Source organism: Pyrgilauda ruficollis, unplaced genomic scaffold, assembly GCF_017590135.1.
Source record: "Pyrgilauda ruficollis isolate IOZ18807 unplaced genomic scaffold, ASM1759013v1 scaffold73, whole genome shotgun sequence".
NCBI classification, from domain to species: domain Eukaryota; kingdom Metazoa; phylum Chordata; class Aves; order Passeriformes; family Passeridae; genus Pyrgilauda; species Pyrgilauda ruficollis.
Window position 1 is genome coordinate 1,121,040 of NW_024529155.1, and position 144,179 is coordinate 1,265,218.

Genomic DNA, 144,179 nt, shown 5'->3' on the forward strand with positions numbered 1-144,179 from the left:
AAGCAGAATGCCTTTGATTTTCCTGTAAAGACTGGAAGTAAAAGACTGTAAGCAGAAAAAAACCCTCACTATGCTGTTTGACAGGCCTAAAGTAAATCCCTCTGTCGTCTTTAGAGAAATAAAACTGCTTCAAATTATCATTCTGATTTTACCATTAGCTTCTTCACTGGTAGTGGTAACTAGTTTATTCAAAAACATCCAGGAACAATATTATATCACAGTACACTACTGCATTTTTTTTTCTTATAAGATAGTCATGGTTAGCAAAGTTAATATAGAGAGGTGCTCTTTCTGTAGGTACTCTGCACAATATCAGGTATTTGAGCTTTATTAACTGAGTGAGATTATGAAACTGACATGCTGGGACACAAAATCTCCTTAAAAACTCCTGAAAAAAAATTCATGTCACACCAAATACCATGTTTAAAAAGTACATTTTATTCTAATAGAAAAAACCAAGAACCAGATGTATGATAACCATTTTTTTCAAAAGCTCTTGTACTTGCAAGCTAAAAATCAAACACAAGTGATTTATATCTTGCTTGTTTCTTTATTCTGTTGTCCAAGTGAAAACCATCACAAAAAGCAAATTTCTTCATTTTACTAGAAAAAAGGCATTATGCTGTCAAGCTTCATATTGAAGGCAAACGCTTATTTTACATTTCAGTAACCCAGAAGAAAATTTTATGGTCTCCTCCAACTGCACATAATGGAAGAGTTCTGTGCCATGTCAAACCAGATCCTACAGCTGCAGTTCCAGTAAGAATGGGCTGTAAAAAACAAAGAGAGAGAGAGAAAAATATCAATACAATTTCCCTTATAAATGATTTCTAAACTGCAGATACCAAGTTGCATAGGCAAATAAACACCATAGATTAAATACTCCTTAACAAATACAGTTAAAATACAACAGAAATTCTACTGAAAAATGTGATTCTCTGCTACATAGTTTGAGTAGCTGCTTACTACATTTAAGTAACATACAACAGAATATTCCATAATAACAAATAGTTTCAACTCTTTACATTAGCATAAACACTACTATTATAAAGGCATTATATCAAACTGAGAAACCTTTTAAAATGAAAGTACCTCTGTTATTCCAATGTATTCATAACTAGTATGTTTGGAGGTAATATTTTTACTGTAAGCATTACAAATATATACTGACTCCAGCAAAACCAAAATATTTCCTATGCTTTGCATTTTCATTAATGATTTAAAATATAATTAGTTAAAACCAGAAAAAATATACCACTAGGTGTTTTTAGCCTCCTAAGAACTAGAAATATTGCCAGATTAATTAAATATCAGGTTACAGGTGTTTTTCTTCCCCTTAGAACTGATATGGCAAACCAAGCTAAAACAGAGAGATCAAGCAGCTTCTAAATTAGCAGTTTAAGTGTGCACCAATTTTTTTTTCCTTAGCATGAATGCCACAAACCAAAATAAAATGAAGTAGGTATACCAAGCAGCAGTTCTGAATGGTTTGGGCTAGTTTTTAGTTCTAGTTTTTAGGTAACATGAGTCTGATCTGAGGAGAACAGATACAACTCAAATCAAAAATTTACCTGGGGGTGTCCTAAATGATGAACCAGCAATTGAGTAGTTGTCTTTCCTGGATATCCAGTGGTTGCAAACAGATTTTCATTCACTCGAGACCACCTGTGAATAAAATGAACCCACCTATGAATAAAATGAATGTTCTTTCCAAACACCTCTCTCATACCAGCAGAAGTGCACACAAAGTGGAGTTCTCTTCCCTTGGGACTAACTGTGAACATGTCACATATTCTATTAACAGCAGAGAAACATTTAGTGAATTAGCTTGTAAATGATTCCCTACCCACAGCCCCATATGAACAGTGTTGTAAAACAACAAAAAAAAAAGTATCACATGAATGCTACACATATATACTAAATGTGGGTCATTCACAAATTTCACAAAGTTTATAGACCCAGTCCCCCTAAAAATTACTTAAGTGAGACACAAGCAGGTTATTAAACTCACAAGTTGGCATAGATATAGACTTAAACAGATAAACCCCATAAAATCAAGACAACATTTATACCTGAATAATCTGGCTCGGTCAACATGGACAGGTCTCTTATCCTGTGGATAACTAAAATAGACATTCAGGTAAAAAACTGTTCTGCAAATAACTACAGCTTATACTGTAAGTATTAAAAGTACTTAAGTACTAAAAGTACAGAAGGGGACACATTGTCTACTCTCTGTGAAGCAGCTGTGGGAAAACCAGAGCATTCCTGCAGCTTGAATCTCAATTTAGAGTAGGAAAACTGAAGTAGTTGTCCAGTTTATTATGGATCAATAGTTATCTACTTATGACTTGGAATAAAATTTTAACAAACACATACAGTGAGAGGCAAACAGTAGTGAGATGCTATCTCAAATGGACAAAAAGAAAATTTTACATTTTTAACATAAAATATTGATAAAGATGAAACAAAGAATACCAGAGAATGGTTTGTATCAATATCATAATTCCTGATAGTTGTTCATTTATTTAGCTTATACATTGGGCCCACAAAGGTGAGCAAGGGGCTGGAGCATCTCTTACAAGGAAAGGCTGGAGAAGCTGTGCCTGTTCAGCCTCAAGAAGCGATGACTGAGAGGGGACGTCATCAATGTCCATCAGTATCTGGAGGGGGGTGTCAAGGGGATGGAGCCACTCTCTGCTCCGTGCTGCAAGCAACAGGATGAGAGGCAGTGGGCACAAACTGATGCACAGGAAGTTCCTGAACATGAGGAAGAACTTCTTTACTCTGCAAGTGAGCAAGCACTGGAACAGGTTGCCCAGAGAGGGTGCGAAGTCTCCCTCACAGAAGATATTCACAATCCTGTGCCTTGTGCTCTAGGATGACCCTGCTTGAGCAGGGAGGTTGGACCAGCTGACACACTGTGGTCTCTTCCAACCTGACCCATTTGTGATTCTGTGACTGCCATGCTTTATTAGCCAAGTACCTGCATTTTCTCATGAAAAGAATAAAGACACCTATGCCATGGGCATAAAAATACCTGGAGCGAGTGATATCCCAGATCAACCAATCATTTCCAGCCACTGCTCCAATTTTAAAAGTATTTTTTAAACACCAGTCTGCTGACATCAGTGGTGTTTGTTCACACTCCAGGGAGAGAATGGCCTGCTGTGTAATAAGGTCGTAGAATCGTATTGTCCCATTCTTCTCTGCCACCATCAGCTTTAAAAAGAAATTCATAGAACGTGGTAAACTTAGCATGTAATGGAAATTAAATTTTTTCTACTCTATAGAAAACCTAGAATACATTCAAGCAAATATTAACACTAAATGAAGAAGTACAGCTCTTCACTTCATACCAGAAGACTTTCTCTTGGACACTCTGTAACCAATACATAAAAACTACTTTAATCTATACTATTGTTACACTGTTATACATAATGATTACATTATTTTATTTCTATATTGCTACAGATATCTATGTGTATAATTTTGGTGGTTAGAAACATCAGTTCACAACCACCAAAGCACTGTGCTTTCATACAACAAAAAGTTATTATTTTAACATACAGCAGCTTCTGTTCTGAGTACAAAGGACCGACTGACACATAGTGCTGTAAAAAAGAAAGGCTTGTCAAACTCTGGAACAGGGCTTCCCAGGGAAGCGGTGGAGTCTCCATCCCTGGAGGTGTTCAAGAAATCACTGCGTATGGCACTTAGTGCTATTGTTTATTTGATGTAATGGTGTTCAATCAAAGGCTGGACTCAAGGATCTAGAGGTCTTTTTCAACCTAAATGATTCTGTCATTCTAAGCAAAGTATTAATTAGTGTGGCTGTAGAATCTGTAGAACCACTCTTACTGATTTTATGTAACATCTCTTACTTCATCCTATAACAGTTTGCAAAATATTTTATCTAAACTTTTTCCATTACAGCAGTACACTCAAGCAGTTCTTTTTTACGTATTGTAGAAAGAACTTCCTGATTAAATTATAGAATCATAGAAGGATTGGGTTGGAAGGGAATTAAAAAATCCTCTAGTTCACAACTGCTGCAATGGGCAGGGACTCTCTCTACTAGACCAGATTGCTCAGGGCTCCATCCAATCTGGTCTTGAACACTTCAAGGAGTGAGCCTTCACAACTTCTTTGGGCAGCCCATTCCAATGCCCAGATGATGACATGAGATTTTTCATCATGAGGAGAAATGGTTTTCAGATAGTCATGAACAATAATTAGGAAAGGCAAAGAAGCATAAAAAAATACTCCAGTAATACCAGTTAGTTTGGAAAAGCAGAACTGTCACCAAAACATGCTTTCCTGCAAACTAAAGGTCATGGTGCAGTAAGCATTTTGACCTGCAATAAGCTTTTCAGCAAGAACTAAATCTATCATGTTTTATGAGCGTTTGGAATGGACTTTTCTTTTTTTTTAGAAAAAAACCCCAGAAAGTCCAAAAAACCTTGTGCCTGTCTCTGATAATGGTCAAAGAAAAGACATGCTAATAATATCTAAGACTGGCATACTATTGCAGTATTTTTGGGAAAATCTATTAATTTTGTTGTGCTAACAAAGTTGCCCAGTAGCAAACAGCAGCTAACCCATTAAATTCTGATGCCACCTGAATCAACAGTTTTCTTTGTTAACAGTTTCCTTTCTTAGTAAGGACGGATATTGATATTGGTGGAAAGTGTGATGAGATTAGAGATCCTCCTTCCCTACTGCTGTGTAAATATTTTGATATCTTATTTGACTGCTTTTCTCTGTTTTAAGTATGTGTTTTTGTGGTAACCCGAACAACCATTTGTAGCTGCTTAAGGCAGTTATTGATAGGCACAATAGGAATAATAAATCCAAGACTGCAGGGACTAGACCATTAATGAAAGTGGATATTTGGGTACTTACCAGCTGATTAATCCTCCTCAGTACAATAATGAGATAAGTATAAAATCACAGTCTATTGATTTGATTTTTCAGAACATATTTCATACACTTCAAGCAACAACAACAACAAAAATGTCCCTTGTCTGCTTCAAACAGATACTTTTCAAAGCTTGGCATGTTCTATGAAGAGTCTGTATTATTGGTGAACTGTGTTACCATGACTGAGAAAACTCAAGCTCTTCTCTGGTAACTGTCAGTTATTAAGCAATCAGCAGAATAGTTATCAACAACTGATGTACCTAATCAAGAAGGAATATTTCTGATGGGAGGAGTAAGGAACTGAGAGTAAAATGACAAGAATGGCAATGACAATTCATTCACAGTCCCTTCACATTAGCAGATCCAATTAATATCCAGTTACAGTGTAAACTAGGTCCTCAAACTTTAATGTTACTACAGCATCAAAGATTCACACTTTAGGTATGTCCTCTCTCCTATTATTTTAAAGGTGGTGACGGAGGAAACCACAACCTTAAAAGCCTCCTCAGGATGCCAGCAAACACTCATTCCAGAAGAACGTAAGACAAAATGGGCCTTCTCATTTCCTTCCAAATCCCAGACTCTGGGGAGAAAAGAAAGAAAGAAAAAGAAGTAAAGTACTAAACTATTGCCATTTGACTGTAAATACATTAATTTTTAGTGTCTCAATATGTTCACAGAGGAAGTGACCAAATGAAATAGTGTTCATGCTGTATCATTTCAAGAAGTCATTGAAAGTGGCCAGTGCTACAGATAATGTATTTTAACATTGATGATCTAGGCAGAGCCTCTGCTTAACTATGCAAATGATTTGACATTTTAACTTATCTAGACATGAAATCTCAGTGAGATGTTTTCATTTTTTCCTAAGTCAACACTACACCTTTTGTACTATACCATAAATAACAGTGAGGCAGTACAAAGCAGGAAAGTCAGTGTTGGTCCACTTGATACAAGGAACCTAAAATGAGGTATACCAAACAACTTAAATGATCCATGTTGCCATGTAAAGGGCAAGACCCTTTATGAAAGTATTTTGGCTGCCTAATATAAGAGTTTCCAGCATTTCCTGGTAAGACAAGATTGAGTAATGGAAATATAAGAAACCAGAAATGAAGCTAAGGCAAACAGAAGGATCTATGGCAGAGGTAACACTAATCAAGAAAGGGTCTTGGAGAACTTTCAACAGGTAAATTGCATGTGCCAGTTTTACCTTTTCCTTTAAAAACACCTATAGCACATATCTGGCAGCTATAAAAATATTAAATAATCAACAGTATTTGGCCAATATGGATGGACAGGAAAGTGTATGCTGAAACACCAAAACTAGTTAGGTGATGGGTGAGTTTTCTTTGGATATGTTCAATAAGAATGGTAATGAGTCATGGAGCTACTTTGTTTCTAAAATGCAACAAAACCAAAACTGAGACTATTTTACCTCACAGCCACTGCTCAACTCCCTCTTTTCCTACAAAATCGATAGCTCAGTTGTAGGACAAAGACATCACAGTTGTGAACATCAATCTAAACCACAAGGCTACATGTTATTTATATACATTTGGACACTGAAACATACACATATATCCTTCCTCTCTGACATGCAAAACTTGAGAAACAGCCAGTTTTTAAAGTAGTGTTCTGCCCAGTCTTTTGAGCTAGATGAGTGGCTACGTACTATTATTGTTTATTCTAGAGGATTTTTGCTGACTTCCTCCAGACTTTTTCAGTTTATATCTCACCAGGGTGCTTAGAGCCTTATATTTAAGAGATTTAAAAAAACTCTTAACCAATACATCATAAGTCTAGACAAAATATATGGGAATAAAGTAAATATATTTAATGAACAATGTTGTTTTCTTATGCCAAACCACAATAGATCAAATATTTGTTCTCCCCGTAGAAAACACAGGGTCTCTAATCTTGAAGAATCAGTGTGCTTACTAAAAAAAGTCAAAACAAAAACCTGACAAGTGTTTAAAAAATGAAATATCTACTTGATTAGGTAATTTAGAAACATACAATACTTTCTTCTACTGCCAAAAATTTTGCCTTGTAGATTTGTCCAAGTCAAATCAACACTTCCCATGTGTATTTACTGTGCAGGGAGAAAATTATGATACAAGAGAAGACGGTGAATCATTTTGGCAAAAGGAATATGCCATTATGTTTCCTTCCCTGAAGTGAGTGATGTTATTAGGTGTTGAGACAGAAATTTATGCTTTTTACCTCCATAACTTTGTTATTTATAAAGTTACCAAATTTGTATTTTTTACTTTGTAAGAATGGCAGGACTGTTAGTAACAAACAGAATGGGGAGGAGAATGGCTAAAAGCCTCTTTTTAATTTTCTTTATTGATACCAAAGATAGTATTATTTAGTTTTGGGGGAAAAAACCCCCAAACCCCAAAAACACAAACCAGGCAATACATATCAAGATAGATCCTTGTCTGAATGCATCATGTCTATACAATTACATATGTGTTCAATTAACCCTTTTCAATATTTCTTTGTGAAAAACCCAAGTAAAAAACGTGTAAACCCCAAAAATTTAGCCAAACTGATTTTCAATTCCTAAATTTCTCAGTAATCATAACCAAATCAGCTACAGATGCTGCCTCCCTATTTTGTCCACATTCCTATCACGTAAATCAATCCAAAAAGACTGAGGAATTTGTCTCCCATTCAAAGCTCTTGAAACTTTACTAATACTACCATGATTTTATACCAAACTAAAATAACTGTCTGTTTTTCTCCAAACATCCTTATCTTTTTTAACCCTGCAATGTGTCCCTCTCTTACTTCTCTTCCAACCAACTATCGTGGCATAGACTTGTCACTGCGCTTGTGGTATTTTTTTCTGATATTTAAAAAAATTCCACAAAAAATTTATTGGAGAAAAGTTTGAATAAATACAGTTGAAATAAGTGACCAAGTTTGATTAATGTATAGTCTCAAAAATAGTATCTAATCTTCTCAGTAAAATAATTTTTTAGAGTAACTAAGGACTGAGAAATTATTTACTGCAGTACTCAGAAAACTTAAACCAACTAAAATACAGATAGTTGCAAAGGCTGTTTAAGAAAATTCTTGAGACACTAGTACCTTTCTCTTGTCTCTCACATCTTGTAACTAACAAAGAAATGAAAACTGCAGTTATCTCCTAGCATGAAGATATTCATATTCCATTGACCCAACTATATCTTGTATGCATGAATATGGATGCATATGTGCAGCAGTATCATCATACAGTGGACTTTTATTACAGCTGGCAAAGTACCTCATTAGAATTTTGGAAACTTGTGGCAATGGAGATGATCCTTATTTTATCTTCTAATTTTCTGAATTATGAATAATTCTAACTAGAACCAACTGCTAATTGGATAAAAATAATAGTTTGCACTAGTGAAAGAACTAAACCAGATTGCAATCTTCAGGCATTTCTCAAATCCCCAGAAGATGGAAGTAAAAATGGGAATTCTTCCAACAAAGATTTCTAACAATTTCAGTGAGTGGGTGGGGGCTAGAAGAAACTTTGAGATCTGATTCCCACTCACATAGCATGATCAACTATACTTGATCCATTACTCAAAGATTACCCCTATCCAACATGGTTTTGTTGTTGTTTTTTTTTTTTTTGGTTTTTTTTTTTTTTTTTTTTTTGTTTTTAATTACCCCCGTCCAAACTGTTTTTTTTTGTTTTTTTTTTTTTTTTTTTTTTAGTATCTAACTTTAATACATTTCTTTATATCTCCATCAGACATATTCCATGTGCAAGTAAAATCCTGTCACTCTTGAAAAGCCTAGAGGACTATGGAGAAGGGCAGGATTTCTGTTCCTGAGATCACACAAAGGTGAACTTGTTCCTCACTGAGCACAAGGAGTGAGAAGATCTCAGAAAAGGAACATGGAAGTGCAGAGATTAGGAAATACTGCAGAGAATACAACCAATACTGGCTTTCTCTAAGGTCTTCTGCCAACTCCATATGGATTTGGCTATCGCAGAGCTGGAGGGTACTAGGCAGGACATGAAAGGCTGAAGTGGAACTGTAGAGATTCCTCTGTCCGGTCAGAGCAAGAGAAAGGTGTAATATTTAAATTTTAATGAAATGTTTTCACAGAGGAAATGTACAAATATTCCTTCAGAAAGCTGACCCATGTTCACCATTTTCTTTTGGTGATCAAAGGAAACGTCACTGTTCCTAAAGAATTAGCAATTAGAGTATTTCAGACCTTGACATAAAAAACCATGTTATCTCTAGCTTCTTGTAATATTTACTTGGATATGCAATGAATAGATTGATATATTTCTCACTGCTGACTGTGGGCTGCAATTATACCCTGCAGTGTTGGCAGAGGCAGGAGACACAGTGCAGTATCTCCACTTCACTAATACACATTTCAGTCCATGCACACTTAGAACTAAGTCCAAGAAATACACATTTCTAATTCTACTACTGAAATACCTTTAAATTTATCTAATGCAAAAACAGAGACCATACAGCATTTTTGACCAAAAACGTGACAGTTCAGTTCTGTCCTTTCTACCAGAGCAAAAAATGGCTGTTAAGAGCTATCAGCTTATTGTTCCCAATGCAGATCTAACACTAAATGCTTCTGTGGTATGACTGCTACTGAGAAACTCAACTACCAATTCTGCTGATGGCTTTCTAAAATATAAAACTTCTAAACAAATCTAATGCAATGATTTCTATTTAAAAACAATTTATAGGCTAGACTACATTCTAGGGCTATGTTACTCTTAAGCTATAAAGTGTCACAAAGGAAATTACTCCATCATCCTCATATTTTGAAGACTTCCTAATGAAAAATTTATTAAGATCACACTGAAATAATATTCCAAACATTTGATCCAGAAAGCTTTTGGTTGTTTGTTTTTTTTTTTTTTTTTTTTTTTAAGCTGACAGGAGACCAGTTAATTCTTGCACTGTCCAAAACCAGTTGGTTAATGCATTGTTGCTGTACAATGTAACAGAATTGTGTAAGACTACATACAGGGATGCACACAAGTGTGCAAATTCAAAGACCGGACTCTGAAAACAATCCAAGACTTCTTTATTTTCATAAATTATAATGCAGAACTAGCTTGATAAAATGTAACCAGCATACCTGAGAAAGAAGAAGTAATTTGGTATGACAACTTTTATAAAAATTTTGACAGAAATCCATACTTGACTGCACTAGAAATGCAAACAGAACATGGTTTTGGAGGCAAAATAAATGATAATGACCACTTTTCAACACAGACAAAACCTGAAATATTTATTGAATAATCAAGGTAAGACTCAAGTGCAATGTGTGCTGGCAATACATTAAAGATAACAAGAAAAACAACAACAAAAAAAACCCGAAAAACAAACAAACAAACAAAAAAAAAACAAAACCCAGAAACCCAGGAGTTACCATTAGCTTTCCTTCATATTGTCTAGAGAAAAATCTACACAAAATACCCAGGGTATGAGAGTACCATGTAAAAAATATGCTAGATAAATCCCCTTAAAACCAGATGAAACACTATAAAGCATTCTAAAACTATAGTTAATTTAGCTTTCAGTGACATCAAACCTTGCCCCCTAACCCCTGCTTAGAGAACAAAACTAATCATTTATTCTACATGCCACAGAGAAGGCCTGAACTTCAGAGTAACTGATGAATTCACAAAGTCCTCTGTGATGTGAGCCATGGCCTAAGGAAATGAACAGAACTCAGAAAGAAATCAAATAGCAAGTATAGTCACAGATAACGTGGAAGATAATTCAACTATACATTATTTTGCACTCAAAAAAAAGAGGAAGAGGATGTAGTTTAAGAAATAGTTAAAAGAAAAAAAGAGAGTGAGGGAGAGAAAGGGATGGATGAGTCTTTTTTAGCTTTTCAAAATACAAGCCATTCCAGCACTCGATGACCAGAAGAAATTGCCATGCTAGTATTTGTAAGGGTCTGACACTGTCAGACCTTTCAGTTCCACCTGAGGAGGGAATACGAAGTGATTATCAATCAGACTGAATTAACCTTTTGACAGTCAAGAGGTTCATTTTTAGCATGGATATGAGATTAGTGGGTTTTGATAGGATGGTATTTTGCATTAAGTAATTCCAGAAACACCAGGTCTTTAACCACCAAAAGTGGAGGGTGTCAGTTGAACTTGTGGTGTTTTCCAAACATTTCCCACAATTTTTTGGCTTTAAGTATCAAAACAAAATCATTTGTACATCTGAATTTGTGCAGACTCCTAGACTGTGTTTCTGAATCATAATGAAAAAGCCAGTAGTAATTTTTTTTCTGAAGAGTGGTGCACAAGGAGTTGCACACACACACAGATCTCATTAACAAAGTGGGATGCACACATTCCTACACTTGATGCAAATGTTCAAAGTGTATACTGCCTTACCATTTCAAGGTATTAAATCCTTAAAGCCATTGTAACACAGATGACCACTGCAATTATTTTTTAGTGCAGTTCTACTTCACAGCTGCAAAAAAGTTTTGAGTTGTGAGATCAAGACAAATAAAGACCATGTGCAAGAAACAAGAATTCCTGAGTGACACAGCAGCAACTTAAAGGTAAGAACTTTGGATGTAACCAGCATCCAACTTACAGTGTCTGTCCTCCAGCCAAAATGATTGAACTCCAGTCTGAGATGTCACAATTGCAGCAGCATGTGGCAAGACTATTTAGTGGGTGAAAACTGAAAATCTCACTTCCCTAGAGGCTTCTGATGAACTTAAACCTAAACTTTCCCTTGAGTGAAAACCAGGGAAGACCTAATCATGCTTGTATATAGTCAGTACATACTGAGAAGTTGTTTTAAAACTTTATTAAGACTTAAAAGTGGAACTCAAGACTTGTACTAATTGTTCTAGAACTTTATTCCACAGGCATTATCAGATTTTGTATCCTAAGAAGAATTCCCGGATAGAAATTCAGTACAAACAGAAGAATTATTCCTCTTCTTACATTAGTACTGAAGCAAATTACAGAGTAAGTAAAGAATGATTTTGGTAAGTCCCAAGGAATGCATTTTCCATTAGTTTTGAAAGTGTAACCTTTAAATTCAATAGAAAAACTCTTCATGCCCCACATGCATGAATGGAAAAAATAAGAACTCAAGTAGCCAAAAAAAATCCTACTTATTTCCCATGGCTTTTAACCAAAGACTGTATGGTTTATGGCATAAAATGTCTTTCATAGGTACTAAGCTGCAACCTTGTTAGTATATATTAATTACATACATTTTATTTCCCTTTAGATTAGTATCAATTAGACACCTGGTTTTAAAACAGTTTTCTTTAATCCTAGGCAAGTTGAGCATTTCATAAAAGAAACAGGAAAAGGCCACAGAGTCAAACAGTTTTTTACTGAATAAGCCAAATATGAGTTTAGATTTAACAAAGAAATCAAGGATAGGAAATAAATCAGAAGAAGATACAGCTAAGTCATACATTTCTACTATTCACTCCTAATGATTTTGTTGGAAATACTGACTAGACATGTATGGAAAAAACTGCTTACTCATCAGAGTACAGAAAGTCAAAGATGATGCTTTCCCAACTCTCTTGCTGCCTTACTGCAATGACCTGAAAAGCCTGCACAGACCTCCTGATCTTTCCAACTGCACTGGAGGGGTAAGAGGAGCAGCTTAACAGATTCTTGCACACTGCTAGAAGATGGGTGACCTTTTGACAAACTCCTGCATCAAAAACCTTTACCCAGCAGGCTTCAAAGCATTCAACCATGCTTCCCTTCTACTTCCAGTTATAAGTATCCAAACATCTGGGTTTGAAGCAGCTGTAATCATGGTATTTTGAGCTGCCAATACCACTGTATTAGGATGGTGCTGTCTTCAGGCTATGTCATCCCATCCCCTGGTAAGGCTAATACACTTGGTAGATGGACAAGCTCACATACTGACTTTCACTGAGTTTAAACTTGACCCACCTGATGACAGAATACGTAGAGAAGGTCTGTATAATGCAGCACTGAGTTGTACATGTCTGCTTTCTCGTATTCTCATTTTATTCCTATCCCAGAAGGGGGAAAATAATGTATACAAATCCAAGACAAAAGTTTTCTTCATTTTGAATCTAGCTGATTCAAAATATTGCTTTGAAAAAAGATAACCCACAAGTCACAACAAAAAGCCAGTCCACAACCTAAGTTAACAAGAATAGTCCATTTCTTATCTTGTTAGTGGACTAGTCTTGTTAGTGGGCCAGGAAGGCACACTAAAAATAAAAATATAAATGCTTATTTATTTAAGCGGACATATAAAACATTCACAAATAGAAAAAGTCCAATACTAGTTTTTCAATAGTGTTTTGAACAAAACGCATACCTGCAGGTGTGATCATCACTTACACTTGCAATTTCTTGACCTTCGTTGGGAGCAAAGACCAGATCATTAATGTAATCTGTGTGGCCATCAAATGTCTGCCAACCAGAAAAGAGAAATACTTTTACCTTAGAGCTGACTGTTCCATCAATGTATTTAACAGACCTGCTAAAGGAAAGATGTGTGTTAAGATAAAACTATAATTTTAATAGAAGGTAAAAAAAGTTTTTATGAGTAACTGGATTTCTTCAAAGTATCCAATTCGTGTGTAGATTCATACTGCAGGTGAAAAGATCCCCCCCACTACTCCTTGTAGTTAGCACAGAGGTCAGTTGGATGCTTTTGCTTGACAGAGATCTGTGAATCACACTAGAGCTTTTTATCATTTTTTCAACCACAGAATTTATAAGGTAGAAGATAGTAAATCTCAGAAAGGAAGAGGAGAATTACCAGGCAATGAATGCATGATCTACCTACATTAAAGAACTCTGATTACTGGTAAGTAGCTCTGATCTCTGAATCTCTCATTAAATACACCTATTTGTGTTTTTAAAAGAAATCTCACAAAATTTTAAGCCAGGCAAATTTCCATGTGTAGATGTATCTGTTACTGCTCCACCCTCCTCTATTCAGTCTCACTGATTAAATCTCAAGGCACAGCTGCTTTTGTTTTGCCCAGCAAGGTATCATAAAAATGAGACAAAAATATCCTCTCGATAACAGCATGAGACTGAGAGATTGCAGAGGAAAACAAGGTCGAATGAAAACGAGTTCCACAATTTTCTCAAAGAAAAACACACCACCTTTAAGTGTAGCTATTCTGAGGAACAAATGCAGAACAGATTAAAAAAAAAGAAAATCTCAAGCATGCACAATAACTAAATCCCCCTCTCTAAAAGTTTTAAGAATGCCTCATCAATTCAATACAGAAACATTTTCAGCAGCCAACTTTTTTTTCTAATATTTTTCCATTATTTTATTAAAGTCTAATGGATTATACTAGAACTAATAGGCCCTAAGATGATGCTAAACTATTTAGACAGAATGCCAAGTCTTTTGACAATTTTCAGCATTCTGAATTCAAATATCCTGCCTCATTTTACTTCTACAGTTCTGATGAAATATGCTTTTTATTAAGCAAAATTTGAAACAGGACAAGGAAGCCATAATTCATTTCTAAATGAAAACCTCAAAAGAAGAAAAAGGTTTCACGAAGATCCATCAGTCATATTTTACCTTTTGTTTTTTTGTTCTGGGCTTGATCCAACCCATAAATTTTGGATTTGTCGTGTCGACAGAGTAATGGAAAACTCATATGTGCTTCAAGTTCCTTGTTGATAATTACATCAAGACAGTTTTTCCACTGGGAAAACAGAGTAAGATTACTCTGTCTATCCCTCCAGAAGCAACACGTACTAATTGTTTACTATAAAAGACAAAATGTTCGGAGATTACATTCTGAACATAGTCACATACTTCCTTCAGCTTTGTTTCCATGTTCTGGACCTCTCCTGAAGATCCCATGTGTCAAGTGTGCATCGTATAATAGATCAAAATTTTCCACATGTTCATCATGAGTTCAACCTCAGGTTTATGAAATAGGTTTTCTGAGGTATCAGTTAACTGTTAATAAGAAGCCACTGTATCAAACTTTATTGAAAGCCAGATCAGCATAGCTCACCCAGAAGTTGTCAACATCTGTGTTTTTGCATGTGCTTTAACTAAAGTATAATAATTGTCCAGATATAAGAAATTAACTGATTGCCAGAAAGGGTTTTCCACACTTTATATCAAAAAACTCCAGAAGACAGTCTCAAAGACAACTTTTACTGACATAAACACACACTAGTCCATATTCTTTGTTTTGTTAATGAGTTCCTCACTAATAGGTAAAAATATGTATTCTTAGCTGTTTTCTGATTATTTTTAACATTAGACCAAGCCTGACCCATATAAAATACAGTATGCATTTTTACTTGTCCCTCAGCCAGAGTACATCCTTAATAAAGTTCTTGGACAGCTAATTTCAGTGGTGGAGCTGGCATAAACAAAGCTAATAGCTTTACTGTTAAATTCAAGCCAACATTTCTCATTTGTATTGCATATGCACCAAACAATCATAGAATCATTAAGGTTGGAAAAGACCTCTGAGATCACCGAGTCCAAACATGAATTTAACACTGCCAGGTCTGTCCCTAAGCACCACATCTATAAGGTGAAAACAGCAATCACACTGCTTCCCTGGGCATCCTGTTCCAATGCTAGACTACCCTTTCACAGAAGAATTTTTTCCTAATATTCAATCTGAACCTCCTCTGGGCATGACTTGGGACCATTTCCTCTTGTCCTGACATTTGTTGGCTGGGAGGCTTGCTGGCTGACTCCCACATGGCTACAGCCTCCTTTCAGGTGGTTGTAGAGGTCGTAAGGTCCCTCCCAAGCCTTCTTTTCTCCAGGCTGAACAACCCCAGTTCTCTCAGCTGGACTTTCCTTCATAGGACTTTTGCTCCAGACCCCTCACCAGCTCCACTGCCTTCTCTGGACATGCTCCAGCACCTCAATGTCTTCCTTGTCCAGAGTGGCACAAAACTGAAGAGAGGATTCAAGGTGCCAAGTACAGAGGGATAAACACTTCCTTCCTCCTGCTGACCACGCTATTTCTTGTGACCTTATTAATCCGAAGTAAATTGAAAAATTAGAACTTAGATGTTGAATTTAGCTCACTAGAGTCTGTAGTACCAAATTTATCCCATTGTTTCATTATTCCAACTTATTATCAATCCATTAACTAATATTAAAGAAACTTTACATTCTGCTAAGTTAAAATATTTAATTTACAGCTTAACAGTAAAGCTTCTTGTCCGAAATTCACAAAACTGTAGATATTACACAAATAGATAACTTCAATATGGAATGACAGACATCAACTCACAAGCAAAGAGCATAAAGAACTTTTAGAACGATTTTGTCAGAAATCTCACCAAGCTGACTAACTATGTCAGTTATCCCACTGCTCAGTGGCAAAATCATGTAAGACCAACACAAAAAGATCATGTAAGACCAACACAAAAAGAAGGAAATTAAAAGTATGTGCATGTATGAAGCAACACAAGAAGTATTTTCTTTCAAGACATTTAGCAGCATCCATCTTTACTTCTTATGCTCTGCCTGTATTCATTCTGTTATCAGTATGGCCACATAACTGACATCCACAATTTACTTAATTTCTCTATGACAAATCTCATTGTCTTAGTAATATAAATTAACACACCAAAAATAAAAGTCTATTTTTTTCTCCTTTATACCCAATAAGCCACTCTCATCAAAAGAGGCATCATACTCTAAAGCAGTAAATGCCAAGGAATACTCTCTTCCAATTTTTTAAATTTATTAATTAGCTTTGCTTATTGTTAGCTAAGACCTCACCAAAAATCTTTATACTGAATAGCACAAACATCTAATTAACAGTAGTACCTGGATTGGGACATTGTTTCAAAGGAAGAATTTTGAAGAAAATCAGATCATCATGTAGGTGATAATTACAGCTATTCCCACTTTAAAGACAGAAAGGTATTTACAATACAGTTATTATCCCTAGAGATGATGGACCTAGGATCTGTCACAAGTGGAGCAGAAGGATAGTTAAAGATTAGACTTCACTAAAAACTAAATAATCTTTTAGAAATCTTATTAGCTGCCCTTACCTTAAATTCATTCTTGTCCTGCAGGTCTGAAGAAAACAGCCTTAACTTCCTATCAGAAGCTGCAGTACAAAACCTACACTCAGACAAAAAAAAGGCTCATCAGTCAATCAACATTGCAATAGTTGCCTTTTAATCAGTTTTCCTTCATCTTAAAAATGCAATGAAAAAAACATATTTTGAAAAAACCCAAAAGCATCTGTCTTAAGTTTTCTGCTTTGGCCACAAGCAGAGTTATAACTGGAGCTTATCTGTAAAACAGTGTGCATCAAGTGCCAAGAATACTTATTCAGATATTTTTACAAAGCTAAATCTGGATCAATTACCAATTATCTGAAATATCTCTCATAAATGCTGCTGAAACTTTCCTTGGAAGAAGTTAAGTGGTGAGGCATAAAAACAAACCTCATTATCAGTGTTTCAAAATACTGAAATACAAAATTCAGAAACCAATTTCTATTTAACATTTTTTAACCCAAAAGACTGTATGAAAATAGAGCAGTAAGCAACTACGGTAATTTTGAAGAATCAAACAAACTACTGAGTACATTTTAGTTTAGAAGTTCACACTTAATAGCTAACTATCTTTCTAGATTTTCTAGATTTACACCTCAAAGGCTCTCACAAATAGTATCTAACCTACATTGAAACACAGCACTTATTATGCAAATAGCTTTATAAAGGGGGCCATTCAAATGATCTCACATTTACTAAAGCTCTTAAAAGAAATGGCTCCTCAGAGATGTACAAAGAAAGAAACTATGTCTGAGGTCCATAAAAATAATGAAAAAAAATATTATTTACAGCTTGTTCAGTGAGGAGAGGGTCAAGGGGCACAAGAAGGAGGACAAAAACCAAGCAAATTAGCAAAAAAAAAAAAAAAAGACTGTAAGAATTTATACTCTACGGAAGAATTCAGAGACTTCATCAGTGCTTTCTAAGAAGTTAGATTTCACTCATAAGCCTTGAACAGTCCAATATTAAGGACTTAGGAAAAAAAAGGTAAGAGACAAGGATTCACTGTAGTTTATTGTTAAGTACCTTATCTGGGGAGGTATAGCATCAAGTCTAGTTTCAGGACTCCATGCTATGGCATCAACTCTGATTCCATGGTGAAATGTTCTTAGTGTCTTATATTGCATGCCTTCCACTTCTGCATCCTCCTCCTATAGAAATATTGCAGTTAGCTGATTCAGAACAAGGTCTTAGTGGCTTCTAACAAATCAGATTGCTACAAAATGAAAGGGCTTTCAAAATTACATATATTGGGATCTTTTCAGATCACAACATCTTCAAAGCAAAAACCTGGAACGTACTGAAAGCATTAACTTGAAATATTTAAGTACTTAGAAATACATTAAAGCATGAGTAAATTATGACTGATTGCAGTCTCAAACCAGAGGCCAATGAAGAGCAGAAAAATCAGAACTGAGCTACGAAGATGCTGAGTTCATTCTCTGTACAAGTAGTACCTTCACAGATACAACTAAGGCAGCATGGCAATTTAGCACACACTGCAGTGAGAAGAAGCAATGGGAACAAATGCAAACATGTAATTTAATCTGTCTTCTCTCTCAGTTGTTTTTACACCATGGAAAAATGCTGTCACTTCCAGAGCATTGCTCTTCAAACAGCACGAGATAAAAAGGTGCCCTCTGTCATCTAGTCCTAAATACAAGCTTGCTTATTCTTACCACTGGTAAAGAACACCAGATAACAGGAAAAAATGAAACAAGAGTTGGGATTATGGTCTCTGTCAATAAACTGACCTCTAAAAATCTTTTAAAAGTTTTCAGAACATCCAATGGAGCGCCTCAAAGGATATTCCTACACAATTTTCTCTATATCACAATTATGCTTTAAGATAAAGAACCTCTATGTACGTCCTCTACATAATGTAGAACCCAGCTGAGGATGCATGAAATTACCCAGCTTTTCGATGCTTCTCAACAGGAAGAAAGAATAACATTTTCCTCTCCTACTCTGAAATACTCATTGACTCCACATGTGGAAGGGAAGGGAGGATATGAAAATTATAGAAAAAACACCTTGTGTCAGTGGTTGTCAAAATTTTAATTACTTCCTTTTCAAGGCAGGCCTACACCAGAAACAAGGTAGTGAGCAAAACAAATGTCAGTATGATTTTGTGGTGAGCACTAGGTGTTCTTCAGAAAATTTCCAACAGTAAGACCATGGGGAATAACAATAATAAAAAATTAATAATAATAAAAATATGAGCTACACTATTAATCCTAGTAGACAAATTACAAAAAGAATATTGTATAATCAAGAAGCAAGATGAAGGAAAAAAGCTTAGAAATTCCAAGCAATTGTCTTCAATTGATTGTCAAGAATCTAGGCAAAAAACCCCATCTAGTGAAAAACATTTTATCCAGTATAAAAATATACAATACTCAGTATTTTCCATTTTAAAATTTTTCACAATATAACTGTAAATAACTTGAAGGCAAGAAATTTTACTGTTTCCAACAGTCTGTGAGTGAGATCCAATAAAAGCAATAAAAAAATGAGGTATTTCTACAGTTCATCCCTAAAAATAATATAAATATAAATATAAAGTATTTATATTTTCCTGAAAAACAAGTATCCTAGACTTGTTAGTGTAATAAACAAGTAAAATTCTCCCTTGTTTATCACAGGGAGGGGAGCAAACAGCAAAGTGACCAGAGTCTTCCTGCAGTAGAAGTGCTAGTAAAGTCAGTTTCAGGGGCATCTAACAAAAACAACTAACCTGAAATCTGCAAGTCCCAACAACCACGTAATTGTTGCCACCATAAGCAATGAGGGAACATGAATCTCCACTGTCAAATGGATTGAATTTTACCACGTGCACATAATCCTCGCAATCCACAGTGTAAGAAGTGTTTCTAGTAGAATCTTGCTTCATTTTCAGTGAACTAAATCAAGGTATCACAGAAGCAATGTCTTCTCCAGGATGACAATCCTCATTCCTACACAAAAATTTTAAAAAGCAGAGATGATTCATTGCATGAATAAAAAACATAAAGTATTTATGGCAGAGCAAATAAAAATTTCCTATAACATGTCCAAGGACACAAAAGCTGCAGTTAAGCTTATTAGATGTAGCCTGTTTGTTTTGTCAATCAGAATATTTACTACACTAACATATATTCAAAACTGTCTCTTACAGATTTCAGCAAGAACTGCTGAGTCAGTCCTTGGCAACCCAACACCAATACAAAAAAACAAGTAATTGCACATGCTCCAGAAGTGTCACACAAAGCATTTTAACATTTTCAACCAAATGAGAAGAAACAACATGTCACTACCTTCAAATTCTCTTTACTTGTCTACCTCTTTACAGATTGTGAGTCAAACTAAAAACTGTAAATGAAAACCCTGTCGAGCATTCAACCAGTTTTCACAAAAACCAGATTTCTGTGCTAGAACACAAGAGGCCAAGATACACAACTGATTTCAGAATCAATTCTTTTTAGTCCCAGTACAGATTTGACGTTAGTTTATGTATTTTTGGGAAATCAGACCTTTAACTACACACCACGTGGAAAACCAGCTTGAAATCTCAGACCTTTGACAGATTTTGGTGTGCAAACGATCGGAAGGTCTCAGCATCCAAGACTGAATGTTTTGCTTGGGAGGCAGCCAGGTCTGACAGAGGCATCACTCAAACACAGAGAGGCTCTCCACAGTTGTGTGTTGGTGTATTAATTCATACAACAGTCCACTATATTACCGTAAATACTTTAGCCATTTAACTTGCATAGCTTTGCACCTAAAGCCAAGTGCAAGTTTTAATTCTATCAAAAGTTTTATTCCCCCAAGGCTTCCCATGAACAAGCCATTATAGAATCTTAGAATGTTAAGGAGTTTAAGAGCATCTAGTCCCAAACCCTGCTGCCATGGGCAAGGATATCTTCCACTAGACAAGGCAGTCAATGCCTCATCCAACCTGGCCTTGAACACTGCCAGGATTGGGACATTCACATCCTCCCCGGGCAACCTGTTCCAGGGGCTAACCATTCTCACTGCAAAGAATTTCTTCCTCACATGTAACTAAAGTTTCCCCTCTTTCAGTTTGCACCCATTGCTCCTCTTCCTATCACTACAGTTCCTGACGAAGTCCCTCTCCAGCTCTCCTGTAGTGTGCCACTTGAGATGCTGGAAGGCGCTGTGAGATCTCCACTCAAACTCCTCCACGTTGAACAACTCCAACTTTCTCAGCCTGAATTATCGACCACCAGACCAGCTTGAAAACACCAGGAGTATTTTTACCTTCATTTCTTTAGGAAGCACGATTAGGGCAAACACACGTGGACGCGCCTTACCTCCCCCCATCTATGCGCATCCTTTACCCTCCTACTCCCTCCTTTTCCCTTCAGGGCCCAGCTGCTGCTCCCCAGCCAGGCTGCCCGAGTTCCCCCGGGCCGGCGGTGCCCCAGCCCCGCTTCACACGCACCTCCGCGTCCCCGGCTCCCGTTCCCGCACGGCCCCGCCGTACCCCAGCAGCAGCGCCCGCCCCGGGCGGCGGCAGCGGCGCGGCTGCTTCCGGGGCAGCGGCCCCGCGCCCATTGGGCCGCGCGGCGGATTTGAACGCGGCCGCCGCGCCCCGGCCCAGCCCCGCCACAGCGGCCGCGCTCCGGCTCCGCGCTGAGGGCACCGCAGCGGGGCCTGGGGCGGCTGCCGCCGGACCGCTCGGCCGCAATGCTAATGCCCCTTCTGGGTGTTAGGGGCGGCTCCGCAAGGGTTTTGGCTTGTTCGGGCTGTTTCGCTGGGAGCGACAGGTATGGTCCCTCAGAAAGCTCGCAGGGTGGGGAGAAAGAAAAGCCTTCGGAGAGGTTTTACTCTGCCCCACGCTGACCGGCAGCCCACCTGTTTCATCCTCTGTGACCCCCTTATGACGTTCACATTAGCAAGTGGATTGTCCCCTTGAAGTGTTTTGGAGAGTGAGAAGTTGCAGTCGTGCTTGTTTCCCCATGTCGCCTGTCCTCCCTGTCCCTTGGCCACACTTTCTCATTCTCTTACAGCCGTGCCAATCACCAGAAAAACCAAACGTGCCTTAGCTGTATGGAAAAAGGTCAAAGGTTGAGTTTTTTCTTCTGTAAGTACATGGGATGGGTATTGCTCCTGTACTGTCACGAAGTTGGGGAACTTTGTTTCAGAAAAGAACAAGTTTAAAGGCAAACTTCTACTACATTGTCATGTACCTTTTCTTGACAAATGCAAGAAGGTGAGAGAGACCAAAGCGTGAAGTAGTCCAGTTACTGCTAGGGAAGATAATGCCTTATAGAATTAAAAAAAAAAAGGGAAAAGACTATATTGGTAACAAAAGTCTCTAGTCATGTGTGTTAGAAACTCTTAGAAATATTAAATCTCTTTTTTTTCCAGGTTTAAAACATCCTCGTAGACACTCCTCTGTATGTATAGCGAATGCAGAAAGTACTGAAGACGCTCTGAGGCTGCTTTTGGAGACAAAGACTTATATTTGTGATAACATTCCTTTATGTTGGCAGAGCATACAAGGAAAGTAAGGGCTTCGTGAAGGCGTGACATGCATAAGCACTTTTAACCCCTTATCTTCATAGTTGCTCTGTCACAGTGAGGCAAGTCTGGTTTAGTTGGAAGAGTTTATTCTGGGAACTTGGTCTTTAAGAAGATACAACAGGGTGTGCACAGCTTGTTGGGAGGTGAAGACCTGCATATTCCTCTGGCATAGTTATATTTGTTTTTCTCTTGATTATATCGATCTTCTAGTCTGGACAATGGTTACTTTCCAGCAAAAAATTTTACACTTGGTCAAGTGTTTCAGAAGACAATGGCCTTTATTTTCCAACTCTGAAAGGACTACTGTATGTGGAGCAGACTGCATGTTGATGGCGTTACAACTGTCCATGGCTGAAGTCAATAAACAGGTTAGCATTCTTTTCAGCATGTTCCAACCATAGGCGCCAAGTTGAAATCACTTTTTGGTTGTTTCCTTGCTGTTTGTTAAAACAAGGTGTGTTTAAGGGCCAGATGCAGCAAGGCAAGAAAAAGAATATGATTAAGTGCACTATTGAAGCAGGGTTTAGAAAAAGGAGCAGCAAGACAGATGGAAGTGCTTTATGTGTATATTTGAGCTCCAGACTTTAAACACTAGTGTATTTCTGCTGAGCATGTCGCTTCTGTTTATTTCCATCCTATGTTTCTTTTGTGCTATAGATCAGTGGGGGAGAACTATGGCATTTGGGGTGCATTTTTTTTTTTCTGAGTTCTCCAAAAATATTTATGAATGACATGTGAAGAAGAAGGTTACAAAACTGATTTGGTATAGTTTGTGAGAGTTGTATAGTTGTGTGCACTTGCCACAGTCCGTTCTTGGCTGCTGCTTTTCCTTACACTTGTCAAGTGAAGGCCTATATGTTGTGAGTGTGTACCCAGTACCAGTAGGAATTTTATGGCTTTCTGTGTGTGTGTACATGAAGTGTGAAATGGTGAAGAGGAGGTATAACCCTAAGGTGTCTCTGAAAGAAGCGCTATGGCTTGTCAGAGCTGGAGGATGTCTGAAACATATCAGAAACAGTTGGAATATACAATCAGGCCTTTGCCTGTGTCTCATCTAAGGAGAGCTATTGCAATACTTGTTTTAATAACCTAAAGATACCTTTTTAGGTTAATTAACCTAATTATTGATGAAAACAATATGGACTGTTTTTGGAAGACTTACTCAAGTGTTGCATAGTAAGTCAAATTTGTAGTACAAAGCTTTAGTGTAAGAAAACCAAAACAAATGTACCAAATCAACAAACATACCAGAAACAAGATAACCACATCAAAGTGAAATTCCTAAGCCAACAAAAAAACCCAAACAAACAGAAAACCTACTTCAGTTTGTGCATCAGAAAAAAAATTGTGGTCTAAAATGTGCAGACTGGGCGTATCTCTTGTCTAAACATTAAGTATAAAACTGGTTAAGTCATCACCCATTGCTAGAAACATTACAGTAAGGATACTAGAATGCCAAGATACTATGTTTGTACTTGTTGGAATGTAATATATTTCAGCCAGGAGCCTGGTGTCCTCACAATACCTGTGTAGGTTAAAATGAGAAAATCAGCGTGCATCGAAATTAGCTCTTGGAAAACTGGTAGAAGACATTAATGCAAAACTACGTATGGAGGGGATTGCTGTTTGTCATGTTTGTTGAGAGTCTCAAGGGAAAACTGTAACTAGTTTTCCAAAGCCACCTCTGGGAAAATGTGTTGTTCTACTGTATGCCAAAACTTACAGATGTGAAAAGGTTATGGTTCATTGCTCCCTGTTTTCCTTACTATGAGTTTTTTTCTTCCACTAGAGGTAATTAGTTTACTCTACTTTATCCTTTTTTTCATCTTCTAGATAATGTTCCTCTCTTCCAGAAATATCTTTTCTTTCAGACATGGTCTAACAAAAATTATAGCAGTTATTTTCAACTAATTTAATTTTGAAATGTTCAGCTTCTCCTTTGGATCTGAAGAAAGAACAAGTTTGCAGAACTCTGATTTGTTTTTTCTGATTATACTAGTTGGTCTAATAAGACAAACCTTTGCTTGGATATGTGAATTAAAATTATTTTAGCATTTGCATGTTCTGCCTCTGAAGCACAATTTCTTTAGATGGTATCCATTTTGAAGTTCACAGTCTTAAAGCAAAATCTGTCTGGTTTATTTTGTCCAGCAGTGAATCTTCAAATAAGATGCAGAATATTACAGTTGTAGGCATGTCCCTTGTTAGGTTTCTGATTTAAATACAATAATTTTGAATTGTTAGCACCTGTAGAATGGAAATCTATTCTGGTAAAGTCAATTACTGCAATAAAAATAATTTTATTAACAGGCTATTGAGAGGCTGTATTGAGAAAAACCCAACACATCCAACATATCACAAACAACCAAAATACACTTCTCTTCCTTTAGGAGCCTGGACAATTTTAATGGATTTGGTGTTTTAACTGGTACCCGTATCCACAGTGGAAGTGAAAAATAACAAAGCTTTTAGGAGAACTCTAGGAAATTTTAAAAGCTTCATAATCTATTAACCTTAAATTTCACCAGAATAAGGGTAGCAAAAAGTGTGATAAACCCTGATCAAACAGCAGGGATGAAAGAAAAAAAAAAAATCTATGCTCTGAATCCCTCTGAAAATACTTTGGTTTGGGGCATGGTTGTAGCCGTGTGGCATAAAGACAAGTGGCATAAGATCTGTGATGGAAGCAAATACCTTTCACCTAGACTGATTAGTATAGGTCTAAAATCTAGGAACATTTTCAAGAAGAACCTTTCTCAAGGTTTGAAATAGTAATAACAGTTTTCAAGATGAAGTTCAGCTGAGAGTAATTGCTTTAAGTTGACTGTACCTGTGGATCAGCAGGGGTAGAAGATGAGCTATTAGGTCAAATAATCACTTGTCATTTTCAGCCTATGGCTGTTTTAGCTACTGGCATGGGAAACTAAAGCGTATAAAACAATTATTTCTCCAGAATCTGTGAGTTTAAGTTGTCAGACTTAAATGTGCTGTAAATCTCTTCTCGAATGAGAACTTTGATACTGGGGGAAAAACTGCTTCATTGTTGATTTTAGAAATATATCTTCCCTTTTGAAATTTGTGTTTGTATGTTTCTGATTTTGCATAAAAGCAGTTTTGGTGTGTGGTTTAGTTCTGTTCTGTGCTTCCATGAGTGCATTTTGCATGTTGACTGAAGAATATTGTGTTCTGTTTGGTGTCTTGTATTTCTTCAAATGATTTCCCTAATTATTGTTTCCATGTTGGAAAATGAAGAAATATGCAGAGTTGTACAGTGTTACTCCTTTAAACTGTTCTATCTGTCTCCCTTTTGGTAATGAGATACTCCTAACTAACTTTGTAGCAATTTTATGTGATATGTTGCTTGTAATATGTTGTGATGATGTTACTAAGAGAGGTTGTCTTGGCTGTTCTTCAGCATGATTAATTTTTCACAGAATCACAGAAGGGTTGAAGTTGGAAGGGGACTCTGGAGGTCATCTTATCCAGCCTACCTCAAGTAGGGCACCTGTCCAGGTGTCTTTGAAATTGTCTCTGAGGATGGAGACTCCATAACCTCCCTGGACAACCTGTGCCAGTACTCAGGCATCCTCAGAGTACAAAGGTGTTTCCTGATGTTCAGAGAGAACCTTCTGTGTGTTTCAGTTTGTGCCCATTGCCTCTGCTCCTACCACCTTAACAAATCTCCTGGCTCCATCCTCTTTGCACCCTCACTTCAGATGTTTGTATGCATTGAGATCTTCCCTGAGCAGTCTTTTCTCCAGACTAAACAGCCACAGCTTTCTCAGACTTTCCTTGTGTGTGAGGCGCTCCTGTCCCTTAATGATATCTGTGGGTGGTGTGTGAACTTCGTTGGACTTGTCTCCAGTGTGCCTCTGTGTCTCCCTCATACTGAGGAGCCCAGAACTGGATGCAGTACTTCAATCTGGTCTCACCAGTGCTGAGTAGCCTTCTCTACAAGGGACAGGCCCTTCTTTAGAAAAGAATTTGGAGTAATAAATATTTCCCTGCATTTTTTTAAAAGAGGAAATTACATATTGAGGCTGTTCTACTGTCTTTCCCATAACCTGTGTAATCACATCCTGTCTGTAAGTTAGTTTTGTGTATTTTTGTTTTGCTTAACAATTGAGGTTGTTTGAATTGTGTTAAAACTCTCGCTACTTAAGTCTTGATGCATCTTTCCTAGCTTATCAATAGGACTTTTTCTTCTCCCTCCCACTCCTCCCTCTATAGTATTACAGGTGTCTGTTTTGAGGCGTAGAAGGGGAAGCAAGGATGTGTGGAGGTTTGTTTTATTGTTTCTAACCAGCAGGGTTCTAAATTTTCAGTCTTTTATTTTTATTACCACTGTAATTGATAGGGTTGGCTTTAAAAAGTGCTGGATTGTTGTTTGGGTGAGTACAGTTTTTCTTTTCCTATTCTGTGATTCTCCTGTTGCAACTACTGTTCCACTATCCTGTATGTATACTAGCTCTCTAGTAATCTTTAAACAGAGCATCTACTCTCTTGGGCCCTGGTACTTTGTTACTTTGTCCCTCAACACTCCCCCTCACCCACAAAAAAACCAAAAGTGTTCAGTGTCCATGCCATTGTCGTTTTATTTATTATTTTATAATCTTGTAATTTCTCTAAGCTTGGGCTATTGACCTGTAACTTCACTGCTTCTGCACAACTGTCCGATGTCCACGTGCTTGTGTTCACATGAACCAGTTTCTCAGTCCGTGCACAGCTCTATCAGCATGATGGGAAACTTATTGAAAATGCTTTTTCCTACCCTCATGTGCTTTATGTACCACAGTTTGGGAACTCCTCTGCTGTGTGAGAGTGTAGGGAAGCAGGGATGGCTGAGCAGGGCTAGAGGTGACAAGAGTGCAGAGTTGCCCAATGTCTTGGTTTGGAAAGACAGGTGTCTGCTAAGGAAGGCAGGAGCCTCCCCTGAACTGGAAACTGTAAACCGCCTCCCTCCAAATTGTTAGAAATTTGAAATTAAGGGGCTCTCAGGCAAAAAATATGGGAACAGGAAATAACAGTTCTTTAATAGGGAAGAAAACAAAAAGATAAAATAAACAATGCAGTAAACTTAAACAACACTGACAGAGTCAGAACACAACCTGACACCCTGTTGGCCAGGATGCTGGTAGCAGTCCAGTTGGAATTGTGGCTGCAGTCCTCCTGGAGCGTCAGGTGTGGCTCTGTTGGAGCAGGGATCCTGTAGAAGGGTGGAATCTTCCTCTGAAGATCCAGTGGAAGAGGCAGCTGTTCCTCTGGGAATCCAGTGGAGATGCTGTTCTGGTGTCCCAAGAGCTCAGATAATAACCAGTTGGGAATGCTTGGCTCCTCCCTCTGGGCGGAGCATCTCACAATGGGTTGCTGTAATTCTTATCAGTCATGCAGTGACATTCAAAAGCCCTTATCAGCAGATGTGTCCCCCGAGGGAGGAGTGGTTGTGGAAGAGATAAGGAAAATTGCCCACTTAACAGAAGACAACTGCCATACCTCTAACAGATGGTAGATAAAATATATATTCCTTGGCAAACTAGGACACCCAACTCAAGGACAAAGCCAGAAAACAATGCTGCAGTCTAGGAGTATGCCTGGAAAGAATAGACCCAACACAGAGGTGGTGCTTCAGCACAGCAGTCTTTTACACACATATTCCTAAATGGCTTGGTGAGCCTTTGTTTGGGGAAGGTGGAAGATAAATATTTTGATGGTGAAATGCACAACATTCTGGTTTTTGAAACAATTTGCTGTCAAAATAGAAATTCATTTGCTATGTAATTAGCACTAGAAAACTTGCAATACCTTCAAAATAGTAAAAAATGGTGTCTTTAAGCATGAAATGTTGCTACTGGAGTTCAGACATTCTAAAACCACAGTCCCCAGGTAACTTAATATGATGTATTACCAGGAAGTGAAGGTACTTTATAATACTATATTGGTTCTATTCCTATCAAATTAAATACTTGCTTTGCCCATAATAGAATGAAAACATGGGACTTTGAACTTCCTTAAGCTATTAGCCAATTGACAAATGCTTGCTGCAAAACACCACAGTATTTTTAAAATTAATTTTAAAACCAGTGACTTGACAAAATGACTGTGTAAGTAATGGAATATGCCATCACAGTAAATGCTTGATCACTAAGGTTAATATCTGGAATGCAATATTTGGATTTAAAATATTTTTGCAGCACTAACATAAACTTTGGTAATCTCTGCAGGCCCTTGATCTGGTGAGGAAAGGTTTTGATTTATTAGATACCTTATGAAGTTGTACTTGGTACTCGTGAAGGATTTTGATTCAAAATAAAGTGAGAAAACAACATTTTTCCCCCATCTACTGCTGCTTTGATCTGTTTAAATTGAGTTATAATATGATTATATGTTTAATTTTTTGAGGGGCTGAAATGAAAATCAGGTGCTTTTCAGAAAACACATGTGCAGTTTTAACATTCTGGTGCTATGTGGAATAATATGTAAGTTCATAGTGCTGATTTGTCATAACCCGTGCACAAATAAGAAGGCAGAAAAGTGCTCTGCGGCTAATATGTGCGTGTTCTTTAATTTTCTCTCCTTGTTCTTCACCTAGGCAATATCAAAATAGTTGACTGACAGGATTTTAGGATTGTGTAGGTCTATTGAGAAAGTTGTGCTAAATGTGTTAGAATCCAAAGGAGGGATCTTTTGGGTTGTAACAATGTAAATTATTAGAATTTCTCATGTTTTCTTATTTTAGGTGTTCTGTTGCTAATGGTGTTTATAAGTAATTAATTTGCTTAATATGGAAATGTAATTAAATAGAATTAAACCTTTGCTGTAGACAGGAGCCATCTACCTGTATGGACAGTGCAAGACAAGGCTTGTAAACTTGGTCACAGGGCATTTATCTCATGTTATGTGGTGAAAAACACCTTTTTTTTTTTTTTGCTACCACATATTGGGGAGTGCTTTAGATACAAGAAGTGTGGACAAAAGTTTACCAGCAGGAGCTGGGAACTGATACTCAGTTTAAAGAGCAGGATGTGGACAGAAATGAGGAGGACAAGTTGTGAAAGAGAAGGTGGTGAGAGCAAGTGGTTGGAGGAGATGGCAGAGAGGCACATGGAACAAAATTTGATGATTTTCACCAGAAGAATGTAGTCTATACTGTGTAGTTAAGGTTAATTATAGTAGTAGTAACAGAGGGATGTGCATGGCTTTAATATATTTATTAGAACTGTGTAGCAGCACTGTCAGTGTTATGATAAAGTATAACTGTATTAGCACAAGAAAGAAAAGCTCCTTTTTTTTTTTTAATTGGCATATGTTTTCCCAGTTTACTGCTTGAAACAAAGTAAGGGAGCCATATTTACTCCCTTTGAGAAATGAATGCCTCCAATGCTGAAAACTATTTCTGCAAATAAAGAACTTTATGTAAGGAATAGTCCTGCAACATTCACTATTTTCTCTTGAGTGAAATTTAATATACATGCCTGGTATTTTAAAGATCAGGAACAAATACTGACAGAATATAACAAAATTCAACTGTCAATGCGAAGCTGTAAGTAAGACTTTGTTTCCGGCCAATTTAAATTATAATGATTTTCAGATATATGTTTGTTGTTTATATATTTGCAGCTTGTTTTAAATTTGTTTTCAAAACTGTGCTGAATATGAAACATTTTTTTTTTGCCTTTTTTGGTTCTGTTAGCACCGTGGAGACTTCACAGTATCACTTAGTGATGTGTTGGAAACATGGAACTATTTGTTGCATGACAAACTGGGATTGTATGAAAATATGAAGGAACCTGAAAATTATGCTGATGTGAAAAAAGCCTATCATGCCTTCTTAGCAAGAAGCAATATGTTAGATTTAATAGACATATATCAGAAGTGCTGTAGTCTTGGACTTTTAGCTGAAGATGAAAGTATATGCCCTGTAAGTATTATGTTTGTTTGATCTCATATGTTGTTTTGGCAGATTTTTGGTTCCAGTTGTGGGTTTATGACATATCTAGTTACACCCAGGAGATCTGGATTATTCACAGCTTTGGGGAAGTCCTTGAGTTTAAATTACTACATTTTGAAAAGGGATTTTAAATTCACTCAAAAATTATTTCTCTATCATCCTGCTGGATAGTGAGGTCCCACAACTCTTCTATGAATAAATTACTCCTTGCCATAAATTGGAATGAGAATAATAATAATAATAAACTGTAGAGATTTGATAAAACTGGAACAAAGCTTAGGAATTAACATGTCATGGAGTTTTAGTTGATGTGCAGCCAAAATATTTTTAATGATTACCCTTTTGAAAACACCGTGCTCTTTTAACAAAACTTCTGTGTAATATATGTATTTGCATGTTAGGGTTTTTTTTCAGACGTTCCAGTTCAGTCACTCAGTTACAGCTCTGTTGTAGTTTATTCCGGGTCTTTTGTTTATTTGGGGGTTTTAATGTGTTTTTCTTTTCCTCCTGCTTTTCATGGGGAAGATAGAGAACTTAGATGGGTCAATGAGTTCTTCCTGAACTTGGCATATCATATTAATGTTCTCCAAAATGTAAGCAGTGGATTTTAGTGCAAGTGTATAACATAAGTGTTTGAGATAATTTCTAAGTTAATTTTAATCTTACACTTCATTTCTCTACTAGAACAGTTGTACTTTGAAAGACTGAAAGTAAAAGTAGACTGTAAGTACTGTGCTAACCTCAAACACTAGCAAAGTGGCAGATGGGTTACGCCAGGTTTTAAACCCACTTTTGTTTTCTAGTCCTCTTCATATTTAAGTTTATTATGATCTCTTTATTAAAGGTTCAACTGTTGGAGTTTATTTCTGGTGTAATGAATGCACAAGAAAATAATGGTTCTGTTCTTTCTACTCCTACACACAACAGACAGGGCCAGGAGCATGTGAAGGTAAAAATTATTTTTGTCTCTTGTAGTGTTCTGTATCTATTGAAAAGATGAAATATAACATAGTTTTATTTTTCAATGATTGTTATTCAAATGTGGCTGGGTTGACAAAAACCAACCTGCATATCCAAACTCTGTATCACTTGAAGTATATTGTAGGTGTGTATGAGGCTGTGTGCTGAAATTTAGATTCTGGAGAGCAGTCCAGCATGACAGGTGCTTGATGTAGAACAAATTTTTCTACAAATACACCATCACTCAAACGTTGTTTTGACTGCACATTAAATAACTGAAGTAATCTTTGATTTCATTTTATTAGCTTGTAGTCCCTTACATATGCAAGAAATCTGAATAGCCACTGTGATGTTAGCTGTAGCAAAGCAAACAAAGTTTGGCTGTCCCAATAAGAGGACTTGAGGACTCTCTCCCTTTACCATTTCAACCACCAAAATAAGAATCTCTGGGTACTTTCTAGCACTGTTTGAAATATTGGAGCTTTAGTAATTTCCAGACTTGATTTTATCATAATAAATGGCAATTTCAAAGCAATCTTTGGATATAACTCAAAATATTTCTGGACAAGAAAATATTTTCTGAACTGAGGTTCTCCCCTAAACAGCGCTTCTACCACTAACACAGTGGCTTTCTTACTGCTTTGACTTGTGCAGTAAAAATATTCCTTGCTCTTTTTTCCTCCTCTGAGGACTCTCTTTGCGGACTGTCCCACGTATATGTTTGGTTTTGTAACTATAGTTTGTTGTTTACATACTGTGGTATGAGAATATATTCCATAGCAAGTATAAATTTTCTTGTTGTATGTTCTTCTCTTAATGGCCTTTTTTTTTTGCTTTGCTTACAACAAAACTGCAAATTCTTCTGTTCTGGGGCTGTTGTTGTCACAGGGTCTTGAACAGTGCTACAATATTAGCAATTACAATGTTATGTATTGGTTATGTGGGTGGGGCTGGATCACAATTTATGTCCAGACTCAGTCAGTGGAGTTTCTTTGATTGAAATCCCCTGGAAGCTAAAAGAAAAGATTACTGAATCTGTGGCAGAGCTGGCAAGTAGTTTAAAATCTTAGTCTTTTTGAAGTTAATGACAAACTCTTACATGGTTTAATGGTGCTAGTATTTGCTTTGAGATAGAAAAGGGATGTCTGTGGGGAGGTTTTTAAACAGAAATTTATAACCAATTTTAATAACCCTCAAGCACCTTGTGAATATTCAAGTACCATATATGCAATTCTAACTTATTTATCTTGTTTGTTTTCATCAAGGCTTCCAGAATCCTCATGCATAAAGTAGCATTTTGAAATGATGCAAGATGAATGCTTACTCTTCCAAAAACTACATCAGTACATGTCTAATTAACTTTAAAATAAAATGCAACATTATTTTCAGCAGCAGGAGGACCAATTTGTGTGATGTTTTCTCATGCAGGTGACAATCCTGGCAAAGAAGTCTGTCTGTTCATATTTAAGCCTTTTGGTGAATTCCAAGGATGATCTGGCATTAGCTCATATCCTAAATGTTCCTGACAGAGGACTTGGTAGAGAAGCCTTCACTAACCTGAAACATGCTTCACAGGAGAGAAAAATGTCCATTTTTCTGGTATGTGTGTCAAATGAATCTGCCTGGAAGTCAGGGCCAATAAATTAGATCTCCAAACAGAGAATATGGCTTTAATCTAATATGCAACACTGATGTTTGCAAGCTGAGTCAAGCACCACCATGAGCAGGATTTTAAAGCTACAAAGACAATAGATTTTGTGGGGAGAAATGGTTTCTTGTTTGGTCATGGGATCTCAAGGTGGACAGAAAAAGTAGTTTCTGTGTGTATCTCAAGAGTTCTAAAATGAGATCTTGCAGTAGTTGTCAGCACAGAACCATCTCAAAAACAGAATTCTTTTTTACCTTATTTTAACTTTCTCCAAAGAACCACTGTAGTCCCTCATACTCAAAATAGTAATTAAATTTTGCATGCAGTGTAGCCTCAGTGCAGACAATAGCAGTCTGAGTTAAAAGTATGTAGTCACTGAAGCAGCTGGTTTCTCAAACTTTTATGTTGAATAAATATGGAAAAGTTGTGAAATCTCAGTTCCAGGTTTAATTATTTTAGCTCCTAATGCTCTGTTAATGTTGTATAAAAAACTGTATGTGTTTGGACTGGATTTACCAAGTCTTCACAGTTGCCAGAGGGGAAATTTCTCTGCTGTGTAAAGAAGTCATCTTTTCTGGCATCTATGTCTTGTAGAAATCCTGAAAATGAGAGTATTTTCCATTGGGAAGGCAAAGTCCTATGAATTGTATACTTGATCCATAGGAAATCTTTAGCACAAAGACAGGAATACTGGCGGGTTTACTTTCTGTGCTAGAGTAAGTCTAGTTTTTCCTCTTTCCAGCCCTAAGACCTTTATGATTTAGCTCTGTACTCTGAAATTAAAATTTGTGTGTAGAATTAACATTACTGCATCTGTGTCAAATGCATTGGATTATTATCCTTACTTTAACCTTCCTGGATAAATGCTAGGGTTTTTGTTCTTACGGTTGCCTTAAAATTTTGGGGGTTGTACTCTAAGATATGCTTTTGGCACGTCTTCATTATCTTAGAGCATATAAAAATATATGGACACTTTCAGAATGACAGAAGCCTTAGCTGTCATTATTTCTGATAAGATTTGAATATACATTACTTGCATCTCTGAAAATTATGAGCTGAAGTCAACTTTTACATGCTTGTGTTAAAATTGTCCTTGGGTCACAGAGAGCCCCCTTGAATATAAGAGTAGTTTTGTGAGGCCAGCAGGAGCATTTGAACAGCCACAAAAACAAGAGAGTTTTGTGTGATGATTTAATAAGTTTTTTGTCCTAAGCTTTCAAAAGGCTGATGTAAACAATGAATTAGTTTGGGGTTTTTTTTTTACTTTGGCTTGTGGGGTTTTTTTTAAATATAATTATTCTATTTAAGTATTGATCTTGCCAATATTGAGATGCACAGAGCTCGCATTTAGGAGCTGTTGTTTGATTTCAGGGAAGCTATTTATGCTATCAGCCAGCTTTTACACAAGTTGCAGACCTGTAGGAAAGGCTCATTTTAATGTATGCACAGCCCATGTCTGTCTATAGTTTGATATTTCTGGCTAATTTTCTCCTAATAGATGGCAACATCTTTTATCCGGACCATAGAACTTGGAGGAAGAGACTCTGCATCTTCTTTGTATGATCCTTTAAGAGCCCATGTAAAAGGGCTTTCCAGCTTTGTTAATTTTATTGACAAGCTGCAAGAAATTGTTGGTGAAATCTTAAATACAAGGTAATATATTTTTGTCTTGGTGAGCCTCTCCTTTTCTTGTGCTTGAACAAAAAGAACAAAAGAAAATCAAATAATGTACTTACTAAAGAATTCAGAGTAAACTTTTTAAAAGTTAAACCTTATTTGAAAATGTAATTGAAAAATAATTGGGGTAAGCTTATGAATTTTTGAGGGGTGTTTTTTGTATTGAATTTTTATCAAATCTATGTGTGTGTATATCAAATCTATGTGTGTATGGTAGTTTGGTTACTTCCCTAGTTGTAAATCAAGTTACAAAGACTTCCAATTTGTGAGTCTGGTAAGTACATAAACTGATATGTGCTTTACTTCTTGCTGCTTAATTCCTTCCTTTTGGTCATTTAATTATCTTTATCCTTATGTAAGGAGTCTTTATTGCCGCTAACAAATGACAGTGTTGGTTATTTAGCCTTTTCTTTCATTTTAGCTGTATAAATTAAGCATGAGAATTATTTCTTAGGGGGCCTCTGGTGGAGTTGCTGATTTTGATTGTGTTTGAAGAAGTGAAGTTAGTCTTTTGGGCAGGCTTATAAATTTGTGATTAATTAGAGAAATGTAAATGTAACACAGAGGTTTGAATTGGTAAGTGCTGGCATTATTAGAGAGAGAAGAGCTATTTTCTTAAGCTTCATAGAAATTAATAATTTTGTCATTTATAATCAGTAATTCTTCCATACAAAACTTGGCAAATCAGCTATAATAGTTCTGTCCTTGATACTAAAGAATCATTTTTTTTTTCCAAGTTTGAATTGAGTCTAATCCTCACAGTGGAAAACAAAATGTTATAAGTAAGCATTATTTAAGTTAATGTTCAGTTTCCATTGAAGCTGGAAGTGGGAATTATTTCTGAAGTTGTTTTGCAGTTTTGTCTTACTTTTTTTATTCTGCTTCTTATTCTTTCATTTCAACATCCTGGATGCCAGAGACATACTGTCTGTACTGGTGATTAAAGAAAACTATTTGCTCAACGTATAGTATATGCTCTTTTTCCTTTGTTTAAACCATATCTGGCACTGTATATTGATAAAAAATGAGAAATGGAAGAATATGTATATGCATGAACTTTTTAGGATGGAAAGACTTTATCAGGTGAATACAGTTCAGAAAAGTACAGCATTTTATGCTACATCTTGTTAATTACTCCTCTGTTTAAAAGAGAATGTTTAAATGTGAGAAAAATCCGGGTGGGATAGTTGCTGGGAGTTATCAGCTTCTCAGTGAGTGAATTCTCTATAGCCTGGACCTGATTTTTAACAGTCAGATATTTATTGTGTAGCTTTCCCTGCTGCACCTGCTGTGCCATTTATTGTGGGGTATAAATCTTGTTAATGTCAGATTCTGTGCATTAAATTGGCTGTACACACATGAGTATTGCTGTTTGTCTTGCTGACCAGGAGTAGAAGGTGGCTGTACTGTGTTGTTTGTAGTACCTCTTGTACTCCACATGGCCTTTATACCCGCACGGTGTAAAATATGTTTTTCATCTGTGTATCTGTAGATGTTTTCAAGTGTTTGCTATGTCACACGGATGAGGACTCTCTGTGTGTCCTGCCTGTCATGTGCCAGTTCTTGGGAGTTCCAGAGGATCCAGTTCTGTGCAAAAAAATATTCTCTAGTTCTGTTACTGCTGCAAAGTAAAGACCAGAGGGGGGGAAAGGCAGCAATGCAGCAGAATCCTAATTACTTAATCTATAGAAGCCTGCTGAGAAATCCGAGAGCAAACTAGACAACCAGTCTGCAGCATTGCTCTTTCTCTGATGCAGAGGTTAGCCAACCTGCTTTACCCAGGTCTCTGTATTGACTATGCCACAAGAAAAATGCTGTGTTTTTTACTTAATGATTAGAAATCTGTTATTTCTGTTTAATTTTGTTACAGTGCACATCTTATGAAACTTGTAATTGCACAAAATACAAAGTAGCCAAATAAATGGTGGGTCACTGGGACGCATGTTGAAAAGAGGCTTTCTTCATCTACCTGATTCCTTTGCTTTGGGAATCTGGAAACCAAATTGAAGGTCTTGGACAGTGGTGGGAAATGCTTTAAGAATATTTTGGACTTAGGAGATATTGCGCAACCAAGTACCTGCTAACCTATATAGAGTAACAAAAATGTTTCTTATCTCCCCATCATTCAGCTAAGAAAGTGAACGGTAGATTAGATGAACAAAGAGAAATCTGTCAAACAGAGTGGAAGTTTAATGAAACTATGATGGTTTGGTTCAAATATGGCACTTCTGATAGGAGGAGAAAAGGAAAGACAAAATGAAATTTGGTCGTTTCGAGGTGTATTCACTGAAGACAATGTGCCTACAAATCTCTGACATGTTGAAATTGTTTGTCTCTCCTCATTCTCTAATATTAGAAGACCTTACTAATCTTTCAAGAATCAGCAGCATGAATAGTCGTTAACTTTTGGGGATGATGCAAAACTTTCAATGCTAAAACTATTTATAGATTTGTACATACAAGGCTTGGACAATGTTAATACAGTAAATGGAGAACTTGGATCTTCTTTTTTACACCCCTTTCTTGACAAGGAGCATATCAGTGTTGTATTTGTCAGCAAAATGGATGATTATTATACACCTTAAGATCTGAAAACTCTTTCCTGCTGGTATAAATGAAAAGCTGCACTTCTAATCCATCATTCTGGAAACCCTTTTCTTTTAGGCCAGAAGAACTCCTGAAATGACTTTTCCCAAGTTTGTTTAAAAAAATATGACTTAAAATTGGAGGACAGAAGCTCATTTGTCATGTTGGTTACTGTGCTTGATGGTTAGTATGGGGGGATGTGTGTACATATACGTACACGTTAAAAATCCCCACTAATTTTGTAGAGTAGCAAAGTTGGGAGGTTGGCAGCATGTTTTCCCCTCAGCTGGGCGCTGCCCTCGGCGCAGGCAGCGGCCACTGGGTGTCACCATCGCCCAGCTCACACCGGAGCCGGGTCCCGCTCGCCGGGTCCCGCCCGCCCCACCGGAGCGGCTCCACATCCCGGGCCCCTGCAGCCTCCGCAGCCTGCTGGAGCATCACACAGCTCGCCTCCACCATGTGGATTTGTGCTCTCTGCTTCCCCTCGACAGGGAAAATGCGTTTCTTATACATTTCCTTTGGGAAGCCGTGATTGCGTCTCGAGGCGCAGTAGTATTTGGGGAGAGAAAGAACGTTGGACTCTATCTAGGCTTGTGCTGAGTTAATTGGACAGTGTTCACACAGCCCTGGAGGTTTGTGGTCTAAAGTTGCTGGAAAGTTGTGCAAGCATATGCAAAACATTGTATATAGGATTGCTTAAATTTAGGATTATAGAAAAAAATTCAGGTTGGAAGGAACATCAGAAAGTTTTTGGTCCAACATCCCGCTCAAAGCAGGGTCAATTATGGAGTCAGCTCAGGTTAATCAGGGCTTTATCCAGACAAGTTTTGTGCAGTCTCCATCCTTGGAGGTTTTTAATCTCCCTCTTGGCAGCCTAGTCCAACTGCTTTTGTCCTCACAGTGAAAAGTTGTGGGCTTTTTTTCTTATATTGAGTTGGGATCTCTCTTGTTTCAGTTTATGCCTATTGTTTTTTTTCACTGTCTGTCAAAATGAGTCTGGCTCCATCTTCTTGCTTGCCACCCTGTAGGTATTGGAAAGCTGTTAGTAAATCCCCCTGAAACCTTCTCTTCCACAGCCTGAACAAGCTGTTCCTGAAGCTGCTCCTCACAGGGCATGTCTGCCTGACCAGCTTGGCAGCCCTCTGCTGAACTTGCTCCAGTTTATCAGTGTCTTTCCTGGACTGGGGGCCCAAAACTGGACACAGTATTCTAAATTTGGTCCAACGAGTGCTGATTAGAGAGGGATAATCACATTCCTCAGACTACTGGCTACGCTACTGTTGATGCAGCCAAGGATACTGTAGGGTTTCTTTGCTGCCAAGGCATGCTCCTGGCTTGCAGCTTGCGTGCTGAACATGCACCAAGGTTTTTTACACAGAGCTGCTCCCCAGCCTGTATCATTGAGAGGGGTTATTCCTTCCTAAGGCTTTGCATGTCTTGTTGAATTTCATATGGTTCCTGTCAGCCCATTCCTCTTGTCTGTTTAGGTATCTTTGTGTGGCAGCTCTGCCCTCGAGAGTATTGACTGTTCCATCAAATATGGTGTCATCTGCAAACTTGATGAGCATGTAATTTTCAGGAATTACTGCCAAAAACAATAGGAAAATAAACCAGGTTTCAGGATAGGCCCCTATGTTACTCCATTGTTACAACATGTTTGCTACCTTCTGAGCATGATGATCCAACCTGTTAACTCCTCTAATTGTCCATCCATCCGGACTGTAACATCAATACTCCCATGCTGAGAGAATTCTCTGTCAGTATTGATAAGCCTTGCTACAGTGAAGGGAAATGACACCCACTGTTCTCCCCTGCTCTGCAAATCCAGTCATTTTGTTAAAGGGAAAAACAGATTGGTCAGGTTATCAGGTTTGATAACTGCATGCTTATAGTTACCGGCTGCCACCTAATCCTTTGTGCCTTCAAATGTGCCTTCAATATGTGTTCGTAGAAGACTTTGCATTATTTTCTTGAGGAACAAAGTGAGTCTGATGAACTGTGGTCCCCCAAACTGTCCTTATGGACTTTTTTATGTGGGTTTTTCTTTTTTTCTTTTTTCCTCTTCTCTCTTTTTTCCTCTTCTCTCCTTTTTCCTCTTCTCTTCTCTCCTTTTTCCTCTTCTCTTCTTTTTTTTTTTGCAATTTTTTGCTTTTCACCATTTGTTAGGGATCTCACCTGGTCATCCTCACTTTTCAAATATATCAAGTTGTATTATGAGGGCATTTGCCACTTCTATTAAGGCTCTTCGATGCAATCCATTTGATTCAGTGTTCTTGAACATACTCAGTACCTGCAAGTGAAGCCTGATTTGATCTTTATCCACTGCTGGCAGCTCTTTTCTGAAAGATCTCTCTAATCAGAGTGTTGGTAAAGACTAAGGCAAAGAAGGCACAGAGTATTTCTGTTTTATCTGTGCCCACACTGTTGCAAAATCTGCTTTTCAGCAAAGGTCCCTCATTTTCTTTGTTCAGCAGGTGAAGCTCCTTTAACATTCCTTGTACTTGTCAACTCCAGCTGAGCTTTGGTTTTCTTAACATCCCTAAATGCCCAGGTGATGTTTCTAGATCATTTGTTATCTGTTCCTTCTTCACCATTCTTTGTGAAGCCCTTTTGCATTCAGGCTCTGTCATCAGTTCACTGTTTAGCCAAGCTGGTCTGCTGATATTTCTGCATATTTTCCTAAGTGTTGTGATGGAATGGTCCTGTGCTCGTAATATTATTATAGTATAATATAATTTATGTTATTATAATTAATAACAGCTTGCCTGAGTGCCTTTGCCTTTTAGAACTTTCTCACAGGGAATTCAATGGCTGTTCATCAAGACTTATTCTACAAGACCTTTATAGCAACTTTGTCACCAGACTTGGGTAGCAAAGCTTGGGATGGAGAATATGAAGAGTCACTCTAATTTCTTCCAAGAAGCTGAAAGAGAAATTTTAGCCAATACAGCAAAAGTATCAGCAGCAAGGTGGAAAAATACTCTAAAACAGGTTTCTTTTTTGCTGTGTTTTTGTTATGGATATAATAATCTGTGAAACTCCAAAGGGTCTAAGGAAGAGTTTTCACTTAATTTTGGTATCTGTCAGAAAATTAGATCAATAGTCATACATGCATTGCTGGAGGTGGTATTTTTGAGTACTGTGAGTGCTTTGATAAAGTTTTTTCCTTTACAGATATATTTAAAATCTAGATAAGTTCACTGATATGATTTTATTGTTGAAATTTTGAAATTTAAATGAACAGGAACTGCTAATTTTTTTTTTAAATTTATGCTTGTAACATAAGAAATAAGCTTTTAGATCTGCTTTAAAAGCACAGTTACTGCTCTGTTAGAAACACTTGTGTAGTATTTCTTCCTATATATGTTTTGTCCCATTCTTCTACCCAGGTGGATGGAGCTCTAGTTGACATCTTGCTGCTTTGTGTTTGAGAATGGAATTACTGCTGCTCTCTTTCTATAGCGCTAAATTAAAAAATTGGATAACTGAGCAGTTGTTGTCAAGTCCTAAAGCATCTTTTAAATCCATAACAAGGAAAAAAGGCTGTGATCTCCTCCCACCCTGTGATAACTGGGTGTTTGTGATTTCTTTTAAGACACTGGTTCCCACTACCTAAGTGAGATAGTTATATATTTGTCATCTATTTTTTACCTCTGTTGAAGTTGAAATGAATGAATGAAAATGTTGACCTTAGTATAATAGAATTTTGACACATTCTTTTCTGTTCTTGGAATAGATTTCAGGACTCTGTTCTGCTTTTTATCAGGTTTTGAATATTGTCCATATCCTCAACATTTTTTATTCTTGTTTTTGCTATTTTAGTCTTTTCCAAAAAAGATGTATTTTCAGAAAATAAATAAAAGTGCTCCTGCATCATAACTTTTCACACTAAGGCCTGAGTTCTGGAGGAAGAGCTCTTGCCAATGTAATTGAGATTTTTGGTAAGCAGAGGAGCTTGTTTATATGACAATCTCAGTAGGAACAAAATAGACAAGGTGTGCTATTACTTATAAATTAGTTACTTCTACATAAGAAAAGATGGTTTGATAAGGAAAATGAGATAGAAAAAGGTAAGGCTGGGACTCAGATGATTTAAGGCAAAAAGAGTTCAAGGAGGCATAAGATCTGTCAGTATTTTTAGTAGAAGAAACCCGTGACAGAAGATCAGATTTGTCCAGTGCCTGAATAACAAGTGGAGTTTTTACACTGCACTTTATTTTTTTAAGCTCTTTAGAAGCCCTGGTGCAAATAATGCATTTTTAACATAAGATTCATTTTATCTATATGTAGACATTTGTTTTTCTCTAGCTGAGACAGGTGAGCTGAATCCTGCTTGACCTGACTACTGTTTTAGTGCTAAAAAAGCTGCAGAAGGTAAGCCACTCCTTCTGTCTGTTGGTCTAAAGTAGTTGTGAATTTTCATGCTGATGGTCACATTTGAACTTGACTGGATCCATTCATTTGCCACTGTACCACTGACTTCAGGCATCTGTGCTTGAACATTCGGTTGGACAGTGGAAGGTGGTTGTTTCTAAAGTGTTGGGGTTTTCTTCCATTTATAATTACACTGATGAATTTCCTTTGGCTATTTCTATCATAGAAAAAGAATTTTGTTTTCTGGTTGAGTTGTCTTTCAGTTCATACATTTTGAACAAAGAAATGTGGCATGTGACTCTGAACAGAATTATATTACTACCTTTTAAAAAAATGCTCTTTTACAACCTTTGCCAGTGGCAGCTGAGGACTATACTTGCTGACTGGATTTGGTAAGAGCCCTCCTTTGATACAGTTTAGACTATGGATGTGATACTGAAGCACTTTATCATAGAGTAGCTCATCTCAGTAGCCTGTGATCTGAATGGAACATCACAGAAAACCTTTTAGCAGGAGCACTGACTAGAAGGGATAAGGCCTTTCCAATTGCTTTAGACAAATGGCATTGCTTTGTTTAATATATCAAGTTCATTCTTGAATTCAACTAGTTTTTTTGCTTCTCCTTCAGAATTAAAAAGAACAAAAGTTCTTTTTCTGCTGTAAAAATTATCTGAAGAGATGGCGATGTAATTCCATATTTAAAACAAACCTTTGTGGTCCTTCTGGCTGTTAGGAGCTGCAAAGTGGATAAGTTTCCAACTCTATTTTATTCCTATAAATATTTTTTTGTGCAATATCAGATATTTTAAAGTTCATTCAAGTTCAGCTGATCTTCTGAGTAATATAATTCTATGAAAGAGTAATATCAGAGCAATCTGTAATAGGGTGTCATCTTTGTAAAATAAACAAAACCCTAAACACCCCAGGTGCTTTTTTACTACATTTCCCTTTTATCATCATGCTTGTAGTTAATCTTTTTGAGCCTCACTAGAAATGGATCTAATAATTAGATTTGGCATTTTATATTTTTATATATATGGAGATATATATATGCACATAAATATATATATGCCTAATGACACAACACAGCTTATGTTCTGGTGTAAAATGGCATAAGCTGTGGCAGGGCATTTCAGTGCTAGTCCACACACATTGAATCAGCATTTTATGTCTTGGCCTGTCGATCTAAATTCTAGTTGAAGTATAAATAAACTTTTCCTTGCTCCAGTTAGTACTCTGTATATCTGATAGGAGACTGGAGCTCTTTCCTGGAAATGAAGGAATATGGGGAGAAGAGGAGATTAAATGAACTGTATTTCTACTAGCAAATATCTTTAGTTGGCATTGGGCAGTAGAGGCAAAAAAATAAACAGAAAATATTTTTGTGAAAGGTTTGTTATTTTTTCCCATTGAAAATCTATGAATCTATAATTGAGTTACATGCAGAGCAAAGCATTTAAATTAAGGGCATGCTTATGTTAATTAACTGTGCTAGTGCCCAGTACTAGTTGTATAATAATATTTTCTTTCAGCATACATATGGGTATATATGTTAAATGTGTGGAAATGATAAATTTATTGCTTATTTACAAGTAAGTTCAACATCTCTGTAGACAGAAATAACTGAACCTGGTTTTCACAGGGAATTCTAGTCAACATCTCTGTAGACAGAAATAACTGAACCTGGTTTTCACAGGGAATTCTAGTCAATCCCTTCACCTGCCCATTTGTCTTGGAGTTCTAGGTTTAGTTCTCATTTAATACAATACTTTTCTCATTTGAGGATATGATTTTGGAAAATATAAGTTTAGGATTGAGGAAAGCAGGTCAGTCTGGCAAGAATCATCAGGAGACTTGGCTGCAGTTCCTATATGCATCTCTGAAACGGAGCTCTTCTTCAACATTTCTCTCCCTGTACCTCTTGACAACTTGGATTTTTTTTCCCCTCCCTTTGAACTTTTCATTCTTGTGTGGTTAGATTGAGTTGTGGGATTTAGAGAAGTGATACAATAGTTTTTTTATATTTTTTTTAAACTGTCATTTCCAATGGGTCTTGATGGTTCTTGACCTGTCTACAGAGACACTGGACATGGTGATTTTTCTTTTGGCCAAGTGCATACACTGTGCTTAAATTTCTTCAAAGCAAAGTTTTTCTGTTTAATGAAGCCTGCAAATCTAATGTGAATTGTATAATCTTTAGTCTGTAAAAGCTGAAGTTGAGAATTGTGTGGAAATATTTGGTTTTTTTCTGTTTAAAAAAACCCATCAACAATCCCCCCTGCAAAGTTTCACGTTAATGTCAGGTTTTTCAAGCTATTTAGAGGAGTCTTCTTCAGCCAGAAAAAACCAAAACAGTAAGGTCTCTGGCCCAGTTCCCTCCATGTATTTTAAGTGGAAACAATAGAAACAACTATTTTTCCTCTGACTTAATTCCTATTCTTATCTAGTTCTGCCCAATTATTTTGTATTTTATATGAATGTAGACATGCAGAGTTTCATTTGATGAAGGTTCTCCCAACTGGAATTCTAAGATTTATCTTCAGAATTTAATGTGTACAAAATCCATCTTTATTTGCAGTAGCAAGTTATCCTTCTAGGGCAAGCTGGCAAGAGCATAAAGGAGACCAGTAAGGATGGGGGAAGTTAAAAACTGAGTCATGTCACTCTTGGCTATATGACCTGGAGTAATGAAGCCACTGCTTTGGGGTATTGACAGAACTGTCATTTGCAGCATCATAAATGTACTAATGTACATAAATGTACTAAAAAGTCTACTGTAGGTGCCAATGACAGCTCAGGATGCTGCATTTCTGCTCTGATGTGAATTGCAAACCTCATTTAGGAAAAAAAGAGCTTTTGGGAAGGGATGGATTTTTATGTAGGAGAGCTGAGTGGTTCTTTAAATGCTTTATTTTCTTTGCCCAAGAAGCAGTGGTAAAACATACATACATACTTTGTTTAGGTACTGGAAAAAAAATTTTAAGCTTTTAACTCAAGGAGCTTATTCTCTTTTTCACAAAATCTTAATGTAGTCAGACACATGTGCCGAAGAAAGAGATTAATGGAGTGTGCCTTTATAGCTAATAGGGAAGTTCATGTGGTCTAATTACTGTCTATTTAAATAAAACTGAAAGAAGATTGGGATTTTGAAGCACCTTCACAAAGCACAAAAAACCCAGATCTAATGGGGTATTAAACAGGAATGCATGTTTGAGTGAAAAATTTTGTTTACACATAACAGTTTGAGCTAAACTGTACATACAGGTTTAAAGAAAGTACCTTTCTTTGGCTCTCTAAGGAGACATTAGTTTTGTATTGCAGCTCAGAGTATTACTAAATGCTGAACCTTATAATTTTTTTTTTAGCAAACTATTGTGTTGGACAATAGGTCTACGCTGCTGTTTGATTTAAAAGATCAAAGCTGTTCTCTCTGATGAGCAGGGAAGGCTGGCTATGTTCAGCATTAATAGGTGTACTCAAGTGTTGCCAAGATTAATGTGGAGATGACCCTGTGCCTATTTTCAGAATCGCAGGGGGGCGAATTCTGTCAACAGTGAAGATGCATTTGATAAAAGGCCGAAGCAATGGGGATCCTTTCTGTCAGGCAGTAGAGGAAGCTGTACAAGACTTGGATTTGAAGATTAAAAATATTATCGATTCACAACAGGAATCCTTGACTGCTAGCACTACTGGAGTCAGTCCAGCACGGGTAATGGGACTTCTTTTGTTCTTTTTACTATTTAGCTTTATAAGAAAGCAAAAATCTTTTGCCTGATTTGTTTCTTTTAAAATACTATCTATAGAGTATAATCTTTTTCCTAGCTGTATAAAGTAGTCATTTCCTTTATGCTGTGATTTTAGACTTGTTGAAAAGACTTATACTTAAGGATTACACTGTGGATATCAAAGAACTGATTTACATAAACTAAATTTCTTACCTTAAAATTGCAAATAAAATACTCTTCAAAGCTTAATTTTGTTGTGCAATTATTATAAATGTAGATACTTAGAAGTGTCAGATGTGCCATTGATTTCAAAACAGTAAATGTATAATAAATTTCCAAACAAAAGAACCTCATGAAAGTAGAATTAAGATTTGAGAACATGTATCAGTGATTTTTTATTAAAATACGCAGGTTTAAATTAGTACAGCATCAAGTATTTCAAAGGGTAAGGCCTTCAAAGTAATATTAAATATGTAAGAAATCTAAAGCATGATAAAATGTGGAGTGGGAAGGGAATTAAAGCCCCAGACAATCATGTGTAAGCTTATTCTCTTTTAGTGTTTCAAGACACTAATGAATCTATCAATGACTTTGTTTTCATGGAAGGAATCAGGATATTTAAAATTCTGTAAGTCAGGTGTTGAGGGCACAATACAGGATGTGTATCTATGGTTCATGTACTGTGAATCTACTCCTGTTTAGATTATAATCTTTTTGTGATGAAAAAATCAACCAACTTGAATTATTTTATTTTACACTGTTGATGTATATCTAATGTACTTTGTTTTTCTAGCAAATTAAAAAAAATTAGACACCTTCATTGTGTTTAGAATTGTTAGGATACTTTGTTTTGTAAAGTCATTGGATTTATGCCAGGGTAGCAGAAGATTTTTAACACATTTTAATCAAACCTTCAGTATCCTTTTTCGTTTTTAAGATAGGTAAAACTAGCCAGACCCTATTGGCTAGTTAAGCTGGTTTAAACGTGTTTCCACTGAGTATGTTGGATATATATTTCATCCTCATTTTCCTATGAGTATTTAATCCCATTTTGCTATGAGTATTTGTTCAGTATATTGCCTTGTTTCCCTTTCATGTCCTTCTACTTGTTTCTCTTTCCCATCAGAGAAAAATATAACTATCATCAGTTCTGTCTTTATTTAGCTACTTGTATTACCAACAAAGTTTTAAAAAATCATGTAGATCATTATAAGCCAGGTAAAAGCATTTTATTAAAACGTCATTCTTCAGAGAGGGAGATTCACCATTGCTTTTCCAAAATATTTGTTTCTTACTGTTCTCCAGAAGTTCATAGTCTGATGACTCTGTAGAAATGTTTAGCAGTATCCTTGTTGAGGCAGAAGATGGCAAAGATGGTTGTGTCCTGATGATGTGGGGAGAACCTGCAGTGGAGAAGTTCATGATGGGCTGTATCCCATGGGAGGTATTCCACGTAGAGGAGAAGAGGAAGAGCATAAGGAAGAAGCAGCAGAAGGGACAAAGTGTTAGGAACTGGCTGCAATCCTCATTCCCCATCCCCCTGTGCCAGTTGAGGGAAGGAGGTAGAAAAGTTGAGAGTGAAGTTGAGTCCAGGAAGGAAAAAGGGATCCCATTATGATTAAATGTCAAGAAATTAATTTCATAAAGTCAAATCTCTTTTGCCTATGATTTGTATGTGAACAATCTGTCCTCATCTTACTCCCATAAGCTTTTTTCGAGATTTTTTCACTTCCTATTCTGTTTAGGGGAAGGAAGGATAGAGCAGCTTGGTGAGCACCTGGCGGCTAACCAGGGTCAGCCAGCACAGTCCTCTGTGGGGCCTGAGGAATTAGGGATAAGGACAGTAGGTGAGAGAGGTAATGGGCAAATGTAGACTGAACATTGGTAGAGAGTAGACTAAGTGTGAGGAAGCTTCTTTTTTTGTAATTGTGGAGGGATGAGGGGTAGCATGTGTGAAAATTGTTTGCCTTTGTCAGTATTGTGTTTGTTATTTTGGTGTGGGGAATTCTTTTTGTTGATGCAAGTGAAGTCTTTGAAGATTGTTACAAATTTCTATTTTAACAATTATCCTTAAGCATATGATTCAGAGAGCTGAGGAGTGGAAAAGGGAGCTTAGACAAATGCTAAGATAGTGATACTAAATGGCATATTTTAGTGGAACTTGGTGTGGAGGAACCATTTGGTGTGGATGTTACTAAACATATGGAGGGATAGGTTGCCTTTTGTAATGAAAAGAGAAAGAAAAATTTAAAAAGTCCAATAAGTTTTCCAAATTAATTCAATCTCTGTTAGAAATTAGTGCATCTGTATTTTTCTATTAAGATCTCAGGACAGCAAAGATTAATTCTTTTTTTCTGATTCTTACATAGAGCTTGGGGGGTTTTGTTTTTGATTTTAATTAATAAGAAAGCCCCCTGATGCTATAATTGTTCAGAAAAAAATTATCTATATTCTGTTTAAATTTTGGATTGATAGAATGTTAGGCTTTTTTTTTTTCCTGTGCAAGAGATGAAATAATTTCTTTGAGTGCAAATTTAATATATGATCTTAAGTATAGAGGTGAAAATTATGCCTCTACTAGCTCCTGGTAAGGCTGCTTCCTCATAAAATGTACCTGAAAAGTGTAACTTCCTTAGAAAAAATATTTGCATTTCTCCTGGCAGTGGCAGTTTTCTTCCATCATTGTTCAGTTTTCTTGCAAATACCTAGTTTATAAGAAGATAGAGCTCCAGGAGAAGTTACTACTTTATGCAGCAGGAAGCACTATTTTGTGTTGAAGCCTGCATGAGTGATTAATAGGAATTATGATTTATTTCTTCCTGAGAAAATTACTACTGTAAATAGAATCTGGCTATAACTATTTTATTTAAAAAATAATTTGATTAATGATTAGGCTTATAAATAAAGCATGATTTTTTTTTTTGTCTTACTGAGATCTTTGTTATCTTACCTAGAATTCTTATTTTGCCTTGGACTTTTGTCCATGGTTAGTACAGAGAGTGAGTCTCTGGTGTTGTAATACTTGAGATTTCTGAAAGTTATTTCTAACGGTTTTTTTTCTTTGCGTATCATCAGTCAAGATGATGCAGAGTTTGTACTTTCATTAAGATAAATTCACAATGGCACATGTGACATTTAATAAAAAAATCTATGTTATGGTGATGTAATGACTGAAGAGGTTCAGAATAAATTTTGAGGAAATTAAATGGTACTTAAATAGGCCAATTCTGTAAAGCCAAGTAACAACCATTTCTGTAATTGCTATTTCTAGCTATTGATTATAACTTATAGTAGCTGACTGACATTTGTTGCTATGGTTTCTTGAAAGCTACATACACTAATTGATGTAATCAAATAGAGAGAAAAATAGAATTTGATCTTTTCAAGACTGTGTTTAAAAGCAGTTAACTGATTAGATAAATGCAGTTCATTGCTTGTCTTGCCCTTCAGAATCAAGTCAGAGTATTCAGTGTTTCTGTGTATTGGTGAATAAGAGAGCCTATAGTTTTTAAATAACTACCATTGTGTATTAAGCCCTAAATTTCGCTGTGGAATTCCTAGTGCCTTTAAAGAAAAATATAGCAACTTTCAAGTTATTTTAAGTCCCACAGTGGCTATGGATTTCTCCATCTGTACTGCTGACTGTTGCATTGAGCACTTCCAGATGCAGGTTGTTTTTTTTTTTCTTTAAGGAATTCTTTATTCTTGTGGAAGATCGTGGGGAATTCACCCAAACAACAGGAAATTGTGCCACATACCTCCGTTGTCAAATATTGATGGAAATGTCACTTTTAACCAACTGCTTTGGCTGATTGTTAGTCGGAGTGGTTGGACTTCACCAGAACGTGTTTGTGTACCAGAAAATAAAAGGTTCCTTTCTGCTGCAGTTTCAGCACAGATGTATATGTTTTTCTGTGTGACTTGCTCATCAGTGTATACACGTAGCTGTCAATGATCTAAACTCCACTAACTACCTAGGATGTGAAAAATTTTCCCATGGAGAAATTCTGCATAAATTCCCCTTACTGCAAAAGGGAAGGCGGGCATTCTCACACCTTGTGCTGATGTAGATTGATTTTGGAGGTGAGCTATTGGTCTGGCTTGCTGAACTTTGCTGTTTTACGTTCCTTTTTCATTTACTTTCAGCCAAAATTGCATTCCATAAATCATGGCACTGCATATTGTGGCAGAGATACTGTAAAGGTCTTGCTAGTTCTTCTGGACGAAGAAGCTGTCAGTCCTCCTACCCAGAACAAAGCAGATCTGCTGTGTGACAATGAAAGCTTAAATTTGTCTGGCATCACCTCTGTTTTGACACTCTTCAGGTGAGTATTAGGAGGTTGCTTTTATTGTGTTAATTTGTTTGTGCTTTTTTTTAAGGATCTGAGTCTAACAAAGCATTGAAGTTACTTACACAGAGCAAATAACCAACATGCAGTCTGTTGTGAGATTAGGTGTAAAGGGAAAGCAATTTGAGAACAGTTTCGAGTTTTCAAAAGTTTTCTAAGTCTTCATTTGTATTTTCTGTATTTTCAAGATACTTTTTGATACAGTGCTTTTCTGGACTGCAAACTATGAAGGACACTTGAAAACCCATTTCTGTGGGCACCGACAAGGAAACTCACCTATCCATGCACTGAAGAAGCAGTGATGATTTATTTGGTCACTGGTCCTGAGGAATCATCAGTTGTTGAAAAAACAGGATGCTGAGAATTTGGTTACAAAGAGGATTGGTTACAAAGGGGATTCATGAACCAGAACAATAGTGTAGACAGTAATATGATGAAGCTATTTTGAAGCTACGTATTTTGGCAATTAAAATAGGAGAACCATTGCAAGGCTGGCAGACATTTTGCATCGTAGACAACTAGAAATAAACAAAATAAAGAAGCTAAACAAACAAAATTTTATTTATGAAAAATTAGATAAAATAAGCTAAATAAATAATGAATTATTGTTGAAGAACATGTCCTCATATGCACATTGATCTGCCGTGGCCTTAAACAGAAGTAATTACTTATAAATGCATAGATTAGTTCTTATTTCAAGACCAAAAAATTCCCCTTTATATGCACCATTGATTTTTTTTTCATTATAGGCATCAATTTTTTTCCTAGCTACTTACATAATGACATGTAAGAGAGTGGAAACATTTTGTGTGAAATATGTGGAAAACTATATTGAATGTCAACCAGATGCTATTCAGTAAGTAGAATGGTGGCTTAGAAGATCATCACTAGCTTTACAAATAATAATACTGTGTCTGCAGAGCTACAATATTGGAAACACACTGCAAAATGAGTACCAGAAATTGGACTTGTAGGTTTGCTTTCTTTGTGCTCTCTTCAGTTGCACACTACACGTGGGTCCTTAGAAAGGTAGAAAAAAAGGTAAAGCTTGAAGAGTAAAGGTATTTGCCTTTCTGTTTCTGAGGAACTTGGTGTGGCAACAGTTTTTATTAATGAATTGCTTTTACATGTTCTAAATACTTACCTCTTTTTAATATAGATCTCCAGCACGATCCAATGGCTCTTCTCCAAAACCTCTTAGACAACGTATTCTGAAATCTATGGATGAAAAAGTAATTAAGGTACTCTGTAGGAATTTCTATACAACTGTAGAGGCATTGTAATAATTGTGATAAAATAATAGTAGCAGTGTTACAATTCAGCCGGGTGAATTTTCATCCCATACCTAAAGAAATGTAATTGTGATTAACCTGCGGAAATTGGTCCAACTAGAGCAGTATTGTAATCTAAATAGAAACATCTAAAACTTCAGAAGAGAGAGGCTTTAAAATTAAAGGTACTTCCTAATGAAGATTTCTTAGTGAAGATGAGTTGAATTAATCTCTCTTCATTTACCTATCTGTGTATTTCAGGACCATAGAAATAAACCAAGCTATCTGAAAACAGGGATAAAACTGAATACAGGCACCTGATTTTAGTTCTGATAAAATCAGCATCGAAAAAGTGTAATAGTGATGGTTTCATTGCTTTTTTTCTTTTGATGCTTTTTGTTTGTAACAATCTTACATATAGACATTTCTATAGCATTGCTTTGTGAACAATAAAATAAAGATGCTAATGTTTGCTTTTTGTAGATGAAATGGAACTTTACAAGAGCGCATTGGTATTGTGAGGGGCTCTATTCAAAACAACAATGTTGCTAAAAATTGCTGTCTTTCAGTGCACTGCATTTTACATAGTATTTTTCCTTAAAATTGGGAAACTTGAATGTTGGGACTATGGATGAAGGCAGAGCTTGTCTTGTGCAGTATTTCAACAGAAAGCTGAATAAAAGTAGTGGCATAATATTTTTTACAGACATAGTCATGACAATATGTGGAAAACACAAATGTAATAAGCATCTTAGGAAGAGGTGTTCTAAGCCATCACAACGGGTTCTAGAACAGCACAATGGAAAATATCTTTCACTGGACATTAGATAAACTTGAACATATAGTGCATGTCTAAGAAGTAGAAAGACATCAAAATGAAAAGCACTGACAGTATTTACAGCATGCATTTTAAGTAAGCTCCAACTTCATTCTGAGTCCTTTTTGTGGATTGGGTCAATGATGAGCATTTTGGATACATGCACTAATTAGGGTGAAATTTGGTTTAAAACTTATAGGCAAATTATGAAAAATTGTAAAGGATCTGCTTTATTTTATGTAAACAACATATTTAAATTGCAGCTTTACTCATCAAATAGCAAAAATGTGTCATTATGTTTGCATAAAATGTTGAAATATATCATTATCTTAATGAAACCTTTGTAATTGGATACACACAGTTGTGTTCAATATCAAGGTGCAAAAATTATCTAAAAGTAATTACCTGTCACAATTGCTGGCTTGACATGTTTTTGACAGAAACAAGCCAAAATATGAATCAACTAAAATGGTTGTTGCTGAACAACTAATGACTTTTATAATTAAGACTCACTTCTCTGCCATTCATTTTTGATTTCCACCCTCTCACATAAAATCCTACTTCTTTCTTAAAATGTTGATCTTTCATTTTATTTTTGTTTTTTTTTTTTTCCTCTCTACCACTCTAACAATTTCTGCAGTTTCTTTTGCATGTTTCTACTCCTCCATATCCTAAGTCCATATCTTTCTCTTCTTTTCTCTTTCTGTACCTTTGTGGCTGCATACATCTACAAACAAAACTTCAGCTATCAACAATTTACAGATTGAGTGACCTAAGTGTCCCTTTTGTCAAAACTGGTATCTTCTGTTAATTAAACACTATCCTGTAAATACCCAGCTCTTGATATTGAGGTGGTAGGTCTGTCTTTTCTGGTGTATTTCTGTAACACTGAAGAAGGTATTGTACATGTTTTATCTTTACTCCATGGCATTTCTGGAATCTTTTTCTCTATCTCTGTGTCTACTCAAGTGTAATTTACTAAGTGTTAATTTTAGTTTTTTATGTTCTGCTGTATGTTTTTCTTGGACTAGATAATTGCAACTATAGCCTCCATTCCTGCACTGAAATTACTGTTCAAAAGATTGTTATCAAAGTGATTAGACACTAGATGCCATCCTACTGTTTGCATCTCAGCCTGTTCCTTTAAATTGTGATACTATAAATTGTGGTACATATAAACTACTTGTTTTAGTCTGTCTGAACCTACTGATTATTTGATTTGCTGCTTTGCTCTGTCCTTGCTTATGTTCAGCCTGCAGTACCAGTCTTTGTTGTTCATTCATTAATTTTGAGCGGAACCCTTTTGGCTTTTACACTCTTTCTTATGGCTGAAGGGGTTTCCTATAGATATCTGCAGAACTCATTATACTCCTTTCAAACCTTTTTCAGTACCTTTAAATCAACCTCTCCCCAAATCTTAGTAGTGCTTTTTGTTGAGATAAATGCCCATTACTGTGTCTAATTTCAGTTCCTTTTGCTGTGAATCCATATATTTCTTGTCTAGGATTGTAATGTCTCTTGGTAGAAATAAATTTTGCTCTGTCCTGACTGTACAGTACATAGCACAAAGAATTCCTTCTCCATAGCTAGAGATCTCAAGTGCTGTAGTAATATTTACCACCTTCATACACTGAGTGTCAGTCTGCATTATTATTCCATGCAAACATGGTGAAATGAGTACAGGTTGCTTGTAAATTTCACAGTTGCAAATTTTGTTATGCATAGTGTACTCATGTTAGCAATTGATTCAGGAGATACCAGATATTTATTTTTTTGAATAAGGGAGTAGCAATATGACGTTTCTTCTCAATATCTGTGATCCTTCAGAGAAGTTTTTTGCCATATGTGTGATGGTAACTTTAGTTCCAAAAGCCTGCCCCAAGTGCCTTTTTACCATGCTGCCTCTAATAGGTGTTAGGTGGCTATTCTACAGTATAAGTTAAGGATGTCTCATTAGGACTTAACCCATAAAAGTTACCTTTTCCATGATATTTGAGAAGGGAAGAAAAACATGGTAGTGGTGATTAGTTTGGTTGTATGCTAAGTCCCTATATCTAATCAAGAAATTTAGGAAAATTTTGAAAGAAAAAAGGGGAACACCTTAATTAAAAATAAAATTTTAAAAAAAAGCAGGAGATAACAAGTTGTTTTGCCCTCTTTCTTTAAGAGGATCTGAGTTCTCAACTTCTGTGGAATTATGTGGAGGAATGCAGATTGATAATATTTAGACCTAGGGCACATCAGTATGTGTTTTAGTATCTAAAAATAAGGACAGTGGATAAAATAAACAGGTAGCTATGAACTGGAATTGGTGTTCAGAAATAAAATAAATCTTGTGGATGTTTCCATTGTGCCAAAATAAATTCCTGGCAACAGTGAATGACAAAGACATATTTTTGTCTTTCAACCCTAATTAAATACTCGAAGAAACACAAAAATATCACCTAACTATATTAGCATTTGTTTGGAAGCAAAGCTGTTGCTCTTATTGCTTGATGAGAAAGAAGTCGGGGGAACAAGCATCTTGCATTGTTTCATTTCTTCTAGCAGAAGTAGGTAAGAATGAGAATACGAAACTTGGTTTTTCCTTTGGGAACCAACTTAGTTTCTAGTTTATCTGTTGTTTAAGTGAAGTGTCTTCTGGTGAATGGTGTTTTGTAGATGGAGTCTTTAGTTCAGAAAGGTCTGTGGAATGTGTATTGAGTTATGTCTCTTGTCAGCTGTCCTTATGTCACTTGTCTGCTTTATTGAAGTACATAAGAAGCTTAATTGGACAGGAGAGAGTTGTTTTATCTGAAAAGGGTTCATCCAGCCTTATGTCTACTTTTTTGAATCATATTTCTATTTATGTGAAATTAGTAGAAACCCTGTTGTTTACTAGTTACTTTGTAGATTTCAATGGGTTATTAAAGCTCTGCTTAGTGGTGTGAGAGGAGAATGAACAGGCTGTTACAATAACCTGCTTTGTTTAAGCTGGTTAACTTAAGTCAACAAAAACTTTGCATAGTAAGATTTTCATCTTTGTTCTGTGCTGCAGACTTTCAAGTTGTAGGTGAAATCCTGTTCCTGAACTAATGGGATTGAGTGGAACTGAGAACATCAGAACTGAGAACTGAAGAATCAAAGTTATTAGGCTGTAAGCATGGAATATATGAGTGTAACAGATATTTTTTTGTAAAGTTCAGATTGTTTTGGTCTTTTGGTATATTGTTTTAGAAATCCTGCTGCATTGTTAGCAGACTTACCCTGAAACAGCTGCAAGGACTTTCAGTAGTTTGGTGTGGTTTTTTTCTTAATGTAACGGGAGGCAACCTTTCCTATATGAGGCACTATTTCCCTCCAGTTGGGAACATAGTTGCAGATCTAGTTTTAAGAAGAATTTGTGGCTTAAGAACTCTAACAAATCTTGGCATGCTTGAAGTTCATTGTAATTTTACTGTGTATAGAAATCCTTCCAAGAAAAAAGCAAAAATCCTGGTCTGCCTTTCTCATGTGACTTTTTCATGTCTCTATAAAATGACTTAATATCTAGCTTCATGCACTGCTGTTATTTTTCATAGCTTAGTTCCTAAATGCTGTTACTTGAGAGAATTGTTTTGCCTATTTGTGATTCCAGTACAAATAAACTGTGACTTGGAAAACTATTAACAGGAAGTTATCAAGAGTTTTCTTGTATGCCCACTGTAATTATGAACAGAAGAGTCATAGTAATAGAGAAAACAATCTTCTTCAGGTAGTAGTCTCATCTATTGTTGCAAGAAATGTTTATTTCCTAAGTGTAATATAATTATGGAGGACACCACAGTTGATTGGTAGTTTAGTAGAGGAGAGAAGTAAAGAGAATGAAAAGGTTATATGTTCAGCACAAAATCTGAGGAAAGACTTGGTGTCAGTTGATAAACCACATTTGTGTAGAAAATACCTTTTTTATTTCTGCAAGACCCCTAAACTACTTTGTTTAGTGTCCATAGCTGTGAGTTTTGTTTGAAAGCCAAGAATGAGGTGATTTGGGGTTTATGTTCTCAAAACAGTAGCAGGTTATTTTGGGATAGCAAAAGACTGGTGCAATATCGTGCTAAAAAAAAAAAAAATTGATTGTTTCAGTACAATAAAAACTTGCTACTACCTGAGATATCCAGGATATTTTTAATAACATGCCTTTGTTTGGCAAAGATATAATTTATTATTTTGTTACTTGTCCCTTTTTACTCCTTTCCCTTTATCCATTTCCTCTTTCAACCTTACCTTGAATATTTTTTTTTCTTAAAGGACAAGGGTAAGGATGGAGAAAATAAATTTTCTTTTCATCTCTTTTTCCCTTCCAAATAATACTTTAGTTGTTTGGCTAGAAAATAAAAACATGTGTTTGTTGTTACTGATGTAGGTTTTCAAATTCCATTATGCCATTCCAGTGCATAAAAACCAAATCTCAACATTCTTAGTGACTAAATATTGGCAGTACTGTCTGTATGCAGATGCTGGAAGGAGATCTGGAACAGATTATAATCTAACATTTAGAAATAAATAGAGCATGCACCATTAATATTTCACATAAAAGCAAATGTTTTATATGAGCATCTTGAACAACTGAAACATTTCTCTAGATACAGATGTCAAGGTGGGAGAATGTAATGCTTTATTTGCTTGTTAGGACTTCCAATTGACCTACCTGTGCTGAAACAGTTGTAAATTCTCTCCTACTTTCTCCCAGCTAAAGAGTGGTAACAGTGAACCTTTTTTTTTTTTCTGAAATGCAGCAGAACTTTTCTTTTTGTGGGAATAAGAGCAACATCCAACTTGCTTGTGAACAGAAGAAGGAAGAGTAAGACTGAGTTCATTGTGTGCCACTTGTGTGCAGCTACTCAGTTAGAAAACTGATTTCCCAACAGTTTTTCTCTCCCAGAGCTGTGGGTCATTGGAGTGGTACTCTTAAAGCAGAGAATTTTAGGGAATTTAATATCAAAGAAGTCCAAGGGCTTTTTTTCTATGAGCTTTTCCAAGCTGTTGGCAGGTTTCCTTGTGTGTGTCAAGTAAAGTTTTAGGTTGATCTTCTTAAAAAACATTCCAGTGAAGCTCTACTTTCTAATTCAGTGCTGGACTTGTGCTCCTTTGTGCTGCCTTCAGGCTGTTAAAGTGTGCTTATTGCTACTTCAACCAATGTAATACAGTTCTGTGTAGGAGTGTCATACAGTTCTTTATACTAGTGAATATATGTTCCTGGACTAGCTGAAAAGTTTGACTGCTTCAAGAAGTTGTCTTAGACCATATATACACCCTCTAGATTAGTTCTAGCATCCACAGTCTGATTTGGTAGAGCTTTGTGTTCTGTTTGCAAATGCCTGACTGGTATGTGATGCAATAGACATATTTCAAGCTTCAGTGAAGTTGAAACACAGATGGGTTTATGTTGTGAGTTTTTCAGTGTTTGAGCTTGACTTCTGTCTGTTGACTCCATGTATTCTATCCCTACAAACTGAATTAGTGAAAGATGGGAGTAAAAAGAAACACTATTGTTTATAAAAAAACCCTGCATTTATTGTTGGTTATAGAATGGTAACTATCAGGCTTTCTTGCTCAAATTTTATGTTCTTCATGCTGTATTTATTATAGATTCATCAGCTTTGCAAAATTGTAGCTTATTTGCCTCCTGCAATATGAATATGAATTGCATAATTTTTGATGTGTTATTTACTGAACAATAGTTGAGAATGGAGGAATTTGTAAAGTTTAAGTTTTTCAAAAATATATCTAGTACTGGAAAATATTTTTCATTAATATTACAGTAACCTGAAGCTGAAAGGAAATGCAAACCCTGTATCTCCTTAGTATTGTAATTGTATAATATGATGTTCACTAAATTTAAATTAGACAACAGCTCTGTCCTTCAGAACACTTTCTGAAAAGAATATATTGACATATACAGTCTACAGGTTCCTCACAAGAGGAAGAGGAGTTGCAGACTCTGATCTCTACTCTCAAGTGGCCAGCAGCAGGACACAAGGGAATAGCATGAAAATTTTTGAGGGGTTTAGGTTGGGTATTAGGAAAAAGATCTTCACCTGAATGTTGATTGGGCACTAGAAACAGGCTCCCCAGCATAATGGTCACACTACCAAGCCTGACAGAATTCAAGCAGTCTGGACAATGCTCTCTGGCACGTGGTGTGATTCTTGGGGTGTCCTGTGCAGGGCCGGGAGTTGGACTTGATGGTCCTTGTGGTTCCCTTCCAACTCAGCATATTCTATAGTTCTGCTTACAGTCAGTGAGCTGAGGCATAATCTTGAAGCATACAAACCTTTTAAATGTTCTATGTATGTAGTCTTATTTTGTGGTAAATATTTTAAAGTACAAAGTAGATTAATACTTGAAAGTCTGTTATCTGGCCCAAATAAATTGCAGTTTGGGAGTGACAGACAGCAGGGAAAACTGGGTCTTTTTGACTCTTGAAGGGAATACTGAAGATTAAAGTAAAATTATGTCTAGGTGTATTGAACCAGAAAGAACTGTTTCTGTAAATTAATGAGGTATTTTTTTCCAAATACTCAGTGTATTCCCTTGGCCAACAGCAGTACTATGAAGAGATCTAGGTTGCATCTCAGTGATCAGTTCAAGTCTGTTACCCTATATGTAGGAAAGCAGGATCTGATCAAAGTGGCATCATTTGTGACTGAATTTTTTGGATGATGTTCTTTGTGAAAGGAGGTTTCTAGGAATATTATTCTTTCCTTCTGTCTAAATCTGAGAATTTGAGTTAGAAGAAAAGTATATCTCTAAGGGTCAAATCTGAACTGCAAGGCTTAATCTTGCTTGTGCTAAGAAGAAAAGTAGACTTGCATAATGCAAACCTTTTAATCAGAAAAGTGTCTGTAAACCTCTTACTCAACAAATCACTCCTGCTATCTGTTTATGTAGTAATATTTATTTTGTAACAGTGTTTATTACTTGTTATTTTCTCTGATGATTTTACTGAAGTGCCTATTCAGCTCAAATTTATTTAAATTTGCCTGTGCTGTTGTGATAGAATTGTTAGCTAAAAATCCAGTTGTATTGTAGTTATCTGTTCTGTGCTACATCTTTCAATATAATTTGTATAATCCAGTGCACTTTCAAATGGAAGTGAAGGCAGAATTTGTCTTGCAGAACTTTTACCATTTATGGTCAATTGCCCAGAAAGTACAAGGCTTGACCCGAACTTCTCAGCTGATGTGAAGCAGTAACTTAAGAATAAGCTGAGGAAATTTTACCTGTGACTTGAGCTGAATGGGTATGTTTTGGGAAATGAGGAGTTAGACGTTGGCATTCAGTGGTGAAATGGCTTTGTTTTGTGAATAAACGGGAAACCTGAAATAGTACTTGATATTTTCATATAGCAGTATAGATGATGAACTGCAGAAGTATGAAAATTGACTGTAGTAGCTGCGACACCTACTCAAAGCAGTGGAGTCTATCAGAAGACAGGGCTAACTTAAGACAGAAAACTTGAATTTGAAGCTCTAAGAGTTAATGTGTACCTTTCTAAAAGAGCTGAAAATAATAGTTTTGAATTATTTTAGTACTTTTAATAGAATAATAAATGATTATTCTTGAAAGGCCTTCTGCTTTGTGAGTTAATATCTCATTTTACTCTTTAATGTGAACATATCCATTTTTCTGGTATTTTATGTGTTATTATACAAGTCTTGCTGGTGTTGTCTTTCATTTTTTTAGTTATAGAAGCTAATAGCAGATTGGTATTTTCAGATGAAGCAATCTTCAATTAAATCCCAGTTTGCCTGTACGTATAAAAATGATCTGAGTGAAATGAGTGGTCAGCATTCCCATGCAATTCCAACCTACAAACATCCTGTACCAAAGCAACATTTAAAAGCTGGAAAGCCCACAGGTAAGCTGTGGTAGGATTGAATAAATAAATGTGATGGGTAATACTTTAAATGCTATCCAAAAAGCCTTTAGTATAACTCCAATGTTTTCAAGAAAAGGAACAAAAATGTCTCATTGTCCTCAATGTCTCATATACTAGCTAAATCTTTTTGCAATAAAATTGCAATGCCAATGCTTTGAAAATATAAATATTTGAAAAGTGTGTTGATGCTATCTTGCAGTACAAAAGTGATATATGTTGCATATATGACATTTGTTCTTATTCTACAAAAGTAAGCCAAGTACAATTTATATTTTTTGCCATTAAAACTGGGGAAAATTTGTTTTACTGCGCTACAAACTATATAATATATAAAATTTCTATGCCCTTTAACCCTTTCTTCCAATATCTTAAAGTTATAAATCCACTTCCCTGAGTTAGTTCTTACATGTTTTTGAGCAATGTAATTTTAAATTGGCAATGCACTTATGAACACATAGCAAATTTAATAGCAATGACAAGCATAGCTTTGTTTTATTGCTAATACATTATTTTTGATTAAAAAAAATAACATGGTAGTCCTTATAGAAAAAGGATGTATGTTCTCAGGTAACTTTTTATTTCCTCACATATGTTTTTGATATTCTTACATGACAGAAGGTCCAAATTCATGTCTTGATGTACCAGGGCTTGGAACTATTTCTGAAAGTGTTCACCAGACTAGAAGTTATACAGAAATGGGAAAGCTGAGTTGTCAGCCAAGGAACAAGAACTCTGAGAATGAACAGATGGATTTGAATAATGACAAAATAATCTGTGACAAGGAAAGTGAACCATCTTTGCAAAAAAATACTAAAAGACTTAAGACTTCAGACATCTCTAAGAAGGAATTGGACAGCAAAATTGGTGGAAAAAGAAAACAGACCAAAACTGCAAGTAAGAATAAGTTGATTGCTGGTCAGGCAAAATTAACTCGCTTTTTTCAACTCTAAGTTTTTGTTTTCACATACATGGTATGGTGACAGTTGTAAAATTTTGCAAGAAAACAGGTGAAATTTATGAATCACTTGCTTTCATATGTAAATAATTGAAAGTAGCTTGTGTATTATAGTAGACAACTACTTACAAGTCTGGATTATGCTGAAGTATTTTATTTTTTAATAACAGTACATTGTTAATAATTACACTGTTATTTTTGTTAATGAATTATGTATCCCTCTGCAATGCATTGGGAAATTATTTTTGGATGTGTATGTACAGTTACACTAACACTGAGTAACTTCAAATTACATTAAATTCAGAATAAAATGTTTAATCTTCGGAGAAGGTGGTGGAGATAAGTGGTTTTCACACTTGCCAGCAAGGTCGATAGACTCTTCCCAGCATACACCTGAGGACTACAGGAGAAAAAAAGAGCTTGAAAGATTAAATCATCAAAGAACAAGAATTCTTATGGCTTCTGGAAATATTAATTTAACAAATGCTCCCTCCCCCATGCACTAAGTCATAAGTCATGAACCTTTACCAAATTACTACATTGACATTGCAGTGTACCAGAATGAAATAATTTCATGTGTAAAAATAAAAAATATTTATATCTTTTATAAAAGTAAAAAATATTTACTGTCAAAATCTCTTCTTCCTATAGGGAACTTAGCTGAATTTTTTTCATTTGTGGTCTCTCTTTCCTGTATTGACTCAATATTTTGAATTTCAGTGTCAACTGGAAAAGCCATGGCTCCCTTCAGTGCAGGATAAGGTAGTTGCTTTCTACCTAAGTTGATTGGCATGACATGATTGAAGAAATCCTGTCTGGAACCTCTGTCCTGTTTTGAGGGAAGACAAGAGTTTCTTTATTTAAAGCCAGTTCTATCATTTTGATAGCCAGTTCTAACACTTTGTTCCTTATATTCCAACAGTGCAGTTATTTTATGTTTCAAAATCATACCTTAATAGTAATGACCTGTATTGCATCTTTGGCCAAAATGGTTTAATGGACATAAATAATGAGTCCCATGTCTGGCAAAGTTAAAAACCTGTTGCTGCATATAGGGACATAAAAAAATATAAATACAGGTTTCTTCTTACCCTCCCACCCCCTATCCTCCAAGTTTTGACTACTGTCTGTGAAAACCAGATTTAATTCAACTCCCCAAGTTCCACATTTAGAATCTTGGCATTAGATATATAGAGTTGAATTTTTTTCTTGACTATATTCTGTTAAACTGGTATTTTTATATATTTACCTAGTTATTGCTTTAAATTGTTGTACTGATTTTCTAAAGGAGTATAAATGAATTTCAATTTTACAATTAAGCCAAAATTGAAAACTGAACTCACCAAAAACTTCATGTTTCCAGCATTCTTATCATTGAAAACACTGCTGTCTTCAGTCTTGTAGTGCTTCAGCAATGGTATAGCTCCCCTGTTCTTAATTTTATCTCCGTTTTGTAGAGTTTTTCCTAGATTTAATGCAGCTAGCAATGTATCTTCATCTTCTACCTCTTGCAGAGACTTTGAGAGTAGAAAACCTTGAGAAAGAAGAGAGAGAAGGGAGAGAATTAGGATATATGATGAGATGCACATTTTTTAGTTATTTAATGCTTGCAGAGAGGTTTGGCACTTCTCAAATTCTAAGAAAGCTTTTCCAGTGGTAAATAATTGTTTTCCATTTCTGGAATGGTACACTTTATATATTTTACAGGTTGAATGGAAACTACTTCAATGGCTGATGAGTTCATGCTTTTAAAATGACTCATATTAAGGAGTAACCTTTTGTATAATCCTTCTAATCCCACCTATTTAGAACTCAAACATTTCTTTGTCATACCTAATTTCTTTGTATGTTTTTAGAATGGATTAGTTCCTTTCATTGGATCAATATAGCAAAGTTCACCGAAAGCGATGTCCATTTGTGTTGTTTATAAAGCCTTACCTCTGGTTAAAGCAATTTAAGAAGAGGAACTAATCTACATAACTAAGCAGGATTGTTGTGTGATGCATCATTGTTTTGAAACTGGATTCACCAAAGAGCTGAAATTCTGGAAATTTGATGGCTTAGAGTGCTACCATGTTAAAGCTGAAATAATTTGTATTTTGATGTCTATTATGTCAGGTTGCATTATACAGAGCTAATGGCTAGAAATATTTATTAGTACCTAATTAACTATGTTTTTGTTTTCTTACTGAAAGTAGACCTTTCTCTGCTACAAGTATAACATAGTCAAACATGCTTGCTAAGAATGTAGAAAGAAAAATAAACTTGAGTTTTTTGTTTAAAGTGTCTTTGAAATGTATCTGTTAGTCTGTGGAAGAAAATGTAAATGTTTCTGCATATTACTGTTGCATTGTTGTGTGAGGCTGGTTGTTGTTGTTGGCTGTTTTTGTTTGGTTTGGGGTTTTCTGCCTTATCTGGAAAGCAAATAGGGCCAGCTGAAATGTAGCTAATCTCTTAATGTCAGTGATAGAAACCACACATTCATTGGCTGTGTGCCTCTTAGCTAGTACTTCATGTTTTATCCTTTAGCTTAGTGCAGGGAACCATGCTGCTGTTCAAGGCAAAGCACTAGGAAATTGGCCACTGTTCCCTGCTAAACTTCCTGGAAAAGCACCTGCCTTGCCAAAGTAACTTCTTGGTAAGACATTTCATGGGAAAATATGTCATGCTGGACTAAGTAGATTTTGGCTAAGAAACATTTTTGGTGTACCCTCTTTTCTCCAAGTGTGAAAAGTGCATTTCATCCTTTCTGGGCAAAACATCTCTCACAAACAGAATTGTTGCTTCTCATTGTTTACATTTCCTTGCTATAGAGCCTGTACTTGTCTTTGGGTAATTGAAGTGCTTTCTTTCCTTTGACTTTAACTGCCTGGCTACAGAGGAGACAAATTTGAGAGTTGGTTGTATGTGGTTTAATACTGACCCAATAATTTTGATTTTTCCCTCCCCCTTAGCATATTTGTACAGTTTTGTTCAGTTTTGTTCAATTAATAAAGCAAAAGCCATGTATACTCTCTTGCAGGTACTTTATATTTAGCTCAGCTTCAACAGAACAGGAGTGCTTTGGAGCTGTGTTGGCAGCAAGCTTTTCTTTTTCGTAGGTTGGTCTATCAATTAAGAATTGGAAAACAAGCTATCAACCCAGTAACTGGGTAGATGGCAGGAGCTTCTGCTTCTCTGAAGCTCTGGCACCCACAGGTGTGCAGCATCTCACACAGGCTCACTTTCTAATGCTTCTGTCATTTAACACAAAGCACAGCTCAAAGGAGTACAGCTGACCTGGATCATTCAGTTTGTCTACAGCATCTGGCTGGTTTTCTACTATGAGACGCAAGCTGATGTCTGTGAAGGAATATGTTTCTCAGGGCAAACTTATGGTACTTGCCCCAGGATCTTCTACTGCTTCTTGAAGTAGTTGTTAATTTTTAATGTTTGTTGAAGATCCAAGGTGATTGTGAACGATAATGAGTAGAAACTTGTAACTAGGCTGCCAAGAAATCCAGAGCACGTGTCTGTAAATTCAATGACTTATTAACTGCTCTGAACAGGCAGAAATCATTTGTACACCTGCAGATATGCAATGTGTGTGTTGTGTACAGCTCTTCATAATGCCTTGGGGAATCCTAGCACTTTTATTTCTTCCTCATGCACCTTTCAATTTTAGTAAAAGTGTGAAATGTTTTACCATTATTTGGACTTTTAAAAAATTTAGAAGCAGTATTATTAACCCATTAGTGCTTTCAGAACAGTAACAATTACTTTGAGAAATTCTTCTTGCTTCTACTTTGTATCTAGTCACAACAAAATATGCACTCTTAACATCAGAAATCTCCTGTGGTATACGTAAGTAAATAAAATCTAGGTGATAACATGCTTGGACTTTCTCTGTACTCATTTTGAATTCTTCTAGGAATGGGTTACAAAACAATTGCAATAGTTTCATTTGATCTTGTAACTACTGTGACTGTTGTGTACAAATACTCAAACCTAATTCCTAGTATTGACTGAAGAATAAATGAAGCAGGTATGTATTGCATAAAGACAATTTTTTTTCTGTTATCAGAACTGAAAAACTTTGCAATGCAAGAGAAACTATTTAAGCAACCTCTATACATCATTTTAGTCTTAAAATAGCACAAAACCAATTGGTCAATGTTAATTTGCCCAGTGGCTTACTCCTTCTGATTTTAAGAGGTGGTTGGGATTTGTTTTTTTGTTTTATTTTTAGTTTGGATCTTGTACATTTTATACAAACAGCTGTATTTTAGTCTGATTTGTGGAAATACTAATGCCTTCTTGTGTGTTCTATCTAAATACCTCAGTGTTTTAGTTCCAAACCCTTCCCACCAAACTGAACAAGCAGGTGTTAAAGTGGAGATTCTCTATGCTAAAAATGGACAGAGCGTATCAGCAGTTCACAGGGCAGATAAGAGGTAATTAGCACACTTCATTATTAACTGTAAGAAATTAAGAACTTTGCCTGGTACTGTTTTGTTGTTCCTGCTGCTGAATTGGTAGTCACCTGGAATCAGTAAATTGATTTAGCATAAAATAGGCACAATGTTGCATGTAAGAGATCAGCTCTGGACTTGTGCAGGAGCACAGCTCTAAATATTTAGAGAACCTAAAAGTCATTTTCTATAAATGTGTCAGGAGAATGTACAAGAAAAGGGTGGGGGTGAAACCCCACAAACTAAATTATTTTTACCAAATTTCTGCCCAAGATCCAGGGTATCCATTTCAGTCCTCTGTTGAATTATTGTCTGTGTATTTACAGAATGAAATGTTACATTTGTTTCTGTTACAAATTAATTTCACAGTTGGGAAGATGTTAAAAATATTTTCTGCTGTTGGTTTTGAAAGGCATTTCAGAATTTCATTTGAAGCAAGTACATAAAAATGTGACTATTTCTTAAGGAATTGTGCAGCAGAAGCAGAGAACAATTTATGAATAGTTTCTTCTAGCAAGGTTAGTGATAAGTATATTGGTCACTGTGTCTGTTCTTTTCTAGAATTATTTTTATTATATAAAATGGTCTGTTCTTGTAGGAAAGATATGCCAATACACTAAGTTTAGAATTAACTGATTCATTGTTTAAAAACAAATTAATCCCCCTGAAATATATCCCCGCCTCTGAACAGGGAAGTTCCTTCTTCTGAAAGAAGGATGCCAAATTAATGAAGTGGAAAGAGGAAAAGAGGGAGATTGCTCAAGCCGTAGTAGCTTCTTAATTAAGAAAAAAACAGTGATGATAGTGAAATATTCTGTTTTCATGTAAAAATCTACATTTCTGAAAGAAATGTCTGTGGACAAGGCATACTCAATTATTCTGTAACCAACCAACAGCAGGAACTTCCTTATGAGAACAATAAAGAGGATAAAAAAGACTGGGCCCCTTTGCTTTGCAGGCAGACGAGAGGATTTCAGCCAAGAGAAAAATACAGGAAAAAGCAAGAGGTGCAACTGCAATTTTGACCTTCATTTGAGCTCAGGATGTCTGTGTGAGGCTTTGAAGCTGGCTATCCAGTGCAAGCCTGCTAAAATTCCTGTGATTGCTACTCTTCACCATTACTGTTCATATGGTTTTGATATTGCTGAGGGGAGTAATTTATTTTGCATAACTAACATGAAGGCAGGAAAACTTTTTTAGGAATATTGATTCTTGACAGCTCTTTACCAATAGTGCAGGAATTATTGGTGGGTTAAGCCCCCTAAAGGGCAGTGAACGCTCTTGCTGGTACACAGTGATGGTAAGACTGACCACAGCTGGGGTTTGAGAGGAGCAGAGCAGCAGTTCTTCTTTGCTATTATCTGAAAGGGGTCTGGGTAAGGTAAATTATTATCAATATTGTTCCTATTATCCATGAATCCTATTGATGGTGTAGTTGTGTCCTACACATCAGTCCGGGTTCTCTTACTCAGCTGGAACCTTTGAGTCAGTTTGCATGATAAGATGCAGCTCTCGTGTAGATAGAAGAATGAATCCAACTCTGCTCAGTTTCTTTTTAGCAGAGAAATTGTTCAGTAAATTGGCACTTAATCAAAATCAAAATAATTTACTATTTGTCACCTGGAGTTTTTTACCAAAAATGTCAAATTTTGTTGTTTACTTGTTTTGTTTTGGTTTTTTTTGTTTTTAATTTTTATTTTTACATTTCAGTCTCTTTTAAACACAATTGCATTTTCCTCTGAATTGTTTCTACTAATGCTTTTTTCTTATGACAGAGTATGAGCCTCAGTTGTTTGGAATCTTGGTAGTTATGGAACAATAATGCTGCATTATGAGTCCATGAAATATTTTTACACTGTTTTGGATGTCAGGTACATCTTTGAGATCCGCTATTTTGTAAGATATTCCTTAAATAAACACAGAAATCAGAGGTGTTTACACACAGAAATGCTCTAGTAGAGTTTTCACATGGTAAGCTGAGCCACACACCTAAGGTGCAGGTCTGGGTTTCTCCTCGTGAATTCTGGAAAAAGAATCAGTTATCTTTTAATTCTGTTATTACGAAGTAAAATTTAAAACCTGCAAGGATCCACCAGGTATTCTCTCTCTGGTTTGCCATACCAGTCTGTGATTTTGGCTGTTCTGCTGTTTACTCTAGCAACAAGGGGTTGGAACCAGATAATATTTGAGGTCCTTTCCAAACCATTCTGTGATACTACTCCTGTCATTCATATGTTATTAGCACAGTGGAGTACAGAATGGTACAATATGTGTGTTCTCTTAATTGTTGCAATGCTTGTGGTTGTTATCCAAGGACTAGGAGTGACATTATGATTTAGTGACTCTCGTATCCTAGAACGTATTTTCTTTATTATCTATCTAAATAACCAAATCGTACCTGCTTCTGTTAAATCAATTCCAGTCGTGTCTTTTTCATCCCAAGTATGTGAACTTTGTGTATGATTGAAACATCTGTCTCACAGACTCTGAGGAAGAGGAATTGCAGGCTGTTAATCATACAGTTTCTACTGTGTATTACCTTTGTCTGCAGAAGAGACTGTGCTACCATTGATACCCAAAAGTACAGCCAGATACTTATAAAATCTCTCATGAGTTCCTGCACAGAATGGCAGTCACACTGGAGATTCTGATGGAAGCTGTCCAGGAGAAATCAACTAAGTTTCTGGACATACCATGTCCCTCTATGCCAGCATGCCTGGTAATTCCCATAAATGAGGACCTGTTGGAGTCAGCCAAATTACTCTGACAGATGTCTGCTTCTTTAGTGTTGACAATCCAGATTGGTGGATTGTTGTTATCCAGTGCTTTCTCCAGGCTTTGAACAAGTCTATATGCACTGGCGCCGGGACTGTTAGCCGTGGCAGCAGTCCAGTGGACAGACGAGCATCAAGGTCTACAAAGAACAATGCCACAAGGTAATGAATTACACCAGATGTTATTTAATTAGAAGCAAAACCAACCTGCTTTAAATTATCTTATTCTAGCTATGATCTGATGCTGTTTTAATCAGAGATGCCTTTTATGGAAGATAGCGCTGCTGTCAGTGAAACATCAATCATCATTTGCATTGATATAGGATCATGAAAGTTTTACCTTAGCCAGAGTTTTGTATTTTACAAGACTCAGTTATTTTCAGGCAAAAAATGGTTAGACTAGGATATCCCTGTGTTTAGCACTTATTTTATATGCCCCATATTTTGACTATTAAGTGTCATTTCCCCAAAGGTAATCAACAAGAATACCTTCTTTGATAAATGTAGTGATGCAATGACCTTTTCCAAACATTATGACTTCAGCTTAGTCATTCATTTAGTAGCCAGGTTTTGGTTAGAAGTATTATTTGCAGCTGAAATTATTGTCTCACCATTTTGGAGGATGCTCTCTGCCATTCATTGTTGCATCCACATTGACCCACGTTCGAAGAATAATAATTTGCTGACAGCATGTCTGATCCTCTGAAATGTTATCAGCACACTTCCCATATCATACTCTGTTCTCATTTCTGCTGGCACTGCCTGCTGTGGACACTGAGTTGTAAGTGATTAAGTGAGCAAGGGTTCCTGACCTTTATTCTCTACTTACCAGTATGAGGCAGCTGAGTACTTATGAAATTCATCATCTTGCATAGAACTATCATAAGTGGAAGTGCTACATGTATGCAAAGAATAGAACTAATGAGGATTACAGTTTCAGCCAGAAGACTTCTTGCTACTCTGCATGGATATTAGATCCTTCTGGATCTACTGTGATTTGCCAGTGTTGTTGTACTTAGGATCTGAATGTCCTTAGCATGTATTGAAGACTTGTTTACAGTATCACACTGCAAACCAGCTAGCCCTTCAAGATAATGGGATTATTGAAGAAAAAATACCATCCCACCACTGTCTTAGTTATGTAGGGATATATTATGTAGTTACAGTCTTGAAATCCCATGTATGTTTTTGACAATTGTTTTTCTTGACCAAAACGTGAGGCAAAGATTACATTTACCCATTGCTTACCCATGCCAAAGTAAAAAAATGTGTAAACTTGAGCTACTAATAATTTCATGAATTTTGTGCAAAAATATTGGTGTTTATTGAATCTTCAGCTGTTAGCTCTTTTTCTGAACTGCTAAGATTCAATTCAGTTGAGCTAGTTTACAATTTCTAAGCTATTACTAATATGCAATCACAATCAAATTTGGTGACCACTACCTGTTGGTTCAGAGTTGCAATCTATAATTGCAAATATTAATTTAAATAAACATGTTAGGCAATTTCTGCCAAGGAACAATCAGGTTTTAAGATTGGATTTTATGGTAAAATCTATAAATTTCCTTTCTGCTGCAAGGACAACAGAGCAAGTCACGCACATTCCAGGAGATATCTGGATTGCAGGATGATGATTTGACACAGGCTGACTTAAGGCCTGATGAGGCAAAGCACTCTAATGGACTTGGTGCCAAAAATTAGGATCTGGGTATGAAGATGGTCTTAGCTTTGTCTGCAGTGACCATAAAATTATGGTGTTCAGGACCCTGGAAGAAAACAAGAGGGCAAATAAGATCACAACTTTGAATTTCAGAGGAATAAACTTTGCTCTGATTAGAGTTCTGCTTGGGACAAACTTATGTGATAGTCTGGGCGAGAAAAGGGATCCAGATTTGCTGAATTCACTTTTAGACCACAGGGGAACATGTTTGCTAAATTTAGGTTTTCCTAAACATTAGTATGTCATTAGTTTAACTTTCATTTATATCTCCTGTTTTAGCAGATAAATATTTAACCTGCATTATTACTTTATCAAGCAAATTATCTATAATATTCAACAAAAATACTTCAGGGTAAAAAAGTGAGTAGAAACAAGTTTAATAACATTATCTGTAAATGATCAGAATGAATTGGTTTTCTTTCTGGTCTGTTGTAGTGAAAATTATTCTAGTTCATTTAATGAATAAATGTCTGAGTTTAACATTTAGCATAAGTATTTTTAACCTGAAGTGATAAACTTTTACTTTGTCCTGCAAGTAAAAGAATCTGTCTTGCAATATCACCACTTTCTGCACAAATAGTTTTAACTATTAACAACATTTCTCAGTATTTCTATTTGAGGGTTCTAATTAATATACATTTATCACATTTATTTTAAAACGTAATTGCATTAACATACTTTGTTACTATATTTAATAAAGCCATAGAACATCCAGAAAATGTAACATAAGACTTTTGACTGTGGAAACATTATATTTGTAAGTGGGAAATGAAGTGCCACACATTTAGCCATATAGTCATTGGTGGAAAGTGGTGAAGAGGATTTTTAAAATTTATTTCATATTTAATGAATGTGCAACAAAGTCATATTTCTAACATTATGTGGCGTTTTTGACCATGAGTAGAAACAGAAGTTGAAGAAAATAAAGAGAATTTAATTCATGTGGTATAGTTCAATGCTTCTGGGCAATTTTGTATGAAGAATATGCCATAATTGACTTCTGAATCTGACTTTATTTCTGATTTATGTATAATATGTAATATTGTCTCTAAACTGAATATTTTTGTCCTCAAAGTCATGGGGTAATATGTTAAAAACTTTGTGTTAAGATATGAAAATGTCCAGGTTAGATGCCAAGCTGTTTTATTTACCTCCTCCTTGCATGTTAAGTTGAAAGAGGAAAAAAGGTTTCTAAGCATTATTGTGACACTTTGATAGTAAGCTGCTGCTTAAGCACAATTACGTATTAGTCCTTTTCTGGCACTCTCCTTGCACTATTATTTCTGATTACATAATCTCTTGAGTATTTTTGTAGATGAAGCCACAGATAATCCAAAAAACCAACAGTGTTTTTATGTTAGGAAAATGTGTCAGTTGCAATCATCCAGATTTTTTCCTGTTGTCGAGTTTTCTTTCACAAACAGGCAAACATTTCTAGAATGGTAAGGAAATGGTTTATCATCAGCATCCTAAAATGGGTACAAAAGCTAAACAGTTACATATGACATTGATTATATTGAATAAGATAATCCCTGCAGTATTTTCCACATGATGATTATGTAAAATCATGCTTCCGATGACTTAATTGCAGTTCTTTACATAATTTTTCATTAGAAATAATCAAGCTCTACATTTTGCTAGGTATTGTCATTAACTTCACATATTTTTGTGGGAGTTATAGTGCTTAATGAAAAATTGGTTTTAATTATCAAGAGAAGCTGAGTAACATTTCCTTCCAATTTTAAACACTAACTTCTTTCTTCTTATAATAATTTAGAGATGAAGCTTGTCAAATCAGTTTGCATTTTATCAACCAGAAGAGATGACTGAAGTGGAACTTACAATTAGACCTAGACATATACCTGCTCTAGGAAACAGTGGAATTTGACCATCAGGTATTAAACTAGAATAGTGAAAAGGTAGAGAAATAGTGAGGATTATTAATGTTAAAAGTAATTGTGAATTATAGTTTATAATACAAATATAAGAAGTTTATGTGGATGATGTATTTCATGGTTTACTTTGAAAAGCAGGATAAATGTTGAATTAAGTCTGCAAATGAAAATGCAGTGTTTTGTAACCTGTGTGTCTATGCCAAGATTTGCAATAATTTGCAAACATAGGAGATCTCTGTCATGCAGAAATTTCATGTGTTGGAGGAGGAGTTCTTAGGGTCTCACAAATGTCAAATCCATGACAGACATAAGTGGGATCATAGAATGCATTCCCTAGTTACCATCTGCTATAGAACAATTGTTTTAAGAATAAAAAGTCTGAATGCATCTTTCTTCCATTCCTTGGTTAAAAAAGCTGACAGAATATTTAATTAGTAGTAATCGTCCAAAAGACCTCATAGGTAGAAAATGAATGTAAATCCAAAATACTTCTTGTACTGACCAGCAATAGCTTTTCATTAAAGTCAAATCATCTGTGTACAAGTACATGTATTAAAAAACACAGTAACATTAGTTTTCTTTGAGTATTCTGGGACTGAAAAATGAGTCTCATTGAGATTTTTTGCCCTGACATTTCTAGCTTAGCCAGACAATGAAATAGCTCATCTTGCACGTTAAAATGTCACAGGCTTAATAAACAAATGTTGTTGGCATGTGATTGAATAGAACTCAGGCTAGAGTCAGTATTTGGGAGGAAATTCACATGGAGAAGTGTCACGTAGTGTATGAAATTAATAACAGCAATTATTGGAATCCCCAAATGCTCAGCACATTAGTGTTGTCAGAGGGTGTCCAAAGGTAGATAATACAGTCAAAGGTCAGTAGTAAATTTTGTTATATTGTATCTCCTCTGAGTGTCTGGCAATACTGGGTCTTGGAGACAGCTGACTACTTTTCTAAAAGACAAGTAAGATGCCAGGTGTGTAAGTGTTGATTGTAATTGTGAACACTCTAGTTTTCAGGAAAGGGTTGTGTTCACTGCGCTGGGCACAAGAACACATGTCCTTTGGAGCTTCCAAAGGGAAGGTCTAGAAGAGCACTTCTGCCAGCTGCTGCTGAGTGAAAGCATCAAGTCAGGAGCTTGTAAGGTTAGTTTGTGGTTTAGAAAGGCTTGTAGATCTTGCTGATGAGGAAAGGCTATACTGTGAAGTAAATGTAGCTTTTTCCTTTTCAAGCAGATCATATGCTATGTCCTGTTTGCAGAAGAGTGCTTGTATTTTTTTCTTTTCTTGAGTAAGAGTGGTTCTTTTCATTACTGCTAATTTTATTTCTGTTCATCTCCAAGTCCTTTCTTGATGGGACCCTTGCATGCTGAGCAAACAGAACCTCTCTGTACTTATAGTAATTTGTGCCTGCATATCTGACATTATTTTTGCAGGTGCAAAGAGGACCATGGCTTCTTTCTTCTTTAACTTCGCAAAAATTGTCCTACTTAATTTTTCCATAATCTTTTCTTATTAACATAGCTTGCTTTTAAATGGTGTTCTGTTCCCTAATATTTCTGGTTAGTCTGTAAATTAAAATAAAGAATGCTGGAACTGAATCTTCTTTAATGATATTTTGTTTGTAGAACCTAGGAAAGAAATGCACTTTTCAAATTGACATTGAGTTGAAAATGCAAGATAAGTCTGGAAGTTCATGGAAGTAATTCAGGAAGTTCATGGCCCTGTGCTTTTGGAATAAGTGAGATATCAATGCTTTCTTTGATAGATAAATAAAAGTTTAATCGGAGGTCCATATAAACACTATGGTAAATGGCATGCTTTCTGTTCCTGTAGATTTTCCAATTAGGAAGGAGATTTCATTTGCAAATCAATTTTAGCACCTAAGATAAAAGTAAATGAAGAAATATTTTTTTTCTCTATTTTGCCATATAAAGCTTGGGTCAGCATGAAGTATGTCACATAGTTTTTCATGTGGTGCTTGATATTCACAAAACTAAGGAGAAATCAACCCTCTGCAGTCTGTGCAGTCCCTGTATTTGGCTAGTGAAGTATCCCAATGGCTGCTCTAAAGCAAGAAGCTGAACTGCACAGTAACTGCCTGAAAATCCCCTTTTAGCATGACTGGCTGCATATTCACCCAATGGAAAATGTATCCTGTAAACTGAAGAAATACCTGCAAAGGCAATTAGGTGCATGCACAACATATCTGAGAGTATGACTGCAGCCCAGTATTTGTTTTTTTGTATATAAGCAAAACTCCTTGGAGTGAATAGAGGCTATATTTTTAAATTTTAACAGTAATAACTAGAACCCTGCTGTTTTTTCATTTGCCATAGGTAGGTATGCAAGAGGTATTACATTTGATTTTGTTTCTGGCATACAACATGCAAAATTATATTTCCAGATGCTAAGAACCATTCTTTCACTTCTACAGCCTAGTCTTTCTTAATGTCTATTGTAATTTTTTCATTAGTGTAACATGTTCCACTGCTTGTGTATTGTTTATTCCTGGAATTGGGATGTTCTCTTCAATACAGCACTCTTGCAGTTTTCATAAGAAGCATTGTAGTCTTAAGGTTTCCTGATTAATTTCTGGCAGTTTTGTTTGGGTTTTTTTCTCTGTATGTGTAATAAAGCTTGTAAAACTCTCTGCGTAATTTCTGTATCTGTTCTAGTAATTTGCCATTATTCTACCATATTTCATATTGACTTTCAAAAATGTTAACATAGGGGTTACATTGTTTTAGTTTTAGTCTACTGAAGGAACACTGGGTTTTATAGTTGCCCATATATACAATACCTATTTTTAAGTTAAAGGAAAACAGGTTACAAATGCTAAGATAGTTTTAAAATGATAAATTAAAATAGGTTAAAAAATTATATGGGAGGATAATTTTGAAAAGAAGAAACACTAGAAAAAGTATAAGACTGCATTTAATTCTTTTGAAATTAATTTGTCTACCACATAGTGTATCTGTAGTCCTTGAAAATATTCTGAGTTTGGAGAATTATGCCTTCTAAATGAATAAGGGAATGAGGAATTCAGTAATAGAATTTTAAACTATGAGTGGCAAAGTTTAAAAGAGGAGCTGTGCCTGCGCTTACCTAGTAAGAGAAGCTTTGAGGTAAATAATGTAATTTAATTCTTTTATTCTCTACTTCCCTGATGTGTACAGTGGCTTAGGTGATGTAAAATAAGGTAACTGGATTTTGTGTAATTTACTCATGGGGTTAATTTGTTGCTTTGAGAAGTGAAATGTGTTAGTTAAGCACTAAATAAAAGAATCAAAATCAGGTCTGTCTGAAGCATTTGCAGATACACAATTGTTGCTTTTTGAACTAGAACACTTGCTATAGTGTGATCTGTCATGTAAAATGCATATAAATACAGCCATAAAAATACTTTTTGTTAAGAATTGTTTCTGTATTTGTGCTAAGTGCTTCTGAAAGTAAGAAGCTACAATAGCAGAAATACTATTTATGAAAGGGGTGACAAAGAACTGCTGCAAATGAGATGGTAAATAATCACATTTGCTTTATCCTGTTTAGCAAATAAAAAGTGAAGCGGATTTATAACAACAAAGCACTTAACGCCATTTCTAACTTACTCCTGTCAACAGCAGAACCAGTGATTAACTCTGGTAACTCCTGCCTTTGGCAGCAGTGGTGCTGAATTAACACTCCATGTTACAAGGATCACTGTTCTATTGCCATCAGGGTCCCTAAAAATGTTTTTTAATGTCAGTGTATATCTGCTCATCAGCTGCTGTTTTGTAGCTGGGACAGGTAGTATACTGCAGTGGTATTGCCAGCAGCATTATAACAGGTCTTTTCCTATTCCAGTTTAATAATTTCATATGTAATCAGGGAAATTTAATACAGTGATGGTGAATAGCAGTTCTTGTCACTGGCATTTAATTTTACCCTCAAAAAAAAAAAAATGTTAATTCTATCTAACACTGATTTGAAAAAAACACTATTATTTAGCAGAAGGCTGCGGAACAAGTACTTCTCTTTGGCACCCACCATCCTGTTCAGTTCTTAGGTTTATATCTGTCTGGCTCCAAAAACTGATGAGAAGTGAGCACATTTGCACTGCATATTTTACATGTGCCTCACTAGACCTAAGTAATTTATTCACCTGTAGATTATTCACTGAGAAATGTACTTGTGGTTTAACATTGTATCTAAATAGAAATGGAATATGTTACCTAACCTTGTCTGATCTGAAAATAGTGGGGAAAAGGCAGAAAATTAATGGGATGCTACTCTTTTACCTGTGGCCTGCCAGGTGATCTGCATGCTGTTTAGTTTTGTTGGAATATCTTTTCACCGAGTGAAAATAGTACCCCTGAACAGAGTTCTTGTTCTAGCTGTCAGCAGAAGGTCTCATGTGCTTGTTTTTCCTTGCCAGGTAGCCTGGCGCAGACATCCAGTGTAATGTCACCCACACTGGGCTGCTCTTTAATGCTCTCGGTTGCCTCCATGCATTCCAAATGTTCTGTCACATAAAGGACATCTCCACTGCCTCATCTTCATGGCTTGTCCTTTGTAAAGAGTCTGTTTCAACACTGTGGATGTATGAGCCATCATACCATGTCTCCATGAGCATAGCAATACCATGGTCCTGCAACTGCACACAGATCTCTTAATTCCTCGTGTTTATTCCCGATTCAACAGGTATCAGTGTACAGGCTGATTTCTCAGAAATTGTTGCTCACAATAAGGCAAATACTTTAAAAAGGTTGAGTCTTAAAAATAATAGAAATCTATTTAGAAAGGGAAAGCATTTGTTGTGTTCTACTGATACCCATTCAGGTATATAAAAGGTATGTTAACTCTGTGAAGCAGTGTGCCTCATGAAAGAATGCTAATGCTCTTTTCCAAAGATTATTTCATAGCTATTCAGTATGACAATAGCTTTAGGCATGAGATAAAACTTTGAGTGTCATTAGCTTAAACTATTGTGCAATGATGTTTATTGCACTGCTGGAAATACTGCATTGAATTGCACTTGTTTCCTAGGTTTGTATTGGGCTAAAAGAATCATTAGCAATTTGCATTTTGAGAGCATTGTTGGTACAATATGGTGGTGTGAGTCACCAGAAGCTTAGTGGCATAAAGAATTGCAGCCTGAAGGCAAAAATAATAATAGTTGGCCTAGAGTACTGCCTCTCATTTAGTGTATTATAGTCATTGCCTTTTTATGTCTTGTTTTTTCCAAATATGAATTTAGTGCTGGTAAAAGGTACTGAGTCAGTTCTGAAACTTTTCCTCTGTCCTTGAACAGACACAGCACAGGCAGCAGAACTGTGACCTTCCCCCCACAGTTCAGCCCTATACCTTGAATATGGCTTTAGGTTGCTGATAAATGCACATCTGCTTCTGGGCTGGGTTGCAAGTCAAAGTCGTCATGTGTTGCCATAGTAAATAGGATCAAGCGATGCCTCTGCTGCTGCTGTGTCAGAGTCCACTTTTCCATTTTCTGTTGCTTTAATGGGCTAAATGGACTGGTATGATCATGGTGGTAATATTGGCAGGTGGTTAAATAAAGTTAGTCCCCAGTTAACCCTGAGTTCCTTTATGTGGCAAGGTACTATTTTAAGGAGACTGGGCATACCTCCATTTCTGACTTACTGTTTGCTTTTTTAGGCAGCCTTTACTGGGAATATGAGAAGTGTAACGTCAGCTTTCTGATGTACACAGGTCTTTCCCTAGAATTCACTATGTATGTAGTTTTTCACATGAGAGTATTTAAAACAAAACAAGCATTAATTTGGAAGTGCAGTGAAAGACTGTGATTTCTTTTATAGGGAGCAAAACCAATAAAATTAGGGTCCATGCCATGGAAATATGGTTTTTGTAAATTGAGTAAGTTATAATATTTTGGCCAAATACAGATAAAAATTCTTTTGGCTAAGTTCTAAGTTTTGATTATGCTACAGTGCAATTGATGCAACAGCCTCATATATTATGATTTTTTTCTAGATGGAGAATTCAGTATAAATATATTCCTTATATATATAGTACTTATATATACTTGTAGATAAAAATATTTATATTATAAATATATATAATAGTCAGTATAAATAGATGTGAACCTGATTTAGCAGCTGATAGTTCAGGATCTTGAATCTAGATAAAGTTGCATCTAGAGTTTTGTTTACTGAAAGCTGTTACATATGAATATATTTCAGAGTCATGTCTTGTGAAAAACTGAAAGGATATCCCCCACACTGATTTTAACCTCTCAGTTCTTTCTGCTCTAAACTTCACAAACTTTTATTCTGCTCAGTGTTCATAGCACTATCTATGGTTAGTTCTTTTTTTCCTGGAGATTTCTTGTGCTTGAGACCATATAGAGCATGAAATAAGGAATATGTCAGCCTTTTTACCTTAGCCTAGACACTTAAAACACAAGAAGTTGTCCTATTGTGACATCTCTTAAAACATGCTTATGTGCTGATTTATTTTCAAAACTATTTTAAGTTGTTAAACAGGAAAACAAAAATTGTGACCCAACCCCCAAAAACACAACCTTTACTACATCAGCCTGAATCAGTGTAGCTTGGGTAGGCCAGAGCTGCTTAAATCTAAATTTATACTGGATCAAAACTGGGCTCTAAATCTTGTTTAGAAGTGCTCAAGTATAGTCCAAAAATATGTCTTTGGAACTTGAGAAAACTCACAGTACTTGGAAGCATAAATAATTACTCCTACTGAAGTTACTATGACTTTTAAATATATTATTTTTACAAGAAAGGATATGAATGTCTCTGTAACTACTTGTTGCTGCTATGTACTGGTGAGTTTGGATGACTCTCAAAAATCTAGAAAGTTACTAGAAGTCTAAGAAGGAAAAAAGCATTCTTAAAATACTGAGTTTTTCAGATGAATAGCTGCAGAAACAGAAAATCCACACTAGTTTTTTTTTTATAGGTTCTAAGTGTGACTTATGACTGTGAGACCACTTGATCTCAGTGATGAAATTAATTTTCTTCATGGACTGTTTTTTTACTTCTTATCACTTAAGTTTGTTATTTGTCATGGTAGCATTTTGATAGCAAAAAAGATGAGCATTTTATTTATTTGATGATGATGAAAAATTTATTGAATTTGGTAATTGAAAGTAAGTGGTTTATTTTCTTTACCCCTTTTTTTGTTGAGATCTAAACTTTTTTCCTATTTAACAACAAAGGGCTAGTCAGAAGAGCAGACATTTGCACTGAGTATGGCTGTTTTGTACTTAGTAGAATAATATATTTGTTTTCTTGAAGTAATGTGGATTTCAGTGTGATGGAAAAACACTGAATAAGATTGTAGGGGAAGAATTGTCTGAGATTTTGAATTTTTTTCTGCCAGAGACATTAATATCTCTTTTCCAGATGAATGCATAGTTATGACAAATAATGAATAATATATTTAGCCATATTTTGTGCCAAAAATAATTCAAATAACTCTAGTTAGAATGTAGACCCAACTACTAGATTTAGTTCCTTGCATTATTTCATAATTCTGACTCATTACATCCTCCTTTTTTAAATTTTTGATGCAGGTGTTAGAGGTCTGTCTTGTCTGCCCATAATAACCTTTTCTAAGTAAGTGTCTTAAAATATAAAGAATCGATTGAAGCAACAAACAATTCCAGATACAGTAAGAATTAATCCTGTGTGTGTGTATATATATATGTATGTAGAGTGAAACTTTGTTATTGAAATCTTGACTTTTATGAAAAATATACTAAGGAACTTGCAGTTGAGGAAGTATTTTAAAATATTTTAAAATTGACCATCATGAGGGAAAAAAACCCTACCTTTGAAAGTTTCTTTTAGAGTTGCTGTGTATGACTTTGTCAGAGCAGTTCTTTGTTTCTGCTGAGAGCAGCTGCTTCTACTGCATGCTCTGGTTTTGGATGGTAGCATGGGGGCTTGGGTCCCCAGGCAGGATCTGCAGTTATAATACATGTGAAAAAGAATTCTATGGAAATGCCAATTAAATAATGGAAAGCAGGTAATGAGTTTGAAAAACAGAGTTCATTTTTTTTTAATCAGCCTTTTTTCCTTTTAGAATTTAGGAAACAATTTCCCCCTGTGAACAGCTAAGTCAGCAAGAAAGAGCTCGTGCTTTGGAGCCCTTCAGCTCATGGGTGTATGTAGCTACCAAGGTGGGATTTTCCTGAGAGAAGCAAAGTTATTTGAGGTCACTGAAGTTTTATTGCATCTCATATACAATCAGCAAATGGAAAAAAAAGTTTGCCAGGAAATGAGGAATATAAGGTCAAGTGATGCCCCCCCCCAAGAGTATCTAGTATGGTGTGATGGCCTAATACAATCTTTGATACTAAGAGGCAGAAGAAAGTTAAAAGACTATAAATCAAGGCTCAGTTTCTGCCTGCCTCTGTCAAGGTCTTTACAAACTCTGGCAGCACCTTTGGCCTTGGTGGTAATGGAAATATACCTGCAGAACCACCAAACTGATCTAATTTTGGGAGGTTCATATAATATTGACCTATCCAAAACCAGGCACAGACAGCACAGAGAGGTGGTGTTTCTCTCAGGGATAAAGAGTAGAGTTTCACCCCAAAGGTTCACCCTGATCTTCACCTGTTATCAGAGTTGGTGAATTAAGTGTTAAGAGATTGAAACTGCCCCAGCTGTGACATAACTCAGTCACAAAAAGGTTGAGGAGTTCTTTCCTTGATTTGGCATTCAACTACTACAATAACTGCAACTTGGACTCCAATAAGCTCTAAAAAGACGACCTGTCAGGTTTGTCACTAATCTCAAAAATAGGGTTTTTTTGACAGAAAATGTTGCTCTCCCCTTCTTATCAGGTTGATTCCTCTTGAATAGGTTAGACCCAGTGAGGATGTTGCTCAGTCATGCAGCTGATTCCATCATGTTTGTGCAATATCAACTCCACTAAATATACATTCAGAAATGAAAAATTCCTATTGTAGTTTGTATTAGGGTTCTAGGAGCCCAAGAAATAGGCAGATATATTCTTTACATGCCCTTTGTTGACATGATTTTGTTCTTGGTATTTGAGCTTGTCTGAAGTAAGTGTTCACTTATTCACACTTTTTGCCCTCCCTTTTTGTTATTAAATGTGTTTCTCTGTAGTTTAGCCAATGGTCCTTGACTATTCAGACATGGTACAAACTTTGTAATCATCTCTTACCAAGGAAAGTGAATTTCTCTTTTATAGAACGATTTACCTACCCACTCAATCAATTCCAAAAGTACATTTTCCTTTTTACAGAATATAAGATCTGTGTTTGTTAACAACTCACCATTCCCAGTTTGTTATATATTGCTTCAGAGAACTGTCAGTTAGGTAGTAAGCCTTTGCATGTTTACATTTGTTGTACAAAAGTAATACATTTTGAAAGGCTTCACAAAGGAGTCAGTGTAAATAATGTTTTTTAAAAGATGTTAAGTATTATTGTCGGTGTTAGTATTTCCATGTGCATAAAATTTGACAAAGAGATTAAAGTACTTGGTTCTCCTAAGGTGGCTAACACCTTGCATTTCCTCCAAGGTTTTAGTATGACTTCATTCTTCACCATGTCAAATTATGTGTTTAGTCTGGGCTGACAAACAGTCTGTAAGAACACTTTTTTTCTTCACTAAAAAACTGAAATACTGTGTAATTAATTCTTGATTGGTATTTATATTGTTCTTATCTGGATTTTCATCTTCCGGGGTTTTTTGGTTTGGTGGTTTGGGGTTTTTTTTGTTTTGTAATTTGTTTTTTTGATGTTGGTATTTTCTGGGCAGCAGAAAGCCTCCAGTTTTCAATCAAATATCCCCTTGTATATTTTAATGTTTTAAGAGAAATTAATATATCTTTTAGAACACAGAAAAGTTAGTAAGATTTCTAGCTGTCAGTAGAAAAGAATCTCAAGCAAAAGGTAAGGAAAATAAAATAACTTTAGTAAATTAAATTTAAGAAATCTGTACTTGGATGTTGTCTGATTGCGATTCCCATGTCCTACTAGCTAACTGAAAGCTTAATATAATTTCCACTAACACTGGAGTCTCAGATCATATTGTTTGGCCCTTAGCTGGATTTCTAATTTCTTTTCAATTTTAGTCAGAAACCCTGTTGGCTTTTTAAGAGATTTGCAATCTCTAGCAGTCATATTATACAGAACAAGAGCAAGAGTCTGTGCTTGGTCTTCTGTTTAACAGGAAGGCTGTCTTCAACAGAAGTGCTCCACTGCTATTGCTTTTGCAACATATCATTACAATCAGTATCATTTGTTCCATGCTTTTTCAGCATCTGTGAAGCAGCAGCTGGTTACTGCTTTCTTCATCACCAAAGTGCTTTCAAGGACGTTGGACTAGAAACTTGCAGGAGAATTTTATTAATTTGCAAACACAGGAATATGAGTATTGCAATGTTGGTTTTAAATGTAGGTCAAGATTTTAAAAACTATTGGGAGAGGCTCGTCCTCAGTGGGAATGTGTGTGTTAATCCAAATATGAAGCATCCTCTTTGAAGCAATGGAATATTCTTCTTGTAATTTTGATGATTCTCCATTATTTTGATAGTTTTAATTTTCTTCTTTATAGTTACCTTTTATTTTGCAAGGGATACCAGAAATAATATTGGTGCCTTTAAATCTTGTTGTTGACATAAAATGTCTACATTTGATACACTTCACTCTAAGGATTTACATGGATCTAACACAAGTAAATGTCCTTTAAAGAGATATCTTGGCACGTTTTAGCCACCTATAATTCTTCTGCAATATTGAACACCTACAAATCATGCTTAATTGATAGCTGCCCATCTACATTTCTGTGAAGTTTGACAATGAACCCAAAAAGATGTGGGCATTCCCATTTAGAAGGCATCATGCTGTTGGCATTTCCTTTGCTTACTTGTTCTTACATTAGAGCGGGATTCCATTTTTATGGCAAAGCTACCAAGATATGTATTGTGAAGAGGCAGTTGCTGTCTTATCTAACCAGCAACCTCTTTTTAATAATTATCCAGCATGAACTTGGGGAAGTTCAGATACAAAATGGTCAAAAATTAATGCTTTAAAATAGGTAAGAAACTGTAATAGAGACCTTATGGGACAGAGGAATGTTAGATTATCTCAATGTTCTGTCATATTCTTCATTTAGCTAAGGCAAACCCATTGCAGATAGTGTGGAATAACACCATTAAATGTAGTAAAATTGCTTCAAAAGTACTGTAAGATGACATCTCTGTGCAACTTGTTAGACCTAGAAATTAAAAATAATTCTTGCTTTCATAGTTCTTTTAGAATGAGTGAGGCTGGTCATTTTGGAAAGAGGCACAGCAAACTTTGCTGTTGGGATTTGTCCACCTATCCACTTCTTGCTAAAGTATCGATACTTCTATTGCACTTTTGGTAAATATAAATTCAAATTAATTAATTAGCTACTATAACTTCTAATTAGCAACTATAAATTTTAAAGGAACCTCATTTATTCTATTCTCTTGTTACAAAAGCATAGACTTATTGAGGTGGGATGGGATCAACCTCCTTACTCCAAGCAGAATCAACTACAGCACGGTGTTTTGGAGGTCAAGCCCATTTGCAGGTGGGCTTGAACATCTCCAAGGGTGAAGACTTTACAACTTATCTGGGCAGCCTGTTCTGGTGTTCAACTCTCTGACATTTAAGAAGGGTTTTAGCTACATATGAGACCAATTTCCTTTATATTATGTTGCCTCTTTAACTTTCAATGGTTACTATTGGAAATTGCCTGGCTCGGTCTTCTGTAGTGCCCTGCATCTGAGATTTATACACATTCTCTCTTGAATCTTTCTTCTCATGGATAAATGATCCTAGCTCTTCTCACTCTTTCTTCCTATGTTAAAAATTGGAAATTATTTTTATTTAGATGAGGAAACTATATTTTAAATATTTAAATACAATTCTATAGTTTATCTCAACATCCTTATTGATGTATTTTTGTCATTCCTGATAATTTTATTATAGATATGCTGATCCTAAAATCATCATGTTCTTCCCCTCTCCCTATTAAAATATGTCCTGGGACCTCTGCATGTTATTTTAGAGTGTAAAGTGTGAATAATAATCAAATGCATCTCATTACAGTTTAAAAAATGAAAAAAATTACAGTGTCTGCAGTTGTGTAACATTTAAGGTGCAGTGGTTGTAATTAATACTGTGGAATACTAAAGTACATTTATTTCAAAGGTATTTTGATTTCTGCCATCAGGAGGTGTGCGTCCTTTCACATAAACAGCATTAGAAAAAACCTTATCTTAGCTCACCCTGTTGATACAATCATTTCCTTTTGTTTGACAGACTGTTCTTCACTCCCTCAAAATGGCCAAAAAGCATTTTCTCTCTCTGCTCTTTCCAGCATGTCGGTATTACCTTGGAAAATAAATAATAAAAATCTCCAATTTAACCTTTCTGAATTGCAAAACCACTGACAGTAACTACCTATATTTTTTCCTGACTTATTTTTTTAGTAACACAAGATTCCTAATTAGCCTTCCTTCTTCAAAATTTATTTCCCCTGAATTAATTTGTAACTTCTAAAATAAATATTTTCCAGTTGCAAATTTGCACTAACATCTAGTCTTCTCTATACACTGTCTTTCAAGAAAGGCCAGTGAGGGACAAGAAAGAAATGTGACTTCAAATGAAATAGATCAGCAACATTCTTTTCATGGGGCTTACACAGAGTAACAAGTGCTAAATGTTAAGGTTTTTTACTCTTGTTCAGGTTCTTTCTTACTTGGAGGCATGTTCCTCTGGTCAAGCATCTTACAATCCCATCCTGCAGAAATGTGTGGAAGGCTTAGAGTCTCTTTCTTGCAAAATTTTATACACACAAATGAAAACAGCAAAAAAAACAATAGTAGAACACTTTTTTCCCTCATTGAAGTATGACTTAAAATAATCATAATTTCATAGAAATAGCAGGATATAAAAATAAGTAATAAAACACCTTACTCTGAAATATATCAAGGTATCAATCAAGTACTAGGGTGTGTGATACAACATCCTCACTGGTTTTTCAGATTGATTTGAAAGTGAGGAGACATGAATTCCATTTAGATGTTCAGAAGAACTTCCTCACTGTGAGAGTGGTGAGGCACTGGAACAGGTTGTCCAGAGAAGTTGTGGATGTCCCATGCCTGGAAGGGTTCAATGTCGTGTTGGATTGGGCCCTGATCTACCTGGTTTAATGGAAGATATCCATGCCCTTGGACAGGAACCAGATCATCTTTAAGGTCCCTTTCAACCCAAACCATTCTAGGATTAGCTATGGAAATGGAGGGGCTTTTTCCTATCTTGTTTGTTGGTCCCATGTGTTCTTCTTATTATTAACTTTTAGGTAATGTTTTCATTTATCAAATACAGCTTCACTTAGAAACCCAGTTAACTTAATGGTTAAAATCCTAAAATCCGTTTTTCTTCCCATTCCCTATGTGTTTATGAGCTTAGTGATTGTGAGAAATGTTATGTTATCCATATAACATTTTCATTAACTGCATGATACTACAGGTCTTGTCTTGCACCAATCATATTGAGCCAAAATGTATGATTTATAATCAGTAAATTTCTTGACTGTAGGGGGATTTTTGCTTAGTTTAAGACCTTCGGAATTTGGTCTGTAGTTTTCTCTGTACTAAAAGAACTTGATCATGTTTTCATGAAATAAATCTAGTATTTTTTTCTATTGGTTTCTCCCTTCCAGGATCTCATTTCCTCTAAGACATCTGGCATGTAAAATTGGCTGACAGGAATGTTGCCTGGTGCATGAGCCTTGGAATGTTAGCACTCTAAAGCTCAGTGCCATATCATGAGTGTGTTTTTCATAATGTTGGGAAGGATAAGTTTCCAGTTTATTCTTGTGCGCAGACTTAGGAATTTTCTTTTGACAGTGCCTTCACCAGTTGTTATATGTAGGAGCTAAACCTGTAGCTGGTATTGTACAGAGAGCCGCTGTCTGTTTGATTAACCAGTCTCAAAACAAGACATCAAAGCTGAAAAGCTTGATTTGATTTCTCTCTGAATTGAATGCCATGAACGCATTCACAAGGATTTTAGATGTTTTCCCCCAATTTTTTTTTTTACTTATCTGTTACAAGGTTGATGGACTGTAAAAGTATTTGCTTTACAGAATAGTCATGCTCTATGCCTTTCTAGTAAAACAAACAAAACCAAACACCAGTCAACCTGAAATCATTCTTTGGCTCCACTAATGTGAGGGGTTTCAACTGATCATACTTTGTTTTGGATGGAGCTTTTGGGCAGGCTTATAGCTGAATTACTGTTAGTTTTTTAATATAAGGAATGTATAATTGAATTATTTTGAGCTGCTGTCATCTACTGCACATAACATATGAGTGGTATTATTCCATTAGTCAGAATTGCATCACATTTGAGCTGTCATACACTCAGCTATACTGAAGTCAGGGAGCTGCAGCTTCTCTCCAAACCTTCTTAAGGTTCTGTCTGTCACCTTAAACATTCAGGTGAGTGCCAAATGCAACTAAGCTCATTGAATATGCTGATGCTAAAATTGCTGCAAGAAGTTAGAGAAGTAAAGCTAAAGAGCAAACAGGAGTGGGGGGAGCTAGAAGAGGAATAAAAAGGAGGGGCTGAAAGCCAGGAAGCAAATAAGAATTTGTTAAAATAAAGCTTAGAGAAACCAAATGTGCACTGCATAAGTTTCTTTAGAGATAGCCTGGTCAGTCATCCCTGGCAAATGTTCCCTATGCTTCAGTTTGTCAGTCTGTTTTCTCCTTGGTGTCACTGCTCCTCTTTCTTGCTCAGAGTAGGCAGAAGCTTTCTCATTTGTAGGTTTCCAGTCGACATATTTGATTTTCCTTTCCCGTCTGGTTTTCCTTAATTCTGTATTATACAAAAATTTTCTCTTTTGGCTGCTTTCCATCTGTGGAATTCCAAGGGCAGAAATCAGATTCTTTTTTTATCTAGTAAACAACAATATAACAGTGAAATACCCCATTAACTGCCCTACTAACTGTAAATATTTTCACACTAGCACTGTAATAAATGTGTATAAACTCCATTGCTATGGAGGTAGGGAACTTGCCTTGGTTTTTGTGTTATTGAAAGAGAAGTCACGAAAGCCATGCATTTTTAAAAAAAATTATTTTAGAGAGCCAAACATTTTTCAGGCTGTGCATAGCCCTGAGTCTCTGCTGAGAATTTGCTCCAGAGATAGAAGTTAAAATAATATAGCCATAGAAAGGGTACTGCATGAATCTGAAATCTGTGCTTCCTTCAAATTTCAGCTCTTGGTCTTGCACAAAGGAAATAGTCTCTTGTTTGTCACATGTAAAATAAACCTTTCTGTGTCACATACATTTACAGTTCAGAGGAACATTTAAAAGAAATTTATAAGTAGATTATTTCTAATTTCCAGTGAATTATGTTGCATAATGCTGTGTGCGTAAAGGATTTCAAAATTTACACCAGAAGCAGATTTCAACATTTTCCTTGAAGAATTAAAAACAAATGTGCAGAATCTTGAATTTTGAACTCAAGTTTATGCATATCTGTAATATTTTGCTAAATGTTTCATAATTCATCTATGCTGTGTAGATTCAATGATATCAGTTGCTTGTCAGATAATGCAGTTAATGGAAGGCAACAGTCTTTTTATGTGTTTCATTTACTCTGCCATCTTTTATCCAAGGCTGAAAGAACCCAAGTTTTTCATGTTTTCTTGTATGTCATGTTTCCTCAACCAGTGGTTATTTTTGCATCCCTTTGGTACTTTCCTTTCAAGACCATTTATGGACTGATGCAAAATCTGAATACAGCATTCCAGTAGAAGCCTTCATGCTTCTGAAGTTGCTGTATTTTCTTTCCATCTTCTATTCTTCCTCCCCTAGTTTTGAATGTGCATTTTACTATGAATAGGCTCCATTGGAAATGAAATAAATTGTTAAGTAAGTTTAGTTTGCTAAAGATGAAGAATACTTCTCCTTGCTTAATGAAATTTATGTGCAAAATATAACAGCCTTCTTCATATTTTTTCTTTACTGTGGTGCTTTTTTATTAGGATGTGACAAATTTATCTCTAGGGGATTGTAATTTTGAATTATAGCATGATGTTACATGAGTGATAAGGTGTTCTAAATTGCTGTATGAGAAGCCTTGTTATGATTTTTCAGTCCTAGATTTTGTGCTAACAGGGAGATGAAGCACTGTTATTTAAAATAGCTCATCATATATACGGCAGGATAAATTTGACACTTTCAGAGGACATTCTTCTCCACTGCCTAAGAGCAGGCCTGAAAACTAGAATTTTCAGGAGTTACACCTAGTTGTTCATTTGCACTCATTCACCACAGTGGAGAAAGAAATTTCTTGAAAATTCCTCTTACTTTTTTTCTATAGATAATCAAGCAGATGCTAAGCTAAAGTTGGTAGCTAAGGTTAGAAGAAACCAGAAATCACTTGCACAGTGTTTCATGATGTCTATAATTCTATAGAGATAGGTGCATGTGTTTGTTTATATATATTTAGATGTTTTATCCCAAAGCTGTAACTGGGTCAGCTCTCATTCTTTTTCCAAGTTTTTGCCCTGGATGAACTCTTCTGCATCCTCTAGAACAATGAAATGAGGAGTTTGAAAGAAGTGTTTACTCCTCAAAATGCTGCTTTGCTAATACATAAACATCACACTTGATCTTCTATATCAAAAATTTATTTACAAGGACAAGTTTAAATTCTTGAAAATTTATATATATATATATTCTACAGCATATTTTCCATGTTTAAGTTGGCAGTCATCTGAAAACTGGGACTATAATTTCTTAGTTATAAATTTTATCTTCTTCAGATCTTGAATTTAAGGTGAGATGAATGGTCTTAAAATGAAAGACTGTGGATTTAGATTCGATTTTAGGAAGAAGTTCTTTCCTGTGAGGGTGGTGAGGCACTGGCACAGGTTGCCCAAAGAAGCTGTGGATATGCCCTATCCTTGAAAGTGTTCAAGGCCAGACTGGATGGGGCTTTGATCATCCTGGTATAATGGAGGGTGATTGGGACGAAATGATTTATAAGGTCCATTCCAACGCAAAGCATTTAATGATTCTGTGAATGTTTCTCTTCTATCAATAATGATGTGCTTCCATACTCAGTGCTTTCTTCTTGACCCAGTATGGAAACAGAGATGTCTTTACTATGCCTTTAAAATAAAAAAAATCTTGGTCCTCTTCTGAGCAGACAGCATGACAAATAATTCTGTGAATTTAGTGTATTGACTTTTCTGTATTCAAAAACTGCTCAAATCTCATTTGTTTAAGCATAAAAACCCTCTGTGAATGTCAATAGGAATATTAATGAATATTCACATTTTAATTGCCGCCATTTGGTTTTGATAAGTCATTTTTGAATTGCCTGTTAGTCTTTCCTCTTATATGAGTAAAGTTGTATTCTCCAGAGATTGAAGGAATTGTATTCACTATATGAATTTATTTAAGAATTCTCTTTTTTAATTAAAATTGAAAACTTTAATCAGCTGGTAAATTAGAGTGTACTTGTTACAGCTTGCTTGTCTGAAGATCTTGCTTCCCTTAAAATACAAGATTCTTAAATCTTACCGGCCAGATGGTGGTCAGAAGAGGGGTCTCTGTTAGCAATTCAAAAAGTATTAGTTTAGTTTCTTGAACTATCTCAGGTTTTTTGTCTCTTGAAGATTTTGCCATTTTGACAGCATAGTCTCTGTTGTGCAGCCCTACTGACAAAGAAAGTGTTGAGAAACATGTAGCCATTGCTGCTTTCTCCTAATTCAATATCGCTTGATTACTTTCATGATTTAAGTTCCTGTTTTGATCCAATCTAGACATAGATTTCTCAAGTGATTATTAGAGAGAGACAAAATCCCCTTACCATTTCTCTTGGCAGCTGAATTTCTATCTATGTTTTTTTCAGGAAACCAATGAGGTTCTGTTTTGACAGAAGAACAATGAAAATAAACCTATTATTGATAGGTATATAGTTCAGATTGCAGTTGAAATTAGTGCATGTTAAGAGTTGGCAATGGTTGTAGAAAACTGTGTTTGTTTTGGTTTACAGGCCTGTTCAGAAGGACTCTGATATCTGAGGATGGTACTAAGTAGTACTAAGTATGATTTCTGGGCTGATGTTAGAATAGCAGCTTACTGTCCTTCACCTTGTAAATTTCAGTCTGGTAGATTCCAGTGGCTGAGACGTTCATACTTGTACAGCATTATAAGTGAGATATATTCTATATATATATGTATGTATATATATATGTATACACACATATCTAATATGTTTATCTAACACTATGTTCAAATGAATGCAGTAGCTTAATTTTTTTGAAGTTACTCTGAAAAGCCTGGGTTGACTTTATGTATGTGTTTTAGCATACAGATTAATTTCTTTGACAAATAAAGAGTTCAAAACTGTGATTAGCAATGATTAAAGGCAAATCTAAAGACATAAGCAACAGATTTAAATGAGTGAATTGGCATTGTCCCATGATATATGAATATAGATAATCTCTTTGTAACTGGATAAGAACATTGTATAAATACTTGTATAAGTGCTTGACAGCACTTCCTCTTGGTGTCAGTTCCTTTCTCATCAGGTCTATCCTATAGTTGAGGCTCTGTTTTCCAACTCTAGAATAATAGAATGGCTGCAGCAAAGTATTTGGTTTTAACAGTGGATATAAAACCGGTGCTGGAATTCTTGAGTGCTGCTCTTGGTTTTGTTGTGAATTATCTGGGTTTTAGCAAATTAGCTAGAATTCTTTCTTTCCCTTTTGTTTGATGCAAAAAGAAGATAATTCTGCTTAATTTTCTTCTGAAAAACACTGTGATATGTTCCAGAAGTAAAAAGAATTATTCCTCCATGATCTCATAAAATAATTATCTGTACTAGTTGCTGTCAACTTTTTTTATGTTCAAATCATATGGCATATCACCTTGATAATGTGTTCAGGCTTCAGTAATCTGAGCTGCCACTGACAAATTTCTAAACTGAGAGTATTAGAGGGGCTTTGTCATAGATTATTATATGTTTACTATTATGTTTTAGCTTTTACATTTTGTATTTGTCCTTTCAGTTCCCTGTAACTTTTTAGGTTGAAGTTTTGCAGATTTATTCTCTTCCTGAGCAGTATCTAGCTGTATGAGCATTCTATAATTTGGCAAATAATGGACATTCCTGGGTAAGGGGGCAAGCTGCATAGGAAAGAATCCACTATATTATAAATTATCATGGATTGTTTTTAGTCAAATATTGAAAAAAAAATTTAGAATAGAAGAGACATTCCAGTAAAAATTGCATTTGTTTGTTCCACTGTTTGCACTGATAGATTGATAACCCTTTTCAAATTGTTTATTGCACATTAAGTCAGCTTTTTGTGCAGCTGGAGAATCTCTCATCTGCACAAGCATGTGCTGCATACATCTAATGATTCTTGCTTTTTCTAAAGCTTGAGAGAGTTTAAGAAACTGATATAACAAGTCAGGAAGAAATCACAAGATACTGGAAAAGCACTGTGTTGTCATGGATTAATTCTGATTTTTTAAATCAAGGTCCCAAGGTAATTTACCTGTATCTGACACTATTGTGCTGACTGATATTAGGAAGTTATTCTGTCCAATCAATAATTAAATAAAAACAGTGTGATTCATTTAACACATTTGGGAATGTAAGAGGGATAATGAAGGAGATTTTAAAAATATTCTTTGGAAGTGTTCAGATTTAAGTAAATAAGTTACTGTGTGTGTTTGCTGCTGGGAAGCTTGAAGAAATAGAAAGCACTGCAAGGAGACAAAGTTTCTTCCTCATGGCCTAGGTTTACATACACAAGAAGGCATATAGTGTGAAAAATATTTTCTGAGACATTCTCTGGATGGATAATTATAAGAATGTGAGGGATGGGGAAGAATGTTTAGCGCTGATACTTTTTGTACGAAGAAACTTGTTCACACAGAACACAACAGTTGAAAAAGGAGCAGGGAGTAAAGAGGGAAGTGCTTCCAGTAGTGATGAATGGTAAAAGTAATGCCAGCAAGGATAGTTTCAGGACAGAATATATAATAATTGTCATTTTCTGAAGCAATAGTTTGTGAAGGTACTGGAAAATTACTTTCAGACGCAAATTCCATCACACATTTATAGAATGTTCTTTTCTTACAGTCTACAGCTTCCTCATGAGGGGAAGAGGAGGGGCAGGCACTGATCTCTTCTCTCTGGTCAGAGCCTGAGCTCTGAAGTTGTGCAGGGAGGTTTAGGCAGGAAAAGTTTATCACCCAGAGGGTGGTTGGGTGCTGGAGCAGACTCCCCAGGGGAGTGGTCATTGGAGTTCAAAAAACATTTGGTCAGTGCTGTCAGACACATGATGTGATTCTTGGTGTTGTCCTGTGCACGGCCAGGAGCTGGACTTCAATGATCCTTCCAATTCAGAATATTGTAGGATTCTATATTGTATTAGCTGAATGTGATTATATATACAATTCCTAGGAAGCTGACTCCAACAAATGGTGGTGGCAGCCCCTCAGTCAACAGTGTTACCTGAAAAGTAAAGATCTACTTGCATAACGAAAAGAGAAGGTGTAAGGAAATTAAAAATCTTTGTGTTGCTAAGAGTCATTGAATAACCTAACTCTTTGAGAATGCTCCTTCAAAAATCAAAGAAAAAAAATGTTGATTTGGGTTAGGGTTTTTTTTTGTTTGTTTGTTTGTTTTTTGGGGTTTTTCTTTTGCATTGGACAAAGGAATAGAAGAAAGGAAAGGAGAAAAGTAAGAGCATAAATGGAAACTAGCCAAACAAAACCTAGTCAAGGGGGTTTTACTCTGGCAGGGGAAGAAGTTTAGAAGTTTGAGCTATATGAAATATAGGAAACCTGAAGTTTATAATGTGCAATTTATCTGAAAGACATATAGTAATTTAAAATCCTTAAATAAAATATAGTTTAAATGTACCACGTATTAAATATTGTTGAAGGATGTCAGTGAAGGAAGAAAAAAGGAGAGAAACTAAAAAAGAATGAAACTCATTGCAAAGCCTTCTGTTGGAGTAGCAAGTGGCATATCATGATCTCATAAAGGAAAAATATATCTATATTAATCAACTTACAGCGGAAAATATTTCTGGAATAAGAATTTTAATAATTGTATCAATATCACTTTCATTATTGAGAAAGATTTTTTTTTTAATGGACCTACTTATGGTATATATTGATGTACTGATTAAAATAACTTACTGAGTCTTGGCCCAAGACTTGGATGGCATTTCATCCTGGTTATTCTGTTACTGCACTGGAGCTTAGAATAAGTAAGTTTAAAGAACCAGTCTGTTTCCTTTTAGAAAGGAAATAGAAATGCAGAACGACTAAAAGAGAGATCATTCAAACCAGAGATTTTCTTTATTTAGTGCCCAGGAAAGTTCCAGTCTGTCTCAGAATAGAATGGTTAGAAAGAAGATTGACTTTATCCTCAAAATTACAGAAGTATTCAGAGCCAGACTTGCTGGACTCTGGCATTCTGCAGGGTATGAAAACACAAGCTGTAAACTTGGAAAGTTTGAAAAGGAGAACCTGGATGTCAGTGGTTACCTCTGAGGGCAGCAGAAGTGTCCATATTTGAATGTGAGATCTAAGTTTGTAAGGTGCTGGTGAAATTCCTTGACTCACTGGGGGCCTTGGATACACTCAGCATGCTGCGGGTTCAGCCTTAAATTATCTTGATTTTGAGATTTGAAACAGTATGGATGGTGAGATAGGTAGTGCAAACAGTGAGATTAAGTATAGGAAGGCATGTTTTAAGATTAACTGCTGCAGTGGCTCTGACTGGCATAGCAGAGAATGTGTAATATTTGAATGAAGTTTAAATGATGGGTAAAAAAAGATAAATGCTGTTCACACAAAACATGAGCAGCAGGAAATATGTTTGATAGTAAGATTTATTTGCATAAAAGGCTACTTGAAGTGCTTTGTCTGAATTCAATTGCTTATTTATTGATTACTAAACAACAACTGAATGTGCTTAAAGCAGTACAGGATTGTTTTCAGCATGTTAAATTACCAAGAAATTTACTGACTGATTTGGCTCTAGAAGTTATGTGTACAAAAAAAATATTTGAAGCTGGGAAGTACCAACAGCGATAACAATATCCAGATGAAGATCTGCAGGAAAGGCAATGATATAAAGCATTATTTGGAAAGTAAGGGTTTGAAGAATGTCAAATGAAAAAAACTCTCCCCTTTGCACAGTATGAATACCAATTCTCATGGGCATTCTGCCGGCAGGTAGTTTTAATAAAAACCATATGAATTCAACCACAGGTAAGAGACTGATTCTCTGTAATTTGATTTAGAATAAAAATTACAGATGTGACACAAACTTAAATAATTAAGGAAAAATCGATCTGAAATACTAAACCCTAGACAAAAACTGAAAAAAATTTGGCAGCTTCTCTGTAGTCTGTTAATGGTGGAAACAACTAGTTTTCCCTGCTCTATCTGCTTTTGAATCCAAAATATCTTCAAGTGATTATAGTTATGTTGTGTTGTCTTATGAGAGGCTGAGGGCATGCTTAAAAGTGTAGCACTGGACACCCCAAAAATTCTGGCACTGTGTCTTTGCCTCCTCCCTCTGCAAATTTTAAGCTAATTGAGGTATGTGCAGAATCATTGGGAGATCTGATTTCATTCCATATTTAGCCTGATGGCATTCAAACCTTTATCTCTCAGCATGCCCAAATCAGTAGACTTTACCAGCTTTTTTTTTGTTGCAAGGGTTGGGAAGACATTTACCACTTTTCCTATTGCATCAGGTCACCATGTAGCAAGAATAGATGGTATATGGAACAGAAGGAAAAAGCAAACAAAAAGGGTGAAAACATTACTTAGTGGAGAGAGTACATGCTGAGAAGCAAGTCCTGGAGAGCTTGGAGTCTGATACAAAGACAGTGCATTTTAATTGAAATGATTGTTTTACTAAAGATTAAGTCCAAGCACTCCCCAAACAAACAAAACCAGCCCAGTGGTAATCTGAAAATCCTACTTTAATCTTTGTTTTATCTCAGTTTGACTAACACTTCTCTTCCTGATCTGTTCAATTCCTTCTCAGTGTTTTGGTTGTCAAAATACAGAGATGACAAATGACTTCTTTGCAGAAAAGCCGGCAGAAAATCTGTGTACGGCTGATGCATCGAGCAACATGTGCGGAATGTTAATAGATCTGTCACCTTCTCAGTTGGGAAAACACTTCTCAGAGGTAACTCCTTTTCACAGAGATGAAACATTGGCTTAAAAGCACCACTGATCCACTTCATATTTTTATTTGTTATATCTCTTGTACACACTTTTTAGATAAAAATTGTAAGAGCCAAAATTTTGGCAATAATGTAAGAATAAAGGGTATTTTAAACCAAGTAAAGCTCTATGAAAATATAGGACAAAACCACACATAGCTTAATGAAGTTGTCCCTGTACATATATAAAAAAAATCAGTCTAGTTCTCCATATTCAGTATAAACTTTGCACTAATAAAGTAAGAATGTCTTCCCTGATGTTTTTAACTGCTGTCGTTGATAGTCCCAATTTTCACTAAGCTTCCACACATCCTGCTGGCCTTCATATAGCTATAATTTTCTAGAATGATTATTTTTCTTTAGTTCCAAAACCTGTTTCAAGATAGGGCAATAAATAAGATGATTTCCAAGTAAGTCAATACCCAGGTTTAGTTAATATGCAGCAACTCTTAGATCAAAATTCCTACAAGTTAAATTCTCTGTGTCTGAGGAAGCACACAACTGAAGAAAGAGGCTGAACACAGAAGTTTTAATTTTTTCTGAACTGTTAGTAATTTCTTGTACATTTCTTCAGTCTGTGTTCTTATTTTGCTTGTGTTAGCATACCCTACCATCCAGTTGTATTTATTAACAGGCTGTGCATGTAAGATTAAAAACTTGTGGTAATGCAGTACATATGATTAACAACTTTAAAAAACTGTGATTAAGATTAAAAATAATGGATTTTTACACTTTTCCTTGACTGCATTGCCAGACTCTCCATTTGTGATCTCTTTTGACTGAATCTTGTCATGAGAATGTAAGAACGAAAATGTGTTGAGTATTGCCGAGTAATTATTTTTAAACCAAAATCTCCCTAAATTGCTGAAGTATTAGGATAAAACAGTGTGGCTTTAAGCATTACTGCCTGCAAATATTTAAATACAGAGAATTTTGTGTGAAGGATATCACTTCAGGGATTGTGTAGTTAGAGATTGTGCATTTGGAATCTGGAATGTCTACTATGGCAGCAAGATAAAAGCACAAGGAGTCGGCGTAAAGATAAAATGGGATAACCAATCCAGGAAACAGTTTTGCCCTTTAGCCTAAATCAATATCTAGGGAAAAATACTAGAAAAAGGCAGTGAAGTGCAGTGAAGCTTCTACCCTCCACTGGTTCACAGTTTTGAGACTTTGGTGACCAGAGGCATTTTTTTGTCAGTTTTTGCCATGGTAAGGCTCTCGTCGGGCCTTCCAGCCCTGGAGTTCACTGGCAGAGAGCAGCATTTCCCGCAACTACAATAGTTGGAATTATGAAGCACTTCAGCAAAATGGAGGTACACAAGTGTTTGGGACCACATGGGATACGTAGGAGGGTGGTAAGGGAGCTGCACTGTGGTGTTGTGAGGCTGTTCTCAATCATATTAGAAAGATTAAGGAAAATGTCTGAGTTTAGTAGCTGAAAAAGGCAAACAGTGCACCCATCTGAGAGGGCCATGAGCTGTGGACATGCGCACTGAAGGACAAGTTGACAACTGGGAACGATCTGCATAAATTTACTGTCACCATGCCTGATGAGTCTGATTGCCTTAATATCATTTATAAACTGTGTTCTTATTGTCCACCCTTTCTCCTGCTCATTTAGGGAAAGGCTGAACATTGAGGGTGCTGGAACAGGTTGCATCAAGGTTTCACATATGGTGCCACTCCACTGTCAACTAGGCATTCCTGCTGATGTCTCTCTTGTGCTTTTTGTGCAGGTATAAAGATCTTGCCTCTCTTTCCATGGCAGTTTAGTGTTTAAAGTATTTTGGATGAGGAACCTAATTTACAAACATTTAGGAAATACCAGATCACCCTGTTTTTCCTTGACTAGTTTCTTGTCCTTTTTTAAAAAAATAGATTTCTGAAGCTTACCTCACAAGAATCTTCCTTTTCCTGCAAGATGCCATATTTATCATATAGTATTTATTCACCTACCCACAGATTCTCTTCTCAAGAATAGAAGTGATAGAGATACAAGCCAGATACTGGCTACCACTTAGTTCTTTTATAGTGAGGAACTTTTGAGAGACCTCTGTAAACCAGAGTTCAGTCATGTTCTTCTGTGCATGAACACAGTCAGTTCCTGGTCATTCACTTCTATCAATTTTGTCTATAGGTTCCATAATTTCATCTGCTGATGCTTCCTTTCATCGAGGCTTTTGAGCCGCTTTCCATGCCAGTTCTATTTTTGGATGAATGGAGCCTGATCACCCTGCTAAGGTATGTCCTGATTTTGGTATATTCTGAGAAAATTAAAATGTATATGCCAGGGAAAAGAAAGGAAGAATGCAAATTGCTGCAAAATCTGCATGGATGATGAATTTTCAACACATTTTTTATTAACCATAATCCTTTATTAGACCTCACAGAGGTGTAAACTATACATACAAATACATTAGAAAGGTACCCTCTTAACAGTAATGCTTCACATTTTGGACCTGATACCAAGAGGGTTGCAAACATTTCAGTACATTCTACAAACCAAAGGGTGCATTAGCCTTTATGTATACAGAGTGACAAAGCCCTTTACTGAAATCAAAGTAGATAAAAGTGAAAATCAGTCAACTACCTCTTCCAACCTTTACCTACCATAAATGCATATAAAAGCCTTTAAAAGCATGAATACACTATTATTTATGGAGCAAAGTTTACTGTTCTAGACAGCTCATAGAGAGAGGGGAAGAGAATGGTCAAGATGGCATTACATGAACTGCAAACTAGCAAAACTTCTTTTTTTTTTAATATTTGTACATTTCAAGAGCTCCATTTTTTGATTTATTGGTTGTTACTAGAAAAGCTTATAAGTGCTAGATGGGGAGAATAGCGCAACAAAGACATTGTTGAGGTATTTGGGGGATTCTGCAACACAATGATGTTACATACACAGTATGAAATATTATTTGTCATCAAGTAGTGACATTGTATTATGAGTAAGCACGAGAAAATAAAGAAAGAATAAATCCAGTTAGAACTTTAATAGATATTTAAATGGTTTCTAGTAAATGAACACTTAACACTTGTCACTGTTTGGTTATAATGACTTGAAATGTTAATAGTAGGATTATTCAGTAGTGAAATCAGAAACTCATGTATCCACATTCATGCTTAGCATTATGGAAACCCCAGTTTTAGTCAGGATAAAATTGAGGTCCAACACTGAAGAAAGAGAGGACAGTTACTCTTTATGGAAAGACTGCCCTGAAAAGCAAGTGCTACTAATCTCTTTGTTTAGCATTCTGGGTGGCTTCTCAATAATTTGGGAGAAAAGAAAGCTTATACATGATTTGATTATCAGCAGCAGGTGGTGCTGCTTCTTCTACTTTCATTTTGTTTCCTGACATCCATAGTCTTGATAAACATGTTTAATATTCAAACCTAAGACTCCAAGGATTAAGAAACTGTGAAACAGAACCATCACATTCTGACAAAAGCAATGAGAGGTGTCAGACTACAGGTGAGGCTGTTCAGAATATAATGAAGTACCAATCTGCTTTCAGTGGAGCATTTTATGACTCATGTCTGATGAGACTTAGTTTAATCAGGCAACTATTATCCTTATACACTTCTGAGAATTTTTTTTCAACTTTTTCAGGATTTCTATAGAATTCTGTTAGACTAATTCCTTAGAAATGGTAATAAATGAAAAGATATGAGTTATACACTGTATCATGCGCTCTCACTTGTATATGCTGTATTATATTCAAACTTGTCTCTAAGTGGAAATAATGGAGAGAACCATGATTCTTATTCAGTATTTATATCAATTACATTTGAAAATCTAGTGTAAAAAAAAAAAGGATATAATTCATTGCTGTGCACAAAGTAAGGACATTTTATGTCTTAATTGATAACAATTTAGTCTGTTGGTTTTGGATCCTTTATCTTTGATCATTGTTGAAATTAGAATTTTTTCACACCATAAGTCAGGTTAATGCCAGTAAACCAGGAAGAGTGGAACATTAATTTGATTTTTAAATTTATGAAGTTAAATATTTCACTACAAAATAAGAGTTTCATTTAATCAGTTGTTTATATAGTTATCTGGATAAACCTTTTTTTTTTTAACATGAGTGTGTGAAGCATTCCAATTGGTCAGGATAGAGTCCTTTTTGTTCTGCAGGTATTTTATTGCTGCTTTAGAGGAATGAAATTATACTAATGAATGGAAAATACAATAAAATGCAATGCCTTTGATTTAGTTAAAAAATGGTGTGAAAAATTATCTCTCAACTGTATTTGTCTTGTTTCTTAAGAACTTCAATAAAGTGTGAATATGTAGATATTTTAGGTGGGTGAATGTTTAGTACTTGTACCAAAGAATGTTTAGCAGCAGAAGTATCACATTGGAGCTTTTTATGACTTTTGTGAGCCAAGATGGCAAAATAAAAAGTTACTGAACAACACAGAGGAATCAAAAATTAGTATAAATAATTTGGGGTATAGGAATTTGCTAAGCCTTTTCCACTTCTGATATAGTTAAGAGTGCTGTAGAGGGGGATGAATTATTCTTACAAAAAACATATAAATGACAAATTAATAGTTGAGGTGATGACAGAAATTATCATTCTGCTCTGTTTATATTACCTATTATTCTTACTTTGAAGAGATGCTTACACTTAAAAAAAATCACACTTAATAGAAGTTTTATGGAGAAAAATTAATAGAAGATAAAATTTTAATACAGGTTTTTATGATATGGCCCTCAGAGTTGGTATTTTATATCTGTATCTAAACAGATAAATATATTTGCCTGATGACAATGAAGAGGTGTCTTATGGTTTAAATATCTGGTTATTTCTTTAGGTTTGAAAAACAATGACAGGACCTAAATTGTGACATCCATATTACACAATGTTCTTCTATAATTAGATTCCAGTTGGATTACTGAACATAATCCATAAGATCTGAAGAGGAAAAAGCAAGCATTTCAAATTTTACTTGACAGGAAAAAGAAAAGCATAATACACACATGCACATAGACATGCACACACTGTAGCGTTGTCTGTCCATACCCATATATGTGTACATGTGTCTGTATATGTGTATATATACACAGCCACACCCTTTATGCAGCTAGGGTAAGATTTCCTAATGTAACCATCAGGGAGGTCCTTCCTATTTTGGCCTCTGCCAGAATGGCATCTCTATACTGCATGACGTGTAATCAAAGTTCTGACATTCCCATAACACCCTTTGTGTTAAAAAAAAAAAAAAAAGTCAAAGATTTCTATGTATCAGATATTGTGTATTTGGGCATTTTTAGTCCAGGAGAATATTCCAGTGCTGTCAGAAGCATCATGCTTAGTGTAGGAGTAGAATGGGTAACAACTTTATGTTGAAATCTTTCTTTCCTTCTTTCAAGACAAATTGAATCTAGTTACTTTACTGAATGCCACTTCCACACAGGAATTGGATAATTAGTAATCTCATTAAGAAAAATTCTTTATTTTATGCGGATTGTACCCAAGAGAAAAAAATATCACTCATCTCCTCCTCCTTATCCCTTGCCCCCAGAATCAAAACAAAGTGAACAAAAGCAAAACAACCCTCCCAAACAAACAGACAAACAATAAAATTATGTTGCAATGGTCTTTTAACTAAGTTTGCTGGGCAGAGCACGAGGGAGGAAAAACGTTGGTTTTGAGTAGAAGCTGGGTGTTTGGAAGACTAATTTCCACTGACCAGTATCCTAAAAAGAGGGACCAGTATAAGTAGATCATCCCAAATAAATTATTACTATTCCTTTTCAGACTAAAAATAAAGCATTTAAAATATATTGATTATACCTTCATCAGAACAACATAAGTATTCTATTTGGCTTATAGGTTCCAAGAATCTCTTTTTGGGCTTAATTTAGCATAATTTCAAAATAAAAAAAAAAATGAAATGTGAAATTTTGCACATAAGGATGCTTATAGTGACCACATAAAGTAATAAAAGAAAAATAATTCACAGACTGTTAGCCATATATTTCAACTTTTTCTCACAATTTGGAACTGGTGACAATTTTAAAAACCAACAGTTTCCTGTTAGGAATAATTTTTTCATTCCTTGTTAAATTTAGATGTGCTTGCATCTTTTGTGGGTTTTAAGAACGTTAATTTTCGATTATATGCCATGAGTAAGAAAGTAATCAGGTAAAACTAAAAATGTGTGCACAGTGAAAATCTCAATCACATCATGCCACTGACCAAGCCAAACTCTACACTGATTTCAGACTAGAGTGTGGCTTAAAAATCTCTGGTTTGATATAGGACTTGCATGATCTGAAAGGCTTTCAGTCACATCAAGGCTTTCAGTTCCCTGACTACTAACACTTTTCTGCATCTGAATTTCTGCCTTGGAATAAGGATTCAGAATTTCATTTAAAATCTATGAATTTTTGTGGCATTTTGACTCTTATTTCTGCCCCACCTGTATCTATATAAGATTACTTTGCTGTTTGTTGAGTGACAAAAAGTTGAAAAGTTATGGCTAGTTTTATTTCTATTTTAATAACCATACCTATGTAATTGTCATTGTCATACATTAAAAAAATATTTATGCTTTCTTTTATATTTTAGTCAAGTACTTTCTTAAACAAAACAATAGCACCACTTTGGCATTGTTGGCCAAATCAGTAACCGGTAAAGCAAATATGCAAATACACTTTTCTGATCTTGTCATATCATGCACTTGCTTCTTGAATGGAGAGCCAAGAAGACACAGTGCTTGGCCTGAAGTCTTCATTTATCAGATTTAATCATTGCTACTGAGAGAACAAGGAGCTCAGGAGCAACTGAGCATGGCTCCTAGTTGTGTGTGGAATTCACTTCTGTAAAGAAAGCCGATCATTAATTCACTCTTCAATCTTACCAAAGGGATCAGCAGGGTAAGCTGCCTTGGGAAAAAAAAAGGGGCTATTTTCATGTATCTACCAGGACTGGATGCAACATCTCAAGCTTTGATTTTCTTGTCTCTCTTGGCTGAATGGTGCAAATAAGCTCATACAAGTCCTTCATGGAAATGTTGGTTTATAACTACATTTTCAGCAGAATAAAGAATTTATTGATTTTCCATTTGAACTCTTAATGACTAATTATGTTTACTATGGAGATGACACTTAAATTTTGCTACCTTGATGAAGGAGAGATGCTAACTGAAGTGGCTTTAGATGTGCAGTGCATTTTGGACTGACTGAAAATAATGAGGCTTAATTCACCTTTTTAATTATGCATTTCAGTGATATTCTGTGTAATGGTTGGCATTTTAGGTCTATTCTAGAAAGCAGAGATCTGTGATCTCTGTCGTGTGACGTACACAGTAAGGAAGGATGAGAAATGTGCTTTTGTTTACTATTTCAGTTATTTATAAGAATCAATAGCATCTGGTGGGAGGCCCTGTTTCTAAATACCTGGAGTGCTTTTAAAAATCCAGCTGAACGTTTCAATTTCTCTAATTAGAAGTTTTTCAAGACAGACTGCTTTGTACTTTTGGGAGGGAGATACTTTGGCTCATGCTCCAGCTTCTTTAAGTAGCAGATTTATTGTGATTATGAAGCTAAAGCAGCCCTTTATCTTTCATACTAACTGGTTTACCATGTGCTCCCTGCCATATGACTGGAGATTTCTTATCCAAAGTGCATTCCCCACCCATGCATTTCTCACCTCTGTGAGGCTGGAGCTACTTCCCATTTTGTAATATCATTTATTCTCTAGTAAAGCAAAGTGCTGCCTTTGAAGTTTGCAGCTATTCAGTATTTATTTTAGTTGCTTTCAATAATTGTTCCAGTTTATTTAGACATTTGTCAAATTGTGATAAATATTTCTGTCTCTGAGCGGCATTTTCTAACTATGGTTTTTCAACAGGAGAATTACGGTGGCATGAATGTGAGTGTGTGAATTCCAAGATAAGACCAAAAATTTGAATTAATTTGCAGGAATTAATGCAAAATGATGTATAGTTATTCAGTTAAAAGCGCATAAATAAAAAAGTTGTCTACGAAGAAACTTGCTGTCACAGATATCTCAAATTGCTTTCTACACTCACACCTTTCTTCCCTCTTCCCCTTAGAACTTCAGAAGAGACAGGGGACAGAAAGGGTCATGGGGCTTGAAATGGAAATCTGTATTATGTCTGTGACATCAAAATAATGGCTTGTTCTTAGATTATGTTGCAGAGTTCTTACAGCCACTAAAGTAAAAGCCTTCCCTCTCTATCCCCCCTGCTAAAAAAGGCTTGTAGGAGCTGTGACAGGTATCAGAATTGCTAACTCTGTTTATTGGATTGGTGGTAAATAATTTAGATTAGTTTCTCCATCTGTTTCTCTTTTTTCCTTTTTCAACATAACTATCTCAGTCAGTGAGAGCTGTGACATATTCTTTTTATTCATTTACTGTTCTACTTTTACATTGCTATGGCAGCTTGTTGTGCATATAGACATCCATCTCACAGAAAGCAGAGGGTTTCAAGAGTTGTATAGGAATACATTGCACTTGTTAAAAATACAAACCACAAATTTTCTGTGGGAATAGAAAAGGAACTACAATAATTTTTTAGACTTTTATGACCTTTCCTGCTTGTTTCACAAGGGACTATTGAGGAGCTGATATGCACTGATATGCACTCTGGAGAGAACTTTCTCTTATGTTTAAGTCAATAGTTATCCACTCCCTCTTTTGCTTTTAGAGTCCTTCCTTCTCCAGAAGGGGTACTGCAATAGAAAGTAAGGCAGATTTGAGCAGCCTTCAAAAGGAGGTTCTTTTTTTATAGATCTAATCTGCCACCCCCCTAGCTGCTCCCTTCATACACTGTTTTCCAGGTTCCCTTTGGAGCTGTCCAAGAAATGCTTCATCCCTTGCCTGAGCCTGCCACATGAAGCATGGTGAGGGGAAAAAGTTGAATGGGACTGCATTGGAGTTCTTGGACAGGGTGGAACAGTGCCTCCTCTTCCCTCCCTTCTCTCACAGACAGGTTTGATGATTACCTTGGGACATGTTGGCTGCTTATCCGCCTTCACTCTTTGGCCAATCTACACTGGGCTGATTTACAAAAATGCAGCAGAGGTGTTATTCAAGGAAGAACCACTGCAGGGCCTATCAAAGTTACATGGCAGGGATTATCTGGGCATCTCTGACTCCCACAAGAGTGGGTGAATGGCACTTGTAAGTGAGGGTGTAAGGATGTTATGGTTAATCTCTCCTTGAGGACTCATTCTGCAGTAGTAATTTGGTGATTAGACTAGCTTTTCTGATTTAGAGAAATGCAGCCCAACTCACAGTCAGGTAAGCCACATCTGGTTGTGGGAAGCATAAAAATGGAGGGGAGCTTGACTACCCCTTTATGATTGAACAGAATGTTGATATTTCAGGAACAGTTAGGCCCTGGTGGACTACTCTTTGAAGTCACTTGTTTTTCAAATTGTTTTTCAAATTGTCTTCTCTGGGCCTACACGAGTTTATGCTCCACACAATCGGATGTCAAAACACCACCCTTCAAGTACCTAAAAGGACAAGTATTTTCTCTTGAAAATGGTCAAGTTATTTTCATGTTAAAATCTGAAGCCGTTTTAGCCGTTTTAGTTGATTTAAGCTGAATATCTTTGAAAGTTATTTAATCTTTGGCTTGGTCTTTCCATATTTGCTTTTACCTATTACCGTTTTGGCCAGACCCTTTCATGTAACAAACTATAAAATAGCACCGTTGTACTATAAAACAGATTTTGTACATACTATTTGATATATGTGTATTGTTGATATGCTAAATTTTACATACTGCATTATATGGAGGAAGAAAGAAGTTACCTATACTGTTAGAAAATAATTACCTGGAGAAATCATTACTGGTTCGAGAGCCTATGTATGCTTTAACTGCTTTTAAAAACCTTTTGTCTTACAAATTGCAAGAAAAAAATTGCATGTTTGCAAGAGAAGGAAGAATAAAACTGTCTTAAAACAAATGCATCTATAACCCATATTTTGTCAAAATGCCACAGATGGAATTAATGGATGTTTAAAATTGTATATGTTACCTTACTGCTGCTGTTACTGGGAATGTCGAACTGTGCAAATATGAAGGGGTAGACAAACAATGTTTTCAGACACTGTAAAACAAACAGCCTGTTGCTTATAAAGAAGTGCAAATAAAAAAACCCACCACTTAGACAAGGCTGATGAATGACTCCAGCAGCCAGTGTTCATAGGTTAATTTAGTGCAATTGGATCCATCAAAGGCCCAAAAATTTGTAGGCTTTTGAGGGGCACAGGACTTTAAGAGTTTTTGTGCAGGACAGTTAAAACAGGTTAACAAACAGCAATATATCAACCACAGAATTTTTTAGGTCTGGTTAAAATGTTCTGTTTTCTAAAGACTTAATATTGGAATGTTTAGTTGCATTGTTCACTGGGAGAATGCCCATTGGTTGAAATTGCATCAAGCTTTTTAAAACAAAGGTTTTTTTTAAGTCTTCCAATGTTTAACAAATAATTTATTTACAGCAAAGTATCCTGCAGATGGCACATTCATTCTTCATTCTTGTGGATGGCATGTTCTTACATTCTGTAGTTTCTGTTTCCTGTGTTCCCTCTACTTGTGTTCTTCAAATGCACTTCCTGAAAGTTTAGAAAGAAAAATTTGTTACAGGTAGGTTTAAATACATTGTATGATCACAAAACTTATAATAGTGAGAAAACAGTTGTCCAGAGTGCTGGAACTGCTAGATAATTGTGTTTTAATCAATAATTCAGTTATCTACAGAGAACTTAACTACGCGGAACTTCTGTACCTGAAATTCCCTGTTCTCCTAGACATAAACATTTTGACTGTTGTCATTCTTGATTTTGGCAGAGGAGACATCTGCTGCTGGAGCCTGGATGGGCTTAGGGATACAGCAGGTGCCAAAGATTTCCTTTCTTTCTCAAAGATATTTCCAAAAGGAGGATGTAGAGGGGCCAGGGAATTTTTGAGTTGTAACTGCAGGATTTATGGAATCTCTTGGGCTTCGGTACCAGGTATTTTCAAAATTGCTCTGCTAACTACATATTGCACAGATGGCACAATAGATTTCTTGGATAAGACCTTGAGGAGGAAAAAAGTTGTGGGCTTGCTGTAGGAGCTGCAGCCATATAATTTGTATTTTCAAAACAGACAAGGTGATGTGCCAGGCAAATCAAGGGAGCTTTGGAGTGAATTATGCCCTCAGTTCCCTGTCATTCCACACACAGACCAGCATCAGCAGCAGTGATGGGGGTGATATATGCATTTCAATTTGATTTCCTTGTTAGCCACTCTAGTAAATATTAGCCAGGCCCAAGACTTCATATTCTGTATCAGACCAAAGCCAGAATTTTTAAGTGACTCTCCATATTTTTAATACTCATCAGAAGTCAAACACTTAGTTCAGTGAAATTATGGGTTTTTTCTAAGAAACATAAAAAAACAAAATGTCTGTAAAAGGTGAACCCATGTGTATGCAACTCTACCACTGCATTAGCTATTATATAAGCCCTAAAAATGAGTCTCTAAAATTTAAAGTAATAACATTTTCTTGCTTTTCTAATGGACAGAAATAAAATGGAAGCTAATTCAGTGCATTGGTTTTGTGGTGGTTTTTAGTGATTTCCCATAAAAAATACTCTTCTACATATAACCTTTCAATTTCCCTTCAGTATCTATTAAAAATAAAATCAGAAATTAAATTAAAAATAAAACAAATCAGACACTTCCAAAGGATCACAAAACTTGAACTCATAGAGAGCTTATTAGTTTTCACTGGATTTGTATTGCCTTCTGATAGATGTGAGAGGAATTCTTATTTTAAGTACGTAAAACAAAAATTAGGCAGTACTAGTAATTGTTGACTTAATTATAGCACCACCAAGTCTAAAACATTGAGCCAAACTAGGATTTATCAACACTGACAAGCCAAAGTTGTTAACAGCAAAATAGTCATAATGAAGAAATGTTTTTGTAAGGAATATGCCGTTATAGACTAGATTAATCATCTAGTCACTACTTCTGTGAACAGTTCAGAAGGATACTGGCTTGTCCTCATCCAGTTTTGCTAATATTGCTGTAGAATAGCATCAATCAAATACAGAACCAGAAATGTCAACAGAATTCTTCTTATCCTTAAATTAGAATATATTTTGCTTTTCATTGCCTGTTTCTCTTCCAGCTTTTCCAAAATGACCTTTGCTGCCTTCACTTTTTCCTAAGTTATACATTAGTTTTCACCCTGAAGAGCTCATTTTGGGTGAAGCCTTAAATTTTCACTGATTAAAGTCATCATTGCAGCATTTCACAGGAGTCTGCCAACACTAAGAATCCTGCCTTATTCTACAAGTGCTTATATTGGTTACAATGAGCTAAGAAAACAGGAATTTCTTTACTCATATGCCCAGGTTTTTTTTTTTCTACACAGCAACAAAACAAAATATTCTCCTCAGTGCTGACCCTAGGTGCTCCTCCTTGAAGAGAGTTTACCAGCATATAGGAAAAGCTCTATGCTTCATTTTATTTGCCAAAAGTAATATATTCTTAAAGATTACAAACTCCCAATCCATAAAATACACAGTGAGAGCCTTAAAATGAAACAACAGCCATTTTGCATTGCAGTGACTTTCAAAGTCTATTTATATTGAAATTTAACTGTATGTTTCTGAAATGAAAATATAAATTCTCTCTGCTACTGTTGTTGTCTGACCTTGAAATGGCTTTATCATTCAAGTAAAGCAGGTACTAAGATGCAGGAGTGTTTAACTTACAGATTTTAATAATGACATGTAGGTGGAAAAAGAGTTGTCATGATACAACTAGCTTTGAAATTGAAGGAAGATGGCAGGTTGCTTTTAGAACACTTCCTTCTCCAGAATCAGCATTTTGATACATTACTACCAATAAGTGGTAGCATGCATGCCAGAAAATCCTTTTACCCACATAATACATTTTTTTCAAGCATGAAATAGTGAGACCACTGGGGGGAAAAAAACCACAGACCCCAAAACCAGGCGTGAATGCTTGAACTAGGTTCTCAGACCTGCTCTTGTACTGGTGTAGAAAAGTTTGGTTTGTTTCTCAAGCCTTTGAGAAGAAGGTAATCGGAAATAAAACTGCTCTGAGCTGATATTCAGGCTCAGACGAAGGCAATCATAATTTTAAGATGAGAGATGCAAAATGTGATCAGTTTATAAGTTAGCTAAAGAACAGGGAAGCAGATTTCTAGCCCATCACCTTCAGCATGGATCTTTGGAGAAAAGGCAGTGTTAGCAGTGGGATTACAACTGCCTCAGTAATGGTCATTTGACTGAGCTGGAAGGATGCTGGGAAGCAAGCAGCAGCATTCTTATCCCATTAGGGCAGACATTCAAACCTCATATTGGCATTGAAAGTCCTCTTGCTCTATTGGTAATAAATGGAAAGTCTAATGTTTGTAGTAACAAGCATGATACCTTAGCTATGAATTCTCTGGGGTCTCTGAAAGCTTTCTAGTTCTGTGGGCAGTGTGATCACTCACATAAAAACAGGGCTGCAAAGCAAGCAATGGGAGAAAATAATTATCTGAAAAAGCCAAGTCCTTCTATCTGTTACACCTAAAAGTTCACTCATTGGCTTGGTAATGTGGCATGGCTTCAACAGAAATTAGGATTGGTGCCGTGGTGCATATTTTGGCCTGTGAATATATCTGAGTTGATACTGAGCCAATTACAAAAGAATCTGCCAGTCTTAGAAAAATTAATGAGTAATAATGCAATACTTTTTCTGTTTTCTTAATGGCATTTTCTGAAACTAAAAATACCAATATCTTTTCCCTTTCTCTCTTAGTCCCACTCAGTATTTATTTAAATTTTGAAGATTAGATAAAATATGAAAAGTGTTTTTGAGAAAGCCCACCTCCTATTCATACTTTATTGGTATATGTATTTATGTGTATTTTTCGCATATGAGGCCTAAAAAAGAAAAAGGACTGTAAATCTGAGGAAGAGCAAAATTATATCTAGATATGCACCTCTTTTGCCATTTTGCTCAGGTTGTGAGGGGATGACATGGCACAATGTTCATGAACAAGTTCAAGTTGTGCCAGGGCTGGTGTAGATAGCATGGCAGGAAAACTTTTTTTCACAGAAAACATTGTCAAACACTGTAAAGGGCTGCCTAAGGAAGTTGTGGAGTCATTATCCCTGCAGTTATTTAAAATATATGTAGATGTGGCACTTACAGACAGGATTTACTGGTGGACTTGGCAGTGTTGAGTTAATGGCTGGACTCAATGTTCTTAGAGTTTTTTTCCTACCTAAATGATTGTGTGGTTCTTTTTTTACTGGATTTTAAAATCAGCCTCACCAGCCTTCACATTCAGCAATAATTTTCAAGGTACCTCGTAATCTTGAATTTACAAGGACTTTGTGACATTGTTTCTGTGACACTGCTTCATTTGAAAAGGTCACAATCTTCCCTCATGTGTACAGTTGTGGAAATTGTTCAGTTGTTTCCTTTGGTAGGGCAGTTGTTTTTCAAAGAGCTACTCAATAGTTTTCCAAATTGCTGTTAAAATTTAATTCACTTAAGGATAATTGACTAAACTTTAAGCATTTTTCAGAAGAGAAAGAAACAAACAAAAGAAAAGCTAGAGGGTACCATGACACCAAAGACAGGACTTAAACTCCCCTTCTTGCTCTTGTTTTGTGCTTTAGAACTCTAAATATAGTGTAGAACTAGGAGAAACCATTACTTTGTTTTCCAGCAGAAATACTGAAACTGTAAATAAGAGAAGATCCCTACTCCACTGATCTAAGATCATCTACCGAATTGTGCCTAGCAGGAACAATCTGCACAAGGAACTGGGGAAATAGACCTCTTACTTAAGCACTAGAAACACTAAAACAAAACCCCAAATCCTGGACTTGTAATTTAAAAAGATTGATGAGATGCTGAACAAAGACTGTCCAATGTATGAAATGAATAAGAAGTCTGAGAGGAACTGTACAACCTCTTAGATATTGCATCTAGTCCTACCTTACATCTTGCATCTAAAGATGAAAATTTTGAAAAGATTGTATATATATGATAATAGCTATTTATATTCACTTTCTATGAAAAAGATATAGATCTCATATACAGCCTATCATATTGAGAGAAACAGTGTTTAACAGAAAAATAATTTGACTTAAACATATCTATTATTTTAGTAAAAATCCGTGTCATATCAACACTATGAACTAGCTAAATACATTCATCCTGGGAGAGTGTGTCCAAAAAAAGTTTGAACACAGTTGCCTTACTTAATGGCAGCATGTACAACTGACTGCAAAAAGAAAAGAGAAAAAAAATAAATGAGGACATGTACTGGTTTTTCCTACTGAGTTCCACTTCTCTTCCCTCCAGTGTACTTTCCTTTTATCTATCAGAAATCTGAATAATAGTTTCTCTTACCTGTTCTGTATTTTCATTTCCTCGAACTAATTTACCTTCATCCACTGATAAAAATGAAAATTTGTTTGTATTTCCCATCAGATTTGTTACATTATTGCCAAGTTCCTATTGAGAAGAATTTATGATTTCTTATATTCTGTTCAACATGTTCCTTTTCACATACAGTTTCCTTAAAGATATTTTCTTTAATATTAATTTATCTCTAATTTCATTTTCTCTCCCATATTCTAAAAATTCCGTCCTTTATTTGGGATGCATGTTGATTCATTCAGTTTTGCAATATTTTACATCATCTTGACCTCTTTTATCTAATTCCCTCACCTTTTTTTTTTCTCTTGTGCTCCTCATTGTCATTTTACTGCTCTTTTCCCCTCTTCATTTTTTTCCCTTTTCAATTTCTGGGATGATTTCTTCAGCAGCTATGCTCTCTCCATTACTCAATTACATACTCCCTTTTATTTTTTTTTCCTTCTTCCAGTATCCCTCCTGAGTGGTACCTCCCCTGATGCTGCAGAAAGATACAAGGTCTTTCCTGTCTGTAAAAGACAATGCTCTCCTGCTTATGTTTTAAACTGGGAAGAGGACAGCTGCCTAAAGATGACATCATTCCTTAGTTCTCCAGGGAAAGTGGTGTGGAGATTCATCAAAGAGCTGGCAGGTATCTTGTCTCCTTTACTCCAATGTTTTATCCATCGCCTTAGCAACAAGCATGGGAAGGAGCACACTGATTCCTGGCCAAGCCTGTTTTCTTCTCTCCAGCTTTCCTTAAGTTTATGTGTGCCCAGACAGGAATAAACCTAAACTAGGGGTTTCTTGTCTGCAATTGAGCTCCACCTGAAGAAGTCTTCACTTGTTGCCCTGTGTGCCCTTTGAGGTCTCAAGGTGTGGTATTTCCCAGGAAGGATCATTGATTTTTGGAAAACTGTTGAGGAAGGAAGGGGAAAAGATTCCATTCTATGAATTGGCTTATGGAAAAGAATGGATGCTGGAATGACTACAATAGTTCTTTTCATAAAGTTGATATTAAGGATTTTAATATACAGCGCTGGTTTCCTGACTTCCTATGAAATCTTAGGTTCCAGGTCTTGTAAGCAAAAATTTTCAGATAACTGCAGGAGTGGTGCCAACATGTGTGTAGGACAGACAGGGTCAACAGTAATAAAATAAATCATGGGGGCTTACTGCAGAAGACAGATAATATGTAAAACAGATGTTCAGACCTCAAATGGGAGAGACAATTGAACATGAGCTTAATTGTAGCCTAGTCTAGGTTTTCTGAACTATAGTCTCTATTGATACATACAGTATACACACAGTACACATATGTACAGTATATCTGGTATCAGGGGAACAAAAATCTGGATACTCAGAACTCCACAGCTCTATAAATAATACCAATCAATATTGGAAGTGGCTTGGAGAATATATATATATTAAACTTTAAACAGTTAAAATGAAGCATGAAATTATTACAGCGACTAGCCATTTAATTTAGTTCTGATAAATTAAAAAAAAAAGGGAAAAATAATGAAGAAAAAGATTTGTTCATTTAAGTGTAAAATGAATAGCAGAATGTCTGATTTCCTTCTTGAGCATCCACTCTACCTCTACCTAACAGAGGAGCATGCCTGAAGAGATTCTGGATAGATGAGTTATTAAATATTCAGTGTTTAGTTTCTCTTTTGAAAGAAGTCTTAGGTGGTATTTATGATTGGGTGATATAGGTACTTGTCACTTACTACCCTATGGCAGGATGAGAGCTCACAACTTCTGGTTCAGCAATTCTGTGTTTTATTCAGTAAAGAGATGAGATGGAACACACCTCTTCCCACTCTTAAGTAAAGAGATGAGATGGAACACCACTTCCCACTTATTTCCCACTTGGCAACTATTTTCCAAAGTTCCACTAAATCTAGTAGGCAGAACACACCAATTGTTTTCTGTTACCAGCCTTGATAGCATTTTCCTTCCCTAAAACACGTAGGGGTTTTTTTGGTTGGTTCTTTTTTTGTTGCTTTGGTTTGGTTGTTGCTTGGTCGTCGGGAGTTTTTTGCCAGCCTGACCTACCTTTTGTGCTTTGGGCATGTCGGTGTGGCGCTGGGCGCGTACGGACCGCGCGGATTTGGGCGGTTTTATTGGAGCACAATACATCTCCAGCCTCCTCAGGTCACAGCTCTGGAAGCAGCATTCATCCACTATTCCCTTGTGGTGCAAGCGTCTACTGCTGGATCCATACCCCGTGGGCTTGCCTGTTCAAAACACAAAGGGGAAGTTTTTAGGTTAGAAAGGAAGTGCAAAGGTCTCGGGAGCAGTCATATTATTGAGGTGTATTATGTTAACTGAATCACCAATGGCCATTGTAAAGGCTGCCTGTGTCTGTCTATTCTAAGACCCTGTTCTCAGATACACCTTTGGATATTCCTTTCCAGATATTCCTGGAAATGGACAGCTTTGATCTCTATGTGTGGCTGCTATTTAAGCATTTAGAAAATCTATGCCTTCTTAGAAAAGTATTATTAAAATATTTTATTGAACTGCAGTAGCCTCAAAAATAGAGAGGGAGGATACTGAAATCTGACATTTGGACAGAAAAATTACCTTTTAGCTTTTGTATGAAAACATTGTTGAGCTAGCTGAGGTGTGTAAGTACCATAGATCACGACTGTGTTGTAGGCAAGTATTTCCTAATAAAAAAGGCTACACCGAGGTGCTGTGTGCAGTCAGAGTGTGTTCCAAAGGGAAATACTGCGTGCCACTGCACAGGCGGTAAGGTCTGCCAGCTCAAAAGTGGGAAGCAGGAATCGAAGTTACAAAGTAACTGATGAAATAGGAAGGTTGATGGAACAGCTAGAAATGGAAGATTTTTACATTCCATAGATGTGCACAAGATAAGAAATGGGACTGATATCACATGGCTTTCCTGTGCTTTGCATTTGCACCAGCCATCTATGGAAAATAATTAATTGGCAAATATTTTTCACTCAGCTCCAGTAAAGGCCAACATTTTCATTCATAAAACTCTTACACGCTTATATTTTTTGTCTTTTTTTTCTGCTGTGGTTTATGATTTCCTTAGTAACTGCTGAATTCTCTGTTGTCCTACACAGAGATTATAGACCCATTATTTCCTGGGATTGTTTGTACACAGCCAAGTTGGATATGCAGTTGCCCTGTTATGACTAACTAGAAATGAAGGAACAGTAAATTCACAAAAAGTAAGTAGTTGCTTACTTACTACATCTATTTTAAAATTCTGATAGAATTTGATTTTAGACAGTAAAATTCTGAAAAGATTGTTTTGTTTTGACATTTTCAGCATTAAATGTTTCCACTTACAGAATGATCCACATTGGTTAAGAAATGAAAAATATGGAAAAAAAGACAAGCATGCCAAGAGCCAAAACATGAAGTAACTCAATTCAGTCAGCTCTACCAATTTCTTTTCTTCCCTTTTTTTTTTTTCTCTTCTCCTTCTCAGTTATATCACCAAGACCAAAAATCTGTTATTCACAGAGTTTGGCAGGAGTTCACATTTTAAGAATTACTCAAGTTAAATAAAAGTTAAGGATATCAAAAAATATGAATATTCAGTTTCTCTTTGGGAACTTATTGCCCCCAATGCTTATACAGCAAAGTCTAGGTTGATGTCCCTGTGTTTGTCCTGCAGTAGTCAATTTCAAAAGGCAGCACAACGTTTTACTGTTCCCTGCGACTTAAACATGTATCCACTGATGAAGAACCCTTGAGGACTTAGAATATTAACAAATGAAAAGACCTCTAGTGGTACAGTGTGTTTCACATTTTAGCCAGCAATTCAGCCAGTTGAACTAACTATCCCTATGAGCTTTGTAAACCCAGGAAACACGGTTTTTAAATGTCTTTTTTACCCCCAGGGACTAGGGACTATAAATTAAACAAAAAGAAAAATATGCTTACTTAGTATATTGCAATCCACTGGAGGCCTCTATATTGTACATTGCCTGCTAAATTATTTGTTTCATAAGACTAAACAGAACAGCAAGCCAGGAATAGATTACAGTAATATTTTGGTTTGCATCTGTGTGTGTGTGTTGTTGTATGTGCATCACTGAAAAGTATTACAAATACTAAGATGTGGAGTTTGGTTTGGTTTTTTTTGTTTGTTTTTTTTTTTTTTTTTTTTTTTTTTTCCGTAGGTTCTTTTCCCTCACTGAATTATAGGGAAATTAGGGAACGCTTTTCCCTAGAGATTTTTCCTGAAATCTGCCAATCTGATTGTTTTAGCCTAATACCTTTAAAATTGAGCACTCCTGATAAAGTGTGGAGTGTCAATACTTTGCAGTATACCCACAGCTGTGCCACATTTGATATTGTTCCCATTTAAAGCAGGGAAAGGCAAATTCTGTTCCTGGATATGCAGGTGCCAGATCCAGCTGAACTGTAGGTACAAGAACTGATTAGTTAACCTTCCTTTTATCAGTCTGTCCATTTTTCATAAGCAACTAAACCCTAAAAACTTCTGCTCAAGTTATTTTACCCTTCAATATCGAAATTTAATAAAGTTGATAAAGTACCTTTACTATCCTATTCCTGCTGCCTGCTTTATTTAGTAATCAGTAGCAACACTTTCCCACACCATCATAAATATGCATAAATAGTTAATACAAATCCTGAATCCTGGAATCTTTCTGGTGAAAATCTTAGAGTACTTCAAAATCATTTTTAGAGTAGCCAGACCAAAGACATCTACATATTTTTCTTACAGAATAATAATTTTATGAATGACTATATAATGTCTAATAGCTCTTTTAAAAGCTTGTATGGGACATGTAACAAGATGGGAATGGAATCTCTATCACACCAGTGCTGATTTCATAATGAAACATGACATTAACTTATTTGTAAGCTTAAATATTCATGCATCATATGGCATAATAAATCCTCATCCTTTATATAAAGATAACATTAGTATTGGGAAGTCGGAATTTTTTATTCCAATAAATGTTTTCCCAAGGCTTTCAGAAGTCCAAAGCAATCAAGTATACTTAAAATTTGTGTGATGTAGAAAGTGATATTGCCTGAAGTGCTGTACAACAGAGAGAGCAAATTAACAGAAAAAATATTCCTTTCCAGTAATCATGATCCACAATCATAATTGAGAAGTATCTGATGACTAAAGTAATTTTAAAGCAATAGATTTTAAATTTCTCCTGACCTCTTAAGTGCTGCAGTATACCAAGATGCTATCACACAGAAGGATGAGATAAAGAATTACAAGGAGATACCACCACTTCTACAGATGTTATCACTGTTCAGCCCATCTGTTCTGGCAGGACTTGCAGGGTCAGATGATCCCAGTTCATCAAGTTAACAAAGTATGCACTTAAATCTAGGCAAATGTTCAAGCTCCTACGTGGTACGTTGGATTAAATCACATATTAGACATTGAGCTCCCCTTCATAGGGACTGATATATCTAAGCACTTCAGTTGCGCTTTAGACAAGAGTCCATAATGTTAAAAAAATGGCAGGTGGTTCTGCATTTTTAATGTAATTTCTACTCCTTATTTTTATTTCAATAGTATTGCCTTCAATATAGACTACACCTTCTGTGTCACTATACTGGGAACCAACATAGTTCTTTCTCATCTTTCTGACATAATTTGAGTGCTGCCTTCCAGCTGTTATCAATAGTTCCTTCTATTTACTCAAACTTCAAAGTGCTGCCTGTGGACATACAACAGTCCTAGGCATTCCTTTTTGTTGATGTACACTGATTTCCTTGGAGTTTTCTTTCCTTTTTTGTCAATGGCTAGCTCAAAAGAATTTCATATTGTGTAGGTCAAAGTTTACTTAATAGATATTTGGCTCTTATTTAATCTACTTTATCAAATCTGTGGATGTCTCCTTTGGTGCACACCAAGAAGATACAAAGTCCAGTCACAGTGATGTCTCCTGAAAACAGTCCAAGGTATTGGATTCCAATAGCTCAGCTGGCTTCTCCACTAACAGCACTTCCCTTTAAATGATGCAAAATCAGTGGAGTAATTCCGCAGGACTTGTTTACATTTAGTTTCTTCCTGTTCTTCCTCATCCCTCCAAAATACCCTCCTGTTGCTGCCACTGGATCTGCTCTGCCACAGATTTCAATGTGAGAAGAACTGGTGTAGGTGGATTACAGAAGTTTCAAATGTCAAGTTATCCAGGCATTCTGTGTAGAACCATAATCTGCTGTTGTAGTATTAAAATCAGAAATTACATGAGAAATAGCCCAGGATAAATGCAATCTAGGACTCTAGGAAAGAGCTGGGGTTATATGTTCTGGAACGTTTATGTGACTCTTTGTATTTGCTGTTGTGTCTTTTTAGCCGAGCAGTAGAACTCAACTGGCATGTAGACTGTAATTCAGAAATACATCATAAATCTGAAAAACAGTGCATTTAATCCTAATCTAGTATTGGAGTCAATCTTCAACTGCAGCTTTTAAAGTATGGTGAAATGCCATTGACCTATTAGAGTGCTGTAGTCTTGTAGCAAGAAACTCAAAATGTTTCCATCAAAACATTGGGGTCAGGTGCAGTTTGAAAGCAGTGACATCAGGAAGCATCAGGAGGTATGGGAGCATCCTGTAAGGCAGCAGGTCAGTCAGGATTTTCCTGTGGCCTAAACAACAGGCTGAGAGTTTGTGTTGCTGTATTACAGCACAGTAATTGAACAAGAACCTCCTGTGTGCTAGATCCAGACTGGAGCTGGTCGTTGGAGAGGTTTTGAGTTGCATGTGCTGTGTGCCTTATGGTGGCACAAAAGGCTAGGAATGCTGAGCTTGAGATTCATCTTGCTCATCTTTGGTCTCTGAAAATTAGGGATCTAGTTTAAGATAGTGGAATCAACAGGCAGGTGTGTATTGAGAGCGAATTTTTCCTGTATTGAATGCTTTGCTTAAAATTAAATTTATTCTTGTCCTCTGAAGGAAAGAGTGTTCTTTCATCAGCTACAGATAAAGCTAATTGATCTAGTCTTAGCATACATGCACAGCTTCTTCTAGGAAACTGAACTCAAGGAAAATGAATTAAATTAACAATTATTTGTCCTAAATCACAGAATGTATTCACCTGGTGGAGTACAAAGCTGTTCTTTCATTTCCAATTCAACAATTAAATATGACAAATTGTCTTAAAGAACATGCCAGCCAGTGTGCTGTTTAATTATGTATCTCTGTATCTCTTTGACGAAATTCTGTATGTTAGTCTAGTATGGTCTATTTTTGCATTATAAATGCTTTCATATGCAAAATAAGAGACTGTTGATATCACTTTTCATCTCCCTGTAATCTTGGACAAATGGATTAGTGTTATATTGGTAATACTTCTTGAGGGTGCTCTGGAATTTCTCATCTGTATTTGAAAAATTATGAGTCAATGTTCAATCAGCAGGAAATGCCTGGGTTTTGATACTTCATAGAAGTGTTAAAACAAACAAACAAGCAAATAAACAAACAACCAAATAACAACTCTTGGAGATTGTTGTAAAGTCCCCTACCAGAAACACCTCAAGGTTTAAATGTGCAAAGTAGGCAATCTGATTTTCATGTAAATAAGTTGCAAGCATTTTGAAGTGACAATATGTAATATTTAGTTTCCATTTTCCGTCAATGTTTTGTTAATGCAAAAAAATTATTATGCTCAGACTGATTTTTGTTTGTATTCATCAAAATGAGCATATATTAGCATTTATAAATGCTCAATGAATGGATGCCCTAGCTCTGAAATCTAATTTAATATGCATGAGAACAGAGGATAAGCTTTGTCAGTATGCAAAAGTAAAATCTTTATGAAAGCATCTGCATTTGTGAATATTGAGATTGCACTACAGCTACTGCTTTGTGGAATTCTAGATTGTATTAACTACTGAGTCCAATGCATTGAGATGTTTACTCTTTGCTCTGAAATCCTAGCAAGTAAGACTGGGAAAACATGGACACTCAGTATTAATCAATAAGAGAAATATATCAGGACTTCACAGAGTGTTTTGCCTGAATAAGTGAGATTTATAAGCTTCACCTTTTGAAAAGAAGATAGCTCTTTGATATTTCAAACACAGAGTAAAATAACTATTTCACTTCTTTAAAGTCAGTGAGACAAGTGTAGCTTTTTTCCAGAAGATCTTAATTTGTAATTTGTATGACTGTGTTTATTTAGTCTGTCCCATAGTTAAATATTTTTTTTAATAGAAACATCCTATCAGAAACATTTTTTTCACTTCACTGTAGAATTGGGAAGGAGTTCTTCTTTTGCCCTAAACTTATTTCCAAAGTACAGCACTTGTAATATTTTCTTCTCACATACAGGAGTGCTATACTGTGCTCTTGCTGTGGAATAGCTGTTTCGGAGGCCATCAAGTCTATTAAGCATGTGATAGAGCCATTATACTTCACATAGTAATTCCCAAGTCATTTGCAATGTGTGAAGAGAAAGCACTACAGTTTTGGGTGTTGTGCTGGGATATGAAGCAGGAATTTCAGTGTTTAGATATTTTTGAGGAAAAAAAAAACAACTGGAAAAAGGATGGGAAACAATATGATGTCTTATTTTGCACAAAACAGTGCTCTGGAGGGTGAAAACCTTGCAGACCTAGCACAATTCACAAGCCTACATCAGATTCCAGGGCTGGAAATTGCCAGATGCTGCCAAAAAATATATATACTTTGGCAGGGCAAATGCTTTGCTGAAAAGAAATTCACTATTGCAAGAATAGCCAGGTTGATCAGGATTTAGGACAAGTTAACTAGAAGCCGGTAGGTCATTGCTAAATTTGAATATTGCCCCTTAAAGTGCATTGAGGAGGGCAATGATAATACAGACATCCATCCATAATGAAAATACATCCTCTCCTCTTCTTATACATGCTCTCACAGGAGATAATTACTGTTTAGCCTTGTGTGTGGTGGAAGTAGGAACAGTCATGATAGAACCTTTCATATCCTTCTTATCCCAAGCCAGTGTAAAACTGCATTCTATTTGGATTACCTAACTGGGTAAAATATAGCATTGCACATATAACTGGGTGAAATTGTAGCATTGCTGAAGTCACTGGTAAATTAGTGCAGTCAGGATTGTGTCTTGATGAATCAGATGCCAGAAGTTACTTACATATAACCTGATCCAAGGTCTGCTAAAATCAATGGAAAGATTTCCACTGTCCTTAGTGGGCTTTTCAACATGCGCTTATTGAACACTTTTTATTTATTCCAACTTTAAAGTTCAGTAAGTAAATATTGTCTTGGTGGCATCTAAAGAGATTTCAGGGAATGGATGTGATGAGATTCCTTGAAGGAGGTAAGAAGAGGAGGACACTGATGTACAGTGTGAAGCTGAATGACTGATACTTGCTTTTTGCCACTGACCACACAACATGCACTACATTGCTTTGCACTTTGTAATCAGAATTTTTAGCTCTATAGTTACTCTTTCTCAGCTGTAGGCTGAGAAATGAAAACAAATAGCAAATGCCAAATATGGTACTCTAGCTTTTGCATTTTGGCGTCATCATCTGATTAGAGGCAGAAGGTGGGAATGGCTGTTCCAAGTCCCATCGAATACATTTCCCATTGTCCAGGAGTGCACATACTGGCACACATTACAATTTTAATTTCTACAGAATAGTCCTTACAGGAGGATAACATAGGTGGGCACAGGCCAATGTCACCTACCAGAGAGGGAGACAACTTTCATTTCCTTATTATAAACAAGTACTGGTTGACAGCAGCTGAACATGAGCCAGCAGTGGGCCCAGGTGGCCAAGAAGGCCAGTGACATCCTGGCTTGTATCAGCAACAGTGTGGCCAGCAGAACCAGTGATGGTCCCTCTGCTCCTGGTGAGGTCACACTTGGAGTGCTGTGCTCACTTTGGGGCTACAAGAAAGGCATTGAGGTGATGTCCAGAGAAGGGCAGGGAGCTGGGGAAGGGTCTGGGACACCAGTCTGATAAGGAGCAGATGAGGGAGAGAGAATGTTGGGAATGTTTAGCCTGGAGAAAAGGAGACTCAGGGGAGATCCCATCACTCCCTACAACCACCTGTAGTGAGGTCATAGTGAGATGAGGGTTGCTTGATTTTCACTTCTTCAAAGTAAAAAGTGATAGGAAAAGGGGAAATGGCCTCAAGTAGTGCCAAGGGAGGTTCAGGTGGGATGTCAGGAAAAATTTCTTCACTAAAAGGGTGGTCAAGTGTTGGAACAGACTGATCAGGGGAGGGTGGAGTCACCACCCCTGGTAGTGCTCAAAAAACATGTAGGCGCTTTGTGATATGGTTTAGTGAGCAAGGTGGTATGCAGTCAAAGGCTGGACTTGATCTTGAAGGTCTTTTCCAACTTAATGGTTCTGAAGGTGTGGCAATAGAAGAGAAAGTAGGAGGGGAAAAGAAGGTAAGGCCAGTAAGGGCCTGGCTCACTCCTCTCTGATACCATTAGCTTTAGTGGGCTTGCTCTAATGTGCTCTGAGGTCTATCTAGGAAGGTCTCACATTATTGCCAGGGGTTTTTCCAGGGAATAAGCGTTCAACCTTGTACAATGATGCAGCAACAGAGCCTAAGGAATGAACAAGATTCATTTTTTGCGCCTGTGAAGTCCTGAATCTTTAGACTTTCAGTTATTGAACTTTTCTGTACAATGACATGAATTACTCCAGAAGTTACTTCTAAGCATGGTCAGACGACTTAATGCTTTTGGTGAAAGTCCAGCATGTAGTTTTCTTACAGCCAACAGTTTAGATGTGAATAATTTCCCAAAAAAATTATTTTTTGTTTGCTACTTTTTGCCATATTGGGGTGCTTTTGCCTGTGAAGATTGATTTGCAAGATTCCTGATTAGAAAGTACAAATTAACTACTACATTCAGAAGGGAAATTAAGACAGAAAGATTGAGACAGATTCTTTTATCTTCTGAGATGCTAAACAGTACTGTATCCTAAATTACAAAAGCTCTTTGTAGAGAAAGATAAGAACTAAATTTGAGTAATATTTATGGAATCTAACTATCAATTATTTGCACCAGAGAAGGCTGTGACACTGCCAGGAACTGAACCTACATCAACATAAGCACCAGGCTTTAACTATATACCTGTCTTTCTTTAACCACGTTTTTGAGTCAGTTGGACATGTAACAATATAACCTTGAAATGAAACATTCATTTGAGGTCATGATGCTCCTGTTAAATTTGTCAAAGGAGATAAAAGAAAAGTGAAACTTTCCAGAGGAGTACAGAGTCATTAGCGAGTGAGGATGAGGTCATTGGGATGAGAAAGGGACAGTGCATTGTGGCTGGAAAAAAACCCAGAACTAAAACTAGCTAAAATATGGTCACATTTGGTTCATCTTTCTCTCACACTACCAGTTGTAGCTCCATCCTTTAGTGATTTGGTTTGGCAAGTAGGAGCTAGGAAAATCAATTATAGTGAAAGGAGCATAGAGAAAAAGAAGTCAGTGCTGAATAAGAGATGAAACTACACTTGCTGTCCTTGTCCTTCCAGCTCACCCTGTTATTGCTGAAGACATGCAGGGGGATTATAAGGGAACACTGGCATAGTGCAGGGAGAAATTGGCTCAGTATAACGCCTTAAGTACCAAAACTACAGTTTCTGTAGGATCCTTGATAATAGAAGCGCTTGTAAGCAGTAAAGCTGTTTTATGAAACAAAGAGGATGTCTTTTACGCCCCTTCTTTTATGGGGCTGACAATCTCCTCTGCAGTCACACTTTCCAAAAGGGAATGTAGTTTCTGAATAATTTTTTTTTCAGTTCTCACTTGCTAAGTTTCAGTGGCCTTTTCAGGGAAGTTCAAAGGTTGTAAAAGTTCATTTCTATTAAAAGAAAAGTTTTTATAAGTAACCAGAATTATTGTTTTCTTTTATTATTTTCTTTCCAACTTAAGTTTGATTAATGATTGAAAGTTTTGCATCAATTAAAGATGTTTTTGAATGGCTTCCCTTATTTTGCAATCCTGTTGTCATTTTGCTTCACTAGGCTTCTTCTCTGGGTCATATGGGAATACTATAAACTTTAAAAGGGCAACGTTGATCTGGCCTTTAAATTCTAGGTATTCACTGACTTTTCTTGAGCCACAACATCCACAATTATTTAAGCAAGCGACTCCAGTTCAGCAGAAAAGCAGTAGGATGAATAAATATTCTGATAAGTGTGTAGAGTTTTGCATTTCTCTTATAGGTGCCATAATGTGTAAGCTTAATTGTGACTCTGTAAATCCTGTTAGATGTATTTTGTCTGCAAAATCATTCTTCCCAGTGCTTGGCCAATATTTTTCACATCATGTCACCCACTTTGTCTGAGCCTAGCCCTGCTCAGGATCTATGGTGTTTATTTAAAAAAAGTATTGTGGAAAGAATACTTGTCTTAGGCATCACTGGCCAGTGGAGGGCTTACATGGTATCAGAGCAAATGAGAAAGTAGAACCAAGCAATTCCTATAAAATGCATTTCTAAAGGATCTCTTGCTGGTTATTAAAAATCACAGCCCTTTTTAATCCTCAGGTCTTCAACACCTATCACTCATTTTTTATTCCTTTACACGTTAATAAATCTCAAAGCCTAGAGGACTTTGAAGAAATCATTTGATCATCTGAAAGCAGAGATTCTGGGTTTTGTCTTGGACATAGACATCAAGATGAATATCTTTGGTGTGAGTCTTTAGATATTTAGTTCTGAGGTTACAAGTTATTAGCTGTATTTGAGATTAAGAACCTAGTATTCCAATTAAGAGTTAAGATGTACAAAGGAAAATGTTCAGGCATACCCTGTTGCTACCCAGAATTTGGCTTAATAAGATCATAAATATCTTCAGATAACTAGCCTTAAGTAAGTAGTTAATTGTAGTCTATCCTACAATTAAATCCGGTACTGATATACATAAACTGAATCAAATGGCATAGAAAACAAAGCTTCCACACAAGAAAGCCACCTAAACACCAATCTCCTTGAAATTTTTTCCTCTTTGCTTCTTCTAGTTGATTGGGTAAAACTAAAGGAGCTGGAGAATGTCCAGGTGAGGTTAAATTATTTTTCAGATATTACATGTGCAGTGGATTTTCATTTAATAGCATATCCAAATCAACTTTGTCATTATCCACTCAAATGTCATTGACAAAATGAAAAAATACTTGCAACCTCCTCCACTATTAGTATTTATACAATTTACAATATTTTTTCTTTCTTTTAGGTCTTCTGTAGCAAAACCTTTTAGAGTTCTTTCCATCGAGAGAGCTTTTTTGGATAAAATATGACCATTGCTCTCACTGAAAATTTGGGCAAAATGTATCCCAAACTAAATTGAATTTTTTGTGGTTTGGGAAAGTTGGATTAATTTTTTCCTTTGTTTTTTTTCTTCTAAATTCCTCTAAACTCCTCATTGCTTGCCAGAAAAGGAGGTGCCAAAATAACCCAAGGAGGCTGTGAAGTCTCTTCAGAAGTGAGAAGTACAGCAAGTTTAGTGAGTGTGGCTGTTCACTCATTTTCCCCATTTGTGAAATTTAGAAAAGTTTCATGCCTGCAACCAGGATAAAATCCTAAATGAAGTACAATGAAGTCAGTTCCACAATTCTTTTTGTCTAAAATGGGTCTGAATTTTCCCTTCTTTGTTTCTAAATGATTACCTAAACTGAATCTCTTGTGATTTGGCTTAATTATTTGCAATTTCTCATCATCTGTTAGTTGCTTCTAACTAACAGATGATGAGAACACTAATGTGTTCTTTCTTGACTTCTTCTGATACAATTTCAAAACTTTTCTAATGAATTTCCTAAACTCATTCCAGAATTCTAGGTGTTCTTTGTTTATCCCTCTAGCAGTTAGACAGCAGGGCATTAAATACATTGCTATGAATTTAAACTTCATAGTTGTTTTGACTTTCCATTCAGCATCATAAAACTGCTATGCAATCAACTGTGATCACTCTAAAAACAATACCCACAAAAAATAAATTATTGCATATGATTTTCTCTATGAAGCTTCAGAACAGTATTGCTTTAAACCAGATACATTTAATGTATGTCTCCTTTAGAATTGGTGACAATAAAATAAACAACATCCTTGCTGTTTGTTTTTTTTCTCTAATCTTAATAGTACTAAGCATAAACCAAAACGTTTTTATACAGAAATAGCTGCACATTATGGACCTGCATGGGACTGAATATCTTTCTCTCTTTGTCTATCTCTCTCTACTTGCATGGCTGTGATCTTTTCCCATACTACCACTTGCAAATAGATCTGAGCACTGGAATCTCCTGGATATGGTTACATTATAGTGCAAACTGGCTATATCTCTGGAAGATTTGAATTATTCTGTAATAACTGATAAATTTTGCCCTAGTACATAAGGTTTTAAAAAAGGCTTTCTGTCCTTTCAATTGTTCTTATAAATTGTTCTTAGGGTCACAGTCTATTGAAAAATTAAAACAAAATATTTATCTGACAAGGGCTGCAGTTTATTTCTACACTATTCTCAAGTGTTTAGATCCTTTTTTCAGTGAGGACTATCTTTATGGTCAGTCATACATTATGACATATATGTTTGTTTGTTTGTTTTGACTTCAGGTTTGAGATCCAGGAGGCTTTTTAATTGTTGAATCTCCTGGAGACTGGCAGTGACGTTATTTGTAGTCGTTGTTATCCTGTTATTTGTGTACAAATTATGGGCTGTAGGTCAATTTCTTATTCACACTAGAGGGCTCCTTCACACTTGCTTAGCAGTGTGGCAGCACCTACAAGTCAGAGCAGTGGAAACATGCTGCAGTGCAAGGGTTTGCCTGCATTTCAGGGCATAACAGGCTCCTGTGTCTTCCCCTCACAGAAATTGCTTCTGCATATTGTAACACTGGCACCTCATGAGCAGTGTCAGACTGTTCTGTGGTAATTTTCTCTCCTCCTTACCACATAAGGTGGGAAGAACAGAAACACTACAGAACTATTTCTGAGCAAAGAGAAGTTAAGCTTTGCTCCCTGTTCAGCCTAAAGGTACTCATGAGAATAATAAATGTCATAATCAAGCCAGCTGATAAACTGTAAATCTTACCTTGAATGTTTCCTAAAATTAGGTAAGATAGTTGGAGACTATTGAAAATCATTTGGACTTGTCTTTCTGCATTTGGAGTGGAGGAGCTGATTTAATTTCAATACTTCATAATAGTCTTTTTATAGGTTGAGGAAAATGCTTGTGCTAACTCTGCATGTTGCAGTAGTCTTTCCTGTCAGTATTTGTGTCTTGGACTACAGTAGATCAGATAACAGAAAAGAACTAGAAAATTAGAAGAAAGCTTAACTGTTGGAAGAAGGCACCCCCATGTGACAACTACTCTTGACCTTTTTTTAAGACTAGAATTTCAGGTCATTACAGTCATCAGCTGCAAATACAGCTCTGAAATTTGAAAACTAAGTTGATAGAGGAGATGTGAAAATCAGGAAACAAAACACTTCTCAAACATCTGTCCTGTTCTCTGTTATCTGTCCTCTTTTTCACAATATGAATAGTTTTCTTAATTTTCTATACAGAAATTATTTATTATTAATCAGATTCGGCTTTCTTAATGTCTAATTTAAGTGAAGTGTTATGGCAGAAACACCTGAAATTTACTGACAAAACAGCAGTGTGCTATGGTTCAGTAAACTTTTGATTTTCTAAAATAACTGAACTCTCTTCAGTGTGAATGGCTGCGTAGAAAACAGCGTCTATTCAAGTAACAATATCGGAAATTGTTCCCAAAACACTGAGTTCTGTTGATATTTTAAAACACTGCTACTGTTTTCCACAGCTTCAGCACTCAAGCTCTGCCCTGCTCTATGTCAGCTTCATGCTTGGGAAATGTCACTGGAGTGACAGCTGGGGAAGTGAAGGCAAAGAGCAGACAAGAAGCACTGGAAAAGGCAAAGAGCAGAAACAAAGCACTGAAAAAACTACTTGGAACATATTCCTGTGTTGTAAGGAGAAAGGATGCCAGAAATAAAGAAAGCAGCACATGGGTTTTAATGTGCACATGTTCCATCCTATGTAAAAGACTGTTCAGTGCTGGTTGCATTTAAACATCCATGCACCATGGGCAGCACATTTGTCAGGACTCCTTGCCATTCTTCAATAAAGCAGCAACAGGGAAGATTATCTTTCTCCTACTCCAGGGTGACGTCACTGCACCGATAAGTAGGACTTAGAAAAGGTTTATGTTCTTAGCAGTAGATTTAAAGAATATAGTGCTTCTTTTAGTATAGTACTTTCTAGCTCTACTAATTTTCAATGTTTATCTTGCAAGATCATTAGGAAATTCAGAAATAATTTCTTTGGTTGGAGAGAAAAAGAGTGGGGTGCTCTAAGGATAAATAAGCTTTCTGCTGTGGAGTTCCTCTACCACTGTATCATATCTGGCAACTGTCCACAAGGTCTTTCAAAGTGATATGCTGTAAAATTGCTAAAAATGTAGTCTTTAAAAACTCAAAATATTGTTAAATTTTTGTATTGAAGTTGGTAGTAGTTATTGAGTACTTGTTTCCTAGCAGAACAGACATTTCTAATTTATTATGTCACATTTTAAACTTTCACATTAGGCACCATACTGGATTAAGAGAAAGTATCAGTGACAGGACACTTGTTCTTTCCTTTTAATCAAAAGAAAACAGATATTATTGTACCATATCCTGCATCTAGCTCAGATTAATTTTGACTCATTTCCTTACAGAAATTGCTGAAAACACTCCAGAGTTCTTCATGGACAATTCATTCATTATTGTCTCATTGCTCTTGCACAATTATATTAAGTTGTATTTAGTGGCTGGAGAAAAAGAAAGATGAAGAATTAGCTCTTCTGGATGGGCTGTATGGCATCTGCTATAGTTCAAACTGGAGTCAGTGGGGGGCAGCCCAATCCCTAAAGAGCAGTTCATCCTGATTTAGTGCACAAAGTACATATAAGTATTTGAGAATTAAATACTTATGCAAAAGCAAACTAAATATCTACTATCATCATCTGAGCAACAGAACACAAAATGTGGTAATCATATACAAAATTCTGATTGTTTGGCATGGTAATATCGCCACTAATTGTTGGAGCAGGTCACGACACCTAATCTCCAGATTGCCTGACATCTGCTAATTTTAATCTCTGCCTTAATGCTGTTATAACTTGTAACCAAACCTTAATTGTCTGGATTTCAGGTTTTGTGAATTGTGCATATTCTATAGGTTCATGAGGTGTTTTGTTTTCTTCTTGTAGAGGAGTTGGAAAGAAAAAGGTGCAGCTAAAACCACTGAGTCATTTCTGACACTGAGATTGGAAGCTATACAATTTTGCCCCTGTTAAAAAGTATCCCACTCCTCCCTGAGGTGTAGGCCTGTTTTGCTGAATAACTTTTGTGCTTCCACCATGTGAAGGTGGAATTTGGGGAAGAGGCAAAAAGGAATCATGGTTCAGGTTGGAAGGGATCTTAAAGATCATCTAGCTCCAACCCCACTGGAGATTACTTTGGTTCAGATGTTTTTCTTGCTATACTTCCCTCATGATAATTTTAAGGAATTGTCATCTAGAAACTTTCCAGCTGTTTAGAGTGGCTGCTGTAATTTGTTACTGCTGCCAGATATTGACATTTCCCCATCTGAACATTGACGTGAGGTTTCTCTTAAAAACATTTTTTCTTGGAATCTACTGGTACTGGAGTTAAACAAGGTGTGGCTGCTTTGTGGTCAGGTGGGTTGGTGTGGGTGTTTCTGTAGAGATGCTTCGCAGTCTGCACCAGCCAGGGCTGCAAAATCGATATTTGTGTATCTGTCCACTGACAGGCAATGGCTACTACAGGGGCAATCACTGCCCAGCCCAGACCTGGTAAGGAAAATGTGACAAGGTTGCATGTGCTGCGCGTTTGTGAGAGCAGAACTGTCCTTGAAACCTGGTTCAAAGATGATTCACCCTCAAAGGAGTCAAAGTCCTAGTTCAGGTAAGGTAGCTGCCAAACACAGAACTTTGTTACCAACTTTTAAAGGCTCCTCTGTCTTAAATTACATTTTGTTCTGATTCATTGTTGTCACCTCTTTCTAGATGAGGTTTTTCTGCCTTTTTTGTAACACCTTTGTCTTATTGCTAATTCTCACCTCCTTATCTCCTTGATGCAATTCTTGATGTTGTATAATGAAAGTTTTTAGAAGAAATATACTAGAGTGTTGACTCCTTTAAATTCATGATGGACACCTCAAAGCTCTAAGACTTTTTTTTTCTATTGTTTTTACATTAAGAATACTGGAAACTTTTGAAAAGAGTTTCTATTAAATTTGAAACAGTAAAAATTTTCTCATGTGATTTTTCCAAGTCAAAATTATTTAGCAGTTCTGAAAAATAATGCCTTCACAGCTCATCAGCACAGTATTGACCCAGAAATGACAGATATGCTAACTACAGGGAAGTCACTGACTTCAGAAAATTAATCTCATGGGAATATTGATAGAAATGGGACTAGGAAAAGAGCATGCAAGGCAAGTGTGCTCTTCTCTGAGGTAGTTCTTTGGATTTATTGGCAGAATGTTGTGGAAAATAAAAGAAATTGCTTACTAGGCTCTACCACTTTATTGAGAGGATGCAAAGGAAGTGTGAAAAGTGGAATGTGTGGGGGAATTTGAGTGAGAGCACAGTATTTTGTTGCTGGCAGATGTGTGCTAGGCTTCACCATTTTACTGGGGTGGTACAATTTAGTTGTTATGACACATCCAGGAAGAAAAACAGAAAACACGAGCTGGAGGCTTGGAGAAAATTAAAAGATGATGACTCAGAACTTACACCCCAAAGTAAAATGAAGATTGAAACGCTGCACCAATTTGTTTAGAAGAGAAATCTGATGCAAACATGAAAAAATGAGCTTCCTTCAAGTTGTTGAAGCTTTGCACTGATCTTCAGATGAGGAGGGTAATATTAGAAAGTTAGCATCAAGGTGAAAGGCGAGGATGATAATGGATAAACTACAAACTGAACTTATGTTTTTGCTGTAATTTTCTTTTCAAAGTATTCTTTTTGTTCATTGTGCAGTCAGCCCCACATCTGCTTCTGCTGAAAACTGAGGAAAAGTATTTCAGTGCCTAAAAGTGTTATTGTTTGACTCGTTTGGCTGGGAGAATGAGTCTCAAGTAACCTATGAACTCTGTGCCATATTCCTGCAGCAGGCAGAGGGCCTGCTGGGGTGATCTACTTAACTTGCCATTAAGTTTTATGTAAACTGTTATAACATTGTTTTAAAAGGGTTTGCAGGATTCTCTGCAGTAATATGGCATATATTGACTTCTAGACTGAAAGTAGTAGCCAATTTGTATCCCTTATGTAAACAGATGTATTTTTTTTGTATTTACTGAACTGTCTTTCTAAGTTTGATAGGCTATTACCTATAATTTATCATCAGTACTGCAATGTGACACTTAGCTTAAAACTTTAACCCTTGCAGTATTTAGGTTGTATGTGGGTGAGCTTCTAAAAAGTAGTATTGCATTGGGCCTGAATTGTTACCTGACTCATGGGATTTCAAAAGCAGTTTTAAAAGGTGAATAAACATCATTGCCTCATTTTCACACGTGGTGAAAGTTAGACAAATACAGATAAAATTAGTTGGTTCAAGGTTATGTAAACCAGTTAGTCCCATAGCCAGAAATAGTCCTAACCCTCCCACCTGCTTGCTCTTTATCTATTTTCTATCTAAAGAAACACTTTGTCTCTTGTCTGAAATATAGAAGATGGGAGATGGTTTACACCAATTAGGCTTCTCATATTAGAAAGTCTAATTTCTGGATTCTTGGAATGCACAGAAAGGACTGTGCTAGTCATAACTGCATACTTTTGAGAAATTGGCTAGTGACAAGATCATCTTATGCAGCATATCAGTCGAATGACTGTGGGTTTGATTCTGTAAGTAATCTTGTCCAGAAGTCTTGTGCACTGTAAGTAGCGTTTATAATTACCTGGTGTTGAAAGGCAAGATGGTGGTCTGGTTACCAGAGAAATTCAAGTATTTTTATCTTTGCCAAAAAAGCTGTAGTACTGTCTATCCAAGCCAATGATGTTGCATGGAGCACATCATCCCTTATCTTCTGAAAACCTAGCCTCAAATCTCACTGAATACAGCCCAGCCTAAGGGGAACAGTGAGCTTTTATTTCACATTTTTATGTGTCATAAAGACAGTGCTAGTGTTCTCCTTGATGGATTATCAGGAGGGCAAAGGCTACATTACACCACTGCTGCTGACTGTGGTCACAGAAAGGCACAATCAGACCGACATTAGTTCCTCTGGTTTATAGCTCCAACATGCTGATACTCCAAAAGGACGGATAATGGATAACACCAGCTACTCCACACCACATGTCACCAGAGGCAAGGGGTACGTGTCATTCCCTTTACTAGTACCTGGCAATGCTGAGCTCTGTTTATCACCAGCCACTTGGCCACAAGGACTGTTCTTGGTCAGGGCTCTGCTGTTGCCCTACAGAACAGCTACTCTGGAATTTCTGCAGCTCACAGGAACGAGGCAATTTCTGTTGTTCCAGTGAGAAGGTAATGTTTCTCTGGAAGGCCACTTAGGGTTGAAATAAAGGAAAGGAGGATTACATTCCCAATTTTTGTTACATGTTGTTCTCCATTGCTTGTAGTTGTTGAATCAAACCTGTATTAAACTCACTTGGGCTGATACCTGCACCATTTACTCAGCAATTTGGGTATGCTATGGATTATTTTTTTTTTATTGACTGCATATATTTTGGTGCATTTTGGCCCATTTGTAATGTAAAAGCCCAAGTGTGTTGCTGTCCATTAAAATGAACATGATTAGCTCTCATACTAGACTATATCATTGTGTGAATTAGATTGGTGATGGAACCTGTTCTGTGTCTGTTGTCTGAATCCAAACCTCCAATATTAACATTGGCTTAACAAGCTTTATATTTTCTACTTCCTTTATACAAAATACAAAGAGCTCATATTTCAAAATAGATCTCCTGAACTGTACTTTGTTTAATAGCTGACACAGCTGAGATTTTAAGAAGCTGAATGCACATATAATGCATTTTAAGAAGTGACATTGCTATGGTTATGAGTTACACAACAATATGATGTCAGCCCTCTTATTGGTGCCACGGTATTTAGCAATGCCACTTGGACAGAAAAGTTCACACACAGAAGCCTGTCCAACAGTTCTAAGAATTTTATATCTTTTGAAGTATTCGATATATTTCTTTATGTGTTGAAGCACTGGCCTTCCAAAACCCTTGTTTTCATTTTCCAGCAATCTCAGTGAACTTGGGGTCATTGGATTGTTTGCTTTCTCACTGGCTACACTGAAATCAAGCAGCCATCAGCTAAATTAGTATAACTTGAATGTGTCTAGAAAGAATTCAAAGCAGACCTTTATGACAGTGTTATGATTGTGCTTTTAACTTAGCATGAGGATATAATACAGACTTAAGAGGTAGAGGTGATTCAAAGGAAAGGTGAATTTTTAGTACTGGCTCAAAATGAGAAATGATGGGACTTTCAGATTTCAGCTGCATGTTTCAGTTTTATGTGATTGCAGCTGTTCCAGAAAGAAAACAATCTACTTTTGATACAAATTAAGTTTTGGTTTTCCAAGCCATCTCTCCATCTTCTGTGACTATAGGGAAACACTAATATGAATACTTTAGCAAAATATTATCAATGTGTACTGGCATTTTGGCAATCATAGCTTATCAATTCCTTTGTCTGGAGGAAAAAAAAAAAAAGTCAAATTGAGGCCAGTTTACTTGACCAAAAAAACATATTTATCTGTTTAGGTTGTTCGGAACCTCCAGTTTTCCAAGTGTTGTGTACAATATACTGATGCAGAATGGAAAAAGGAGGAAGGAAACCAGGTGACATACTAAGTGGCTTTTTATTTAGTAGATTACTGTTCATTGCAAACAAGGCTTGGTGTGTGAAAGACATTGAATTTTTATGGTGACTGTTGAGAAATGGACTGGTGGCTTCTGCTAAACACTCACATCATAAAATCACTTGAATGGATCCTCATCCAGTTGGTAGTTTCAACTGACTACCTGTATGGATGAGCCTAATTCATGTCACTACAGAAGACAGGAAATTGCTGAAGGTTTAGAAGGAAACAGAGCTGGCAGTGTGCCCTTGCAGCCAGCAGGGCCAATGGTATCCTGGGGTACATTGGGAAGAGTGTGGCCAGCAGGTCGAGGGAGCTGATCTGCCCCCTCTGCTTGGCCCTGGTGAGGCACATCTGGAGTGCTGGGTCCAATCCTGGGCTCCTCAGCACAAGAGAGACAAGGAGCTCCTGGAGAGGGGGCAGTGGAGGGTGACAAAGATGATGCAGGGTCTGGAGCATCTCTCTTATGAGACACTTTGGGAACTAGGTCTGCATATTCTAGAGAAGACTGAGAGGGGATCTCATTAGTGTTTATGGAATACCATAGAGGTTGGTTCCAGGAGGATGGTGACAGACTCTTTCAGTGGTGCCCAGTGACAGGATGAGGACCAAAGGCCATGAACTGAAACACAAGAAGTTTCACCTCAACATGAAGAAGAATTTCTTTCCATTGAGGATGGCAGAGCACTGGAACAGTCTGCTCAGGAAGGTTGTGGAATCTCCCTCTTTGGAGACATTCCAAACCCATCTGGACTCGTTCCTGTGTCACCTGCTCTAGGTGACCTTGCCTTGGCAGGGGTCTTGGACTACATAATTTCCAGAGGTCCTGTCCAACCCTAACAATTCTGTGAACTCTGAGAAGTGTTAACACAACTAGAGTACTTGATGAACTTTTAGTGGACAGATTTAGGGGTTTTCTGTACCACCTTCGATGGGGTCCTTCATTAGCTGAAAAGGAAATTTAATTATTTTATGATTTCTCTTAATCTCTTTTAACCTGTTCATCTAAAATCAGAACTCTTGACTAAGAGATTTCAGTAATTTAAAACTTTTAAATATTTTTGCATTGACTTCTGCTTATCATCAGACACTTGGCAGCAAATCTTGTTCCTCGTCAGAGCTTTGCTGCTGTCCTTCACAGGAGGTGCTCTGGAATTTCTGCCACTCACAAGAATGAGGCAATTTCTGTCACTCCAATGAAAGTAGAAAGAAGCTAATGAGCCTTTGGAAAGGTGTTTGGATTTGAACAAAACCAGAGGAGGACTATGTTGCTTTTTTCCCAGATTTTTTGACAAAAGTGTTTTGTTAGTTCAGGGAGGACAGAGTATATGATGAAGCTGCTTTGAGGAAGGGGCACACTTGCAGCTTTGGTTTTGTCTTTATCCTTCATTGTTCCCAGTATAAAGGGAAAGTAATACTTCACTCTATTGCTAGGTTAAATTAGTTGACATTTGTTTCTATTTTGAACCTGCAAAGTTCTACCAGAAATACAAAAAATTTTTAGGAAATAAAAGTTTTTGCCATCTCCAGTTGAATATTCAATCACTAGGGCTAAAAAACCTTAGAAAATATTCAGAGGAATAGATGATTTCCTGGTGTATTGTAGTGTGTAACGTATTTGTCTGAAGGCTGCAAGGAAGGTTTCTATGATGAGCACTTAGAAGGATTTTATGAGGAAAATATTAATTCTTATTGTCTGCAGTGTTTGGATCTTGGAAGTCAATAAGGCATGAGACCACCTATTACATAATGAAGACATTGATTCTTTTCCTTCTCCCAAGAAGTGTATATTCTGCATTACTATGGATACAATTTTTTTTTTGTTAAATGCTTTAGTCATTTAGTGATGGGCTGTGTGTAATAACGTAAAATTCATAGGCCTGTGGCCAAAATTAATACTAATATTCCCTGATTTTAAGGAATTCCTAGATGCAACTTCAGTCACTGGTTCTTCCATTAAACTCTGTTTGCATTGCAACATGCTTACAAGTGAGTTTAATTTACATATTCCTGTATTATTTGCTGTTACACAAAGTAATACTTTTTAATAATACTTATTCCTTATATTACAATGTGCTTTGAATTATTGCAGTAAATTTAGGTGCAGTCAGTCTCATTGCAGTGGAGACAAGGTCTAAGCCACAAGCATCTGAAACTCCTAAATAAGACATCCTAAAGAATTTTGTGAGAATTTAAATTAAATTATCCAGGTTAGAAGACAAGGAAAATTATAAAGTATGCATTGTCTCCAACTTTCTGCAGTGATTATAATTTTTCTCATGTTTGGTTTTCATCCAGTATTGTTTGTGGTGCATGTTTAGGCTTTGGCATCTTGCAAATGAGGTTAGTAGAAAGGTAGCATTTACAGTACTTATTAACCACTGTCTATTCCATAATGCCTCTTAGAATATTAATTCAAATTCAGCCATCATTATTTTTAGCTCGCTTGGGAAATTATTAGCTTTCATCTGATGCCTCACATATTTATGCTAGAAATAAGAAGATTTCATACTAAGTGCATTAGTGTGTTTAACGCCAGAGAGGAAGCCAAGTCATTATGCCAATTCTCATTTTGAAGAGCTTTTAATAGTGATAACTTTTTCACAAATAGTCAATAAGGTCCATAAGCAAAATTTAGACAAGTAACTAAGGACCCTGACTTGTATTTCCAAAGATGCTGAAGCAACTAAAAACACAGGCATATGCCTGGAAGGATTAGAAAAGCAAATTTAAAAAAAAAAACAAAACAAAAAAACAAACAAACCACCTCACAACCTACCTAGGTTCACCTATCATTGATTTTATTGGAAATTAGACAGATGACTGCTTTTGAAAAATCTCTTGAGTGTCCATCTGCCTCTTCAATGCCTAAATATCTGACTCCTATTCCTTTAGGATCTTTAAAGGTCTCACTGGCTATTCATGGGACTCATGCTGCTTTTTGAAAATAGAGTAACACTTCTCAAAAGTTGGTTTTCAATCTTTTACATCTAGCCATCTACCTGCCACGAAATCAAGACTAATTTAGGCACTTTAGCAAACAATTATGTATGAACTCGGACAAATTAGAGATGGGCAATCATCAACTACATGAAGTTTAACAAGGGTAAGTGCTAGACTGCGCACCTGGGACAGGGCAACCCTGGTTGTGTGAGGGAGGCCGGAGAGCAGAAAGGGAGCTGGGGGTCCTGGTCAGTGGCAAGTTCAACATGAGCCATCAGTGCCATGGCAGCCAGGAGGGACATCCCGGTCCTGGGGGCATCAGGCAAGGGAGGGATTGTGCTGCTCTGCTCTGGGCTGGGGTGGCCTCACCTCCAGTGCTGGGGCAGTTTTGGGTGCCACAATGTAAAACAGACATTAAGTTCTTAGAGGATGTTCAGAGGAGGCCATGGGAATGATGAAGAGCCTTGGGGAAGCCGTGTGAGGAGTGGCTGAGGGCACTGGGTCTGTTCAGTCTGGAGAAGAGAAGCCTGATGGGAGACCTCATTTCAGCCTACGATGTTCTTGTGAGGGGAAGAGGAGGGGCAGGCACTGATTTCTTCTCTGTGGTAACCAGTGACAGGACTTGAGGGAACAGCATGAAGATGTATAAAGGAAGTTTAGGTTGGATATTAGGGAAAGGTTCTTCATCCAGTCGGTGATTGGGCACTGCAACAGGCTCCCCAGAGAAGTGGTAACAGCACCAAGCCTGACAGAGTTCAAGCATTTGGACAGGCACTTGGTGTGACCCTTGGAGTGTCCTCTGCAGGGTCAGGAGTTGGATTTGATGATCCTGATGGGGTTGTTCCAACTCAGTACATTCTATGATTGTATGAAGAACTGAATGATAGATGATCTTTAAAATTACACTACAAACCTTTCAGGTTGGTCTGAATAATGTTAAAAATGAGGAGTTTTTTGATGTGCATGTACCCTTTTCAAATCAGGAACAAATGGTATCTATTGATTGCTCAAAAGAGCCTTTATTTGCTGTATTTATACACAGAAAGAAAAATATTAGAAGTTCAGTGAGTAGTTCTTAGGAAAAACAGGTGACTAGTAGGAAAGCAATGGGAATCCAGTCAAGGGAAAATATTTGTGGTGTAATGACACTTATGGCCAAAAGACCTAGGAAAATCAATGATCAATGTTTTCTTTAGTGAGCATAGCACAGAGAGCTCATGAAATAGAATTCCTCAGACTAAATCCTACTATCGTCAATGAACTGAAGCCATATGAAGTTAACAGATAACTGTGAGTGAGTATCCATGGAATCATAATTTTGGATTATGAAGAAACTCCTGGACAGGGCCAGCCTTGCTTATTAACATTACTATTTTCTCTCTCTCTGGCATTGGCTTTGTCCCTACTTTATTATACTACATATCAGATTTTCCTTAACATTTTCCCTTTGCCACATAAAAAAGTAGAAATACACCTTAAAAACATTACATCCTAAAATAAAAAATAAACAAGATATTTCCACCTGTTTCATAATTCAAATATAATCATTTTGCATTCAGAATCTGTTGCAGTTTATTTGATTCTTGATGGGGGCAGGGAAAGCCTTATTTATTAAAAATTTTTTGTTTTTCACAGATTTGAATTTCATCTGTTTCATATCAGAGTATAAACTATTTGAAAAGAACAGCAGACAGTAAGAATATCACCACTTATGAATTCTGCTCATTTTATTAGTCTTCATCTTAGTGATAACAGGAAATAGTTGTACTTTATTGCATCAAGTCCTCCTGCTTTCAAAAACTAAAACGAAATGACTATGAAAGAAAAATTAGGGGAGTTGACTTAATGCCATTGTAGCTACAGTTGTAGAATTTAATTTTATTTTTTTGCAAAAAGAAAGACAAGGGGGAAATTCTGCAAAATATCTTTTTTTTTTTTTTTTTTCAATAGATTTTCTTGACCATTCCACATTTTAAAATGTGTGTATCTTGGAATAGCTATATTAAATTTAGTGTATGTAATTCCTGAAATAGTGGTAGAACTCCTTAAGCATCTGAAATAATTTTTGTGTCTCATACGAGAACACCCTTTATGTCTTTTAAATGCAGAAGCAAATGTGAAGTGACAGCATCATTTCTATCCCATTTTCCTCAAGCCAAACCAGCTGGGAATAGTACAACACACAATACTAAGAGCACCTTGAAATAAGCTAAGTCATATACATATTTATTCATAGCAAGTATAAATAATTCTTTCTTGATTTTAGTGCTTGTTTTCTACTCTGCTTCAAAACAATACGTGTACTGAAAAAGGGTTATCAATGTCCAAACAACCTAAAGAACAGTTTCTGTCCCCATAGATGGTTTGGAAATTTTAACTACAGTGATTACTGTTCCCTCCAAAGGGATCACTTTAGAGAAGATAATGAAATGCCAATGTCTTGAAAGTGGTTCTGTGCTTTTCTATATTGCCTTGGATGAGGAGGGGTACTGGAGTGAGGCAGGTAGAGATGCTCTGTGTTCTTGTTTCAACTCACTGAATGGTTTACAGCCTCAGTGGGATTCTTTCTTAACTCAGTCACATTACTGCTTTTAGAGGTGAGCTCATTAGGTCAACAGTAGCTATATTTTAAATCTTCCATCTGATAGAATAGTTTGGGTTGGAAGAGACCTTTAAAAATCACGTAATCCAACCCTCTGCAATTAGCAAGAAGATCTTCAACTAGATCAGGTTTCTGAGAGCCCCATCCAACCTGACTTTGAATGTTTAATTGCCCGAGTATCTCAAAACTGTACTTGAGTGTCATTCTGTGTCTTTCTCCGTGACGATACCATGACAGAAGGCACAGACCTCTAACAGAGAAAATCCTTCTTTAATGACATCTGATATTGAGTTGTCTCTGTAGGTTGTAAATATTATTGTTGTCTCAATTTCTTTAAAAGCTGGGAAATGAATACTCATAGGAATAAAAATGATGTTGTGGGAACAGCAGTATAAAATACTGCTTCATTACTTATGCATGGGAAAGTGCACGTTGTTTTGGAGAAAAAAACCACAAAGGAGTTGCTATACTTGCTATAACATGTAAGAGTATATTCTATATATTATATCAAGAAAGAAAAGATATATAAACTTTTCCTTGCACTTTTACTGTGTCCAACTGGAGTGCTTTCTCCAACAGGATTCACACTTAGTCAGATTAAAGCCTGGGAGTTTTTAAGAGCTAGAGGAGCAGCTCTAACTAGTGTTACCTGCATAAGGCACTTTCTGGGTCTTTGCTTAACTGCACTATACCATAGCAGCTAAAAAAATCTTGGATTTGCTTTGATCTAAAATGGGGTCTGTATGAGTGCATCCTTACCTCTACATGGAAGTTCATTGTGTGGTTTTGTGGTTTTAAACAGATTAATTCCACCAAAATTTAGGCTCCCAATGGAGGGTCCTTACTCAACCGACTTAATGAGCATGAGTGCAATTGCTACAGCTTCCTGCTTAATTTAGTGGAGAAAGAAAAGTATGTCCTCGGGAAAATTCATAACTTAATGACAGCCCTGAAAGTTTTTTAGTCCTCTCACTGACTGCAGGATGAGCTTGAGTAGACTCCTAGCTCAGAATCCTCATTTAAGTGCCCAAAAGTAGATGGACTGAATCTGAACCAGAATCTCCTTATTTCAGGTCACACTCCGTTCAGTGTTAATCATTCAGCAAGTTCATTCTGTATGTGGACAAATTAAAATGATATATGTCTAGGAAGGTCTGAATTTAAAAGTATTTTGTCTGAAAAGATATGAAAGGAGCAGTATAGTCCATAACATAAAATACAGATGAGATCTTTTTTAATACATCTATGTTTCTTTATATAAATCATGGAGGTATAATAACATCACCTATGCTTCCTACACCTCTATCCTCTCTTGAAGATATGAAAAAAATCCAAAAAAACCTCACCAAAAACATCATAAGGAGCGCTTTTACATTACTGAATTCCAAAATATAAGTAAGATTGTAATGCAAATTGTTTCAGCTAGTGCCTCTGTTTTTCATTCAGTGTCCATTGATTTAGAGAGAAATGCCAGAAACAATTAAACAAAAACTCCAGAAGTGTTCTAAAAGCAAATATATATGGTATTTTTGCATTTAATCTTAGCTATATATTTCAGAAATAAACATGGCTTTTATTCAGGACATGTATTTGCCAATAATACGTTTGATTAAACTAGGAAAATTAGACATACTATCAGTAGCTTGCTCCCAAATTACACAAGAAGAAATTAGATACATTTTCAGTAGCTTGCTCTCAAATTTCTACAGTCTATGAGTCACCAGATTCTTCCTGCCAAACTAAATATGTCTGTAAAAGGCTGGAAACTTTAATGGAAAGAAACATAAAACTTGAAATACGTAGGAAAAACTAAGTTTTTTTCATGGAAGACCTGTTGACTAGTAATTCAGGAATTTGGGGGATGTAGAAGCAAATTATTGCAACAATATTATTATTTATCCACTGAAGTTTCAAGGTAGGAAGCGTATTCAATTTAAACCTGCTATGTTAACCTAAAATAAATATCCTTATTAGCTCTCATGGAGTCTGAAGTAATCAATGAAGACTTACAAAAAGAAACCGTAAAGTTTTCATTATAAGAGTAGAAGACCATATCCAGTCTTTTTCATGGGCCTGAACTAAAAGAAACCTTCAGTATAGTTAATGGAAGTCTGAAAAAAAAAAAATCCCCTCTTGTAAATTTGATTTATTCTATGTGGTCTGGAACAGCCTTCAAACATAATTAGGAATGTACTCATCTTTTCAGATCCACAAGCAGAATGACGTCTTCCCTACAATACTCTCCATGACACTTAGATGTTTTATACCTTTGCATAAACAATACACTTTAAGATTTTCTTTAGAATACAAAGTTTGTGTGCATAATTTAAGATTTTATCCATTGCCTTAGAAGGATATGGCTGTTAATGAACCTTCTTTTGAAGTCATACCAATTTTCAGTAGGATTTTTTTTACTTAGAACCTGCTGTTTATAGGATTTGGGGGTATTAAGTGTTTACTTTTTTGGAGATAGAAATAGTGTTCCTAGAATATTTATTTTCAGAAAGAAAAGAGTTCACTAAGCTGGATTGAATCAGAATGGTCTGAACCATCACCTTCTTTTTTCTGCATACTCAGCTTTGTGTAAATTTCTGCCCAATACACAAAGACAAAAACAATATAAACAAATAGTTCTGTATAAAAAATATAATATAATTTCAGGTTTGTGTGAGTCATAATTTCCCAAAGGAAGTGTTTTAATAGAGCACTTTTTATGGGCACATAAGGAAGCAGAAGGGCCTGCTGTCTGGAAGCTTCCTCTTACTCTAGAAGGGATATATTACATAAATGGGAAGACTGGGCTCACAGCTGAATTTCAGAATAAGATGGGAAATATTTAAATATACTGTAGACTCAAGAAAAAAAAAAAAAAAGGCAAGAGACACATGAGCCCTAGAAAGTTCCTTTGATAAAAGGAAGCTGTTCCAGTTTTCACTATTAAAGGATTTAACATGAGATAAGAAAATGCATTCTGCTCTGCCTAGTAAAAGTAAGGATACTGAGAACATGAAATTTCTCTGTATGGGATTCAATCAGAAAACACAGCAAGTATCTCAGACTAGGGCTGGATTTTTGAAGGAATTTAAGTAACTTTCCACAAGCTGGACTTACCCACTGGTCATTATATGGTATGCCCCTCCAAAGACTATGGATGTGTTAGAAATTTTGTTCTCAGAACCTCATTTACTGATGCAAACATGAAATATGGCTGTCATTACTTAAAAGTTAGACCCAGCATTTTGGGCTTTATCTTTCATAATAATTTTGCACTAAATGCACTACATAGAAAGTAGAAATTAATGGCTTTTCCTTCCTCTTGACATTGAAGTTCCTGTGGTTATTACCAGAGATAAATTTAGCATAATTTCTTCAATAAGTATACATTTGTGGTATTTGTCTTGATTTCTGGACTGAGAAATTACTGAACTGTTGGTTATCTCTTCAATTTGTTGTCATATTTTTGAACAATTAAGCTTGTGTCACAGGGAAATACTGACGTTAGGACATGGTTTAATAAGCAAGCCCAGATCCATCCTTTGTTAGCAAAGCTCCAAGGTGCCTTCAAGTCTCTATTGGATTTTCAGTGATGTGAAAGGGTTTGAAATGTGCCTAAGAGCTAAAGTGCTGAATAAGCCCTAGAGAAACGGCTCTGTGAATTTCTGCCTTTGGAGTGAGCACTATGCATGGAATGCCCTCCATGCACAGGTAGTAAATGCAAAAGGTTTTCGTTAAGGGAGCATGTGGCTCTGCCAAAAGGAATGATTTGCTTTGTGACTCCTGCTGCTGTTGATCAAGAATCACAAATGCTTTATTGATACCAGAACAAACAAGGAGGTCCATAGGCAAAGGTTTTGGCTGATTGCACTGAGCATGTGCCAGAGCTGAAGTCAGGGAAGGGTTTTTCTCAGTATTTAAGATTCAGTGGAAAAGTAAGAGGGGCAGCTATGCCAAGAATTAATGTTGATGTTGCCAAGCACTTCTTTGAGTGACTTTATCCAACATGAGACTAAACAGTGTATTAAATACACATCTAGCAGTTAGGGAATCAAATGTCAAGTAACAGCTTTCTGTTATTTGAGACTAAATTTGAGCTTGGTCTAGTGCATAAAAAAAAGGTAAACATCATAAAAAGCATTAACATCTCTAATATCTACCAGCTAATAAGGGCATATATAAATTGAACTTCTGGAGAAAATGTACTTATTTGGTTTTGATAGTAGGCACTTTGTACAGAGATGTTTCTTGTTGAAATTTTGATCAATGATTTGTTTCCAGTCACTTCATTAAAATTATCATCACTACTGCAGTCCTTCTTAAGGAAAAGGCTGAAAAACTATAAAATCCTTTGTGACTTGAGGAACTAGCTGTAGAGACCTGTTTGCAGGAACTAAATTTAGTGTCTATCAGAGGCTAACTCCTCCTAGATTTTGCAATCCATGGAGAAAGAAGACAGAACCTCTCTCTCTGTTATTAAGGAGGTAAGGAGATTAACCTCACTAAACTAAGGTTAACCTTTATGAACAACTCCTTATCCTTTCTTAAAGTGGTAAAAAATGAGATAATTCTTTCAAAGACTGGCTTATTTTCAGAGATCTTCCTCAATGTTTACTACCAGGGGCAACAAAGCACACATCAAACTTGTGTCAGCTGTTTGACTGCGCAGTGATATCATTCCAGAAGCCAGAATTGTTTTCTTTCTTATACAGATACATCAGTAGCTGTGCCTATAGTTCTGGTTCCCTGAGCACTGGCCCTGCAGACCTGGCTAAAGCATACCTGAGCTCCTTTCCAGGTTGGCTTTCTTGTGAGAGGTAAGGAACCTAGGGATAGATAGAGGAATACACTCAAATCTTCCATAGATATAATATTTGGACGTGAGTGGGGCATGTAGCCAGACCAAGGAACTTAAAAACACTCTCAGCTCTTTCTGTGTGAACACAGCCAAGATGACCAGCATATGTTTGCAAAGATTTGTAAGACTGTCAGTGACACCAGAGTCTGCGTGTGTCCGTGGCAGCTTTTCAGCATGCCTCTGCTGGGCTTCTAACATTAACATTCCTTTCAATCAGGGATGCAGAGAGGAGCTAATGACTCATAGCTCCTACAGGTATGGAGTGCTTAAAGAACTGAGTGCCATGCCATCTCTTGTAATTATGCTGATAGGTCTGACAGGCCTAGAAACTTTAATAACATCTTAAAAGCAGACTTCCTGAAGTAAACAAGAAGCTCTTAACAAGAGGGAAATGGGAGAAGCAAAACGTAATTGCCTATTGCTCTGCTGCTTGTTTCCTCTTTTCTAAGGCAGCAATTCCTCCACATACACCTTAGCTCTACAAAGCAATGGGAATCTCACGACACCTCTCGTTACCCAAAATTATGTTCACGGGTTTATCCTGATTTTCTGATCTTACATTACATACATTACATAGTCTTACATTGTTCACAGCTGGGGTTTTCCCAAGGACAGCACACAATTTTGATTGTCTTAGTGGGCAAAAAAAAAAAAAAAAACAACGTAGTAAAAATCTGCAGTAATTCTCCTCAAAGCAGTTGACACAGGGAACATTAAGCTGGGTGCCAGAAAAGCCCATCTTTTATGGGATTCACTGCTTTACACATGGAAGCACGTGCTAGATCATTCTCCATTCTCTGAAGACTATCAGAGGAACTCCAGTGTCTCAGGTACCTAAATTCAGTTCTTTTCTTTTTTATGCAAGTGATGGTTCAGAAGTTTCACCACAAGACTAAAGCAGTGTTTTTGGCAGGAAAAAAAGGTGGAATTTTAATTCATGAAGTTGATTGTTGTGGTTTCAAGTAAGTATTGCCATCTAACTTGGGCTTTAGAAATTAGAAGATTGAAAATGTCTAATGAATTAAGAAATCTGTTTCTTTATTGGTTCTTGTGTATTGTTAGCAAGACTGCTATGTATTTACTGCGAAAGGAAAAGGTATATTTCCAAAGGAGAAGAAACTAGATAAAAAAGAATAAAGCATTTTCTCCTTAGAACAAACTACTAGATCTCATGGTAGTAACAGCCCTGAGAAAACAGCATGAGCAAGAATGAATGATTGTTCAGCAAATTCTGCATTTATAAAGAATTTTTTTTGAGTAAATTACAAAGTACATTCCTGTGATAAGACTGGACTATTCCAAGAAAAAAAAAATTTCCCCTCTTAGGCTTTCAATTTTGTAAGTTTCCTGTAATTTCTCCTTTAAGTTTTTCCAACATTCTCTCCTCTCAGCATTGTTTTGTAATGAGAGTACCATGGTAGACCTTCCTGGACAGTAAAATTTAAGTGAATGTTGAAGCCATCCCACTTGGCTTCATGACTGTCGGATCCAGAGGTTTGAGATTGGAAAAACATTGAGAAAAGCTGTGTTCAAGTGTAGCTACTTTTGTAGCTGTGGCCAGGTTCTCTGCCACCTTCTC

The 144,179-nt window shown here is 36.2% G+C and overlaps 4 protein-coding genes across 5 annotated transcripts in view; 1 reads left to right on the plus strand and 3 right to left on the minus strand.

Annotated features, from left to right (window-relative positions):
• Positions 1-417: 417 nt before the first annotated feature.
• NUP37 (nucleoporin 37) lies at positions 418-21,514 on the minus strand. Its single transcript, XM_041485999.1, has 10 exons — positions 21,435-21,514; positions 19,728-19,947; positions 18,017-18,141; positions 16,979-17,051; positions 13,278-13,372; positions 5,416-5,506; positions 3,041-3,222; positions 2,073-2,123; positions 1,572-1,665; positions 418-770 (listed from the first exon to the last, which is right to left on the minus strand). The coding sequence occupies exons 2-10, from the start codon at positions 19,881-19,883 to the stop codon at positions 657-659; spliced, it is 981 nt and encodes a 326-aa protein (XP_041341933.1). The 5' UTR covers positions 19,884-19,947; positions 21,435-21,514; the 3' UTR covers positions 418-656.
• Positions 21,515-22,383: 869 nt separating this feature from the next.
• On the plus strand, positions 22,384-60,738 carry LOC121363542 (PARP1 binding protein). Of its 2 annotated transcripts, none has more exons than XM_041485943.1 (10): positions 22,384-22,887; positions 30,210-30,437; positions 31,312-31,416; positions 32,856-33,026; positions 34,574-34,728; positions 45,238-45,421; positions 49,584-49,762; positions 50,946-51,027; positions 59,615-59,756; positions 60,393-60,738. In XM_041485943.1, the coding sequence occupies exons 1-10, from the start codon at positions 22,738-22,740 to the stop codon at positions 60,725-60,727; spliced, it is 1,731 nt and encodes a 576-aa protein (XP_041341877.1). In that variant the 5' UTR covers positions 22,384-22,737; the 3' UTR covers positions 60,728-60,738. The 2 variants fall into 2 exon arrangements, with proteins under 2 accessions (XP_041341877.1, XP_041341879.1); XM_041485945.1 differs by having other exon boundaries at positions 60,423-60,738.
• A 598-nt stretch (positions 60,739-61,336) lies between these two features.
• Positions 61,337-62,846, minus strand: PMCH (pro-melanin concentrating hormone). The gene is made up of 2 exons (XM_041485946.1): positions 62,076-62,846; positions 61,337-61,561 (listed from the first exon to the last, which is right to left on the minus strand). The coding sequence occupies exons 1-2, from the start codon at positions 62,319-62,321 to the stop codon at positions 61,337-61,339; spliced, it is 471 nt and encodes a 156-aa protein (XP_041341880.1). The 5' UTR covers positions 62,322-62,846.
• Positions 62,847-105,071: 42,225 nt separating this feature from the next.
• The window catches only part of IGF1 (insulin like growth factor 1), a 46,874-nt gene continuing 7,766 nt past the window's right edge, over positions 105,072-144,179 (minus strand). Inside the window, exons 3-4 of the mRNA XM_041485969.1 lie at positions 112,374-112,555; positions 105,072-105,487 (exon numbers count right to left, since the gene is read on the minus strand). Of these exons, the coding sequence (XP_041341903.1) occupies positions 105,428-105,487; positions 112,374-112,555 (242 nt within the window). The 3' untranslated portion in view covers positions 105,072-105,427. The remainder of the gene's footprint in view (positions 105,488-112,373; positions 112,556-144,179) is intronic.

Coding starts and splice junctions, on each gene's coding strand:
- LOC121363542 (XM_041485943.1), top strand. CDS start 22,738: ATGGTTACTTTCCAGCAAAAAATTTTACACTTGGTCAAGTGTTTCAGA. Junction 31,417..32,855: donor AGGGCCAGGAGCATGTGAAG/GTAAAAATTATT, acceptor TTTCTCATGCAG/GTGACAATCCTGGCAAAGAA. Junction 59,757..60,392: donor AAAAGCTGGAAAGCCCACAG/GTAAGCTGTGGT, acceptor CTTACATGACAG/AAGGTCCAAATTCATGTCTT.
- PMCH (XM_041485946.1), bottom strand. CDS start 62,321: ATGTGCATCTCATCATATATCCTAATTCTCTCCCTTCTCTCTCTTCTT. Junction 61,562..62,075: donor CTGGAAACATGAAGTTTTTG/GTGAGTTCAGTT, acceptor CCCTCAAAACAG/GACAGAGGTTCCAGACAGGA.
- NUP37 (XM_041485999.1), bottom strand. CDS start 19,883: ATGAAGCAAGATTCTACTAGAAACACTTCTTACACTGTGGATTGCGAG. Junction 3,223..5,415: donor ATCCTGAGGAGGCTTTTAAG/GTTGTGGTTTCC, acceptor TTCTTTTTAAAG/CTGATGGTGGCAGAGAAGAA. Junction 771..1,571: donor ATCATTTAGGACACCCCCAG/GTAAATTTTTGA, acceptor TGTTTTTTACAG/CCCATTCTTACTGGAACTGC.